Genomic DNA, 144,179 nt, shown 5'->3' with positions numbered 1-144,179 from the left:
AAGCATCTTAAGTGCTTTTCTTACTAGCAATTTCCCTTACAGTTGTCAAACCCAGTGACTTCTTTATTAAATCCCCAAGGCTTGAACAACCTTGGAAACTTTTACTTGAAAAAGAAATTCAGGAAACTGAATTCCAAAGTCTCCAGTTACCCTGGTCACATGTCTAAACATACTGGTAACCCCTGGCAACTGTGGCAATCTTTATCCATGAATACCAGGTATTAATACAAAATGCAATGCTGTAGATTGAGGTGATTATTCCCAAAGATATTCAGTCAAAATCCTGGTCTAAATCAAGTGCAGATACTCAAATAAGGTCAGATATTATATAAAAACTACTTAACTGACAAAACAAAAATCATCCAGACACAAGCTGAGCTGGCCTGATGAAACCAATAGTTTTAATTAATTAGAACATTTCTCACAAAACAGACTCTCACTAGAACGTACTGGTTAATTAAATAATGTTTATTTCCAAGTAATGCAAGCACAGAATCTTGCCTCTCGTCCCCACGGATGGGGATGGCTTCATATCTTTCAGGCCTCAATTTTTTAATTCAAGCCATCCAACTCAATGAGCTGCAGCCAAGAATATTAGAAGCATGAGCCAATGGGTTGGGTGCAGAAACTTCAGGAGTCCCTTGGTGTCTTTGAATGCCCGGAACACACATGCTATCAGGCAGTTACCAGTGTGCCAATTCTGAGATAACTTCTCTATCTCAAAGGAAAATGGAGTTTGAAAAAATTTATGAAATTCAGAAAAAAAAAAGAAGCAGAAGAAGAAAATGGTAAATAAAACTAATAACATGTAGCATAATGAGCAAGATTAATCGACAAGTTTATGATGTAATGGGTAATACAGTAATAATTAAATAATATTATTATTAAAAATAATATTAAAGTTTCACTTTATGAGTCTTTCCTTATATTTAGTAGAGAAGAGTAACAGCTGGTAACTGGGGCTTCCTTTAAGCCCTGCTGGAACACTACTGAGAGCACTCACATTTATGTAAAAATCCACTGAGTTTCTTTTAACTGATACAAAATGAGGGCAACTAGCTGAGATGCAAGGTTCTGTAAATCTGTCATTGTCTATAGATACACAAGATGTATCCCAGCCTAAATGCTTGTTTTGATGCAAACAGAAGACCAGAAAGGGGTCATTACTGTCATGAAAATTATTTTAAAATTTGAATACAAGAATATGTACTAAAGAGCCTAAAGATTAGCTTAACAGTAATAATAATAATAATAGTAGACAAACAAAAATAAGCATCAGAAACATATTCATATTTCCTCTTAACAATATGGAAAAATTCAAGACCTTTCAAGTCACTTAGGCCCTACAGTGACTCTGTGGTGCTCATGTGAAGCTATTCTGCTTGCAGTTTGAAAATCTGGTCTGAATTTGACCTCCCAGATTGTTAGTTCTCACTCATTGTCAGTGATCTTTTTAAACTACTTTTACTTTGTAAGTGAATATTTTGAATTTATAGATTTGTTTCATATACATATGTAAGTAGATATCTGCTGTTGTATACACCTATAAAGAAACTGCATACAGGTAGGCACAGGTGAATGCAGAGGCTTCCTGTAACATGTTAAGGAACCTGAAGATCAAAATTAAAAGTCTTGCCATGGACACAGTCAGGAGGAAATAAGCCATCTACAGCCAACAGCAGACCAAGTCATCAGCTTTCTCATGCATGTTTCTGAAATTTTATGACAATAAAGTTCAAAACAAGTTCAAGTGCAATAAAAATTCCTCAAGAAAGTTTCATTGATATTCACATTTCTTTTCATAGTTTGTGACTGGATTTAAACCTTTAAGAAGACACCATTCTATCAAAATAAACTCACCAATTCTACAGAAGAAAAACTTGATACATATAATTGCATCAGAATGACAGCAAATAGAATTCCAGTAGATGGAACTTAAGCAAAGATTATTGCAGACTAGAAATTGTGGACTACTTAATCAGTCAAGTTACTTAACAATTAAGACAAGCCTGTAAGCTAGTAATAAATCTGTCATGAAAACATTAAAATTATAACAGATGTTTTTGTAAAAGATTTACTATAATTTTATTACAACTCCTCGGTTTCAACAAGCTTTAATTTTGAACAGTTTTATGACCTCTGCCAGGCGTAATTACAGAAAAAAGAATAGTTGATCCTTTACTATCATTAAACTCTAGAATTATTATATTTCACAGTATTTGCCTGAATTAGAGAGGCAGAATTTTATGGGAAGTAGTTGTCTGTTCTCAGAAACTTTTCTCTTGGTGTGTTATTTCTGGGATTATTTTTGTGACTCTGTGCAGCTTAACAGAAAGTATGTTGCAACCAGGAACATCCTGTAGAATCAGGAGAGGACCTTCTCGTTTTTAATTCTAGTAGTTTTGCAAAATGTAATCCCAATACACCTTGTTAGTGGATAACTTGTGGTAGCTCAGCCCCCTAAACAAGAAGATGGAAACTCAAAGAAAGGAAGAAATTCATGTCACCATTCAATTACCTTTTCATGTGAGGCTTCAATGGCTTTCTTGAAGGAGGAATGTGATGTGATTTGAACTTTTCTTTTCCTTGAGAATAGACCTGGTATGCCAGATCTTCTCCGAGATGAATGAGAGGATGTACTGCTTCCCACATCACCATCACTCAGAGGCGTTAAATCCTTGTAGAAATCTGATTTTACATCATCCTCTTCATCTGTTACCTAGAGATTCAGTAAACCAAAATCTATTTGCCCTAATAACTTGAAAGGGAGCAAAGTATTAAACAATGAATTCTTGGCTTCTTCTGGAATAGGCATGTCTAATGCTTGGGAACATAGCAGAAAGCTAAAAAGCTATTATAGGGTAAGGAGATGGCTATACAGTAGGCAGTTATACAAGGCAAAAAAAACCAAAACAACCAACAAACAAACAAACAAAAAGTCATGTTCTTCTAGAAATCCCCAGTCCCCTTGCCCTAAAGCTTAAGAACAATTTTCCTTGAATGTTTCAAAATGCTTTTCAAAGACTCTCAGACCTGCATATTATGTCCACACTAAAAGTAAGTCTCTATTTGTATTGTATGATGGTGTGTTTTTCACTTTCTGCTTGATTCCCTTCTAGAAGAATGAGCAGGTTTTATTCAGAATGGAGTCAGAGCATACCTGTAGTGTAAGTCACCATATTGCAGAATGGACTAGAAGTAAATGAATAGTAATAGAGAGTGAACCTACCAGTTAACATTGGCAAGACTCAGTTAGGCTGTTGCGCTAAGCAGCGATACTAAGGCATCTTGAACGTCTGTTCAAAAGTGACTCATTTCCCATAATTAAGGCAAATCCCTTGCAAGATCTGTGACCTTTAGATTCATTTTTTACCATTTCAGGCTTACTTAATAAGGATCTTTTTTACTTTGTAGGATCTGTGAAGGACTTCGGGCAGTGATGTCCACTCCCCTGATCCAGTTCTGTTCTCCAAGTAAACACATGCTTTTGCATTAAAATGCACTGCAGCTCCAAGCAGAAAGCTGGTTCAGTGACATTTCTATATCAAAAACTACTCTAAATGTTGAAAAATGGAGATGCAAGCTCAGGTGAGAATCACAAGCTCGTAATATTTTTGCAGATGGACATTAGTTATCACATAGACAACAGAGCTTGAAAAAATTGGGCAAGCCAAGAATTGTTTTCCCTACAGAATATTTCTGTACACAGTACTTCTTCAATGCCATTGACCAAACCAGACAGTGTTGGAATTTGCTTTGTTCAGCTGTGCCTTTTAAAGTAATATCTCACAATATTCATGTTAATAATCAACAGTTCAGTCTCTTCCACTCCTTCAACTTTTTTCATGTCCTGCATCCCTTTTTTCCCAATACTGTAGCCATTTGCTTCAGAGGGGGCCTTCCAGGATGTATGCCGCTAGATACTACACCTCAACCATAATATCCCAATTATTTTATAAATATCAGTGTTTAAAAGTCTGAAATATCCTGCCTGAAAATCACATTCCAAGATTTGAGGAAAAATAAAAAACAATGTCCTTTTTTCTTGACCTGTCCTGCAAGACTTCTTTCCAGACTTTTAACCTTCTGCCTTGCAGACTCTTTACCCGCCACTTCTTACTGATGGTCGGAAGGGCTGGTCAGGGGACAAGCAGGACTGAGAGGCTGAGACAGCTGATGGAGGAGCTGCTCTCAAAGTTGCAGATGCCTCAATGGGAGGCATGTGCTGGGAGAGCTGTTGGTACTGGAAGGATGCATCAGTAATGCTAAAACGAGCTTGGGCTTTACCAAGCCACTGGCTGGATTATATTGTGGTTGGGAACAAGAACCTGCATACCAAGTCGCAGCAGAGGCATGGCCACAATCATAAGGAAGCAGGAGAGAAGCTGAGATCAATTTGTGTTGATTCTGAGTAAACACTCACTGTGAAAGTGAGAGAAAGGTACAAGTAGAGACACCTAACACAGCTCGGTTTTTTTCCCATTTCTACTCTTCAGCTGAAGCTCTTTCAGGCCTCAGCAGGCTGGGAAATCTTGTCTTCATAAGACTTCTTAAGACTTCAGCATATAACTTGGGCTATGTTTATGAAAATGTTTTATTTTTTTGCTAAAATTTGCTTCTAGAAAGTACCTGGAAGCTGACAGTCTCCAGATTTGCAGGCACGCGATACGATTTCCTTGTCTCATTGCGTCTCACTGTTCTGCATTCTCCTCCATTGAACGAGTTGCCAAGGACTTCCCCTCGGCTCTCTCCTGACAGAATGTGAAATCTAACAACACCACCAACAACAAAAGCAATTTCCAGAAATTAAATGGCCTCAGAAAGACATAAATAGGTATCATTTGTTGTGTACAGCTGCGTCAAAGATGCTTTATGTTTGAATGAGAGGCTGTAAGTGTTAAGGCTATGCTAGTGCTTTGAATGAAATTTCTTCATAAAAATTTCTGATTTACCCTGAATTCACCTGAAAAATTATACAACCAGGCTATAACACCAAGGTCAGCATAAGACTATCTTGGGCAACCACTGACTCGAGAAACACAGTAAAATGGCACTGACAAATAACATGCTGCTCTCCAGTTCAGCCAAAAGTGTTTGTTACCAGAGTGCCCTGAGTTCATTCAGAAACACAGCACTTGGGGCAGGCATGGCTGGTATTGCAAGAGATGTATCAGGCACAACCAAACATCTGTAGAGGAACATCCTCCAAATTTCTGAAATGCTTTGTAATAACTGAGCTGGAATTTGCCAGTAAGTGGTGTTCTGGTTGTGGTGAGGGTGGGCAATGTCCCTCACAGCAGTGCCCCCTGATGGCTTCTGCAGTAGGAGTAGAGCAGAGTAGGACTGCCAGATGCAGTAAGTCCAAGCCTGGCTGTTTAGTTACATTCTTATAACCTCTTACTACTCTTCATTTAAGAGGTCATGTTTTAATGGTTTACTCTCACATGCAAATTTGACAATTGTCTTTTTTAATGTAAGTTGCTGATAAGCAGTATAATGCCTGTGAAAAAAACAAAGCTAGCTTACCCACTGCCGATTAAATGCACACCTGGGATGCTCTCAAACTTTCTGCTACACACCATCTTTTTCCTCCCACAATGTCTTTCATCAGAGTTGTCCCCACAGTCATTTTCTCCATTGCATTCCAATTTTTTTGCAATACAGCGACCTGGACAGAGAAAAAGCAGCAGCAAGAGGACATATGCAGTGATTCTTCACATCTCAATGCAAAAAAGAGCAATTTCTTTCTCTAGCAACGGTGTAAGCTTGCAACAGGAATTAACATAGCAAGGCACTTCTAAACATACATTACTTCAATAAAAATATTTGTCTCTTTTCTACCAGTTTGTATTAATTTGAAGGCATGATGACCAAAGTTAAGGTTTAGCAAAAGGAAATTCTGATAAAACTATCAAATCTGATCAGGTATATTTAAAATTAAGCAAGAACTACCAAGACAATGATTTTAAAAAAATTAATAAAAACAGTGCAAGTTTGATTTCAAACAAACTATAAGGATATGTTTGTACACGTAAAATTTGTGCCAAAAAAAATCTCATTGGAACAGTGCTACTTTCTAGCAGCCATAATGATGCTACCATTCTACAGTACAGATTGCACAACCCTGAATTCCTTTTAACTGAAGAAGAAATGTAAATATTAAGTTTCCATTAAACATAAAATCCTCAGCTCCCTGCCCCTTTTTCCTAAGGAATACATGGACAACCTGGAATAGAATACATGCATGGAATACATAGGGACAACCTGGAATTTTTTAATTTTTTTTATATGTCTCAAACAGTAGCTATTGTCTACTGAATAATGCTGAAGTTAAGCTATGATGACTATTGTTACCATTCTCGCACTGGAATTTATTCTTGCAGTCCATATCCACGATATTGCAGAGCTTAGCTGGAAAGCATGGTCGGGATTGCACCAGTGGTTCGGTGCAGGCCTGGCCTCCAAACTGGGATGGCCGCAGGAGTTTCCGGACACGAACCTGGGGGCAGAAAAATAAAAACTTGGTGTTCAGTGAATGGGAAATTTTTTCCTGTTCCTTATCAACTTAGTTGAAATAGAAATACTATGATGGGGCATGCAATCCCCATCCCATTTGGCTTGGCTCTCTTTCAACGAGGCCTCTTGTCAGAGAATTGAGCAGGAGGGAATATGTATTTCTGAAATTTTCTACTGTTAAATAACCAGGAGTAATATCTCAAGCTCATTTGTTTTTCTTTCCCCAAATCAGAACCCACCTTGCAGAACACTGATGCTGAATGTGCTAGAAAATCATTTCAGTAACGTTTTCCACCCCTGTTCCAGGGGTTGCAGATGAAACTTATCTGCCTTTGACCGAACTGTTCTTTCCCTAAGAAAGAGCAGGAAAAATTTCCCCAAATGACATACATTTCCTCACAGACTTCATTACATCCCTGCCTCTAGAAAGACCTTGAAGTCAAAAAATTGAATACGATCCAAAAAATAAATAAATCTGTAACTGGGTAACTATGATCAGAGGGAACAAAGAGCAACACTTTCGAAAGGCTTTTGACTCAAGACAACCATTTCTTGTACTCTGTTTGGAATCTACAACACACGTTATATTGTTTGTGTGAGCTTTAACCTCTTCATCATTCCCATTCACTGAGAGCTTAACTACAATGGTCTTCACATTTATCTTGAGGGCACATCCTCCATTCTGAAGGCTGTTCGTATTTATGAAGGTCAGAAGTAGTAATCTTAGTAGTTTGGAGGAAAAATATGTTCAGCTTACAACCCCCGCCCCGGTTTTTTTTTTAAAGCAGCAAATACTTTGCATGAATATTTAAAGCTAATAAAAATGAGCTAATAAAAATGAGCTTTTACACAGGGTCGTGTAGGTAGGGAACCTAGAAATTTAATTAGAGGATATGGATTACAAAAATGAGTTTAAAGAGAGCAATAAGAACCTTTCCATCTCTGGCAGTTTATTTGCTGTCTCCCATTGTTTCTCCCCATTGTGCTCTCACTCACCACCCTGGCTGTAAGTAGTTTCCTAGAACTGCTACTTCATGGCCCCCAAACTCCAAAACATTTTTTGTTCTGCACTGGCATCAAGATAGGTATGTATACATGTAAAGATACACATACACATACCTAACAGGCTTTCTGACAGTGCTGTTCAGATGTGCATTTCAGAAGCTGCACAGGACCTTCAGAAGAGCTTTAGGCTATGTCGGCATGGACACTTAGAGTGATCTATGATAAGCCTTGGACTCATCAGCTATGTAACTATCCTCAAAAGCTCCCTAGAACCTTGTGTTTGCCTGGGCTTTTTATGTCAGTCCCACCTGATGCTGTTCTTTCACCTGTTCACTCTCTGCTAGGGTAGGTACATGTAACTCCTAACCCTGCCATCAGGGAATCAGCACAAGCCCAGAGACTCAGCCACAGGAGGATTTTGTCCTACAGATATTAAGCATATCCATCTGGGTTTTGTGTAGACTATTAGGGTTGCAGAAAAGGTGCTAAGGATGTCTCATCAGCAACTTCAGACTGATCCTGACTATGATACTGCATTCCTTAACAGTGCTAGTTATGATTTGCCAATTATCTCTTTTCAGTAGATGACTTGATCCTATTATCTTTCATTTTCAGAACATATAAAATGTCATGCTGTGTGAAAGATTCCTTGACATGCTCCTGTTGAAACAGGAATGCAAACTCTACAGCTTAATTTATCTCTTATGTAGAAAACTCATCTTTAATAATGACAGTGGCACTTTCAAAGCAAGTTCTCATAAATGGATTTGCACTACTAAATTGCCCCTTTCTATTTTGATATACTTATCTTAACTTGTTCCCTCCAGCTCCTACTGTTATAATTTATAACAGTTATAACCTTGTTAACTTAAACTGTCATTTTGCAGAACCAACTTCCTTGAAATCAAATATCTTAAACCAAGAAACTAGGCACAATTTCTTGCATTTAACATGCATAATACATTATCTACCTACTTGTTTTTTAATGCATGGGTCACATTCTGACCAAGAGCTGAATTCTCCAAGCTGGCAATTGATAGGACAGGTTTGTTGGTTACATGCACGAGATTCCTGCTTGGTGCACAGCTGGTCACAGAAGTTTTGGTTATAATATTCATCCATTTTTATTTGCCTAAAAAAGGTCACTGAAAGAGTTACACTGGAAAGGAAACAAACTGTAGATTTCTATAACTGTAGGTTAAGGCTCATAATGCTTTAAGTCAATAAAAGCTTGAATGGTGGTGGGTAGATCTGGAGTGATGCTTGAAAGTAAAATCTATATACACCTTAAGCCAGGAATGAAATAAGGGATTTCTTGTAAATTTAGAGTATGCTCCTGAACTGCATATGGTTTTGTGCAGTTGTATCTTTAGTTAACTATGACTGCAGAATTATTTGTACAAGAAGCAGCTTTCTGTCAGCTTGCCATGCTGGAGCTCATATCTTCCAGAGCGCTGCTTGGTGTTGGGCAGAGCTCCCAGCGTGGGCACTGGGCACCAGCCCTGTTCACAAGAGCTGGCTGCTCAATGCTCACTGCTGGCAGGGCCACCCGAGGACCTGGCTCTTCTGTCTGTGTGTGTGCAGAAATAACAGGTTTGTTTGGAAGCACTGCAATATTCTATACACAACTTTAAACCTTGCAATTAGAACCAAGTCATTTGCTGGACATTACCATTTTTCTTTCTAGATATATTATGGATGCTGAAGCATCAGATCCTGATCAGATCCTTCCTGAAAGTATTTTTTTTTTCCACATAAAAATTATACCCATAAATGCAGTGAGAAGATTTGTCCATACCTGTGCCTTGTCTGCGTGCCATAATTGCAGGTTTTTGAACAGCTGGACCATGACCCCCATGGATAATGTTCACAGTAGCACCCTTGGCAGCTCCCAAACACCAGGCTCAGCAGGATCAGCTGTATTAGCACTGCCTTCTCCATAGCAGAGGTGTTTACAGACAGTAAAAGCTCTGGAGGAACTGTAACATTCACAGTTACTGTATCTTAGTGACTAGTCTCTTCTGATCTGCTGCTTCTATAAATCTATTTTGCAATACAAATATTTCATCAAGCAGTGTACCTGGAATGTAGTGATAATGCATGAGAGAATATTAATTAAATTATTGTAATGTGGAGGGATGCAAGTCAAAGGCATATGATCTCTTATTCAGTATTAATCATGACTGCATGTTAATTCTATTTAAGAAACTGCTAAGCGATTTTCTTGTATGCGACAAATAAAGACCTGCTATTACTCTTCATTGTTCCTATGTGTTCTGAAAAACATTTTCTACGAATACAAATGAAAGTATGAATAAGCGTTTTTGCTATTGGGCATGTAAAATAATGGAGACTTAACACTATCTGGCTACAAATTCATTTTCATCCCTTTTTGCCTAACTGCTTTGCTGCAGTGAATCCTTTCTTCAGATCTTCTGTTACTCTTACTCCTGATGACTGACTGCTGTTTTTTTCAGGAAAAGCATTTATTCACTGAAAAATTGCAAAATATTTTTTCCTTCATGCTGTCACTGAACCAACAACAAACTGTAAAGGCTGGTACAGCAGAATGTAAGCAGAGCGTATAAAACATTCTGTTTTGCCACGAAAGAACAATAAAAAATAGAAAATGTAAAAACAGATTATCTCATTTTGAAAATGATTAAATGAAATGTAAAATCACTATTTTATTTTTTAATTACATAGCCCATGCTATTCTGACTTCTATAGCTTGCTGTGAAAAATAATTTTTTGTGGAGTGAAAATATTGCTTGTTCTTTTCAGCAAGAAAGCCAGTTGATCTTCTCAGTACTGTAGCAGTGAGGGCTCAGTGTGCTTTTTATGCAGCCATTCAGTCAAGAAGCTTCTTGAACAGTTAAGTGTAATCAACAGAGTATAATCAAACTGAAGGCAGAGAAGACAGCAATCTTGCCAGTGAACCAAAAGGAGAGCAAATAGTTGATCTTTTTTTCCTTACCTGGGCTCGTGGCTCCTTGTACCAATATTGCTAACTTAGAAGAGCGATGAAGAAGTCCTACAAGGCTCTCTCAATTACTTTGTTCATTCCTCCAGAGTGCTCTCCACAGAAAATACTCTCATTTGGTAGTGAAGTTCCAACCAATCAGTACATCTGAACTGCATCAGCAACTAGACAAATGTAAGTACCTGATAGAGATAAATTTAAGCTTTCGAAGAAAAGATACAAGCAAACAAACAAACAAACAAACAAAAACAACCAAAAAAACCCGAAACGCTTCCCCACACATCAACCTATATACACTGAAGCCAATAAAAATCTTCCTTATCACTGTAAAACTCCTGGCTGCCGATTGTCATGACCTCAGCATGGCTTGCTGCAGGCTTTCAAATGAAAGGTTGGAGGTTATATTTGATCTGGTTACTAGTTAATGAGGACAGATTCTGTCTGGTGACAGGAAGGGTCAGCCTTGCACAGCCTCTCTACAGGCAGACCCTCAGCAGCAGGCATTTTCCAGAGAACTATGCAGGAACATCTCTCCTCACAAACATACACGCCCAATGCAAGAAGATGCACAAACATTTATATTAGGCCACAGTGGCTGGATACACTGCAGGGCTTCTCGCAGTGCCTGGCAGGGGTGCACCACTTCTCTGTTCTGAGGGCAGCTGATGATCTCACTCCTAAACTCTGTTCAAGGAAGGAAACCCAGAACTCCAAAGAGCAGAAGGGAGGGAGCAAAAATCATAACGTTCTCAAGCAAATAAGGAAGATCAAACTCAAACAGATCTTCAATTTAAATGTCATTTCCTGGGGCTCTCCAGTTGCCTGAGATGCAAAGATAGGAAAAACTGTCCATTCTATCCCATTAAATTCACATATGGTTACCTTGTACCTCCAGGTCTTTGGGTGGTAAACGGCAACACATCTTTCTTTCCCTCCTTTCCCATCGGCTCTCACACATACTGCAGCTACAGCTACAGCTTCTGCTCTCACCTTTGCTGTTGGCAAAGTCTGCAATTTTAAGAGAATAAACTGATACTATTCACTGGACATTTGTTTCCTCAAAATCTTCTTAAACATTGAGAAAAAAACACTCTCATTCCTACATTAAAGATTAAAGTTTAATATCTGGCTGGACTCGGACAAAAATACACTTCATTCAATAATTCACATAGGTATTTTTCCTCTTTAAACTTTTATTAAGCCTACATATCTCTCATGAGAAGGCATGTTGAAGTGCAAGAAAAACGTAGGCACCTTTAAGCACAAAAGGCCATCTGAACAGCCTCAATACTGAACTGTTTTGACACACCCTATGGCAGTAAGAATAGTGAACCATAAAATATTTATTCTGTCCATCGTTGGATGCTCTGACAAGAAGGGCAGCATTCCCCGTGGCACTGTATGGCACAGTGTATGCAGCTAGGTGCCCATCACTAGTCTCTTGGTCAGTGGGAATCCATGGCACCACATCCTTGTTTCCCTCCTTCCCCATTGGTCTGGAGAGGCTGGGGTTGCAGGCAGAGTGTGCTGTGAAGCAGCAGAGACAAACAAATCATATTGGCAGATTTAGGTTTGGTGGAACAAGGTTTGAAAGTGTAAAGTTACAGCTGCCACCTCCTGATGCTTTGCTAAATAAACAGTCATGCATTCCCTCACCTACTTCTGAGGTAGCTCCTTGTTTTTAATTGATAATTAACCATTTTAATGCAAAGGTAGTAGTGAAGGAATAACAGCCCACTATACCTATTTATTTAACCACAGAAGTTCTGCTGCAAGTATTTAAATGCACCAAACTTAGCTCTTGGATCTCCACAAAACGAACAGCTTCTTGCCAGCCTATGCAGCATTGCCAAGTTCTGATACAGAAATGAGGTCACAGCTTTCCTTCCTTCATGGAGCCACTGGAGGGGAGATGTGCCTACATTGAGTTTACTGCAGCCAGGCTGTGAAACAGCAGCACCCAGCCATGCAACCGCAGCATTTCCTGAGGAGGCAACACGTAGCCTTGGGAACAAGGCTGGAAGAATACAGTGGCACCTGACCCACTAAGCAGCATTCAACCCAGCAGTGAAACAAGCTCTAGCAGTTCTGGGTGCTGTACTAGGCTTCACTGTATTGGCAGAGAAGGTCTAGAAACATGCACACATAAAGCAAAGAGAAGAAACAGAAAATTTCCTTTGCTGTCTGATTCCAGTTTGCCTTCAGCCCATCTGCTGGCAGGTCTCAGCTTCCTGCAAACAGAAGGAGAATATACTTCCTGACAGAAGAAGAGGACAGAAACAACAACAAAAGGAACAAAATGAAGCAAGAAGTACCCCTGAGGAACAACTGACTTATGATCAGAAAGGTCCTATGATCAGCACTCAGAGCATCCAGTAGTTGCCTTCTTTGGTCTCCAGGTGTTTTCCAGGTTCGCAGCCCTGGCAGCTGCACAGCTGTGGGACAGAAGGCACTGCTTGCTGGCTCTGCTCCAGGGGGAGCACAAGGGGAGGGAAGAAGCTGATCATTGTCATCTGGTTCACTACCTGATCCCAGAAAAGGACTGCTGCCTTATGCCTAAGTGGAGAAACTTGACTGAGTGATGAACCTTTATAAAGTATTTACAATTGAAAGGAAATGGAGAAATGCAAAAGCTTTCTTGGGAGTAACATGTCAATGGCAGAAAAATGAACAGGCTGAAAATAACTTCGTGTGCTTTCAGCAGACTCTTCCCCACAGAAGTCAAATATTTGCAGTCTGGTTTATACTTTGGTTCATATAGTTGTCCCTTTATCCTTGTTTCTACCTTTATCCTTGTTCTCTTTTAACTTTCTAGTGCTTCTTTCACATGGCACAAACTCTCTTACAACAGAAACGTCTGTAAATGCTAAACTGGTCTCAGCAAAACAGCACAGCCTCCCATGCTGTCCTCCTCCTTTACCCCCAATCAGGAAACCTGAGATACCACTGGGTATCTGCCTGATTAAAGGCTTTTATGTGTAACTGAAAAGCTCTGTGAAAAATGTGTCATCTAGCAAAACCAGTAAAATGTCTTTCAAATGTTTGTACTGCAGAGTTAATGAAAGTGCCACATGTCTTCAGAAATTCCATAGACCTGCTATCATGAGCCACAAGGGTGGAACTAAACTAACCTTTTCTTACTCTTCCAGATTATTAATGTAAAACAGACTTTAATCTTACTGATGTAACCCTATCTAACACCAGCCAATTGGCAGTTGGCACAGCTGGTTGAGAAGCCTGTAAATCCATTCCAGGCATTAATGCAATTTTTTATTTGGTATTTCACAGACATTCTGTTTTGCATTAGATGAAGGAGGAGTTCAGACCTGGAGAAGATTTTCTTGGTAATGCTGTTAAAGGTAACGAAAACATGCTTAATTTATCTTATTTTCACTTCTCATCAGCTTAGTTCTATGCCAAAATTAAACTTCTACATAAAATTATGACTATTTTTCCTTTCCCATGTACTTCAAAATGAGAAGAAATGCCACGATTCTTTGTTTTGCACAAGCTAAGCTGGTTCACTCTGCTGTTCATCACTCACTCTTCCTTTTCTCTTAATAGAGATGAGAAACTTTCTGCATCTGTCACCAGTACATCCTTATGTCTTCACTGAACTGCTGTCCAGACAAACATGACTCTCTTCTCCACAGACCCCAGCTCAAGGCAGGTGTTTGTCCCCAGCCCTAAGCACATGATGCTGGAGGAGATACCCAATAGGGCCTCCCTGCATAGGTAGAAGCTCTGGACAGATCTTAATACTGGGAACCAAAGCTACAAAACTTGAATTTCCCTATCTAGATGTCTTGCTACTGGGTTTCCTTCCTTGTTGAAAGTTTGCCATGTGGTCATCCATCATCTCTGAAGCACAAAATAGGGAGGAGGAATTATGGGAGCTACCACTGATGTTGTCAGTGAATTTGGCAAGAAAAGATTAAAATAAGGCCAAGAAAGTTTGTGGGGCTGTTGGCAGGGTGTGTGCCATGCAAGAAAGTGCACATGAGGCAGAAGCAAGGTTTGGACTATACTGCTTTACAAGAGGTGGGGCAGACGGGCAGCCAGCAGCAGCAGTGTCCAGAGGGCTGCAGAACACTCCTGACCCACTCAGTATCCCTCTTGCAGCAGTCTTGCCACAGAAGCTGCACAGAAATATCCTCTAACATGCTCCTCCTTTCAGCCTTGCAAAAAAAAGCCCAGGTGATCATGTGGGTGTTCCTGCAGTACAACCCTGCCTTCCATCATCTTCACTGTAATTTTTAATTCTTTAGAAGAAAAACACAAGTCAACAGAAAGTGTGAAACAGGACACATTACCCTGCAGATGTGATGCACTGCAATGTGAGTGCCAGGGTCTTCAAAAGCTGGTAAATATCTGATTCCAATGCTGATAGCATGAGGTGAACCTGCGTTCCCCTTGAAAGCACCCTGAACACACATGATGCATTTGAGATGCAGGCAGATAATTTGTATGCCAAGTTTTGATTTAATTTAAGTCAAAATCCCATATAGCTCAGATACACTAATAAAATTTTTCTAGCTTGAGCACTGCAAGATAGGTCCGCATGGATCTGCAATATGAAGAAGTCTAAATGCAATGTGATTATATGGGCAGAAATGTTCGTGGGCTTTTGTAACAATTGATAGCATAGAAATATGTTTCCGTGCTTACTGTACTGTAAATTGAGTTTCATTTTAAATGAGGCAAAAGAAGGAACTTAACTGTTGGCCTATTATTCCATCAATTTGGTTGGGAAATTCAGAGTGCTTCAGAAGAGCAAGCTACCCTGATTGGAAAGGTAGGAGAGCAGAGTGGAAATATGGCTGAGATTGCGCTAGATTGTGTTATGTATAAATTAGTTACAGTGTGGTTAATTGAAAGTGATTCCTTTTAATCTTCCTTTAACAAATCCTCATCACTTTCACCAAGCATTCCCAGGCAGAACTTTTACCTACCACCATGTTAACTGCAACCTGTCTCTTTCAGCAGAGCTGCAGAGCTGGTTCAGGTCTGGCAGAAGCCATAGGTGCGGTGTTACACTCGTTTAAAGACCAGGCAATGCCTACAGAAAGGCAGTGTGACTGAACACACAGCTGAGCATCTGAAGCACTGAGGTAGCCTGCTCTTCTATCCCTGTCTGAACAACAATAAAATTACCATCTGAACAGTCACATCAGCTCCACAATGCAAGTACATCTGCTCTAGCTTGTGCCCTGGAAGCCAAGAGCTAATTTGCTTAATCATTGTACACTCCAGAATAGAACTAAAGCATTACTGCAAAACCTTCTCGCTGTGAAAATTTCACCTACAGATAAAGGAAGGAATCACAGCAGAAAACAGGATCCTTCCAGCGGGGCTCAGAAATGCAGCACAAGCTGGCTTAAATAATAACACCCTGCTCCCAGAAGGAGAGTCTTCCTGGTGCTCAGACACTGCAGCAAATCCCACCAACCAGAGCGCTCTGGGGCAGAGAAGCTGTTGCAATACATCAGGCTTTAGGCTGAAAGGAGCCACATCAGTCTTGTACACTAAGGGAAACTATCAGACCTCAGACAATGTCATTGCACTGGGCTTCAGAATGTGAGAGGGCTGTAATTTAAAGTAGATTCATCTTTTATAAATATGTATTTCACACTTGTATTTAAAAGATATCAAATCTTGACTTACAAATTGCATGAACCTCTTATTTTTATGCCTTCATTTGTACGTGCAGATGTCAACTCAGTGTATTCTGGGGGAACACAAAGGCTATAGAGGGCTCGTACTGGAGGAGCTTACACAGTGGGGTTTACTCATGTGAATCTAATAGCAAGGCTTTGCCTATAAAGCCAGTAGCAGACTAATTTCTGCAACATGACTAGCAGCAGAGGAGGGCAGAAGAAACCGTTCTGGCTTAGTATGTGTTGCTTGGGAGCAGCATTGTTATGCCAGGCTCCTGTTCTACATGTCTGCCTTAATCTGCAAGTGTGACACATGTAGGTATTTTGCAGGTATCAGGCTTGTGGCTGAGAGTTCTATTTTCAGCTATTTCTCAGTTTGGTGAAGTTCAGCACAAAAGAAAGGCATCAGAGCCCCTTTGGGCAATGTTTTGTCTCCAAGCCCACCACTAGAAAGTCTTCTCCACATTTGGCTGCAGGAGCCCAAGCAGCCCATGTCCTGAAAGCAGAAATATTCCCCTTGCCTCTGAGCTGGCATCTCAGGCTGTATGGCACACATCTACCTGGCTGTGCCAGTGCACTGTTCTATATGAATGAGGAAAAAAACAAGAGCCTCTGATCTCATCTGTTTTGGAAATCTTTACAGGTCACACTAACACTAATAACTGAAATGAACGAAGCCTTGGAAGGAAAAAGGATTTTTCTCACTGGCATGTACATTTTTCAAATCATAACAGCACTGTGCTACATAAATACTCTGTCCTGTGAGGAGAGATATGCATGAATGACATTATAGCACTGGATTTTTATTTAAAACAATTAAGATACAGAGTTACACATTCACTAGCAAAATTGCTGTAGTTCTCTTGCAGGCAAACCTCACCACCAGGGAGCACTAACAGACAAAGTACTTCAAGGCTTTTCTGTGCTGAACTCAAACTACAGGCATAAAATATAGACTGCATTTAACACAGACATAATAAACATTTTAAATCACAGTTTTTTAAACTGTCTGCTAAGAAACTAGATCGGTCAGAAGTAATGGAGGGAGGGCTTTTAATTTATTTGATTACTGTTTAATTTGATCTGTAAGTTGACACTCATCAAGAGCTGTGCTGAATCACTTCTGCAACTAGTGTCTGTTTTTCTCCAGACTCTCTGTGATCAGTGTCTTTATCACGATAATAAAAGACAAATGCCAGATACTGAAAGAGCCTAACTCCATCGGGTATGAAACTGTGAGGTCACATCTAAAGGACATGACAGAGCCAAGAGAACAAAAAGCTTGTATTTCTGGGGCAAATCAGGACCACAGGCTTCTGACAGTGTCTGGTAGTGATTTGGGTAAAATTGAGGGCTGTGGCTCAAACCCCAGCCAAAACAGACTAGAGGTGGCTGCCAGCGGTTTCCCTACACAGCTTCAGTTCTTGTTCTTCTTTCTGTCTGAGTTGGAGGCAAAACAGCACCATGATCATCGCAGCTGTGCACAGTGGGGCAGCCTTAAGGACAGTGTCAGACTTCGCTGTGGAATTCTCTGGTACTTCTGAGTTTGGTTGTGTCCACCAGGGAGCAAAGCATCAAGGCTTTGCAACGAATGCAAGGATCAGGTCAGTATGGCTTTGAATCCTGAATGTATTCATACATTAGTATAAACAACATTTATAGTAAACTGATCACTAACATAAGATTTCACATCACATCTTCTGCCGCTAACTAAGTTGGATTAGCCTTGATTATCCATTGGATTGGGAGCCTCTGAAGCTACTACTCTGCACATTGTTTATTTTCCCCGACAAAACTGAATCAGTGGATGGTGACCAGCTTTGTGAAAACCCTTTTGGTTACTGTATAGGAAAGAACTGCATTTATCTACTTGCCGTGGTGGCTCAGTTGCAGTCTGATTAAGCCATCTCCCCCACCAATGGCATGTTATTCGTCTCGTTTTTCACAAGGCATTCAGCAGAATTTGTGCTCTGAGTATGGAGAAGGGGTGCAACTGAAAGCAGTGCAATGGCACTGCAGGTGGCATTCCTGACGAGGAGCCGAGGGACGGCTTCTGTCCATGGTGCTGCAGCGGAACCCGCTACCCAGCTGGGGACCCCAGCTCACCTCCCCATCTGGCTCTGGCACTGAGCAGTGGGATGGGAGTAGAAGTGGGGCAGTCGGGATGGGCTAAAGATACGTGAGATAGGCTTGGTGTGTGATGTGTGGGAAGATATTTCTTTGTCAGGCCAGCACACATCCCAGGTTCTTCACCTCATCAGTGCAAAAGAAATATTAAATTAGTCCTGTGGCTCCCCTTTCCTGCAGCCATTCCCAACTGAAGGACTTGGCCCTGGTGGAACTCAGAGGGGTCCCAGCAGGACGGTGAGTTTTGCCTGCCCTGTGTTTCAGCACCTGCATTTCTGCAAGGGCATAGGGAACATGAGGCAACCTGGACCTGGTGCTAAGGAGAACCATCATGACTGCTGATGCAAGTGGGAAATGCAGAACTTTGCTGTGTGCACAGTGACCGACAGGCTCATGAGGTGATCTGAAGCTATCCTGCTATCTGCCTAAAACGGCTCTTAGAACCAAGTTTGCTGTAGTCAATCCTTTAGAAACTTAATGACTTTAATGATCATCCCAGTAGGACAAAGCACACTTCACAGAAATAAGCCCAGAGGACAGAAGGTGAATGCAGGTAGGTTTTAGTTCCTTAGGCCAACCCTGCTGAAGACAGAAGATGATTTATGGCATACCTGAGCTGCAGACAAACAGGAGGCGAGGTATTTCTGTAATTACTCATGTTCCCTCCTCTGCAAGCAGTGGCTATTTTCATACCACAGCCCAATAAAGGAAATGTGAGAGGCATCTGCACTTTGTTTATAGCTCCATTAGCCTTTCTTGAACTGTAAATTACTTGGCAGCAGCTGAGAAAGAAGGGAAAGACAAGGCTGGATGCCAGAGGAAAAATTTGAAGCTTGCAACACAGTCTTTCAGATTTCAAGTTTAAGTCCCTCTGAATAGTTAGTCCATAATTATAAAACTTGTTAGTGGAAGTTTACACATTTAGTATATACTTAATTGTAGATTACTGTAAAGTATATTTTTTACATCCCAGTGGTTAGATTTTAGCTATGACCATTATCCATGGCACTCATCACTCAACACACCAGCCTGTCTCCCTTCTTTCCTTTGGTCAAGAAATAGACAACTGAAAAATAGAGTTAGGGTTTGATTGGCACACTTGAAATTTCCAGATTAAGGGGAGCTGAGAACAATGAAACATACTTTTCTCCCTTTACTAACCCTCTGTTTTGACCATAGCGACCACATTAGGAGGACATAAATGTGTAGACTGTGGGGGCCTATGGCAGAGCATTATGCTGTAATGGCATCTGGAGCATTTTCAGCAGCGCAGTTGTGAGTAATTGCATTAATTGCCTTTAATTACACTCTATGACCCAAAACAGGCTGCTTCCAAGAAACATGACATGCTACCCATCATGATGGATTTAGCAAATAGCTTGAATAAGGATACGGTTAGATCTCTGTAATCAAAGTCGCAGCTGGAATGACGGATGTGTGCCCGTGTCTGTCTGCATGCTCCACAAGTCACCCTCAGCAGAAACAGGTCCCTCTTTACACAGAAAGCTCTGAACAAACTGTTCCCTCTTCACATACACAAACTATTCCCAGAAAAAAGACTGATCTGGTAATGGTGCTTTGCTTCCCCTCCCTACATGAATACATGTCACTTCAATCTTCTGCGCTAAGGGCCTGCTCACCCTGAGAGATGCACCACAGCATCCTTGCCACAGCTTGGGTGAGTGTGGTACTGTGAGCAGCTTCCCACACACTCTGAAAGGATTTTTCTTTCTCAAATACAGCTTCATAGCTATCACGCTGCAAACATGCGTGAACACTCACCTGTGTGCCCTTCTGAGGTGATGCAGTCTTGATACTAGACAGAAATTGTTCAGGTGAAAGTCACATTTATGTCCTCCTAATGCAGGGAGAGCTGCATTATAAGGACATGCCCTCAGTTGCTCCCAGGTCTTGGGGTGCACCTGCTGGCCCTCCACCCCAGCAGAAGGGCTGAGGATTATCCTAAGGATGTTTTAAAGGTCACATGCCTCTGTAGCAGGTAGATCTGCAGGATGACATTTTCTCTGCAACTCACAGTTGGTGGTGTTGCCATGTCATCTTCACAGTGCTCACCTGCAATTATGGGAACTGCGCTCTTCTTCATGACTCAGTATGCTTTATTCATCATCCATTTATGGCAAGGCAAAGCACAAGGGATGCAGTCTTCCTCTGCATCCTAAGGGGTAGTCACTGGAGGTCTCCGATGCTCACAACTTACACTGACATTCGTGTCTTCCGCAGAAGAGCCACATGCTAAACATGCTGCACATGCACTCACCTGAGCATGGTCTGCACACAGAGTACAGCTGGTTTGTGCAGATTTGTGTGCACCTCAGCCCCCAAGAATAACCCTATATGCATGTCCACTGGAACATCTGTATGACCTACTCTCACTGCTGGGTGCTCCACTGTGAGAGTGGCTGGAACCACACAGTGATACTAATGGAGGGGAGCACGCTCATAGCTCTGCTGCCCAAAGCACTGATGGGTCCAAGCAAGTCAGTGCTGCCATGAAGGGTAGGTAACCACCCCTCCCTGCAGCTGGCAGTGCTAAGAGGATCAGAGTCACTGGTGCTGAGACAGACATTTTGACACTGAAAACATTAAATTCTGTTATTTGGGCAGACAAAAGCATCCATTTCGGAGGAGTTTATGGTCTTCAGCCTTACCCCTAAAACACCTGGATTAACACACCATGGAGGCATTCAAGAGTTGGATGCAGAAGGACATGCTGTAATTTTGTTGTAAGTCACACAACTCTTAGTTTTGCATTTCTGTGAAAATGTCTTAAACATTTACTACAGAAAGCCTGCCTGTATATTCACCTGCCAAAGAAGAAAATGACTGCAATCAATGGCCAAAAAATACAGTAATGAATGGCTTTACCAGGATACACACCACTGTTCTGCCCTGCTTTGCAGAAAGGAGAACAAAACTTCAAATTCTCTATACCACTACTTAGAAGTAACTGAGATCCTGGGTTTTCAGTAGGATTCAAAGACAGAGAAATCTTCTAGAAACCAGCAGTGAGTGTCCTCAACTGCCCTTTCAAGGTCCTCAACTGCTCTTGAAAATCCCAGCCTGAGGTCTTGCTTCTGTTTCTATCAAAGTAATTAAATTAATGTAATTCAAGATAGGGCAGCAGAGGAAAGTGTAGAAGTGTAGCTCAGACAACTGAACAGGTTAGGAACTAGAAATTACAGCACCCAGTCCCATGACTTTTTCTCTACAGATTTTGCCAAATAACTTACATTTTTGGCTTTTTTCCATCACCTTTTTTTAGACTCAGTGGTTTATTCACCTACTTAAAAAAAAAAAAAAAAAAAAGAAAAGATTTGTACACCAATAAACCCACTTTGAAATCATCATGTTGTTAATTTTCTTGAATAAAGACACTGATAACAGCCATCTCTGATTCTCATCACACTGCATCCTGGACTCTTCTGTCCACTCCCTGGCACCGCAACCTGAGATGGTGTTTGTTCTGTGCTTGGAGCCTGCAGAGACCAGCAAGGAGCATTTTGGACAATGCTCTCAGACATTGGGTCTGAATTTTTTGTGGTCTCGTGTGGAGCCTGGAATTGGGCTCAATGATCCTTGTGGATCTCTTCCAACTCAGGATATTCCATGACATGCAGAGATTGCTGAAGGACGAAGCTGGTGAAGATGCAAGCCTACGTTGTCCACCAGGATTTAACCCACAGGAGGTCTCATGGCTGACCCATCAGAATTGGCCCTTACATCAACATCAATATTGCTCACTGCCAGCATTTTGAGGCTTGCTGCTCTACCCATGCTTTCTCCACCAAGCCCTCCTATTCCCAGTGCTTGTTCATCCACTGCCCTGGCTTGCAGCTTCTGTACACATTCCCTGTACATACCCAAGTCCCCTGCAACTCACTTATCTTGTTCAATCTGCAGTACAGCTGTGATCTACTACTGCTCTTCACCACTGTTCTCATCCTCTCCATCTATCCACTAATCCACTCATCCCACTTCCAGAAGTCTGGCAGCACGGTGGGCTGCCCTAGTCGTGGTTTCCGCTCCATAGTGCTGCTCCAGACCACCATGGTGTCCTCTAGCCTGGGGCATCAGGAGCTGTATCACAGCCAGCTGCTGGCACCTGAGAAAGGGGTGTTCCCAGTTCATGGGTCTGGCTATACGATTTCCTATCCCCATGTTTTAAGTAGTAGAACCTCGAACAAATGTAACAGCGCACAGTGTCATTGCCAAAACCCACTGTACATTACCTGCAACAGCTGCTTAGCACCACCTTTGCCCTCTAAAAATAGTCCTAGTGAGTGGCTTTTCAGCTCTGCTAAAGACGATGGGCCTTGAAAAGAAAGCTGACTGTTCTGCTGCTGTGATTTAGACCAAACGAACAAATTAAACAACTTGCATCAGAGATTTGCCTTCTTTTTCTGCCATTTACTCCAGGCAAGAAGATCGTGCAAAACACCTTTCAATTCATTAAAGGAAATTTAAGTCATTAATGTCCAGCTGACACTGGTGTACTGATTCTGTATTGCAGAAGCCAGTGATCCAAATTATCTAATCTTCATAGAAACAACACGATGTACTTATAGGTGTACAGCTATGGGTGTAGGAGTAGGTGTCACTAGGTCATTCCTTCAGCCAAAGGTCAAAACTTAAAAGAAAGGTCATAAGTAGAACACAGGGTAGAACAGCAAAGGACTCTTCACTTCAAAATTCTTTGTGATCCTAGAGGTTGGAGCTTTTTTAAATAAGAAAATCATTAATGGCAAGTCAAGTAAGAGGTTCATCTAAGGTGGAGTGTCAGGAAGCCCCAAAAGTACAACAGAAGGTGAGAGTGCATGGGAGAGACAATCGCTGATCAGAGCTGGAGGACTGGAGGCGATGATAGCACAAATGGTCATTTTCTATAAGGCCAACCCAGTGAAGGAATTTCGTTTTTGAACAAGATACCTGAATTAAGAATAACAGGGTTTTGACGTCATCACATTAACTCCACTTTATTTTTCTTATGGATGAGTGAGATTCAACTTCAATTTGAGGAATCTGGTTTTATTTTTATGATGACTATTGAGGTCTCCCGGAAGAGTTAGAGCAGTTGAAGAAAAGAATGATCAATTGTCTATTAAAAAAAAAATAATAATTATCCAGAGTGTGTGCTATCTAATTAGGCTTGACCCAACTGACATCTCACAGCATCTATGCATGAAGACTCCTCAGCTCCAGAATTCTCACAGTCTGACTAAAATGAAAGATGATGTGATCCAGAGGCTGTGATTTTGAATAAAGAAAATAGTACCAAAATCACACACTGTGGGTTACTAGGGCACATTCAGGTACAGACAAAGAAGGGGAAGAGCAGAACAGTACCATGGGGAGAACATTCTCCCAAGAGAAATCATGACAGATGGGGCACAGATATTGCCTAGTGCTTACGTGCATGCTGGTTTATTGTATTTGGGCTTACTGTCTTCTTTCTGGAGCAAGGCAGGAGTGTTGAAGAGGTTACTAAAACATTGATTTAATGTTTCAAATACTGGAAGCTTAATCGCACTATTCCCTCGAGAATTTACAAAACTGTTGATTTGTGTTAGAAGAACTTTTCAAAGACCTCAGGAAAACCAAGAAAACTGGATCTTTAAGTCACAGCTGAACTTCATTTTCTGATGCAGGATCTGCACCTTCTCTATCACCCTTTGCGCTTGAAAGGGGTAAAAGAGAAGAAGAAAAATATTGTCACGAAAGTGGGTATTTTACCCATCAAAAGAGGTCCATGCTTGTCTTTTGGGTTTGCAAACAGAAAGTCCCAAAGGGCCTGCTTAGCTGACAGCTGGCCATGGCAGGATTCCTGTAGAAACCCCAGCACCAGCATGATGCTCTTTGCATCTCACCTGGGCACCGTGAGGTCCCTGATGTGCTGGGGGTGGGGAAGGTGCTGTGAGATGCCAGCACAAGGTAATCCCATGTGCAAATTTGCACCCTAACCCCTAGAAAAGCAACTGAATTGATGCAAAGAATCAGGATCTCCTTTTCCTCAGGAAAAAAAAGTGAGTTTCCCATTTGTAAGGTCAAAATGCTCTGAGCTCCCCACCTCACAGCAATTTGACAGAAGATGCATGAAGAACAGCAGGAGGAAAATATGTTATGTCATCTTCTTTACTATTTAAAGCTACCTGTCCTCTTTGCAACAATAAAATAGAAAGATCCCCAAACTATTTTGTTTGTTTCGTTTCTTTCCATCTTGGCCATTTTTAGGAGTGTAAGTACTTGAATAAAGATACTCTGTTGTGCATGTCTGATGGTACTGAAGTGCTCCGTGTGATGTGAAAGATCTGAAAGGAGAACTGAGGAGGCACAGACCAGCACTGTGCAGTGTTGAAGGTACCACTGCTGCCTTACAGAACCTGCCCAAAATTTTTGGCTAACGTAGGAGGGATTGGCAGTTTGGTGTTGAAAAACAGCAGTTTCTTCTAGGAAACAAACTATTCAAACAGGAGAAAAACAAAAACCAAAAACCAAACACAAACAAATAGAAAAACAATACCTGGAAGACATGAAAGCACCAGATTATTGTTTTCTGAAGGCCACCGCTTCCTCACAGAAGCACATACTAACATGCAGTTGCTCACACGTGTACACATGATGCCCGCAGGGCACAATCGCTGTTTCAGGTTTTTTTGGAGAAGAACAAGATTTAAATTTACTGACAAACTTTTGTAAACACAGTTTGGCCGAGCTCCTTCATATGGCCCTTCAGTAAAACCAACCAGGTTCTTGAACTGAGTATTATAAATGCTAAATGCATCGGAATAGCGTGAGAAGCTTCAACGCTGCAGCTTTTACTCCATGCAGCAGTGGAATTCACTGCTTTGAAGCAAGAGAATGCTGATGCAGATCTGAAAATAGATCCCATTCATGTTTAATAACAAACTGTGGGTGTGCACTGGGTCCTACAAAACACCAAAACTTAGCATGGATGTTCTCCTTCCATGAGGGTTCTGCTAAACTTCCTCCCTCCACTTCTCCACCTGATCAAATGGAGGCAGTAACTACCCAGTGTCCCTGCAGTCATGACCTGCAGATGCTGGCTAACACAACACAGCCACCCCGTGATCAGTCTGGCTCTGCCTTCATGCTGGCCACCCCAGCCTTTGGGAACACCTCGCTGGTGATGAAGCCATCACTCTGAAGCCCAGGAGATGATAACATACCCAGGCACATTCCTCCAGCTTCCTTGCCAGATATCCTGAACTGGCTTTGGTTTGATAGGAGACATGAGATCTCCTCCTCTCTGTGCACGAGGGGCTAACAGGCATGATTGTCAGTGCAATTCTCCAAGTTATTTAATTTTTCCAGAATTTTTACCTTCTTTTTTCTGTATATCTGAGAAAATGGCAAAAAATAGCAAAGGGTTCACTGAGCAATAATTTAGTAACATATACCTGAATTCTCTCATTGGCATCTTGGTCATTTAAACTGAGGTTTTTGGGTTCTGTTTTTTTTTTCATTAAAAAATTGTATTTATTTAATTGAAAATCTATTCATAGCTGCAAAAAGATAGCAGCAGAGAGAGAATGTCAGGGGAAAAGCTCCTTGGAGCTCTATTGTGTTAAACATTATGATTACAGGCAAATTAACACACTTTACGCATATTCGTTAACTGCAGCCTTTGCACAACTGACACTTTCAATGCTCAGAAAGAGCAGCTCTGAATGTTGAAAAGCAGCTTTATCATAAATTGTTAATTTGCATTTTTCTTTGTCAAGTCCTTTTAGCAATCTCTAATTTAGGACTTTGGCTTTATTAAAAAGAAAGCTGAGGGAAGATGACAAACATCTGAGAGCAGAAGAGCCATTTCTACTCCCTTCTCCAGCAATCAGACTCTTTTTACCTGGCTCCAGCAAGGGGGCCATTCAGTTGTTCAGTTGTTGCATTCAGTTGCTCCTGGTTTTAAATGGTCAGTGTCATCATCAGGATAAATCGCAGCCCAAGTGTTATACAACAAGGAACATTTATTCAAGCCCTGAGGGGGCTGAGGTCCTCCTGGCATGCTTGCTCCTGGACAGAATGGTGGGATGCATTGGTTGCAGATGCAGGAAAGCCTGCACCGACCCTTGCCTCCCATGCGACCAGCTCTGCTTTGCTGAATTTCAGCAGCTCAGCCTCCCAGCCCTTCCCTCTCTCTCAGCTAATGTCTTGCCATTCCCAAACAAAGATTGCAGGGCTTGGGCTGTGCAGCCTGCACTGGTGCTGCCAGGCTGTGTGAGTGCCTGCTGCCATACCCTTCCTGTCCCTCACCTGCAGGCTTGTTATTGCACAGAGACAGCAACGTTTAGCCAAATTTAGTTTGTACATTTAGCTGCCCTGGTAAGGAGAATACAGATTACCTGATTTTCTTGCAGAGTATGTTGCATGTACGAACAGATGTACAGAGTAATAATCCTCGTATTACAAAAAAAGCACCTGATCTGACTATACAAGAGCCTCAGTAATGCAGTGTTTCACGCAGACAACAAACTCCCCTCTAAAATATTTGATTAACTGGGGCACTGCTATTTTGTGTGAGTTCATGATTTGTGGGTATGATTACTATTTCTGCAACTAGGTAGTTAATCATCCTGTAGCATTCAGTGTGCCTGCATACTTTTCATCTGGAAAAGGCCATTGTGGTTTTTATTTCATTGAACACACACCATGAAGACCCAACAGACAGCTTGTTAGACTGGGCTATGGAAAAGAGACATGTGAGCCAGCTGGACACCAAGCCCTGTGACAAGCCATGACTACAGCTAATGAAGTGCTCTTGGTGCTCCACACTGCTGTAAATCATATGCAGAAATCTTCAGCCCACAGAATAATATTACCCAAACGCACATCGGACGAGCAGCCAGAGACAGATTTATGAAAATCTCTACATCAAATAGACAAATGAAGGCATAACAAGATCTTCTCCCTCAAGATAATGTTTTAAACATCTGATCATCCTATCTAGCCAACGGTATTAAAAAGGATTAATATGGAAACAGAGAAGCCTGAATTTTTCTGTCATCCTGGATAACAAATCAGTGGAGTGCTCAACGGTGAGCTATCCAAGCAGAGTTTTCCTACACATCAGTGTATCACAAATTAACTTTATTCCAATTTATCAAACTGTAGCTCTGTTGAATTTTGATTTGTGTGAAAGATTACTCTGATTTTACGAGTTGACAGAATAACTTTCCTTTCAGTTATGAAATAGCAGCTTCTAAGCACCTCCCCAGCCACTAACCATTTACACATGTGGGACTCTCTGAGATTAATTCAGCTTCTGTATATTTAGCAACCACCAATACACTTATTTTTCATATCTGATAAGCTTCTGAACTTATGAAAATACTCAGCCCCCAGCATCCTGGGGCGAGGAGCTTCTCAGTATGACTAGCATGGGTAAGAATCTGCCTGCTTTCATTCTGAATATGCCTTTGACAAGATTCCATTGAGGCTTCCTGCTCATATTGGGATAGCAGTTGCAGTCAAACCCTTCCATGCCATTCAGGGTTTCATAGAACCACCAAATCTTATAGAATCATAGAATTGCTCAGGTTGGAAAAGACCTTAAACACGATCGAGTCCGACCATGACCTAACCGTACTACCCTAACTAAATCATGTCCCTGAGCACCGCATCCAAATGGTTTTTAAACACCTTCAGGGATGGTGACTCCAACACCTCCCTGGGGAGCCTATTCCAGTGCTTAAAAACCCTTTCTGTAAAGAACCACTAATTTAAAAAACACAGCACTTTCAAGGTCATCAAGTCCAACTATCAACATGACCTATCAGGTACCATCATTAACCATGTCCTTAGGTCTCTCTCACCCTCATAACAGCTTCTTTTCCAGCCTGAAGAGTCCTGAACTAGACTTAACTGAAGTGGTAGCTAACCAGAGTGTCACTCATCCTTGTTGCTCTTCTCTGAGACTTTTCCAGAGCTGTCACATCCTGCTCAAGAAGGGAAACTGCACTCTGTACACAAAATGCTTAGGTGAACACTGCCAAACGATGTGCTTTGTTTTTCTGCTTCTTTCCTTATGATCCCTGCTGTGATTCACATTTTCAGCCTAACTATATGAACTTTTTTGCTCCATTACTTGCAGTTGATTTCAGTGCTGACGTAACAGTTATTACAGGACTGAAAGGCAGGAAGATGACAAATACGTTTCTCAACAACCTAGGGAATAAGCTACAGCTGTTTGCTGTCCTCACTGCTAATTTTGTTGAAGAAAATATTTATTTTCAGTTAAAAAAACAAAATCAGACACTTATTACACTTATTTTTAAAACAGGCCAATAGCAATAAATTGTTAAAATGCATCAGCCAGTATGGGAGTTTGCGTGACTTTGTATGATTACAAGACTTGAGTACGCAGAAGTACATCCACTATGCTATATTCTGGTTTCTCATGCTTCTTTTTTAGCCACTGTAATTGGAGGAAGAGAGAGGTGAATTGTATGAGCTAGCAGATACATGAGGTATCAGAAAAGGAGTTTGCTCAGATTTGGGGTCATATGAGAAGTGTTTCAGTGAGTGGGGGTGACTTCATGTTACTGCAAGGGAATAAATGGTGATTTATTCCATTATTTGTATATACCAACACCACGTACTGAGTTGCTGTGGGCCCAGGACTCCAACTCAGCCGCTGTGCAGCCATCAATCCATGCCCCAGTCTCATCCCTATCTGCATGCCCCTGCTCAGCCATCTTAGGCTGTGCCTGGCTCCATTCCTACATAGTGACAAATGCTGATGGTCTAGACAAAAAAAAAGCTGCTTAAAATATAACACTTCACCTTCTCTATGGGTTTTGTGTTGCAGCAGCATACAAGAAGAGAAACGTCTACTACTCTCAGCTAACTGCAGGCCAGATTTGCACCCAGATTGGCAGGAGCTGGGTGCTCAGGATAAGAATTGCATTTGCTTACTGTCAGGAATGCAATACACTGTATGCCTGGATTTGAACGTTAGCCAAGAGATAGGTTTCTTGTGTTCTCTTACACTGCCAGGAGAGCACAGAGGACTCAGACAACTGGCTCGTGTGCTGCATAAGGGATCCATTCTGTGTGTTTTGCTCACTTTGTGCTAGATGCATCTAAAACACACACCAACTTGTGTGTCCCACTGCTTCCTCGCAAAGTGAACAAGTGTCATGATAAGGTATCTAGGAGATTCAGAAATGTGACAGTTTGGATACTGAATGGGAATGAATTGAATTGAATGGGAATGAATTTGAATTGAATGGGAAGCAGTTTGGTAATGCAATAGTTAATAATATTGAAAAGATAGTAAGGAATATCCTTCCTTGACATCGCAGACCCTGTGGGAACAAGAAAACAATATATTTGCATAGATTACACATATACAGCTGTGTCTCCCAGCTAGACCAGCCATCTGGAGCATTTATTGTTGCATCTTAACAAGAAGCAAACCCAGCCCCAGCCCATGCAGTGCCTACTGATGCAACTGCCCAGGTCTGAGGTTTTCCCACCTTTGCAACTTTCAAAACAGTTTTCTTGGCAGCACTGCCCCTTTTGGGAGCCACCCTGGGCCCTCCATCCCTCTCCTGAGTTCTTTTAATCTGTTTTTCTCAGAGCTGTGATGCACGGAGTGAGCACCTTTCTTTCTTTCATAGAGATACCTTATACAAATTTACCGAGGTTTTGGGGATACGTTCAAGTAGTCAATTACACATGCCTAGGTAAATAACACTGAATGAAACTAGAAAATACCTGTATCAAATGAAGTGTTTAAGGACTGCATAACCTTAAGACCCAGGATAGGTAAAGGCATGTTTTTCTTCTCCCTCAATTGCCTAATTCAGGGTATTTCAGGGTTGAAAGCATTTCAGTATGCTTCTATTGTGTTCGCACATTTAAAATGCATTTGAAACATTTCTTCTAATGAGATTGTGGTAAAAAATGCAAAGTGTGGCTTGCTGGGTTTTATTGTAAAGTAATACAATCTCCAGATGTGCAGAGACCAATGCAGTATTTTATTTTTTGATTACCCCAAGGAATGTGGTATTAAATTTGCCAGCTCAATGAGAACTCAAATATTTTTTAGATGCATCAGTGGCATACATGGGGAGGGAGAAGACTAAGCACTGGGTGAAGAGGAAGTAGTTCATACTTCCGACAAAATAACAACTATGCTCTGGTCTTCAGATGGGTTGGTCTTTCAATCTACTCACTGGCTAAAAACATTTAAATTGGGAATAATTTGTTAGTGGCTGATTTCCATTGATAATTCAGTTGCTCACTGTGTACACAGTGCAAGGGCCTTAGTTTGGAAGTGTTGGAAGAGTTGACTGACAGTGGTCCAAATTAAAGCTTACATTCACTGCCTACTACTGTTAAATAATTGCCACTTTGTTGATCTTGAAACATGTACAATCATTAAAAAAAAACAAAATGGGTGAGGTCCCCAGCTAAGAACCTGGGCATAGAGACTCCTGGAGAGATAGATTTGTGGCAGCTGGGATCGGGGCAGCATGGACCAGCAGGATTTATTCTCTTTTTGTACTTGTACAGTACAAGTATTTGAGGACTTTTGGTCTTAAAAAAGCTAGGAGAAGTACTAAAAAATACCCATTCAAATAATAAATTCTCTATAATTATTTTATTTAAAAAAAATCCCTTTTCATAGCCTTCAGTCAATAGAGAGTTAACTTTGGGATCCATGTCAAATTTATTTACTAATTTTATTAGTGTAGATTTTGTGTATGTTAATTCACTTAATCATCTTCAGGAGGCACTATGAAAAAAAAAACTCCAAAAAATAAGTGTATAAATAAGAAATACAATGTACTGTTTCCTAACACAATTAGAGGAATGTACAGGAATGTATGTTAAAATAACGTCTATGCATATGTATAGCTTAGCCTGCTGCTTGGCAAACAAGCAAACATGATGTGCTGTTGTATTTACTTGCTAAGCCAGGTCTTAATGGCTCCCTGTAAAAATTAACCTATCTTTAGAAAACAGAAACCATGAAAAAAAAAAAAAAAAAAAAAGTAAATCATGTCTAAGATTCATTCTTCCTATCAGTGTTTTGCACTTGAAGGTTTAAACTCATTTAAGACCAGTTATTTAAGTTACTTTGATTCCAATCAATACACTTAGTTGCAATTAATTTTTCTTCAGAAATCTAGTTGCAGGGAGAAAAATAAATAAAAATGCCAGAAGCTGCAGCTGGGGCACCAAGGAACAAAAAAAGCCTGGCCAAAAACGTGGAATTCATATTTATCACTTACAATATGCCCACAAATTGCTTATTTCCATAAAACCTATTTAAAATTGATCTTCCAAGAGAATAGTTGCATTTTAATTGCACTTGCTTATCATGTTGAAAAACATCTACGTGTAAAATAAAACATCCTTTTACTTTTCTCCCAGATTCAGAGGCTTAAGTACACCACTACTTTCTGGAATCAAAACGCTTTGGTAAAATACCTGTTTTGCGTCAGTGTTACCAATACCCTTCTTAAAGGTAACAGCATCTCAACTGACTGTATTCTCAGATATCTGGCTGCAAGATCGAGTCCAGAGGGTGGTGGCCAATAGCCTAATGTCTGGATGGAGACCAGTGACAAGTGGGTCAGTGCTGGAATCAATACTCTGTAATATCTTCATCAGTGACATCGACAGTGGAGTTGAGTGCACCTTCAGCTAGTTTGTGGATGACACAAAGCTCTGCGGTGTGGTTCACACCAGAGGGATGGGATGCCATACAGAGGGACTTAGACAGGCTTGAGCAGTGGGCCCAGGTGAACCTCATAAGGTTCAAACAAATCCAAGTGCAAGCTCCTGCATCTGGGTCAAGGCAACATTCACTACCAATACAAGCAGGGGGATGAAAGGACTGAGAGCAGCCCTGCCAAAAAAGACATGGGAGTACTGGTGGACGGGAAGCTGGACATGAGCCAGCAGTGTGCCCTCACAGCCCAGAAGGCCAACCGTATCCTGGGCTGCATCAAAAGAAGCACGGCCAGCAGGGCGAATGAGCTGTTCTGCCCCCCTGCTCCGCGCTGGTGAGGCCTCACCTGGAGTGCTGGAATGTGGAGGCCTCAGTGCAGCAGAAACTTGGACTTGTGTGTATCCGCTGAATAGAACACCTCTCCTACAAGGACTGGCTGAGACATCTGGAGAAGAGAAGGTTGCACAGTGACCAGATAGCAGCCTTTCAGTATCTAAAGGGGAGCTGCAAGTAAGAAGGGGACTTCAGCAGGGCCTGTGGTGACAAGGAGAAATTGTTTCAAGCTTAATGAGCACAGAATTAGGTAAGATGTAACAAAAAGGTCTTCTATGGTGAGAGTGGTGAAGTGTTGGAACAGGTTGCCCAGAGATGTGGTGGACACCTCACCTCCTTCCTGGAGACTTTCAAGGCCAGGCTAGTTCAAACTCTGTGCATCCTGATCTAGCTGTGGATGCCACAGTTCACTGCAAGGGAGTTGGACCAGTTGACACTTGGAAGTCCCTTCCAACACTAAGGATTCTATGATTCTGTATCATCAGGTTGCTGCACAAACCAGGACAGAAACAATCCACTTTTGGGAGTCCCTTCTTTCCATCTCCCTCCTTGGTACAAGACACAGCTGCATGGGCTCATCCAGGCTACAGAAGGGCCCTAGGGCTTAGTGGCAGAGGCACACTGGACCTGGAAAGCCCTGCCACATGGAACAGCAGAGCCTGCTGTATTCCCATGATAAAAATGCACCCCAGTGTCCTGAGGTGCTCAGTGGTCACACAGAAACCACAGTGCCCTCACAGGACAGTCTCTGCATGCCTCTGACATGGTAACACAGCTCGAGTTTAACAGCTGATTTGAGCACCTTAAAGACAGTGTTTAAGAAGCCTCTGATATATAAACCTGGAATACAGCAATGAAGCAGTAAACCAAGAACACAGGTACCAGAACTTTATTAGATGTTTCACTGGATACAAAGAAACAGTATTTATTTGTTTATTTATACATTAATACACATTCGTCTCATAAAAATTCACATTTGCTATACAGAACTGTAGGCATTTTTTACACAACATTTATTAAAGTACCATTAAGTAGATCCTAAAAAGAGAAGGTGCAGCTCTGTGAACCTTTGTGGGCACAACACACATGGAGCTCCATGTCCTCAGTGTTACACATTCATTCTTCCCACAGAAATGGAGAAAGTCATTCAAATGCATTAATGCTCATTTGGAATAATAAGGCTTCTGTACAGAGACCTGAACATCATCAGGAGGCAGTGTGGCAATAACATCCTAATTATCACTTTGAATGATCATAAAGCTACTCATGTCTGAGACAGGCAAAAAACATCTGTCCTGACAAGCCTTTCTATTTCTTCCAAAGTTATAACTTTAAGTTTGTATAATCATTTTCAATAATAATACAGAGTCTAGGATTCTGCTTTAAGGATCCCAGCTTCACAGCAAAACTGATTTTCCAGTTCAAAACCACTCCAGGAATTTGCTGGTCAAAGTGACTCTGGCAGAACCTAAAACCAAGGGAAGAGACTAGTCTTTGTTATTCCACTGCAGTAAAATAGTCTAACTGCATCTAAAAATTAAGAGACCCTCATTGGCTTATCATCCAGTTTGTCTTTAATTTGAAGAGAGAAAGTGTATGATTGACTTCTCACCAGGCAAGGTGAAGTCCTTCAAAGAGGTATATGTCACCTGGAATGTGGAGATAACATCAGATACCAGACAGTGCCATCTTTTAGCAGCCTACTTTGTAAGAACTTGTGAACTGCGATGGTCTAGTGAGGATGACAAACCTGTAATACTCACTTTGAGCACAACACTATTCACCACAAGCCGTTAAGGGATGGGAATGTGAAAGCTGAGATGAGGAATGCTGAACAGAGACAAAGGAGAAAACTGGAAAGATACTTCACTGTAGGTGGACAAAGATAACAGAAGAGGGTCTCAAAGCAGACTTCTGCCTCCCTTCTGTCACTGGTTAAGTAAGTCTTGCTGAGGCTGACTTCATGCCAAGCAAGAATGCTCTGCCTACTGTTATCAAACCAGCTAGGCATGAGGCATACTCTTTGTTCTTTACGTCTTTCAGCATCACCCTTAGAATCAAGCAGAGGCATCTCTCACATGAAACCACAAAAGGAGAACTAGATTTAGTTGTAGGAATGGTAGAGGGGAGAGGTCATACCTGTGGGCAATAAAGAGATTTACATTCCCCTTCCTAGAGCACTAGGCCCTGTCAGCCTTCAGGAATTTACTACAACCATTTTAATTCAAGCTGTCAAGGCTCTTAAAAGCAGAATGCTGTAGGTGGGTATGCAAGGCCAGGCTGCATAGCCTCAAGTATTCATCCTTTTTACATAAGGATTTTTACCGTCCTATCTGGATTACAGAACAGATAGGACTGAGTTCAAAGCTCTTACTGCAAACTTACAGCTAAATTCCAGTATGGGACATGAGCAGTACTGCACATGAGCATCCAGGCACTTCCATAAAGCCAGGGTACCACAACCTTAACGTCATGTCGGCATCCCAGAAGAGGAAATTCAGACCTTTCAATTGCATGAACATGATTCCTGCTGGCATCAACAGGAGCAGTGTGTGTGCAGAAGTGATTTTCTCTGTACCACACAGGAAACCACATTTTTGCCAGATACAATCAAGGTTGTGCAAACATGCTATTCTCTGTTTATCAATATGTAAATGAGCTCCAGGTAACTTCAAGTTTAACTCCTTAATGCAGAGAAGTGAGGGACTCAGCCCTACAGTCAATCCCCAGTAATGCCAGAAATCAGAACTCATAATTATGGGCTTTAAACAAGATTATGCAAATGCATTAAGGCAGGTTACACAACTGCCCTTTTCCTTTAGGATTAATTATTATTTCTCATACACTGTAGACAATCCATACTTCCATACACAAACATGTCTACAAAACAGCAGCACAGTTAAAACTAAATACATCACCAAACTCCAACATACCTATAATCAATACATTGCACATATTATAGAGCATATTTTAACCTCATCATTGGTAAACATACAGAATTCAGAAAAACATTGACTGTATGTAACACAGAAGCTATCACTGAGATATGGCAAATACATCATATATGCTATTAGCTTTTACTCCACTGAAAAGAGTTTAGAAGTTTAAAATGATGTTAACTGAACTCTTGAAGTCACCAAATAGTCTGCTCAGTTGCTAACACCTAATGCTCCAAATACTATAGTCAGCATAAACAGCACTAGAGCTATATTTTCAGGGCACTCCACTTCTTCAATCTAGCGGAGTTAACTGCTTTTTTATGTCCTTTGCAACACAGCACATACTTACTAGTCAATGTCTATCTGCTCCCTCTCATCCCAGGGTAAAACACTAGTAAATGCTTTGAAGTTACTAGAAATGGCCTAGATCTGTATCAGTATGACAGAAGGACTTAGCCCAGCATACAGAATGACACATTCTCTCACACACATGTGCAAATATATTCACATACATATGTACGTGTATAAGAATGGCTTGAAATGGCAGAACCCATACAACTAGTAACATAACCAACAGCAAATGAATAGCCCCCTGACTTTAAAACTAGGCTCCTTTGGTCTGGTTCTGAGTCTTTGCCCAAGGCTGGACTCGTACTCCTAGAACCAGCTGCTGTATTGTTTACCATCAACACAAGTTGTGCCAACATCAAATGAAGAGACCCTCAGCTAGCATGAACTGAAAGATGGAGCTACTTAGCTTTACACTAGCTAAGAAACTGCTCCACTGCCTTTCATCTTGAATTGTATGAAGCAGTTGTAACTTTCCATGACTGAAAGAAAATGTAAGTAATCACACAAAAAGGTCAGAAAGCAATGGTGCTTCACATGCGCACACGAACATAGCAAGGGGGAAAATGAACACAGGAGGAGAAAATGCTTTGACAGCAAGCGACATCACATTTTAAATAAAAGGATACTCATGGAGATCAACAGTGTAGACAGGTATTTTTCCTCTGATAGTCCAATTACAGTCTTCTAACTTTCCATGCAGGATCCCTCATAACACACGGGCACAAACTTCTCAAATGAATGAAGTCAGACAACTAGTCCAACCCAGTCCTGCAGTTCTTCTGCAAGCACATTTCTGGATGAAATCAGAAAGTTTTAGCTGCATATGGATGGCAACACGGGCCTCTAGAGTGGTCCAGTTGTGTTGCATAGTCTTTTCTGGCTTGCTCTTTTCTGGCGAGATCTCCCAGATGATATCCAGCTGGGAGTGTATCCCCATCAAGACAGTTTGATTACAGTTTTGGTGCCTTACAGATGAAATCGCCAGGAAAGAGTGGATAGCATGCTTCCCCCCACCTCCACTTTTTTATTTTAGTAATTAAGGCAAGTTTGTTTACCTGTCCCCATCATAAGGTACTGTGCTTCTCCAACAGAAAGGAGATCGACAGCAAAATGAAAACAAATTTTCTGACCAAAATTTAATGTTTTCCCCAATTAATGGAGAAACTATGTGATTTTTCTATTATCCTTCTTGTCAGAGGATTGTTGTGTTTTTTTTTTCTTTTTACTTTTATTTTCCAGCACCCAAATGATAATTAGAATACAATGATGCTAAGCAAACATTTCATAACAACGTCAATAAGCTGAAGATATGATATAGCTATAATATGATAAAGCTATAATATAGCTTTATATTTATTCATATACATAGGCACACACACACACAAACACACGTTTTCTTCAACAAGCAGAACATTTGCTTTAAATACACCTTTGTGTAAGCAAGAGGCTTGGTGTGTCTGGTGTAAATTTGAGCCAGGGGTTCCAGGAGGAACTCACTGTTGATGCTCTTAAATCCAACAGAATGTCAGTGAGAATCCAAAAGAACAAACCCAGTTTTTGCTCCATCCAAAGATCCTGACCGTTTTACAGTATTAGAAGGATAGCCCAGATGTACTAAGTAGCTAAAGAATGACAGGAAGAATCTGGAAGCAAGTAAATTCAGTTACACAAAAGGATAAAAGGAGCACTTCACACCACGTGTCGAATAAACAAGCAAACATTTTCATGTTTCTCTATGACACACTCCACATGGAAGAAAAGGAAACGCTTTACGAACTAAGTAAAACAGTTTGCACAGGCTTCCTGAACACACATGCTCTGGTTTTACTTTATGTGTCCATTATATTAATTGACGAAGCTGTGGAGACTGACAACGATGTGCACCAACCCTCCTGACATCTTGTGTAGTCCTGGCTAAAAGCACCAAGCTCTACCCCTTTTCAATGCAAAGATGGGCTGTGGCTCTTGGTAAATATTTTAGATCAACTTCGAATGTTAATGCTGTACAAAACCTAACTGGCTTAGATCACAGGTTTCACTAAGGATGATTTTTACACTCTTAAACACACAACTGCTAGTCCAGGAGGCATCATAACTTCCTAACACTTGCAGTCTTTTTCTCTAGAATAGCATTATGGAAGTGTGCATGGATGTCCTTGTATTGTATACATATATTTAAAATGTGTCTTCATAGTACAGATACACTTAAATGTTTCTCTGCTGTACACACACACACACACACACATTTTTCAAGGCACCCTCTCTCAGTACAAAATAGCAGCAAGTGTTCATTTTAACCCACTTCTTCATAAAACGATTAAAAAAACCCAAAAACAACAGGATCAACAAAACACAACAAAACCAACCAACAAATCCCCCATAACTCATCTGTTTCAATGAGACCATTTTTGTTTTGATAGAATCTGGTGGTAGACAGTAATTACCATCTGACAGAAAACAGCAAAGTACCATATGACGCTTTTCTCCCTTCTCACTGAGTGGAAAGTTCCAGCAATATGAATGGAACTTGACCCTAGTCTTATCCTAGAAAGCACATTTCAAAGAGCATTTTCCTTGTATGACAATATAGCATCTATTGGTTTGTACAAATGAAACATTTTGCTTTCCAAAGCTGAGTGTGTATGCCTTGATGTAATAAGGACATCTGACTGATGGCACTATATCCAGTTAGGTGTTATACAGTGGCAATGCTCTCATTTTATAACTTACTAACTTTTCCATATATTTATATTTTATATGCTTTGTTAAAAGCGCAATGATCAGAGATTCCACTGCTAGAACAGTGCCACTCAACAGACTTCTAAGCTTGCTTTATGCTGCATTATTTCCCACATACAATGTAAGAACTATAGCATACTGTTTTTAGCTAGATATTGAACTACTACACTCTTTAGTACAGCAGTTCTTCACTATGAAACTGGCACTGATTTTTTTTTTTAATCAGTAGAGAAGTGTTGTATTTACAGGCACTCCAAAAAGAAGTTCACACTGCATCTATTTTTTCTAAACTACATTTTCAATCTTGCAGAAAGCATATTTCTACTATATGACAAAATTCTGCTCATTGATTCCATGCTCAGTTTATGCTAAACATAAATTTCTCTGTTAAATTCAATGGATGTTGGATCAGACTCTCATGTGAGGTTGGTCCTGGGAAGGAGCAGTGCTCCAAGCTGGCCTAACTAAAGCCAAAGAAAATGGCTATACCTGCTAAAGCCATGGAAAATGTACATTGGCAGCACGTACTACAGACTTAGGCCATCAATACGTAACTGCTGACTTACTTAACTTGGGGCAGAGACACTGAAAACCTCCATTCTGAGAAATAAAAACAAGCAGGATTTAGTCAATGCTCTGTGCAAGCTGAGTAATGCATTGTGTTTACTGCCCAGTGATTATACATGAGTTGGAGCCATGACTTTGTATTTACTTCACAAAGGCATTTAAACCTGTAGCTATCAATAAATACAATGCATTAAATCACCTAACAGATGAAGTGTAGTGGCTTAAAATTTTAGGGCCATAAAAACTGTCCTCAGACGCCTGGTGTAATATTCACACCTTGGGAATCCTGCTATGGGCAGTCAGAGGACAACACACATCCCACAGCGCTGAAAGCAGCAAATTTCTTGGCACTGCTCACAACCACAGAACACAAGAATTGTATTTGGTATCTCATGGAAAATATGTAAATGGTCTTCTCATATCAAACACTGTAAACATGGTTAGTTTTGCTCTTCACGTGAAACACAAATGTAAAAAATGATCATAATTGATTAAAATATTTCCCCTAAGCTCAGCCACTAAAGCCCTAAACACTTCAATGTGTTTTAGAAAGATCAGTGTTCACACAATATTTCTTTTAAAATGCAATCTTTTCTCTTTTTTTTTTTTTTTTTTTTTTTTTTTTTTTTTTTTTTTTTTAATTCTAAATAGCACAACAGCAAACATATTGCAGTACTATCAAGTAGTGTCATCTTCACCTTCATCCAGGGTATAGTTGAGCTTTATAACAGTGCTGATAAAGTCACCGAGTTCTACAAAATCTGCAGTGATAATATTCACACCACCTTCTCCTGGTTTCTGAGTTCGGACCCACTGCATCATTGCAGGAAGAGCCCTAAGGAGAAAACACAAAGAATAATTACTCATTAGGCACTGAGACAAATGCACTGAGGCAGAATTTTCCAATATCGACTCCCATTGATCTCACTTGGTTTCCGAGGGATACACGTGGGTTACTGCTCAGGCTTTTGGAAAATTCCACTCTGTATAACTTTTATCCTCTGGATATAGCATGTTTGATTGTATTCAGCTTCTCAGAAGAAAAGAATACAAGGAGGGTCATACAGGCTTATACTGATTACTTACCTTGCATGGGATCATAGAAATCAACCAGACACCTTTTGATTTCATCTGGACCTATGACTCCATGAGAATTATTTATGAAAACAAAGTAAGAGAGAACTCAACGCCATCTGTAAAGCATGTTTGAAGCGTTCAAGGAAACACCAAAAATAGTATTTTCAGAAACCACCATGATTTCTACACTACAAATACACTATAAATACAAACTATACTCATTACCCTGTCTTTCCTAGTACTAATATCCCTGCCATGAACTATAGTTCATAAAAAACAAATGATTAGTAACTGAACTAAAAAGCACCATACTCCCTTTTCTAAAACAGCATATTTTTATTATGTCAGACCCCTAGTGCTGAGATATGTGTAAAAGGTATCTGTCTAGCTGAAGTATAAAGTAGTTCTTCTGATTCCACAAAAATATAAACCACTGATCATTGGAAATGCTACGGGAAATGAAAGGGCTCCACAGTTCTGCAGCAGCAGTCAAGAAAAAATATCCAGTGTTCAGAAGTTAATAAGGTCAAACAAAGTAACGTACAGATTTTTGAAAGAAAAGGAAATTGACAGTTGGAAGTAAATCCCAAAGATTGTGATAAGTTCTGCAGCACTTGGAGTCCTCAGAACAAGCCTGGATGCTATCCTAAAAATACACTCTCTGTCAACCTCCAGCTATGAAGTTAAACATCAGAATCTACGGACTGGATAAACACGCAGTCAGCTGAGATGATCATTTTTTCCCTTTGCTCCAAAATCCAGAGATCAATACTTTTCCTTCAGCTAACATGCTGCACAGATCTTTTCACTTAGAGAAGGTCCATATATAATGCTGGTCTGGTAGCAGTTTAAATCTCAAAAGCTTTAGGAAAACAGATCTGCAGAAAGAAGAACTATTAGAACTGTTAGCAGGCACAGAATGTAGTGTTAGGGGCCAGAATCAGTCTTTAAAACAAAACAAAACAAAAAATAGTTAACAAAAAATACACACTCATACACAACGTTAAAGTTAGAACCCTCCATGATTTTACAGGAGAACACAGAAAACAAATGTTTTGCTTAAGCAAAGCACATGTATCTGTATGCTTAAATACATTTTAAGATAATATATTTAGGACCAGCAGAGGGTTTTATGTCACACACTAATTCACCAGGACTGAAGCAGAGACATCATATGCACCAGCTCGTAGAGCTGAGCTTAAGCACTATGCTGTGAAAAAAACTAGCAAGTATATTTAGATTGATGCAGCCATAGAAAGCTGGAATTGCTGAACACTGGAGGATGACATGTGGATCCATTACTAAGATGGCAGGTGCCTTTGTCTTCAACATCCTGTTCAAGCTCTGTGAATTCTGGGTTTAGAGATGAACTGATTGAGTGTTGGCAGGCACAGATTTATTCCTTACGCATAAATTTATATCCTCATTATTTTACTCCCCTATGACACATAATTACCTCTTCAGGCACACTTTATTTGTTCTGAATCTGTTCTGACGTAATTTATCTTTTGACCATAGAGCTTCCTGCCTACACACTCAGCTGTATACTCTAAAATACCTTTTAATTTTTCCTACTCTTTTGTTATTCATCTAGTCCTTAGTGGATGGTCACATTCCCTTTGATTTGGGCTCTACTTTAAATTCAGTTTGCCCTGCCACTTCATTTCCAAATAGGTTTGGTAGTAGAAATTAGTTGTTTACACTTCACTGATATTTCAAACAGTTGCATGACTCTTGTCTGTACACAAATCTGCAGATAAGGTCACAGAAATCTTTTGTTTAAGAGACTACAAGCATTCAAAAATAAGTCAAAATTGAATCAGATTATCCAACAAAAAGCTTGTTTGCATAGCAAAAACAAAGAATGCATCTCTGTGAAAATACATACCTGAAAAAAAGATTTCACTGACCTTATCACATGTAACTCTGCTTGCAGTAGAAATTTGCAGAAAAACACATACCTTTCCCCATATTCATCCCACAGTGTCATCTTTAAGGAGGATCTACATCAATGACTGCATGAAACAAGGCTTTGCTCAGCTGTACACAGATATCTCACGGGCACACAGTAATTGCTAGAATAAGCGCACTTTAACATTCCTCAGGGTGTCTTTGTGATAGCAGCACAAACCTTGTTCACCCTCCCTTGTAATTTCCAGTCTCTGCATGCCTCAAACTAATCATTATTCTCATTAAGGGTTTTACTAAGAGGAACACAAACCACGCTGCGTGGCAGCCACCTACATGACTATGCTCACAGAAACCAAATACATACCACAGTCTTAGTGGATTTTGTTGCAGTTTTGATAAAAGTGACAGAGCGTGAGGATGTGCCAGCTACTCAGCTTGCAACTTGAACCTCACAGCACCACTCTGGTGACCAGGGCATAGCTCTCTCATGGAGGCTGCTACTATCCACATCTAATGGTCTCGCTGGGGATCTGGTGCCAATGGTTCTGATCCCAGTCTTGCAAGCACTGGCAGCAGTCCAAACACATCAGAATGTGCCACGCCTGTAGATACGAATGGTTAGCATCTTTGCTGCTAGGCAAAAACAATTCTACTAATTGAAGCCATGCTGTCATACTGTAACTACACCCACTTCTACATTGTTAGTGCAACTCACTCTCAATAATCAAACAGAATCACAGTGGTGGCAGTGCCATTGTTGTCAATGTTGAAACTGCAGCAATTCAGTCTTCATCTCTCCTTACAGCATCAGGCAACCTTCAGTCTCCTCACCCTCCTGTGCCTCAAACGCTTTTGCAGAAAAGGACACGCAGTGAGAGCTTAAGGAGTAAATCAAAAGTCTAGCTAGTCTGCAAAGAGTGCTGTGAGACTTCTACCTTATGAATAAACTGAGAGGGAAAGTCTCGTATTAACATCTACAAACTATGAGCCAGGCAGCCAGAAAACCTGAGCATGCAGAATGCAGTCAGCCCTTCAGAATAGATGTAAGCTTGTATCCCACAGCTATAAAACCCAGCCCTCAAAGCCAGAATGAAAGCTTTCAGCAGGAAAGGTTTCTAACCCCCAGTGCTGCGAAATACACTGCAAGACTCTGAACCTAGGACACCGAAGAGTGCTGCTTGCCCAGAACTGTGCAGGAGAGAGGTCAGCTGGTCATTGTATCTAAGCAAGAAGGAAGTGAGGAGTTTTGACCTCTCATCCCATGAGCTTGCACTCCAGCCTGCTGCCTCCGCCTCTACAACTTTGGGGCGGCCCACTGTCCCTGCAGGTAAGCTTGGAGGTGTGCATAGAAGATGCAGCTGGGACACAGCCTGCACTAGGCCCCACTGCATCCTGCTGGGATATCTGTATTCCTTCAAAGCCAAAGCTTGTCTCTCTAGATGGCACCCCATTAGGTTGCTCAGCTGGGAACAGATTCCCCAAGATGACTTACATCACTGTTTCCAGCTGAGGAGCCATGTACTTTATCAGATAATGCTGGTAGAGTGATTTTTATTTACAACTCTGTGAAACATAGGCTCAGCTTTGACAGTCACATTATCACCTCTATTTTTCCCATTATGCTTCTTTGTTCATACAAAAATAAATATGTGCCGGTGTCTTTTTATGTTTTTCATTTGTTTGAAGTTTTTCACTTCTTCAAGAACTATTTATTGACATGTTTGAGAGCTGAACTGAGAAACCCTGCCCTAAACTTACAGACATGAATAGACCTTTCAAAGCTATGACTTTTCTGTTTTTCTCCATCTTTGAAAGATCTCAGGTGGACTCCAACAGAACTAAACTCTGTTTAAAAAAGTAGTAATACATTCAAGAAGCATCAGTTCAAGCAGCAAAACTGAGAGATCCATTATAGCTTTCAAAAAGAAAATATGACGTAACTAATTGCATTAAAATTTGCTTTAAAAACAATTATTCTTAGGCTATTTTAGTTGTGCAAGAAGGTAGGATTTTTTTTACATGTCTGAGTCATCACAGACTGACAACAGAACATTAATGGCAGAAGAACTCCATGACAGGACCTCATGTGGGGAAAAAGCCATTCCTCTGTGCAGAGCTTTCAAAAGAGGAGGAGAAGCAAGTCTATGAGCACAAAGCAAAAGGGCTCTTCACTGTTTAGTCAGAGTCTGAGCCCTAATCAGCAAACAACAGATTTGCTGTAGTGATGTATGAAATTACTAACCCACGCAGGTATACTGGTCTCACTTCCAGATTGCAAAGCTAGCATTAAATGGCCATTACTAGCAACACCAGAGAGAACTGAAGTGGTACTTCTTGTTCAGGACGAAAGTGCCATGTGGCATTTCTTTCCTCTCCAGAAAAGTACACAGACTTTGGCAAATAAGTGTTACTGTTAAAAAAAAACCCCAAAACTCCTCTGCAGGTGGGTGTACATATATGGGCCAGAATTTGAATCCTTACACCTTTTCCTCCCTGTTTCATTCAATTTTAATCATATTTGCAAGAACAGTGATTAACTCTTGAGCCGTAAGTCAGCACATGCTGACTTTGGCTTTTCAAGGATGCTGAGAATTCATTGCTCCAGTGGGAGCTGTGGATGTCTCATGTGTCACTGAATCATAAAAATCATGACTTCCAAAACCTTGAAAAGTTGCTCAAGTACATCCAGCCCATCTTGAGGCAGGATCAGCTACACACAGATCAAATATACAAACCAATCCTAGTAAACATGCAGCTTACTCTGTTCTTACAAGCCTCCAGTGATGAAGATTGCAAAACCTTCCTCTGTATCCATAGTATTCCTATGTAAATATCCTCATACATTCTTGTTAATGTCAAAAATAGTCGCCAAAAACACTGGCATTAAGGTGCGTTATTCAAGTGTTCATCATCGTGTCCAATAAAGATCAACTGTTTATCTAGCTTCCATGCAAACCAAGAAACATTCCACAGTACTTAACTCTTCAGCGATTTTCTTCTGTGACAAAATTATTTTAAAAGCTTTATTTTTCTTTTACATACCACCCATTTGTTTCTGCCTCCAGATTACAATTTACCATTCTCCCAGTTGTGCTAATGTATCTGTTGTGACAAAATGAAAGGCAGCAAGTGAAGCATTCTGGATTAAAAGACATAAATCAACCATTTTTAGTCCTGCCTCGTCCCAGATGGCCCCAGTAGATTAAGGAGAATTGGTTATATAGGATCTTATAAACTTCTGAATTGGAACAACAAAGGAACAAATGACCTCAGTACAAGCGTGGACTGGCTGGGAAAGAACTCCTTCAATTTGATCCTCAGTTCTCAGATCCTCTCAAGCCAGCAGTTATGTGCTCATAAAACTGGCATTACTGATTACAGTCAGAAAATCTGGGCAATGTTGGGTGAAAAAAGCAAATTTTAGTATTCATAGTCTCAAAGGAACACAGGTGGGAATTCATTTGCCAGGATCCTGAATGGACATATTACACAGCCCACGAGCTGTCATGTTGCAGGTACAACGTATGTTAACACCCAACAGTTCTATATTTATTCTTCTGAAATGCTTTTCTGTTACTCAGTCATCTTCAATTGCTTCATACAGTTTGGAAATGCATCTGATCAGATGACACAGACTACCATAATATGGCCAGATGAATATTTTACTGTAAATGATCATAGCACAAGTACTCCGCAGAGTTACATGGGACCTTGAGTTGTTGTTGGGCTTCTGGGTTTCATTTTAAAGAGGAGGCAGAAACAAGCTCAAAAGTGGCCTTTCCTAACCTCCCTTCGAAGGACATTTCAGCTGTATTTATCAAATATACATTTCTATGCTCATGCAAGAATTCAATGGGATATTTAATGGCAGCAAGTGCTATGCTTCTGAAGGTGATTAATATTCAACATCCTATTTTTTTCCTTGTTATGTTTTTAGCCATTGCTCTCAGAACATTAACATAGCACAATGAATACATCAGCTGGTATGGGCTTCAGTGGCTTCTGTATTATCAGAGATCTTGCTAACAAAGCAACACCATGATTTTGGCTATTCTCTTGGTCAGTGTGTTAGGGAATGGAAGTGGGAAAAGAACAGAACTGAAAGTCTGAACTGAAAGTCTCAAAGTGGTCATGTCATAGATCATAGAATCTTTTGAGTTAGAATGGACCTTAAAGGTCATCTAGTCCAACTTCCCTATAACAAACAGGGACATTCGCACCCAAATATGGTTACTCAGAGCCTGGTCCAGCCTGACATTGAATGGCTCCACAGATGGGGCTTTCAGTTCCATTGCCTCACCACCACTACTGTTGTTGAAACCTTCTTCCTTACGTCAAATCTAAATCTCCTGTCTTTTAGGTTGAAAGCTTATCCCCTTGTCCTATCACAACAGACACAGTGAAAGACACTGTCCTCTTCCTTCTTATAGCTTCTCTTTAAATACTGAAAGGCCTCTATCAGATCTCCCAGAGCCTTCTTCAGGCTGAATAGCCCCAGCTTTCTCAGCCTGTCCTCAAAGGAGAGGTGCTCCATTCCATTTTTACAGCCCTCCTCTGGATGCACTTCAGGAAGTCCATGTCTCTCCTGCACTGAGGACTGTGCTTCTGGACACAGTACTCCAGGTGGGGGTCTCAATAGTACAGAGTATAAGAAAAGGACCATGTCATGACTAGAGAAAGTCTTGTAACAGATGTAATAGAGGGGAAAATACAGGGGAATAGAACTGCCACTGCCTCCTAATCAGTCTGAGTGCTGTTCAGATGTCAATCAGTTCAACCTTTTGTGAGCCAAAGAGGAATGAGGCTGAATGCTCATTTATACAAATACAGGCAGGTTGCTAGACTTTATCTGCTTGTGGCAATTGGTTTTGGAGCCCTTTCCAAACAGAAATCTGGCTGTTCAGCAAACTGTGGAGAAATCCACATTAATGACAGGGAGAATGGCTTTAAAAACAAGAACTGGACTTTATTCCAATACCTGTTAAACACAAAGCCTCTGCTTTTTTTTGTAAGAAAATGTCTGTCACCAATAAAAGAAATAGATAAAGCTTTTTTTTTTACTTCTCTGCTTTAAAAGTTACTTTTAAATTTTTTTTTTTTAAAAAAAAAGATTTGTAGCCTATTTACACATTATGTTTGATTCACTGCATTAAAACTACTCAAGTCAGGTCAGGTGTTAAGAACGGACCAGTGATTGGGAACTGCTTTGTCACTTTCATGTAATAATCCATCAAAGATTCTTTCTGCTTTGTATCTCCAACATTTTCTTCACATTTATTGACAGTTCCTGTGCTCTTTATCGTGTCATGATCTGTGTTCTCAAGCACTTCCAGAGTGAAGCTATTATTGTAGGGTTTTTTTCTCCTTAGAAGTCATATAATTCCCATTGCATAGAGTTACACATTTTTCTATTGTTGTACTGAATTATCTGTTTCACATTCAGCAAACATTTCTATTTTACTGTTCTGAGAACCCACCTACGGAACTGATGGAACCAAATAGAAACTGTGTCAGCTGATTTTGATTCCTATTCCACATAACCCTAATGACACCGCATCATGAATGCCCTTCTCACACTTTCCAAGTTGCAAGAAATATGGCTCTGATGGACCTCATTTGTACAAATGTAAACAAGTAATCACACCATTATAGAACCTTACATGAATTAATATCATACAGAAAAACAAGCCAGCATTGTCATCACTGGCAAATCAGCATTCATCAGCTTTTTTTTATACACTTTTTTCAGTCTAGTTCCCTTGCCCAAGCCTATAGCAGAGAAAGCTATCTCTACTGGAAGGAGCCATTTTACATGATGCAAAAGCAAATGACTTGGGCCAGGAAGTCCTGAGGCATCTTCCAAAAGAAATCCTTTATAAGTAACATACATCTTCCTCAGTGGTGGTGGCTGGGACGTAATTTCTTACTACCTGAGTCCTGTAGGTAATCATACAAATTAAGTTAAAGCCATCTGTACCATTAATACATGACTATGTCCATTAAAAATTCTGCCATTTACAAAGGCTATAACTTACTTGTCATTATCACACTTAACAGTTACTCTCCCACCTCCTGAAGACAGACAGCTTAAGCTTTTTCATGCCAAATTGATGCCATGTTTTGAACACCACCAAGGAGAAAGCCTTGGGCAGACAACAGGCTGGGGGCTCACCATTCCTGCCTTCTGGCAGTTACTCAAAGCCTCCTGTACATGTGCCCTGAACATGCTACCTGTGCTGCCCACAGCAAAGCTCTGCTCCTAGGCACCTGCAGCAGTTTACAGGTATAGTGTGGACCAGACTTGTTAAGCTGATCTGACAAGTGCCTGAGGGGCATGGCTGCAGGCAGCTATCATCTCCCTGCGCGTAAGAAGGTTTGTGTACACTGCACATCCTTTTCTTCCTCTCCAAAGCATAGTGCTTATGAGTTCAGCCTTTTGCCAGCAGGCAACAAAGCATCAAGATGCTTTCAAAGTCCTAAATGATCTTGCAAGTCCTTTCCAACTTTGTGATTCCATGATTCAGCAGAAAGCTGAAAACAAGATCAAAGCAACCATAATCAAACAGGTGGAATAGATCATATACTGACACGAGAGCTATTGGTCTCTGGAATCCGAATCCATACATGCCCATGAAGAATCACGCAATCCTTGGACACCCAGCAGTGGTCTCCAACACAACTACCCTGTAAGAAACTGGGAGTGAGACAGATGAGCAGAGCAGAATTATGTGAGAATGGATCCTACCTCACAGTCACGGGCCAGTGTAGACCTCAGGGGGACAAATAAAAAAATGTCTCACTAAAAGACAGTGCATGTTTTAAAACTGCTGTCTTGAAAAATCCTGTCTTCTGGGTGCCCAGCACTCCAACAGAATAGAAATACTCCCACTTCCTCGCCATGCTAACAAGAGAAACAGGAAGGAACTGCAGCAATGCATTTTGTACTAAGCACTAGAGGTTTTGCAGTGATTTTCCAACCTGTTATCAGGGGCTAACTACCACATTTTCTTATGGGTCTTATGATAGACGGCATTTGTTTTACAACCCCACTGCCTGGAATCACAGTATGTGAGAATCCTTTTTGCTCTGAAGTTATGGAAACTAGCCAGGGAAGTGGAAGCCTAAAAGAAAACAATAAGACAACAGAAAAGTCTTCAATGATTAATTTTTAACATCATGTTCATTTCTACTCAAAATTTCAATTTATTTAATTTGGCTATCCTTTTTAATCATTTGATATCCTAAGTATTATAATAAAAATAGAAAAAATGTAATCAAAATAGAAAAAAATTGGATGCCATTTTGGCTTCAGAGGGCATTTTAAAACTTTAATATAGTATAAAACAGTATAAAACAGTATAAAAGCATGTTATAGTTGGTGCAGAAGTATTAAATATTCACATCCAAAGAAACAATCAATTACAGATGTAAATGGTTTAATTCTTGAAATGGAGGAAGAAAACTTGTGTTTTCTTCAACACGCAAGTACAAAAGTATAAAAAGCACTGACTTCACTGTAAGACAAAATGACAACTTCTTCTAACTTTGGCCATCTGCCAAGCCAGCTGAGCAGAAACTTCCATAACTTTGATGCCAAGGAGCCAAATGAAGGCACCTCACCAGGGCTCCTCAACCTTGGGTCCTGCACTGTGCTGGGGAAAGGACCCCAAGAACCTGTGTCATCTGTATCTCATCTCATTGATTTCTGTTGCTCAACCTGAAAACAGTCACCAGCAGACTGTTTTCATTTCATTCATGTTAGCTTATTTCTCCTACACTTTGCTCACATACTCATCTCAACCCAATACCAAATTTTGGCTGTTAGGTAATGGTATCAGCTGAAATTCAACTACTAACACTCATCACACATGCCATGGATATACACTAGTACATCTCATGGCTTCACGTGGTATCACAGTTCCCAACACGTGTCCAGGAAGACAAATTAAAAGACTGGCTTCCTCTAAGGGACACACAGAACCTGCTTTCAGAAGTCCTACCAACACAGGCAAGGGCAGAGAGCACATACAAAAAGAGACTTATTCATCAGTGATTTACACCCAGGATAGGAAGCAATTGCTGAGTTTCATCTGTAAATAAGCTGTTGCCATCCTAGACTGTCCACGGCCAATGCTTCCTCCAGCAGACTCAGCCAAGATTTGCCACCATGTGATGCCTGAGACCTTCCAAGGAGCTCTTCTCCAGGTGCAGAGCTGGAGGTTACTCCCCAGTTGATGGTTTCACTTGTCCCTGATGGCTCAGCCCCTTGCTAAAAACTCAAATTCTACAGCATGTAATACTTGAATGATGCAAGGAAGATGAGACTAAATGGCAGTGAACACCAGTAAATAATTAAAAAAAAAAACGGATGTGCATGGAAGAAATATCCTGAAATTAGACATAGAGAATAAGATTGGGTCCACTGGTGGGAATTTTCACTAGTATTTAACCCTGCCATAACTCTGCAGCATGAGTGAAAAAACAAAGCAGTTCTGAACAAAAACTTGTTTTGAATAACTAGAAAAAATGAGAAAAAAAAACCACATCACTCTCAGGGAAAGCAGAGAAGCTAAGTGGAAGGCACAATACTTAAGGCACTTTGAGTTGCCAGTGCTATCAGTTTACTGCATGACCTATAACATAAATTTGCATAACACTGATGTTTCCTGTGAAACAGACAATACAAGAAATCCAAATTACGTAATGGAAAAGATAAAATGTAGATTTTTTCATTTATGTAGCCTGAAAAATTAAGTTTTTTTTTTTTTTTCCCTGCACCTGTAGATGCTTCAAAATTAAACTAAATCTCTCTATTTGAATCTTTTGCTACTGAATACAGAACAAAGCAATTTCCATTTCCTTTCAAATCAAACTGCTCTAAGTGGTTCTAATTTTTTTTGTTCCATCAAGCAATATTACAAGGAGTCTGCAGAGGCAAAGAACAGACTAGCAAAGTATACAAAACTGCACTGCTGTTTGCCAAGCACCTTGCTCAGTGTTACACAATGCATTACCCACAGACATACCAATCACAATGAAGCAATCCACCCAACAAAGCTGAAATGGAAAATGGTTACAAAAATTATTGCCTTAGAAAAAAAAGCACAGGAAATAGCCATTTTTCCAGAAGAAGCACATCCAAGTAATAGAAATTGCGAATAATTACAGCTCTGATTTGAGTGAATAAAAAAACAGGAAGTAACATGGTAGGGGACAAAATCATATAGGAACATACAGAGTTTTTCAGTTAACTGAAAAAATTAAGCATCCAGCTAATATTCGACACAGCCAATTAAACAGTGGTCTCCAACTTTCGCTCTTTTAAAATTCAAATAATCTTAAATGAGATGTTTTAAAAGAGCTACTTTGAATTTGTCAAAACATTTCAATATTTCTAAAATATTAAATTAGAAAATATCAAGAAAAAAACGTTCTCCTACTTTCATTTTCTTCACTTTCATTTACTTATCACTTGGGACCTAATTTCAAAAATACCATCAATGCTTCTCAAAAATTGTTTTTTTCCAGCAAATTTCCATTCAGCATCAAAATTCCTCTCTGCTGTACGCCCCTTCATCTGAGATACAACTTTGTCTACTTCCTACTGCTTTTTCTTTATATGAGCAACCATTCTCTTATACGCACTGAAACCCCTCCATTTCCTTCCACCAAACTTTATGTCCAAAACTAATTTTATTGTTTTGTATGAAACAGATACACAGTACTACACTCTTATTACATTGCTGTCATTGCTTGCCATGTTTGTTCTCTAGAGCACATTTTAAAACCTTGTATAAACAACAAACAAAATGAAGAACTGACAATCAGTACAAAGGTCTTGTTTGGATCTTAGTTACGGACTTGAGCTTTCATGCTCACTTTGGTTCATGCTGTTCCACTGGCGTCTAGAAAGCATCTGATCTGGCTTAGCAACTATAACTCATCTTTTTGTGAGACTGGTGAATGGTACACAGCAGCCTTGAGTGCAGAGTGGTTGCTGAATAGCTGGATCGGAAAAAGTCATCGCAAAGGCCAGACCAGCAGCCAGACCAAGCTGTGCAAGTCCAGGACCTTCAAACCCCAACTCTTTGCTACAACAACTGCTTTATCTCACAGGAGGAAAATTATTATCTATTATACACTTTCTGGCTTCTAGTTTTGACTTCACATACCAAAATCAGCTTTATTAATCAATTGTATCCCAGGGGCAATATCCATTAAATAGCATCCTAAGCATAGCTGTGAAGCATTTAGCAGCAGCAGTGTTCACAGAATTTCATGGAAGGTTGGAAAAGACTCCAAGATCATCTAGCCCATGGGTACCCAATCTGTTGGCTTGCCTGGACTGCATTTACCAACTACAGGTTGTTTTGGGCCACGTTGCTCCGAAAGTAATGCCTCCCACTTATTTCCATGCAAACAACAATCTATATAAGGCGAATAGTAACACAATTCAATAGAGAAAATTCTCAGCTGTTTTTCAACACAATCAGAAGTTATGCATTTTTTCCAGCAATGAACAAGAGCGTGCATACTTTGCTCATAACAACCTGACCCACTGACATCAATGCTGAAACAGTACATACAGAAGAAGCTGGAATGAGCCAGCAGTGTGCACTTGCAGCCTGGAAGGCCAACTGTGTTTTCGGCTGCATTAAAAAAGAAGTGGCCAGAAGGGAGAAGGAGGTGATTGTCCCCCTCTACTCAGCTCTTGTGAGGCCCCATCTGGAGTGCTGCATCCAGGTCTGGGGCTCCAGCACAAGAAAGATGAGGAGGTCTTGGAACAACTCCAGAGGAGGGCCACTAAGATGATCAGAGGGATGGAGCACCTCTCCTGTGAGGAAAGGTTGAGGGAACTGGGCTCGTTTAGCTTGGAGAAGAGAAGGCTCCAGGGAGAACTCATTGTGGCCTTCCAGTACTTGAAGGGAGCATACAAACAGAGGGGAAATGGCTGTTTACATGGGTTAATAGTGATAGGACAAGGGGGAATGTTTTTAAACTGAGACAGGAGAGGTTTAGGTTAGATATTACGAGGAAGTTTTTCACACAGAGGGTGGTGAGGCACTGGAACAGGTTGCCCAAGGAGGCTGTGGGTGCCCCATCCCTGCAGACATTCAAGGCCAGGCTGGATGTGGCTCTGGGCAGCCTGGTCTGCTGGTTGGTGACCCTGCACATAGCAGGGGGGCTGAAACTAGATGATCACTGTAGTCCTTTTCAATCCAGGCCATTCTATGATACGATATGACTCTGTGATACAGCTTCACTGTGCTCACATTTGCTGTTTGGTTTCAACAACAATTAAGCATCATTGAATGTCAGTGGATAGAATTTTTCTGTAGGAAGAATTCAGTGACAGACCATTGCTTCATACGCACTCCACAGTCAGACACTATTGCACCAGGCTGCCCCTCTGCTGCCATTTGTCACACAGCAACAACATGTAAAGGAATATTGGTGGGAAGGCTCAGCCTCTTCTGCCATACCACCAGTATCCACCTCTGACATCATAGGCTAATATAATAAAACAGGAGGCATTACTTCCAGAGCAACCATCGCAAAATATACAATATTGTTAATAAAGTAACGAAACATTTTAACTTGAATTATTTTACTTAAGACATTTAAAGAAAGAGAGAGGAACAAAAACATAAAACAAATAGGATATTTGACCTTGTTTCTGTGAAACTAACATACCGGTCTGGTTTGATGGTGGTGGCTGCAATTCTTGGTAAGGTTTCAAGGTATTTATCAGAGATTTCTGAAGGAATTTTACTCTTCCAGTACTTCATCCTTGACAATAATTGCTCAAAATGTGTATACTGGCAAAAAGCAATGACATGAATAAAATGTAACTGTAAAGCAAAGAGTATTCTTCTCTGCTAAGAATTTGGAAAGGGATTCAGAAAGTCCAGTAGAGACATGATCAGATTTCTGAGTTTAATATCTGATTGCAACTCTGTACATTTCATCTGAAAATGTGCAGGTCATGTATCTACATCAAGGGAAAATGGTCCTGCAAACATAAATTGATGACATTTTTTCTGGCAGTCTTGAAACCCCAAGCTGAGATGTAGCTGACACACCTGAGGGATGGATGGGATGCCTACAGAGGGATCTGGACAGGCTTGAGCAGCATGGCCTGCAAGGTGTAGGTGGTCATTCTGCTCCTCTACTCGGTGCTGGTGAGACCTCACCTGGAGTACTGTGTTCAAATGTGGCTTCCTCAGTACAGGAGATACGTGGACCTGTTGGAACATGTTCAGAGGAAGGCCACAAAATTGATCCAAGGCTTAGAACACTTTCCCTTACGAGGACAGGCTGAGAGAGCTGGGGTTGTTCAGCTTGGAGAAGGGAAGACTCCAGGGTGATTTGAGAGCGGCCTTTCAGTATCTAAAGGGGAGCTACAGGAAAGAAGGGGACGGACTCTTAAGCAGAGTCTATTGTGATAGAATAAGGGGAAATTGTTTCAAGCTTAAAAACAGTAGATTTAGGTGGGGTATAAGGAAAAAGTCTTTCATAGTGAAGGAGGTGAGGCACTGGAATTCAGGGATGCGGTGGGAGCCTGGAGATTTTCAAGGCCAAGCTGGACCAGGCTCTCAGCACCTGATTGAGCTGTGGATGTCCCTGTTTGTTACAGAGGAGTTGGATTTGAGGACCTTTAAAGATCCCTTCCAACTCTAAAGATTCCATGATTCTGTGATTCTCTTTTCAAATTCCTTTATCAAAACATCTGCATATTCTTTGCTGTTCTTGCTTGTCTTGTGTTTAGCCAATGTATCAACATGCATACAGTTATTTGCCATCACTTGAGTCAGCACTGCACATCACTGTCTTCCCTGTGCCTTGCTTTGCATTGACACAGGGTTAACAACGCGCTAACTGGCTGTTACTGAGCAATGGATGCATGCAGCTGCTCAGCAGAGAAGAGCAGTTGCCCTTAAATCGCGGAGAGGGGATAGGCTGCATTGAGAGCTGTGGTGGGCTGCATACATGCCTCATCTAGTCCAACTGTCCACCAATATTTCCCCACTAAACCATGTCCCTCAGAACCATCTTACTGTTTCTGGAACACCTCTAGGGATGATGACTCAACCACCTCCCAGCCCCCTCCAGCACCTGACTGCTCTTTTAGAGCAGAAACTTTTCCTAACATCAAGCCTGAACATCCCCAGGTGCAACTTGAGGCCATTTCCTCTACTCCCATCCCTAGTTACAGACAGCCTCAATCCTTTTGGTTGTTTTCCTTACAATCCATTACCAACAAGCCAAAAGCATTCCATCGAGTCCTGTATCATAGAATCATAGAATGCTTTGGGCTGGAAGCAACCTTTAAAACCAACTAGTTTCAAACCCCTGCTATAGGCAGGGACATACCCTCTAGACCAATTTGCTCAAAACCCCATCCCCGGACTTGAGTGCTTCCAGGGAGGGAGCATTCACAACCCTGCTCTTCCAATTTACAAACATTTTCCTTTCTCATGTCCCTGCATGCCATTAAAAAAAAAAATCCTTAAAAAAAATTCCTCCTTAGCTTTCCTGTAGGCACCCTTCAGGTCCCGGAAGGCTGCTATAAGGTCTCCTTGGAGCCTTCTCCAGGCTGAAGAATCCCAGCTCTCTCATCCCATTCTCACAGAGGAGGTACTCCAGCCCTCTGATCGTCTCTGTGCCCCCTCTCTGGACCTGCTCCATCAACTTCATCTCCTTCTTGTGTTGGGGGCTCCAGAACTGGATACAGTTTTCCAGAAGGGGTCTCATGAGAGCAGAGGGGCAGAATCACCTCTCTCGACATGCTGGTCACACTTCTCTTGATGCAACTCAGTATACGGTTGACCTTTTGGGCTTCAAATGCACATTGCCAGCTCATGTTAAATCTTTCATCAATTGACACTCCCAAATCCTTCTTCTCAGGTCTGCTCTCAATCCATTCTCTGCCCAACCTGTATGTGATTGCCCTGGCCCAGGTGCAGGACCTTGCACTTGGCCTTGTTGTACTTCATGAAGTTGGCATGGGGCCACATATCATGCCTGTCCAGGCCCCTCTCAATAGTATCCCTACCCTCCAGTGTGTCAGCTGTCAACTACAACAATGCCGAAGTATCCAGGAAATAAAACATAAAAGTGACTGCTCTTCCACAAGAAGAAATGATTGCTCTGGTCCCAAGTGGGGAGACATACTCTTGAGGCTCTTTCTGACAACGTGCCTCCAAACTGGCAAGTTCTGTCCCCTGATGCAGGCAGGTCCCCAACTTCTCAGTAACCAGTGGGGCTGTGAACGAATACTGCAAGTGTGCCTGTTTCCTTCTATCAGGAGACCAGACATGAGCAGCCCAGGCAGAAAGAGGATGCACTGTGCTGACCTGCCCTTCCATCTTTGGTGAAGAATAAGGTTACATGTACAAGAAAATGCACAGCTGCTTCTGCAAGTTCAGGTTAGAAGCCATTGTGTTCATCTAAACAAGAAAGCTGGGAGGAATCTGCCAACTAATTATCTCTCTCCTCATTCAAAGGCTGATAAAGCTAATCTTATAAGCAGTCAGCTTTCTTACTCCTGCTTCTCTGAGATTGTTGTAAAACTTCACTGATCTGATGGCAGGAAGCCCTTCTCTTACTTCCAGCCTAAATTTGTTTAGTCAGTTTATAGCTGTTTCTGTTGCGAGAACACTGGCCGTTAGCCTAAACTGCTATTTTTCCTCCCTGGTATTTATTCTCCTGTGATATTTATAGACAGTAATCACATAGCCTCTCAGGCTTCCTTGTGCAAGGATAAACAAGACAAGCAGTCCCATGTCTCCAGCAATACATTCCCAGTTATCCGAATAGTCCCTCTTGCACCTGTTCCAGGTTTAACCTACTCCCAGCACAGGAATGATCACAATTGCACAGGATATCCAAAGATACCCTACCAGCACCTCAGGCAACATCATCGCAGCCTTTCTGTGAGTGCTGGAAATGCCTTGGTGCATATCAAGATGATGCTGCTCATTTTCCCAGACACTTTCCACTGAGGACTTAGCTTTATCCAGCCACAAGTGACACTACACCTTGCCTTGCTTCCCCAGATGATTGTATTCCACCTTACCAGAGCATGTTCCCATTCCAGATCATCTCTAAATTTTGTAGATCCTAAGGTCATGCAATTCCTTCTCTATGTTACTCTTCTACTATGATGACAATCAAATCGTGTTAACAGCAAATTCATATAGTCGAACCTAGAGTCCTTCGTGGAAATACTAAAGATCAGCAGCCTCTATAAGGAACAGTACCATTACCTTCTCCTCCATCTCGTACTTCCAACCAATTGCACTTCCATTTCTGATTTTTAAATTCCATTTCCCTTGATGATAACCTATTTTACACTTTACTTGCTGCATTAATGAAATGCAGCAATCCAGTTTTCCTGTAAAATTTTCATAAAATTAGTTACAAAAATGAATCAAGAAAGTTTGTTGCAATCCACCTCAAAAACCTCATCAACATTTATCAAACTTTCCATTAATCTTTCCATCTTTAATTATCACCTCTTTCTTGTTGAGCTCTATGGTCAAATCTTCTCTCAAAAGGTTATGGAGGCTCCAATCATTTCCCTACCGATTTTAGATGGGGATGCTACATTTGCTGTTCTCCACTATAAAACATTGCTTTCACAGATCTGTTTCAATATGTGCAATGCTTATGCATTTAGCAATTATACCATACAGTTCACTCTGCTCTTTGGTTGTATTCAGTTTTTCTAAGATGTTTACCCCAACTCTAAGAAGGCTGCAAGAGGAATCCTCACAGTTAAGACAGTGGAAACTCAGGCCGCAGAATGGATCATGTAGCATCCCAGGCTTTTGGCCTTACAGAGCAGAGTTCATCCAGTTGTTCAGAGGTCTCTCGAAGCTTGTGCAAACCTAGAAGCAGAATCTTGGGGATTGGAAGAGACCTCTGGGGATCATCTAGTCCAACTACTCCAACAAAGAATGTTCCCTAGAGTAGGTTACATAGGAAGTTCCAAGCGAGTTTTGAATATTTCTAGAGAAGGAGACTTCACAACCCCCACGGGCAGGCTGTTTGGACATCTTAACTAAGAGATGTTTTTCATCATGTTTGAATGGACCATCCTATGTTCAGTTTGTGTCCTGTTGCTTTGCACCACTGAAAAAAGCCTGTTCACACCCATTTGATTTCTGCACTGTCAGTATTTATAACCAGTAATAAGATCCCCCTCAGACTTCTCTTCTCTAGGCTTAACAGTCCCAGCCTTTCATCATAAGGAAGATGTTCCAGGCCCCTCGAAGATCTCCATCCTTCTTGAACTGATAAGCCCAGAACTGGATGCTACTCTGGATGTGGCCTCCAGGACAGAATAGAAGGGGAGGATCACCTCTCTTGATCTGCTGGCCACACACTGTTCCTAATGCCACCACAGCACCATGTGTCCTTGCCACAATAGTACATTCTGCTGTTTCATAGTCAACTTGTTGTCCACAAGGACACTCAGCTCCTTTTTCACAGAGCCCTTTCCAGTAGATCAGCCCTGAACTTGTACAAATGCAGACAGATCATTCAGCACAGAAATCTTGTTAATATTGTCAGGTTTGATTTTTCATATTAAAATTTATTTTCGCATTCATATGTCATATTACATGTGAAAATACGTAAGGCTGAAAAAGAGGGGAAAATATTTTCATATAAGTTTTGGTTTTTATTATCTACTGGATAAAAAACTGGCTTCCAAGCTCCACAGTGAATAAACAAACCAGAACTTAACACGAAGATAACCATGATTAGTACCGTTAATTTTAGCCAACTCACAAAGGCCTGTTGCTGAAGTAATGGTGGTACAGTTTATGTATTGCACTGGGCTGTGGAATCCACTGGATGGAACAAAATCTATTTATGCCAGTCTGGTAGGTATTTTTCCTGAACTTTGAGCCACTCTTTCTAATATGTGTTACTGACAGATTTCATAACAAAATGCTAACAGTCATTTTTTGTTAAAATTTGGTCTTACAGCTATCAGTCTTGAAATGGCTCAGTGATGATGCAATCACTGGCAAAACTGATCAACAGCAAAATTCAGGTTTCTCACAAAGCTAAGTCATCTTCATTAGACTCTTTCACACTGCATATTACTGACTTTGTATTACATCTACCATTAGGCTGTCTGAGATGGTTTCAAGTCATCATAAATATTAAAATGGATAGCTAGTCTGTTTTACTCTTGGACAAAGTAATGAGGCTAAAGCTTAAAATATAAGCAGCAGGTTTTGATGATTTTTTTCCTGCAAGAAAGTAAAGGTCCTGGAAATGTGCCTCACATTACTTAGATGGTAGATTCTCCCTGAAGAACCTTATCCTTTTACATCATTCATTATCATGTATGCCAGGTAAATTACTATTGCTAACAATAATGCTGTTTTGCTTGGCCAGTAGCTAAAAAGTAAGACAGTAATTCACAACAGTCATGAGCAAAAGGAAAATGTAGAGTAGAATTAAAAAAAAACATATGCTAGAGTCTCTAGATTTGTTTGTTTGTCATTTGCAAACAATGATGTCCAGGGGAAGGCAAAGACTGGTCATTTCAGTGCTAGACATCCTTTGTGGTATTACACAGTTCTGGCGTGAGACCAAGAACTTCTGTTCCGTGAGAGACTCCTGCATTTCAAAACATGCTTCTATTTCAAATTAGAAAGCAAATAATACAACGGTGTTGGCCTTTCCCATCACATGAACTTCAAAATCTATTTCTGAATACAAAAATGAAAGTTGTGTGTATAGTAACAGCATTACATAATACAATTAACACTGTAACATAAATCTGAAGACAAGATGGAATTAATAAGAGCACAAAGTTGAAATGTTTTGACATAAACTGTTTTTGTAAAGTAGACTTCTCCTTGGAGAAAAACACTGAAACATGAAGTCATAAAAAATAGGGTAGATTAAGATACCTGTAGTTTTCAATACAAAGCTGCACCAATGGCAAAAGGAACAATTTTTTTTTGTAATCACTAGATTGAAACAATTCAACACAAACATGCACCTCCTGCCACATTCAACAAAACTAACAAGTGTAGGCCAAAATATTAAAAGGAGGAAATAAAATATTTACTAACGTAGCATGGACGTGATCTCAAATTAGCCTTTAAAGCAGAAGTGACCAAGGTTTTCCAAGAGCAAATGATGATCTGGAGAGCTCCTCTGGTTCTGATTCACAGTAAAAAGAACCAGACATTGTGAAAAGTCTCATTTTTCCAGTAATACTCTTGAACTGAGCTCATATTTTATTTAATGAAACTTCACACTGATGAACTTGGGTTTCTATAACAGAAATGAAACAAGCCATATCATAGACCATCATGGTAAAGGTAAACTGAAATAAGCTTTACACAGCTTATAAATTTGTAACAAAGGATTTTGGAGGACACAAGAACAATAAACTGAAGAGTAAAGCCAGGGTAGAGAGACACCACAACAGAGAGGGCATCCCTTTCTCCTTCAGAGTGTGAGTTGTGATCCACCAGCAGAAGACAAGGCATATTTGTCATGTCAGTCACAAAAGTGAAGGGTTACTGCAGTGGCTCCTGATCTTATGACATACAGACCCAGCTGCACACAGCAGAAACTAAAATGCAAGTGAAGAACAAATAAACAAATAACTAAATCAATAAGCAAAAATTTCCCCACCAGCTGCTGTGCATCTGTACCACAAAAGCAAGGTAACCTGAGAAGAACGACTCAGTGCAGGAGCAGGCATACAGTATGGTCAGTGCTGTCTGTAAAGCTGCAGAAGATTACTGAGAGGGAATTACATTAAGTTGGTCAGTGGTTGGTCCACACAGTGCATTTTCAGCTGCTGTAGAATAAAGGAAAGTCCTGCCTGAGCTGGAATATATTTTTCCAAGAAGCAGCCTCCCTATAACTCTCATGAGAAACAGCTTGCAAGAAAAAAAAGACAACAAATGATCACTGCATGTCATACGACTTCCATAAATGCTCCTCAGGCTGCAGTGTACAAAGAAAGAAGTCTTCTACCAAGAAGTGACCATTCAGCTGCATTTGTGTCTTTTCCGTTTTAGCACAGCCAGACAGGAGTATCACAAAACATTGTGTGAAGGAGAGAGGAGCCAGCAGCAAACACCACAAGCAACAGAGATCATTACCATCCAAATGCTTTCTGATCCGAAATCAGCAGCAGGATGGCACTAAGCAAGGACAAGCGAGTGGGAATCAGAACACTTCATTTGCAAGGCTTTGGCAATAATCTTGCTCATCTGTCAGATGAGTCCTGCCCTTGAACTACGGCATAAGGTCACTCAGCTGATAGAGTCGTGCTGTGACATGTGGCAATGCTCTTCAGAAAAACAACATTAGTCTTCACTCACATTCATCACAGTTACCTGCAGAACTGCTTGCCTGGCTCCTGATGACAGCCTGAAATATCTCTAGGTATGTAGGTCCCTTTCCCTGATTCCTCAGAGTGGCACTAGAAACAGCTTTAAAAGCTGATGTTAACTCTCTCATTTCAGATTTAATTATTTTGTTTTAATTGACCAAATCCTTATCATCATCATACAAGCAACAGAAGTAGAAATAAATCTTGTTGGACTGACTGCTTGCAACTGTCAAGAGGAAGAAATTAAAGAAAGCAAAAGCTGTGTGTGTGGAAGCAAGGAAATGGTGAAAGGCGGTCAGGGAAAGGATGGTCCTGAGCAGGGGCAGATGTCAATAGGCCACTTTCACCCTGTTCCCTGTGAAGAGCAGTGAGAGCAGGTCATTTGGGGCAGATCCACTCAGGGGTCACTGCTTTTGGTTTGCAGCTAAGGTGCAATCCTGACTCCACCTGCTTGTTGGCCACTCACTTTTCAAGGCATCCTCCTTAACCAGAAGGGCTGCCGTGATTGTTTTCCTTCCAGGAAGCTGTGGTAAGCAGCAAAACCAAGGCAATCCATAATGAACTGACTCTAAATAGTCAAAGAATCACTCGTCCTGTAGACAAGGAGGCAAGTTGCTTTGCAACGTCTTCTCCAGTCTTGGGAAACAGGTCGCTACATGCCCTGGCTAAAATGATCCCTTTCTGGTTACTTGAACAGTGCAGTCCACTACTACTGCACAAATCTTCTGAATTACAACATCACCTAGGAGCTTTGATTCCAATAGCCCCCACTGGAAAAGGAGAGAAGCCAGCTTTTGACATTTGAATGTGTAAATCCAAATGGCGAGGGCAGAGGGCTACTCTTGTCCCTCATCACTGGCCAGCAGCAAAATCGAAAAGATGCATCACCCAAGGTTCAGATCACTTCTTGATTCTTGGTTTCCTACATAGTTGCTGGCACAACTGAGAGTACCATGGCACTACTTGAAAGATAAAGCTAAGCAGGGTTTAACACCCTAATAAGAAACAAATGATGTCAAGAGTTCCTCCTTTGTGCTACAGCTCAGAAAATGAAAAATTTCACTGGGAAAGTACTTGCATGTCACCATCGCTCTGACTTGAAGCTCTCAATCTCCTCTATATCTTAACACTGTTTTATGACATAATACATTCTGCATGACAGTTGCTTAGTTACAAAGCCCCTTGGATCAACAGCTTCAAAATTAAAATTTTGCCAAAGGTCAGGTCCCACCAATGATCATTCAGTGTTTTAAAGATAAATCTTTTCTTATTTTCTTTAGCATAAGATAAATACTGAAAGAGATTTTACTATAATAGCTTATGCTCTGCTGAAGCAAAGGTGCAGCATGGAAAAATATGTGCAATGCTATCATTATAATTACAGGCATACTCTTGAAAGAAAGATGTAGGGAGGTAGGAGTCAGCCTCTTCTCCCAGGTAACTAGTGACAGGACGAAGGATAATGGCCTTAAGCTGTGCCAGGAGAGGTTCAGGTTGGATACTAGGAAAAACTTCTCAGAAAGAGTAGTGAGGTATACGAACAGGCTGTCCACGGAGGTCCCTGAAGGTTTTCAAAAAATATGTAGATGTGGCAGTGCTGACATGGGTTAGTGGACATGGTGGTGATGGGCTGACAGTTGGACTAGATGATCTTAGTGTTCTTTTCCAATCTTAAAGATTTTATGATTCTACGATTCTACAATCTCCTATTACATATAGTTTGTACCTTAGCCACAAAAAACCAACGTCAAAACAAACAAACAAACAAAAAAACAACCAGTCTGACAGAGGAAAATGGAATAATGAAGCTTTTGCCTAGCAATAAAGTTTAGACAAGAAGTTTGACAAAGTGAACATTTCCAAGCTCATGGAAGAAAAATCAAGTGAGCTATATATTTTATCAAGGCAGTATCTATCACAAGGATTGTGGCTCTTTAAGAAAGAATTACATTTCACTTCACGAACATTAATGAATCCCTTAGGGACAAACACTATCACTTCAGTTTTCAGAGAAGAAAAGCATTTTCCAAGCCTATGCATGTTCAGCATCATACAGAATGTAGCATGTCATCAAGACCTTCTGCCTGGCTGACTTCTCTAATTACCAAGTCTTTTTCTACTCATCCTGTTTCAGCCATTTATTTTGTGTAAATGTGTCATCAGGTTGCCTTCCCTATATGTTTTGTACCAGCTCAGCCTATATCCTGCATACCTAATTACATGCAGTCCAGAAAGGCTATTTGCTTGTTTGCATGGGGCAGCATTAAATAAAATTAATTTCAGGCTTAGAAAACCTTCAATAAAACTTTGACCAGACTGGGAATTTATTTCACAGATTTCAGGCATTTTACTCATTTACAGCTGTCTTCTGGTGAGAAACTTCCCACTTAACTCTTCCCCTCCTAACCTCAAAAGACAGTTCAGACATTTTAGAAAGTGCCAGTATCTCCTGGCAGTGAAGTTTTAAACTGAGACAGGGGAGGTTTAGGTTGGATATTAGGAGGAAGTTCACACAGAGGGTGGTGAGGCACTGGAACAGGTTGCCCAAGGAGGCTGTGGATGCCCCATCCCTGGAGGCATTCAAGGGCAGGCTGGATGTGGCTCTGGGCAGCCTGGTCTGGTGGTTGGTGACCCTGCACACAGCAGGGGGTTGAAACTAGATGATCACTGTGGTCCTTTTCAATCCAGGCCATTCTATGATTCCATTATCAGTGCTCCTGCTGATTTCATAGATCTTTTCAGACTATCCCTTCAGCTCCCATCTCTCCTTTCTCCTCTGTCACAACAGAGCCTATACCAAGGACTGATACTGGATCCTGAATGGTTTCCACAACTGAAGGCCCATTAGCCTACTAAGCAAGTTTAGAAATAGCCACTGCAGGAGACAGATAAACAAGTGACTTCTCTAGAGTGTGTGAATGCATTCTCTCTAGATTATACTTGAAAGTTCTCCTCTACTGCTTTGGAGGATGCTGAGAACTTACCACTACCAAATGCATATGGAACAATACATGTGTAACATGTAGCATGTGTAACAGGACTTTGATGGAAACTTTCTGACAACTTTCTGTCCACATCCTACCATTCTAGAAATACGGAGCAGGTGCAAGGACACCTCAGACTTGAAATACATAGTAACTACATGTTGTTTAGTCCAGAATTTCTCTGCTTAAAAAGTGATGATGCCCCAATAGTTCTATATTCTTATGTTGTTCTAAAGGCAATGGTTTGCAGTGTGCTACAGCTAACACTATATAGATACACGAATGTTGTGATACTTGCTGAGTTTTTATTCACAACAATTTGTATTAAATGCCTTTTTATTACTAAACTTCAGTATCAGCTTGGAGAATAAACGTTTACTTTTCACACTGAAAAACACTGTTGCTTTCTGTATATGCAGGGTCAGACTGTGCTTGGTATGATGACAGTACCACATAAAATATCTTTAAGAACAGTCACACAGCATACACTATAACTGCAAACAGGAGTTTTGGTGCTTAACATAAGTCACAAGCAGGGCAAATGGAGGAAATTTTATGAAGAAAAGAAGAGCAGCCACTCTCAGAAAACCGCAAAGTCAAGCCATCAAATAATGGGTTGGTTGGCACAGAGCTGGTGACTAGTATGTTGTCTTCTTTTCTGGACTAAGTCTTACATGCTGTTAATACACACTTAGATCTCTACTAATCCATAATAAAATTATTAAAAATCTCACGTTCCTCTATTTTGTGGCATTTTACTATTATCCCAGGTTCACCATCAGATAAAACCACACTCACAGATGTTCCCAAGATGAAATGCCACTAAAACATCTGCCAGTAAAAATAGCTGAGCACGCACAGCCCACTCTGGATTTTATAGTATAGGACCACTGATGTAGCTTCTAGACAGTTCAGATGACATCAAGGTCTGTGCAACAACCCAAAGACTTCCTCTTCTGTGGAACAGCTAAAAGAGTAATCTGAGAACAGAAATGCAAAGGATTTGTCTGGATTGCAGAGTTCAATTGTAAAATTTCTGGTAATGATAGTCTGTGCCTTTTAGAGAAAGAAGGAAAAAAAAAAAAAGAAAGAACTGCCTTCAAAGTCAAACATAACAATAGCAAAGCTTACAGACTTAAGTGAGAGATTAGGTCTGCTCTTGCCTCTTGATGGCTTAAGATGAGTTGCTATGGGTTTGCTAAGTAGTAAACCCATACCAGCTCAGCTGAAATTGCAGCTCTCCTGCAGCTCATAATGCCAGCAGACATCAAGATTATAAGGAGTCAGAGCACTCATATAATTAGCAAAATACAATTTGCATTTCCATTGATACTTGTTTTTCACTTTATTCCATTTAAAAATGGCATCAGTCAGTGCCTTGTATGGATACAAAGCAACAAAATCTAACTTCCAGAAACACAGAAACTCTTAAAAATTAAGCCGGATGAGGTATGGCTTGGCAGAGGAGTGCACCCCCTGTTGCTGACCACAAAATCGCACTTTCTGCAATTTCAGGGATTATTTTTCTTCCAATATCCACATATATGCTAGCTAAATATGACCCTGCTTAGTTTATGACTGCACCCAGAGATGGCTTTTCTCCAGACAGCTTCTTGTCCTACTTACCACCTCTGTTAGTAATACTATCTATGCTTTGCCTTCACTTCAAAGGTTTCCATGTGCATGATTTCAGCTTTTTTTTTTTTTTAATTTTTCTGCTTTGGTTGCTAAGGGAAGAGCTTTAGCATGGTGGTCAAAGATTTAGTCATGTGTGAGCTGTAGGGAACATTATCCTTAGAGATTAATTTGGAAATCAAGGGACAATAGGCTGGGTATGTGTCTATTTTCCATTCCTCAAAAGCTTTAGAAGTACGTCAAGATTTTTCTTCTCTCTAAATGAGATCTGTTATTCTTTTGCACTATTCAACTTCAGAGACAACAAAGATTATATAATGCTTGTCTCTAGTGTCATTTACCCATCAGAAATAAAATTAGTAATTTCACTACAAATCAGAAAACAAACTACATTAGTATGAAGAACAGCTCTACACGCATCAAAAGGTTGTTTCACAACCGTCTTTCAGATGCACTAAAGGCAGCTGCCTCACTGTGAAGTTAATTCAATAAGCAGAGGGAATGTAATTCATTTGGTACATACTGTTTGCTAATCAAAGAATATTTCTTGGCACATAAACTGTGCCTGACAGAACATTACGCCAGAAACATATTGCTAGTCTTCGAAGTTTTTCATCAAATGCAAGAACGTAATGTACGCACACATATGTGAGTCTCCTTATCCAAGTAACAGATAAAAGCTGTGGTATGAAGCTGTGTAGAAGTGATCCATTGATGTGAGAAGAGTTCACAAGAAACAGCTTTTCCTTCTGTATTTGCTCTGTGTAGAAAGATGGAAGACTTTTAAATTTTCATTTCTTTCAAGTTGTTATACCACTGAGTATGATCTCTGATGATAGCAGCAATATCTATAAAGAAAGTTTATCAGTAAATATCAATTCTGGTGACTTCAGTCTTGGGAGAACAAAACTGTATCTTTCACCTCTCACCTTGTCACCTCAGTCTCGATGCAGTAAGGAAAAACTCTTTGCTTGCTCTGAAAAAGCATGAGCAGCACCATCAAAGACTGCTCCACTGTAGCTGGAGCAAGTGGACTTGCATCACAACAAGCAGTCATGCTAAAGAGCTGCCAACAAGCACATCGGCTAAGGAGGAAAATATTTCGTATCACATGAAGGAGCACGGACTGCTGCATACAGTCTGCTTGTGATTTTCCTAGTCTGACAGATGCTGCAACCAAGAGAAAACATGTTTTCTCTCTCAGACCATTGTTCTTGCAATCTTCATGAGTAATGAACAATCTGATATGTCTTATGGGATATACAAGGATCCAAACTCCGTGCTGTTCTCAAAACTAAGTAGATAAGTGACAGTGACCACTGTGTAGAAGAGGGGAAAAGCAGAGACATATAAGGGTTTTATTTGAAAATGCTGAAAAGAAACATTTTCTAAACAGAGTATTTCTTTTATGAAAAAAAAAAAAAAATGCAGCTGCCAGCAAAAGGACATGCACAATGTACCTGCATGCGATAACAGAATCCGATGTGTGCATTCGTTCTGAAAAGAATTGAACGTTTCTGCAAATAATCATTAGATGGTTCAACGTAGCAAGCTCCATGTAGCTGGAACATATACCCCAAGTCCTTTCTTATGGTTACCATACTTTTAAGTTACTGAAATATTAGAGAATTCTGTCAATTCCACTAATTGTATTCACAGAATCACAGAATTGTAAGGGTTGGAAGGGACCTCCAGAGATCATCGAGTCCAACCCCCCTGCCAAAGCAGGTTCCCTACAGCAGGTTGCACAGGTAGGCATCCAGGCAGGTCTGGAACATCTCCAGAGAAGGAGACTCCACCACCTCCCTGGGCAGCCTGTTCCAGTGCTCCGTCACCTCATTGTAAAGAAGTTCCTTCGCACATTTGTGCAGAACTTCCTATGCTGCAGTTTCCAGACGTTTCCCCTTGTCCTGTCTCCACTCACCACTGAAAAGAGTCCGGCCTCGCCATTCTGCCCCCCACACCTTAGATACTTATAAACCTGGATCAGGTCTCCACCCTTTAATTGCTCATCTATTTATTTTTAACAGGATCATCATCACATGAGGTGCAGTTTTGAGTATACTTGATTTTCACTTTCAACACTTAGTTCAATATATGATCTCAATTTCTGTATAAATTAGCACATATTTCAAGACTGTGTCTTCCTGCACTTTTTTTAATAACTAGTAGGATTTCAACTTCCATACTTGAAAGACAAAATACTAGCTCTGGAGATATTTTAAAAGTTCTTTTCTTTTGTAATGGTTAAAAGAGCTATGCAAAGTAAGGGAAAAAAGTCTACATGGAGCAGACAGTTAGAGTTCACATGGCCATGTACTTCTTAGGAAAGACAGGCAAAAAGATGAGGCAGTGGAGTTGTTCTTTGTGTTTGAGGGCAACTGGAATGGATCAAGTTCTGCCTAGGGATGAATTATGAATGAGTGGAAATCTTAAAGGGAAGGCTAATATGGGTGACACCTTTATAGGTGTCTACTACAGGCCATCTGACCAGGACGAGGAAACTGATGAAGTGCTCTCCAGACAGCTGAAAGTAGGAGGCATTAGTTCTCACAAGGGACTTCAGACACCCTGATATTTACTGGAAAATCAACACTGCAAAGCACGCACAGTCCAAGAGGTTCCTGCAGTGCAAAGAATATAACATTTGACACAGGTAGTGGAAAAGCCAACAAGGAAAGGTGTGCAGCTGACCTTGTCCATATAAATGAGGATGGACTGGCTGGAGATGTGAAGGCTGGAGACAACTGTGGATGAACTGACCATGAGATTGTGAAGTACAGGATCTTACATGGAAGAGAAATGGGCAGTAAGTAGGACTGTTAACCCTGGACTTCAAGAGAGCCAATTTTGACCTCTTAAAGGACCTATGTGGAGGCATCCCATGAGTTACAGCTTTGCAAGGTAAGGAGGCCCACAGAATTTAGTGAATATTCAAGAACTACTCCTGAGCTCAAGATCCCTGAGAAATAAGCTGAGTTGTGCATCACTGAGAAATAAGACAAAGGTGACAGGAGATCTGCATAGAATCTGCATTGAATCACAACATTTCAGAATTGTAGGGGTTGGAAGAGGCCTCCAGAGATCATCAAGTCCAATCCCCCTCCCTACATCAGGCTGCACAGGTAGGTGTCCAGAGGGGTCTTGAATACCTCCAGAGAAGAACCCCAGCCCCCCTGGGCAGCCTGTTCCAGTGCTCCGTCACCCTCACTGTGAAGAAGTTCCTTCACATATTGGTGTGGAACTTCCTATGCTCCAGTTTATGGCCATCTCCCTTTCTCCTGTCCCCAGAGATCACTGAAAAGAGGTTGGCCATGTCCCTTTGACATCCATACTTAAGATACTTAGAAGCTCATGGAAAAACTCCAACAGAAAAAGAAAGTCTTCAAAATGTGGAGAAGGGGTCTGGCCACCTGGGAGGATTATAGGAATATTGTCAGGACATGCAGCAATGCAACAAGGAAGGCTAAGGCAGACTTGGAATTAAATTTGGCAAGGGAGGAGAGACTTCTGGCAAGGGAAGAAGAAAGGCTTCTTTAAGCACGTCAACAGTAAAAGGACACACTGAATGAGGTGAGTACCCTGGTAATGGAGGATACCAAACACTTTCTTTGCTTCAGTCTTTACTGCTGAGATTGTCCCACAGGAATCCCTGACCCTGGAGATAAGAGAGTGTGGAAAGGAAGACTTCCCCTTTGCCGAGGTGGATCTGTACAGAGATCTACGCAAACTCAACTCACACAGTTCCATGGGACCAGATGGGAATGCATGCCCAAGAACTGAGGGAGTTGGCAGAAGTGGCTGAAAAGCCACTCTCTATCAACTTTGAAAGGTCATGGAGAATGGGAGAGGTGCCTGAAGACTAAAGGAAAGCCAGTGTTATTTCAAGAAGGGCAAGAAAGAGGATGTGGGAAACTACAGGCCAGTCAGCCTCATCTCCACCCCTGTAAAGGTGATGGAACAACTTTTTTTGGATGTCACTTCTAAATAAGTGAAAGAACAGAGAGTTATCAGTAGTCAACATGGATTCAACAAGGGGAAATCATGCTCAATGAATCTGGTAGCCTTTTATGATGCTATGATACAGTGGATATATGAGAGCATCTAATGTTGTCTACCTTGACTTCAGCAAGGCTTTTGACACTTGCTCCCATAACCACCCCTTCCTGGTAAGCTTAGAAGTTGGGTGATAGAGAGGTGGACAGTGAGATAGACAGAGAACTGAGGCTGACAGGCAGAGCACAGAGGGTTGTCATAGCAGCACAGAGCCTAGTTAGAGACCTGTAGCTGTGTTCCCCAGGTGTTGGTTCTGGATCTAGTCTTCTTTAATATCTTCATCAGTGACCTGGATGAAGAGCTAGAGTGCACCTGAGCAAATCTGCTGATAACAGAAAGTTGGCAGGAGTGGCTGACACATCATAAGTCTGTGCAGACATTCAGGAAGACCTAGACAGGCTGAAGACTTGTGCAAAGAGGAACCTTGTAAAATTAAAAAAGGCTAAGTATAATGTCCTACATCTGGGAGGAATAACACCATGCACTAGCACAGATTAGTGTCTGGCCCACTGGAGAGGAGCTCTGTAGAGAAAAACCTGGTGGACAACAGACTGACCACGTGCGCACTTGTGGTCAAGAAGGCCAGAGGTATACTGGGGGGCATTAGGAAGAGTGCATAACCAGCAGGTCGAGGTGAGGTGGCTCTCTCCCTCTATCTGCTCTGGTGAGGCCATATCAGGAGTGCACTGTGTCAATTTCAAAGACACAGAACTTCAAGAGAACTTTGGCAGAGGGCCACAAAAATGATTAAGGGCAGGGAGCATTTCCCAGCTGAGGAAAGGCGGAGAGACCTGGGACTGTTCAGTCTGCAGAAGAGAAAGCTGAGAGGGAATGAGTGCTTATACGAGGTCTATTCATAAAGTAGTGGCTCCCATTTTCTTATGTTGCCCTGTGATGTCAGAAGCAGACATTGGTGGTTTGGCAGTAGAGGTTGAACCTTCCCATCAATATTCCATTGCATTCTGTTGCTGTGTGACAGATGGCAGCAGAGGGACAGCCTGACAAAATGGTGTCTAACATGGAAGTGCGTATGAAGCCAAAGCAATGCATTCCATCCATGTGGAAAAAATTGTACTCATTGATGCTTGCTGAATATGTATGAAGACCAAACAGCAGATGTGAGCACAGAGAGATGGTGAATGTTGCATTTCAGGCAAAATGCATCACTTGAGCTGGTGCACATTTTTTTTTAAGAGTGTAGCCTGCAGGCTCTTGTTCAAGTGGTGACAATACATAGCTAATTGTGGTGACTATGCTGAAAAAACATGTTTTGTAGTCTGAGAATGTGCTTTATTAAATAGTGTTATTGTGCTCTTTGTACCTTTTGTAGTTTCCATGGAAATAGATAGGAGGCATTACTTTGAGAACAACCTATGCCAGGCTCTTTTAATGGTACCAAGAGGCAGAACAGGAAGTAATGGGCACAAATAAAAAAGCTCCATATGAACACAAGGAACAACTTTACTGGGAGGGTGACAGAACATTGGAACAAGCTTTCCAAAAGGGTTGTGGAGTCTCCTCAGGAGATATTCAAAACCTGCCTGTGTGTTTTCCTGTGTAACCTACTCTACGGAATGTGCTTCAGCAAATCCTGTCCAACCCCTACGATTCAGTGAACATCTCAGTCAAAATTTGGAAAAATAAGTCAGGTAGTCCTGCCCAACAGATTACTCACATTTCAAGTAATTTGTTTGTGATCTCAGAATCTCCAGTAGGCAAAGCATTTCTTTTAACTTGCTATTTTATTGATGCAGCAAGTTTCAAGAGTAACCTGGTAGTTTCTCAGCTGTGCTACTTTATGTTCTGAAGAACGCACAGAAGGATGTTTACCAGAGAAAACAAATGCCTGAACACCAAGGTGAGGACTTAAAGGTAAAAGCCGTCAGCAAAGTAGGATTTCAGTACTGGGAAGTGCACTTCAGACTCACCAGTATGAGTGGTACCCTGCCCAAAGGAACCTATAAAACACACACTGTGGATACACAAATGATTGCAAGTACAATTGTACAAACATTAGTGAATCATATTAAACTGCCTATAAAAACTTCTGTGTCAGTGTTTTGTTGTTTCAGACAACATTTGTCCCAATTTTTCCTACTAAACAGTCACTTGGGAAAGCTGTCATGAAAAATGGTTCAGATCTTCTCAAAAGTGAGGCATGTTTTCTTCAGAGGGCATAGTATCACAAACATTGTGCTATTCATCACAGAGAAGAGGCAGTGATCCCAGTGGAACTTCCTAGCACAGAAGCAACCATACAGAGACCAGAACATTAACAGGTCGTTCTTCCCCATTATAAATTATTCTACTCTGCAACACTTTTTTTTTTTTTTTTTTTTTTTTTTTAAAACCAGAAATCTTATGCCTTGGCATTAAATTTCAGGTTTAGTAGCAAGTTGTCAAGAACACAGTCACACATACTTGCCTTTAAGCTGAAAATTGGCTGTGATTTATCAAAGTCAGCAAGGTATAAATAATGCATGTCTTGCACAGACAACATTTTTTTGTAATGTAAGAACTAATGGCCTGTCAACACAGCATTCCAAATATACGACCTCTACAATGGTTTACAGAGTTTCTTCCCTCAATTTTTTTAATGTGATAAATGAAGGGCTGCTAGGAGGCAAAATCACTCTAATTGAGTCCTAACAACTATGATATTGTATGTGACAGTATGCAGAGACATCATATATCTTTAAGATGAGTAAAGGCAGTTAAGGATGCAAATTTCTGCATAATCAGAACTTTGCTGATCAGCGCAAATGAAAAAAAGAATTATATTTACTCAATACTTGCAGCCCAGTGTATAAATCAAAAATTAAATGATCTTGGTGCAGTCTCACTTTGAATACTGTGACTCCACAATATAAAAATGATGCAAAGATATTTGAGTGAGCCCAGAGAAGGCAAAAGAGATCATAACACAACGAGAAGGCATGTCCTGTGAGTAGAAGGTGTGAATAACTGGGTTGTCCAGTCTGGAGAAGGCCAAGAGGTGACCTCACCGCTCTCTGTAGCTCTCTAAGGAGGAGAAGCAGAGGGAGGTACCACACTCCACTCCTGGGAATCAAAGGTAGGAAAGGAGGCTGCCAGTGTGATGGTGGTCAAACACTGGCATGGGCTTCCTGGAGAGGTGGTTGATGCCCCATGGCCTGTCAAGTGTTTAAGAAACATTTGGACAATGTCCTCAATAAAATGCTTAACTTTTATTGGCCCTGAAGTAGTCAGGCAGTCAGACTCAATGGTCTTTGTAGGTCCCTCGCAGCTGATCTATTCTATGCAGACAAATGTGTGAAGAAATATAAGGGCATATGTTCGGTGCCTGTGGTAAGAAAGCAGACTTGAAATTAAAAGTCTGCCGTCGGGGGAGTTGTGGGGGGGAAGCCAATCCAATCACATATGATTTCATGAGGCTTTTATGCCAGAGTTTCTTACAAGATAAAATAGTTCCTCCTTAAATCTGCTGCACTCTAAATATTTTAGGATTATGCTAAAGTTCTGAATCTTAGCCATAGTAGTATAGCAGAAACACATCTGCTGGAGTATCTGTAAAAAGGAATTAGAAAAGCAGCATTACCAATATACAGTCAGTACAATCAGCTCAAGTTACCTAAATAAACCTTACCTTTCTGTTATTGTTTCTCTGAGACCACTTGCAACACCTTTCACCACTGTACTAGCCTTTGGTGTCAGCACTACTTGAGATATAAAAAAGGAGCCCTTCTTTCTTCTTTCAGTGATTGATGCCTGGAGGAACTGAATTAGTTTTTCTGGATCTGTTGTATTTGCCCATGGAGCTGGCATCATCTGGCCTGGCCAAAGAAATGGTACCTCAAGAGCCACTGGACTGTGATAAAAAACCAGCACTTGGTGTTCCTTTTCCCACAGGTACTGGAGGCTTACTTCATGGGCAAATATAGCAGGACACATTTTGTTTCCATATGTGTCCTTGAGCATCTGGACAAGCTTTTCATGATGGTATTTCTGCATTCCATAGAAATGATTGAAGTCCAAGAAAACCACTTCTTTTAGGTGGTCAGCAAGGAATGCATTGATCTCTTCCAGGCCTTCCTTGACTTTGGCACTGAATAAGCCATGAGCAAAGTAGAGTTCGTTGTCTGGGTCTCTGGGCTTGGTGGAAATCCTAAGATCAAAATACCGTATACCTGCACCCAGCTGGCTGGTGAAATTCATGGTCTGTGTAGCCAACCACTTCCTCATCAGCTTTTTAGCCACTGTCCCAAAGACAGACACAAAGTTCTGGACTGTTTCTGGCTGTTCAGGCCCAACTGGAGAGGCTTCATCAATGTAGAAGCTAAAAGAGTCATGGGAACCTAAAAACACAACAAAGAAGAACAATTAGTATTGGTTGCATGCAAGAGAAGGCATTAATGGTTCTTTCTCTCTGATCTCTATCAACATTTTTCAGCTCTCCACAGGAACTTGAATGAAAAGAAGTAACTGCTTTACAGTTTGTATAGGCATTCTCTCACTCTTTCAGCTCTTACTGACCCTTTCTGTACTACCTAAGTCAGAGGCTCTGAATGTAAAAAAAAAAAAACTGATAAAACTTCAACAAAATCAGACATATAACATACCCCCAGAGCCAATGCAAAGATGAGAATCTGGCCCTGTGCTCTGAATAGTGCATTGTCTGGTTTTCACAACAAGCCACACATCTTTGCATGAGTGTAAAAATGCCAAAGACGTGTAACCTTTCTGACCTTTTCTCTACTTCAAATCTCAAATTGTCAGAAAGGTTACTAAATGCTGTTTTCCTTCTTAAACATATCTCTAAATTATTTTTGCCATGATACATAAATAAAACAGAGCCATGGACAGCATGTTCCTCCATTAAAACACAGAAACTCCACTGTGTGCTCTTGACAAGAACAGGACTACTACTAAACATGCCCATGTAAAGAAGCTACCATTTTCTACAAAACAACATGGTTGTATACAAATATCTAAAAAAAAACTGCTTTGCAAAATTCTGGTTCTGTCAAGGTATGTCCTTAAAAACATGCACACATTTTGTCAACCATTTACATCTTTACATGAAAGCAGCTGAGATTCTAAAGACATCTGCAAACACATGATAATTCTCCTAGCGTGAATTCTGTCCTGCTTTTAGGCAAGAATTGCTCACCCTAAGAGATGCTTATCATACTTGTCTACCGTGCACAGTTTGCACAGACTGCCTGACTGCAGGCAGAGCCACTGTCCACCTGGTCAAGTATGCTGGTCACATTCACCACAACAAGGAGTTCTGATCCTCAGGCTGTGCCATACCACCAGCACAACTCCTTCAGGTCAGCAAGACTGCAACTCTAAAATAGATCACAGCGTTAAGCCCCCTGAGATCCAACTTCAAGCATCAAAATGAGTTCAAAGCACAAGTCATGTCTTCTGCTATTTATGCTTTTGTAGGTGCTTTTCAAAATTATCTTCCAAGGCATATCAGCTGTAGCAAACAAGTTTCACATTAATTAAATCCTGCTCCTCAGTCATTTCTGGTGGTGATGCTATTTTAACTGAGCTGCAACAAACCCTTTATACTGAAGTGACAGCTGTAAAATTTTCTTTAACAATAAGTGGAGTCACACAAATCATACCTAATATCAATACCTTAAAGGGAGCCTATAAAGAGAAGGGGAATCAACTCTTTCAAAGGGTAGATAACTGCAGGACAAGGGGAAATGGTATTAAGTTGAGGGAGGGGAGATTGAGGTTGGATGCCAGGGGGAAGTTCTTTACAGAGAGAGTGGTGAGGTGCTGGAACAGGCTGCCCAGAGAGGTTGTGGATGCCCCGTCCTTGGAGGTGTTCAAGGCCAGATTGGATGGGGCCCTGGGCAGCCTGGTCTAGTATTCAATGGGGAGGTTGGTGGCCCTGCATGTGGCAGGGGGGTTGGAGATTCATGATCCTTCAGGTCCCTTCCAGCCCTGGCCATTCTCTGATTCTGTGAATTCATCTTAAACTCTGGCTTGAATTTTCTTTGTTTAATCTGAAAAAGGTCTTAAAATATTATACACCCCTCCTTTCCACGGTTGTCTCCTTGAACAGCATTTCACTTTCAATATTAGACAAATTCTCCATTTTGATGAAGACTGCTACTGAAGAGTGTTGAAGCAATACTGTATTCCTTGCAGAGCCCAATTAGATCATAGAGTATCTTGTTACATACTGATACCCCAGGGGACCAGATCTGCATACAGAATTTTAATAGTAAAACAAATGATTAGAGCAGTAACTTGTGTTTCAACAGCATCATAGCGAAAAATCAGTGTGATACATTACATGTGCTGCTCAGTGTTACCTGCACTAATCTAGAAATCAAAGTAAATTCAGTCTTCTTAAAAACAAGGCATAGTTACTGGTATTAAAGATGGATCTTGCAAACCTTCATTTTGTCTACTGAAGTTCCTTTAATTTCAGTAGGATTTTATTTCTGAAGTATATATGTACAAACAAGATTAACTGAATGCAGCAGTGGGCCCAAAATCATAGTGAGATTAATTAAACTATTTGCCTTTTATTGTCAGATCTATAGCCTTTGGGAGTTGCAGAAGAGGTAGCTAAGCTTGATCACCACAGCCAACACACAACACAGTGACAAACAATACTATAAAACACTTTAGTCATGAGAGGCCACATACTTCTCACTGTTGAAAACTACAGGAACAACTTGTTAGCAAGCAGCCTTTAGCCTTCATTTAGAACACTGACAGAAAGGAATGAACATCATGGTTAGAAGCTGCTGACCAGTACAAGCAGAATAGTATAGAATTTTGTTTTTTTTAAATAAGATCTGAAGGCACATATTTGAATCTAAAAATTGAATTCCTGTGTAGAAGGTATGAAGAGGAGGGCACTGAAAAAACTCCATGTTTTGTAGCCAGAACAGGAAGGACCCACTCAGTTCTATAAAGAGAAAATAAATTTTGACTTATTTTGGTTGACAGTGAAAGAATCTGATGTGAGCTGTTTCAAAGTTTGCAAACGTTCTTCCTGACTGAAAAAAAAAATAAAAAAAAATGTTTTTGGCTGTCCACACGAATAAGTAATTTGAGCAGGTCATCTAATGTTTATCCTCATCACACACTATCTATATTCCACATCATCAGCTTGCACCTCTAACTCTGTGAAATTCAAAATCCTGGCACTTAGCATACAAAATTAAGAGTAAAATTTTTAAGTGATTTTACCAAATCACTGTGTTTATGGTAAAGAGAAGACCTTGTATGAACATGCAAGACAAGATCTTGTACATTTCCATTAGGAAATTTCCTTCCAGCCTTGCTTTGATGCACAGAGACATCCTCATACTTCACTGCCACTGACAAGTGGACTTGCTGGTCCTCGTTATCATTAGATCTCAGGTCCCATAAAGAAAGCAAGCAGGACTGCCCTTGTTTTGGTTGCAATAGAGTTACTTTTCCTCACATAAATGGTCTGATGCTGTATTTTAGATTTAGAGCAACAATACAGTTTATTGCCCACTAATGTGTTAGCAGTAGCTGAGCAGTGCTTACACAGAGCCAAGGACATTTCAGCTTCTTACTCTGTCCAGCCAGTGAGGGGCTGGAGGTAAGCAAGGTACTGGGAGAGAACAGAATCAGAACAAATGGCCCAAACTGCCCAGTACTGCATCCCATACTACAAGGAACGATGCTAAACAGCAAAGCTGGAAGGGGGAAGGAGGGGCTTTCAGAGTGATGACATTTATCTTACCAAGAAACCGCAACGCATGCTGAGCCCTGCTGTCCTGGCAGTGGCTGAGTGGCTGAACACCTGCTTGCTGATGGGAAGCAGCCAATGAATTCCTTGCTATCCTCTGCTTGAGCACTTGGCTTTTGCTCTATCTGGTGAACTGTCCTTATCTCAGCCCAGGGGGTTCTCCCACTTTTACCTTTCTGATTCTATCCTTCACCCCACCTAGGGACAGTGAGCAAGCAGCCATGTGGTGCTGAGCTGCCCACCACAACAAGAGTACATTCAGAAATACTAATGCAATCACACACGAAGTCTTCAGAAGGCAGCAGTGTTCACACATTAGCTTTTTTTCTTTTCCCCTTTTTTTTTTTTTTTTTTTTTTTTTTTAAAATAGTAGGGAAGCAGACCTGCAAACTCCAGATATATCAGGTGCTGATATAATGTAGCTGCACCTATGTTTCACAAGTGACAGTCCTTACTACAGAGACTTCATAACTTAAAATGAGAAGAAGCGAGGCAAAAGGAAATCATTCAACCCAAATCACACCAGGAAGAAGAGTGAACTGATACTCTCTTTTTCACTCTCTTCTCACCAGTTTACTAATTGTCTAGCATTTTCTAGAAGTACTAGGTAGCATTTTCCCACTATTTCAGCAACACAATAGACAATGATTCAAGCAGTCAAGGATGAAGAGTCACAGATTGAGATCACAGGGTTGGTAAACAAGGCATAAGTACAGTTTGGATAAGTCACAGACTGCTGAGTTATGAAGAGAAAATGGATAAAGCCTTCTTTAACCATACGGAAGAAGCACCATGGACTATTTTCATGGGAAACTTTGACTACCCTGTTTTCATGGAAAATTTCAACTATTTTGATATTTGCTGGAAGAGCAAAACATAAGGGCACAAAACACTATGGAGAGGTTCAAAGACTTTCTATCTTTTCTGCAGGCACTCCTCCTAGTGGACTGCTGGGCTTGGAATAAATAAAGGAGAAAACGGCTAGGGACACGAAGGATCACAGCCATAAACTGACTACAAGGTGATGAAAAAAATTAAAATCCTGAGGAAAGCAAGAAAGGTAAACTGCAGAACAAAGACTTGCTATTTTGAAGTAGTAGTTTTTGCTCATTCAACTTCTTTAAGTGCCAATGGACTGAGGAGAAACGGTTGTACTTGAAATACAACTCCCAGAGCATATGAACAATCCAATCCAGTGTGTAAAAAATCAAGGAGATAATGCAGGGGGCAAGTTTGGCTGAACACATGACTGAGTTCAAACACAAAATGCCATATAGAAAGTGTGAACAGGGACAGCTACCTGTGAGAAATAGAAGATGGAGACAAGGAGAGTTATGAAGTGCAAAGCTTGGCTGGAGTTAAAATTTGGAAAGAATGCAAAAGGCAACACAGATCTCCTACACAAAGACCAGAAGCAAGAGCAAGGAAGAAGGAAAATGCTGCTCCACTACTGAGTGGGGCAGAAGATCTCATAATGCAGGACAAGGAAATCGCTGAAGTAACTGAACAGTGACTGGACCAGATGACTGCTTGAGCTCTTTTTCAACCTAAATTATTCCCCATCTCTTGTTCTCCCTGCTCCCCCAAGAGATAACAGCTTCACTCCTTGTCTCAACCTCTCAAGCAACTACAATAAGACACTGAAAATGCTTGCGTAATCTGTGACGCAAAAAACAAAACTGGCCAGTTTCCACCACTGTGACACTAAATTTCTATGAACTTAGATGTAAGCTACACACTATTCAGACATTTATTGGTAAAATGTGCAGCATCATCTAGAGTACAAGAATGGTCTGTTTTCTTTAGTGAATTCCCTTAATAGGACAATTGGGAATATACAACCCTCTATTGCTCAGCTATGGACATATTTACGGCTTTCCCAGAGGGCTAACTCCCCCCTCATTTAAAAAATAATTGGGCTCAGTGCTGAAGAGTCCCCCAGGGAGAATGTGATTCAGTTCAAAAATGCTTCTACAGGCACACTAGAGATTTACAGATTTGGCAAAGCTACCACTTTTGGTGGCTGAGCTTCAATATACCATTCAAAAAGATGAAAGTGCTGTTGAATTTCACTCTGCCCTCCTCTTGCCTCACTGGGGGCTCTGGACAACCCTCTTAAAAAGACCTTGGTAAGAGGGTAAGACAACCCTCTTAACAAGAGTACCCAGAAGAGAGGTATTGATTCAAACAGCACAGTTCATCTTGCTCTTGACCGTAGCAGATCAGCAAGTCACAGAAAAATGACAATTTTCACAGTTTGGGACATGTTTCACCCTTCTCCCATGGATTATGAGCTCCTTCTGTCTCTGTAGTGGGAGTTACCATTGTAAAGGAACCCTTTACAATTGATGAGTGTCATTAAAAGCTTTACCTGATGTTATTTTTCTATATTTAGGAGATGACATCCCATAGGTGATTACCCCTGAAGCTTCACAAGCGGAGCAGTCTAACCTTTTTGAAGACATCCTTGCCAGTGACAACTCTACAGTGACAGACTCCTGATCACATGTTTTTCAGAAGTTGCAGAGGGCAGCAATCCCTGATATCTGGTACCAAAGGTAGCCAAAGCAGATGATCCTGTTTCACTTGGTCTGTACTCACCATCTCATCTGTGTTAAAAACAGTCATGCAAGGAAAAAAGGCCCTTTGAATCTTAGCCAAAGTGTGGTTTTAAGGAATAGTGAGTCTTTATACATGAACACTAGACTTGCTGCACCTTAATGTTGTGTTCCACATTCTTCTCAAGGTGGCTGAGCATTCACTACTTTCCCAGTTGAAATCACAGCACATCTCAGGATGTCAAAAGATTCTGCCAAGTGTAATGCAATTCAAACTTCATAATCCAGCTACCTTTAGTATTAATTTGCTTGGATGACACCAGCTTAGTTTGGTAAGAAAGATTACCCAAGCAAAACAGGAACAACTCGGGGAAAAAAAAGAGATTATAGATCATGCAATGAGCCAGCTTTCCCATAATCAACTGTGTGGCTTTCTTCCATTGTTCAACAGTTATGAGTCCCTGACAACAACTGAAGGTCGCAGGGCTTAAAGCGCTTAATGTAACTCAAAAAAACAGACAACAGAATACATGGCCTACTCTTCTGTATGCTAGCCTAGTGGCTCCACTCTGATCACATTAAGTAATCATCCATCCTGACAATATTCAGATACCTGCGGCCCTCCAGACAAACTTCATAAATCCTGTCTAAACCCCAAGAAAAACAGTCGAGTTTTTCAAGACCATGCTGCTGATCCCAGGAAACCAGGTAAAGATGCACAGACAGTCCTGTGCAAGTCAATTTGGTTTGAAGAAGAGCTGAGAAGTCTAAAACTGCTCTTCTGCAGTGGGACCAGGGGGCTTTCCCCATCTAAACCCCAACACCTTTGTTTTGTTTTGTTCTGGTATCAAGAAGCCTGAAGTGATGGAACTGGTCACCTCTAGCTATCATCCACCCAAAGCTCACAGCCATAGCCAATTACATGGCCATGGTTAGCTGAAGGCAAATGTACCTAGCATTTTCTTGTTCCTGCACCTCAGTGTCCACCGGTCCTCTGGCATTTCTGCAGCTCCCTCCCTGTCTGTAAGCAACTCCAGTACTGTCTGTAAATATGTCAAGACTTTCAGAAAAGGTTTCCTGCAGCACCAGCAGGCCTACATTCAGCTTTGGCTGTCTAAAGGTTCAGGAAAACTTCTCAAGAGAAAGCCAGAACAGTTTTCACCCTTCCCAAGAGCACTGATAAAGCCAAACACTAACATATTCTTGTACCTCAGGCTCAGCATGGAAACTGGTATTAATTAATTAAGCCAGACTTTTCTTTTAAAAAGAACAGTGTCTTCAAATAACTGCCAATACTTGGGTTTTATTCAAATGAATTGCCTGATCAGAAAACAAGAAAAAAATATTTTCAAAGTCTGCATTTTTCAAGTGGTGAGCCAGCACAGGCAAAAATCAACCTGAATCACCTAACTCAGATGGTGAAAACTGAAGAGCTGTTTTTACTTCTTGTATATAATGCCCCAAAGTTCCTATTGAAAAAAGACAAACTGAAGTGAAAACATTTTTAAAATAAACCAATTAAACTTGAAATGCCTATGAGCTAACATGAACATAAATAAATTCACTGTTTAAAATTAAATTTTTTTCCAGGTCATATGGCACTAACAACCCTATATGCAGGCAGTTATATCTTTCCAAGTCATCATTTTTAACTTGGGAAGAATTTTTATTATTTCAGTGTGTAAATACAGGGATGAATTAACCTTGATTTTCAGTGGAAGATTACAGATAAAGTACATGTCCAGAGTCCAGTTCTACGCACACTCCACTGTTTGAATGCCTTTAATTATATGCCCAAATGTCTGCAGGAAAGAGCTCCATTCTCTTTTAGTTTCTTTCAGAATAATAGAGTTCCAAATTGTATTAGAGTTTCATGCAACACCAGCTAAACAGAAGTGTTTGAGTATCAGGGAGCAAGAAGAGGTATGCAGTGACAAAGGAGAAAATATATTCGGGTTGTACTTGCAAATGTAAGCAAAAAAGGTGACAAGAGGGACAGAGAACAAAGCTGTTAAAGTAAAACTTGTTAGGTTACTATTAACTTTGCAATAATTTGGAACCTGTTGCAAATACAGTGCAGTAACAATTTCCCATCAGAAATCCATTCTACAATCTCCCCGTATCCTCCTAGCCTACTGTATCAGCACTAACAAACTCCTATCTTCCTCCTCTGTAACAAACTTCCCCTTCTTCTTTGAAGACTTATCAGGTGAGAAAAGTAAAGGAAGTCTAACCACCCAGCCTAACTACCTTCTGGAACTGGAAGCATTTCCTTTACCCACCATCCTCCTTGCAGGAGATAAAAGCTTGCACTGTTCATCCTCCACCAGGGAAAGATAAGCCACAAGAACACCACAAAACTGTAACTCTGACCTTACTCAAGCATCTGTGGACATGACATCATAAGTCTGTGCCATAAGTTACATGTCAAGGAACAATCTGAGAAAACGGGCAGGTGCACAGAAATCAGCACACTGATATTTTAACGTGGTTTGTCAGCAAGTCTGAACAAATTTATTTTGTGCCTAAAAACTCTTCAGAAGTCATGGTACATTGATCTGACATCATTTCTAACACTACTTCAGCCATGGGCAGATTTCTTTCTACATTACTCAGCTAGAGCACCTTACTCCAAACTGTCTTAGTTTCAGTTGGGACTGAGTTGCTTTTCTTCATAGTGACTGGTATGATGCTATGTTTTGGTTTTAGTAGAAAAACAATGTTGATCACACTGACGTCTCTAGCTGTTGCTGAGTGGTACAGTAAAAAGCCAAGAACATTTCAGTTTCCTCAGCTTCTCCTACTGTTTTGCCAGCAAGAGAGCTGGGAGGAGAACAAGGAGCTGGGAGGGTAAATAATCAGAACAGCTGAACTGGCGAAAGGCATACCATCCCATAGGACATCATGTGGAATGAAAGACTGAAAAAGTGGGGAGTTCATCATGCAAGCTGCTACTGGGCAATCAATTGTTGGGTTGTGAGCAATCACCCGTGTACCACTTGTTTTATATCTGTAACATACATATACATATATCACTTGTTTTATACATGTATACACGCACACACATATATATATATACATGTATCACAACGACAATACATATTATCCTAGATATAGGATATATAACATATAAATATGTATATATGTGTGTATATATACGGATATACGTGTATATATATATGCATACATACATGTGTATTTGGGATGATGTATATACAAACTGGGAGAACTCCTTGAGAGCAGTCCCACTGAGAAGAACTTTGGGGTCCTGGCTGATGAAAAACTTCAGATGAGCCAGCAGCATGAATTTTCAACATGGAAGGTTAATGGTATCCTGGGTTCCATCAGAAGAGGGGGGCCAGCAGGGTGAGAGTGGTGATTGTCTCTCCCTGCATTCTGCCCTTGTGAGACTTCACCTGGAGTACTGCATCCAGGCCTGGGTCCTCCAACACAGAAATTATGTGGAGCTGTTGGAGAGGGCCTGGAGGAGGGCCACAAAGATTATCTAAGGGATGGAACATCTCTCCTATGAAGATAGGCTGAAGGAACAGGGCTTGTTCAGTCTGGAAAAGAGAACGCTGGAGGGAGACCTCATTGAGGCTTTCCAATATTTAAAGGCATTTTATAAATGTGAGGGAAATCAACTTTTTACATGGGTAGATAGTGATACGACAAGGAGAAATGGTTTTAAACTAAAGGAAGGGCAATTTAGATTAGCCTTCAGGGGGAATTTTTTTTACTGAGAAAGTGATGAGGTGCTCAAACAAATTGCCCAGAGAGGTTGTGGATGCCCCACATTGAAGGCCAGGTTGGATGGAGGCCTGGGCAATTCGCTCTAGTGCTTGATCTAGCAGCGGGCAACCCTACCGGTGACAAAGGGTTTGGAACTTGACCCTTGAGGTCCCTTCCAACCCAAGCCATTCTATGACTGTATGATACACACGCACACACATACACACATATATATATATATATATACACACATATATATACATACAAACACAGTTATATATACACACATACATATTCAGATATAAAATTTTCATAACTATTATCCTTTTCACCTCTTCCTTTGCTCTATCTTAGTAAATAGTTATTATCTCAACTCACAAGTTCTCTTTCTTTTTCCTGATTCCCTTCCCATCCCATTGGGAATTGGAGGGGTAGTGAGTGAACTACTGTGTGATGCTTGACCACCTGCCAGGTTAAACCACAACAGCACCACAGCACAACAGATACCAACTACTGTATCAATGGCCACAGCCTAGAGTCACATGTGGTAAAGCACAACACATAAAATCCAACACAGAGCAAGTATCTTTGATCCACTTAATATAGAATAGAGAGCTCAATCCTTCGGAGAATCACAGAATAGTTGAGGTTGGAAAGGGGCTTCTGGAGGTCATTTGTTCTAACTGCCCTTCTCATGTTTCTAAAGAGAATGAAAGGAAAGGCAGAAAAATGTTTTGACAGATCACTACAAATCATTGCATATTGCTCAAAAAGACTCGCACGACCCTAGTACTCAGCTAGGGAGAAAGACAAATCAGTAATCCCTCAGTCTGAAGTTGACATTCCATTCCAAGTGACCAATTTTCAGATCAAGAATTTTTTCTGTTCTCACTATACAAAAAGCAAATCTTCATGCACAAGAAGTGATTTCAGCAACTATTACTCTTGTTCCACTAGCATCTTATCAGTTGTGAAATACTCCTGAGATCATATTTTGTTTTGTGCTTTTGAACATGGCTACAAATGCCTTCAAAGACAGTCTTTGTTGACATTGCCTGTAATCTCCATAATCACAAAGAATTTGCTCTTCATCCTGTTAATTGTTTATCGACTGGCTCAGCCTGGTTCTGTGACTAGCAAGGCAGAGGGATTTCACAAATCTGCACCTCTGGAAAAGGGAAACGGGATCCCAAAAATAATTAAAAACAGCGGCAACAATCTGAGGAGAAACAAACTGATTTACTAAATGCAGTATCAGAATGCAAGATAACACTATAATACAACACAATTTGAATTGAAGCTAATAAATCAAATATAATGAGAGAGAGTGTCCAAAAGGTGGATAGGCCTCACCATAATGCTGAGGTGAAATGCGCAGTTCGGTTAAGCAGCTGGGAGGAGAGCATGACAAAGAAGTGAAGGTCAGATAATCTTGCCAGGGGCTACATCTCCTCTCTGACCACAAAGCCCCCTGGGGTATGTAGTTCTTCTTTGGACAGGTACCCAGAACTTGAGCATTAACACTTTAACTCCCAGTGTACTACATGATGTTATGATGTGGAATACCGATAACCAAAAATCATAAAACCATGAGATATCCTCACTGGGAAGCATACTACATGTGTAGCATACATAAAAAATACCCACATTTTGTCTCCTACAGCTCCCTCTCACAAAATCAAGGATCAATTCCCTTTTCCTTAGAGCATGTCAGTTAATATATTTAAAATTCCCAATACACTGTTGAAAAGCAAAGATATAAAAAGAAGCAAGCTGTTTTTATTTCTAACTCTACAAGCACCATGAGCGTACGTCACAACTACGGATATCACAAGGCAACTTCTGCTAAGGAAACTGTTCTTAAAAAGAAAATTAGCATGTTGCCCTCCTGAGAGCAAGTTTCCATTCTCACTAGCTAACATCTTTACTGTCCTTTAATAATTTGTGTAGGAGGAGGTGTTTTAATGTTTTCTAAGACACTTAAGTGTAAACAGCCTCCCACCTCCTCCCAGTAAAACCACCTCCAGATACATTTTAGCATGGACTTCATGCATACAGCCCACAGACAAGACTGCATGACAGAGCAGCACTTGAACAGCAGGGGCTTTCTGAGAGCTCCAGATTTCTGCACTCTTAAGTCCAACATTTAGTGAATGAATAGCCTCATCAAACATAAGTTCTAAACAAGATTGCATTTACTCAGACAATGCAACACTAACATCAGGAGAAGCCTAAAAAAGGCTACAGGATCAGGCCATAGCACAGAACAAAGAGCCTTGTTCCGAGGTTTACTTAGCTCAGAGGAGACCTCATACTGCGTGGCAAGCTCTCAGCAGCAGCACTGCTCACAGCCTCTCTCCATCTTCATTGCCACAGGGGGTGTCTCCAGATTCACTGCAAGACAGTAGTTGGGCTATCCTGCAGACATCTGAATTCAAACAGCACAGGGAACATTCTTCATGTTAAATACATAGACATAGAAATGATCACATTGAGGATTGAAAGAATCAGTTGGTGTTGCTTCCCCACTCTGACCACACATACCAGAAAACATACAGTCTAGGATGACAAGAGGTTACACCTTCAACAGTAGAGCAGATATAGCTCCTTGGTTTCCATAGTCAAGCGCTATGATAAGTGGACAGTTATGGCCTTCCTTATGAACTTAACCACATGTATGAAGATTGAATAGTATATTTTATATCAAATCAATGAGCATCACATACATTACTTCATGGACAACTATAACCTGAAGACAGATTAACCTACCTACTTACTTGGAAATGAGAACCTCGGGGCAGAATCCTAGCTACTGACTGTCATCACAGTTCCACAAAAGAGGATTCTTTAAAGTTTTTGCTTCTCTGAGAGCAGAGCAAACACATCTATTATGATATCTTCCATTTTTTTGCGCTAGAAGCTCACGTGCTTCTTCAGATGCATCTGAGAATTCTATCACAGCTGACAGATTAACACTAGTCTTAGAATTATCATATTAACTATCTTCCTCTTAATCCAAGGAATAGTTTAAGAAGATGGACATTTCAAAATGCAAAAGGTATATCTGATTCTAAGCATAAAATTAACATGCCAGGAATAGTCTAGGGTGTGTTTTATTCCAGCACCAGCACAGTCAGGCTCAGTGTTTCATCAGTATCCAAGCCAAATCTCTTGGGGGCGATCAGCAACACTTGCATTGTCAGCCAGCAGCCCTGGAACTGGCAAGAAGCTACAATGACCCCAGGCAGCCCTGCTCAGCATGTAAAAAGCCATCTCCTCACAGTGGCTGCCTTCCGATCATAATTCTTGTTCATAACCCTAGTGCTACCATTGACAAGACAGCCTTCAAGGGCAGTATGCAGCTGAGGAGGCTTATAAAAAGAGAACAAGCTGTTGATCTGTTCATATCTCTTCCTCTCCATGCACACAGGAACATAAAGCACTACTTATTATGTATAGCCACAAGTAATGCAATGTTCACACTCGAAAACAGCATCAAATCAGGACACCTCTGCTTCTTGTACTTTTTTGTATAAGATTTCTCTTCATGAAAAACAGCCTTCAATACTCTTGTTAACAGAAGAAATTTTCCTTGAAATGATTGCTTCTGACCACACAAACCTTTCTCTTGCCAGGTACTGCACCTTTTCAGCACAATGAAGCATTCTGAATTTTGCACTGCCATCATCTCCTGCCTCTCCCCTCTTCTTTGACCTAACTGATTTTCCCTCTGATATATATGCCTATGTGGCCTGGCAGCCAAACAGACCCCAACAGCACCCTGGGGAGCATCAGGCCCAGTATTGCCCCGGGTAAGGGAAGGGATTGTCCCCTCTGCTCTGTGTTGCACGGCCACACCTGGAGTGCCATGTTTAGGTTGCGCACCACAAACTGAGAAGGACATAAAACTATTAAGGAGAGTCTAAAGGAAGGCTGCAATAGACAGTAAAGAGTCCGGATGACAAGGTACGTGAGGAGCAGCAGAGAGCCCTCAGGGAGTGGAGGGCAGCGCTGAGCTCTGCCCTCTGTGACAGCAACAGGGTCCGAGGGAACGGCATGGAGCCGTGCCAGGGGAGGGACGTGGGTTGGGGTGGTGGGCACAGCCCTGAGCTGCTGGAGTTGAAAGGGCATTTGGACAACGTCCTCAGACATAGAGTTTGGATTTCGCGCACTCCTGTGTGGAGCCAGGGGTTTTGCTTAACTATCTTCTTGGATCCCTTCCAGTTTGGCACAATCTGAGGTTCTATGATAGATATATGTACAGCCCTTTCTTAACTCATCACTGCACTGACAGACTGTATTAGCCTCACTACTACTTTCACTTTATTGTGCTTTTTTCCTCTCCTTTTTAGACCAAATACTCGCTGCAAAATCTGAATATCAATACTGAACAATTCCAGTGATTCTTTAGCTGGAAAAACTCTTGCACAGAATGCGTGGTTTCTGCATCCCTATCCAATATTCTAAGGCTGAGAAAAAGAAAATTGGAATGCACTTGTTTAAACTGAAGTTGCATTTGCAGCAGTTGTGGATGAACAAAGCCTTAAAACAAGTTTTCCAGGAGTTCAAAGAAATCTGATGCAGTTAGAGATGCATCTCCATAGGAGCTTTAAAGGCAAAAATTTTCATTTGTATGTACAAGCACTGAACTCTGCTGCAATGACACATACGAAGCAGAGAACAAGGATTCTCCTTGCACTTTAATGGCTGCACAGCCAGACAGTTTATCAGCAGTCCAGAACAGGCTTTCCCAAGGATGCTATTAGTAGAGTTTTCTATTACCATGCAAGAAATCTAGACTTGATTCATTTTCATTTTCTCAGTCACTGAGCTTGAAAAGCTGGGACAAATCTGAGCAGTCATCTTATTCTTCTGAAGGAAAGCTGGGAAGGTGAGTGGGAGAAACGTTACTCCCTCTTCTGAGCCAGCTGGCAAAGGCTTTCACACATAAAGATCATTTTTAAAAGCTTTTCACATAAACTTAGCTGACCAACCACACCACAACTAGGAGATAACTAAAAGAAGCATAATAATGCAAAGGAATGAGAGGAGGAGAGAAGCACATAAGTTGCAGTATTTTGACTATTCCCCTTGCTTTGCACTTTCTCTTACCATTTATTTATTTGATTTAGCTGAGCATTGAATCCCTGCCCTGCAGTGGCTTGCAGGAAGTGTAGTGTACAGAAGCCCTCTCCCTGGCACCACTCTCAGGGGATCCAAGTCCTTCTGACAAAAACCCAGCCTGCAGATGGTGTGAGACATGCTGGATCTGGGACTTCTCAGAGTCAAGTTTCTTGGGAACCCAGTAAAGCCTTTGACACTGTCTCCCGCAGCATTCTTCTGTAAAGGGTGGCAGCCCATGGTCTGGACAGGTACACTCTTTGCCGAGTAAGAAATGGCTGGATGGCAAGGCTCAGAGTGATGGTGAGTGAAATTAAATCCAGCCAGTGAGTGGCCACAAGTGGTATCTCTAGAGGTCAGTACTGGCGCCTGTCCTGTTTGTTAATTTTATTGATGACCTCAATGAGGATATTTAGTGTATCCTCAGTAAGTCTACAGATGACATCAACTTGGCAGAAATTATCAATTTGTCTGAGAATAGAATGGCCCTACAGATGGATCTGGACAGGTTGGATAGTTGGCCTGAGGCCAATGGAATGAAGTTCAGCAAGTCCAAGAGCCAGGTCCTGCACTTTGGCCACAAAACCACACAGTCCTATAGGCTTGCAGCAGAGTGGCTGGAAGACTACATAGAAGAAATGGACTTGGGGGTGTTGGTCAATGCATGGCTGATCAACAGGCCAGCAGTGTGCCCAGGTGGCCAAGAAGGCCAATGGCATCCTGGCTTGTACCAGAAATAGTGTTGGCAGCAGAAGCAGGGAATTGATCATCTCTCTACTCAGCAATGGTTAGGCTGCACCTTGAATAGTGTGTTCAGTTTTGGGCCCCTCACTACAAGAAAGACATTGAAGCCCTGGAACGTGTCCAGAAAATGGAAATGAAGATGCTGAGGAATCTGGAGCACAGATCTTATGAAGAGCGGCTGAAGCAACAGAGATTATTTACTCTGGAGAAGAAGGAGCTCAGGGGAGACCTTGTCACTCTCTACAACTACCTGAAGGGATATAGTAGAGAGGTGGGGCTCAGACTCTTCTCCCACATATCCCACATAATTAGCAACAGGACTGCAGGGAATGGCCCCAAGCTACACTAAGAGAAATTCAAGTTGGACATTAGGAAAAGTTTACTGTATGAAAGAGAGGTCTGGTGCTGGAATGGGCTGCCCAGGCAGGTAGTTGAGTAACTGTCGCTGGAGGCGTTCAAGAAAGATTTAGATATTGCAATAAGGTACATGGTTTCATGGGAAATATTTGCAATAGATAAACGGTGGGACTGGATGATCTTCAAGGTCTTTACCAATCTTGGTGATTCTATAGTGCTATGGTCTTCGCGCTGGACATTCTTCTATTCTCTGGCACATTTGACAAACCTTTGCAAACAAAACTTTCGTAGTCATGGTGCTTTACACAAGACATAACTCCTGAGAATGAATGCTGTAAGATAAGTCTCTCACACAGGGTCTCCTCAATTACTATGAAGACACTGTAATGTTTATCATCATGTTTAGTAGAGTAAAATAATGAAATATTACCCTTAACCCTGAAATGCTTATGAAAAACACGACATCTTTTCTAAAGTTTTTTTTTTTTCCTCCTGTAAAACTTCAGAAAGACAGTTTTCACCACTTAGAGCCTATGCTTTATGAAGGCACTAGTTAAATGTGCACAAGAAACAGTGGTATCCTGTCACTACTTTGCTTTCCTGTAACTAAACAGGGTGCAAGAGAACAGGTAACTGGATGCATGCAGGCTTGTTTTGTCATCTGCAAACATCAACTCTCCCCCAAGTTACCACTCCATGGTGTCACTTGCCTCTCAAACCCCATACCAGAGGTCTGCAAATATAGGATAGCTTTGTTTTAGTATCTAAAACCCAAGATTTCTCCCTGTGAAAGCACTACAGAGGAAGAAAATGATTCCAGGAGGATCCTTTGACTGCACAAAATCATTATCGGATTTTCAGATCCAACTGCAGGATAAGGAAAGTAATCTGAAGGACTTTGCATGTGAAAGTTCAAGATGGTTGTGGCTTTCATAAGAAATTCGTCTAAGATACCACAATCTGTCAGATGCTGATCATTCTTATCTTGCATAATCTCCTAGCAGCCAATATTACCCTCCCATTCCACCATCTTTACTGTTCAAATTCCCATGGAAGATCTCCACAATCACACACAGTCCCTATAAACTGTCCTTTATAGCAATGTGTACAGAAGGAAAAAGGGTCTGGTATATATACATATATAGGTGTGTGTATATATATACACCTGTATATACACCTGTGTATGTATATACACACACCTATATATATATATCCATATACATATGTTTGTACACTGTGTGAAGAAAAGCAATCATGACACCTGCAGAACATCAGATGAATTCAAAAGAACAGCCAGTTGCAATTAGACAACACTTAGACATGAAGACAATGGACAAAGAGGCCTTAGAAAAGGGAACAGAGGAAAGATACACACAATTGGAAAAGCAGAATTCAAATTTTAAATAAATTTATGTGGTCAGTAGCAAATGGAAGAATAAACAAATGTGATCTACTTTTTTATCCCTAGAACATGAGATATGTACAGAGAGGTGACATTTCTGCAGCCAAATAGGGAGATTTAAAAACAAACCGTATCCAAGCTGAATACAGTACTAGCCACAGACCAGTACTTGAGACCTGGGAGCACTGTCAGACCATGCACACAGTGATAAGAAGGTATTCTCTTGTAGGAGCTGCACTGCAGCAGAGGTTTGGTATAAGATAGAGGTATAGAATAATTTGCCATCTCTTCTTTCCCCACAGGTTCACAGTCTGGCATTTGAACGAAGTTAAAAACCATAACATAAGGTTTCAGAAAATCTTCTTGCTTTTAACTGTAACTCTGAACAAATCTCCCTGTCCATGCCATTAACTACTTTTTTTTTTTTATTTCTCGGGACTAAGAACATAAAAGAACAAAAGAGAAAACATAACCAAACACCAGAGATCTAAAGACAGGTCTCAATCTCAACAAATATCCCAGAAACAGAACTCTATTTGTTGCTATTTCAGATGGTAGATCAAATAATAAGTTTGAAAAATCACACTGTATTACAGGCAAGTATTACCAAAGCTACTGCTGGAGCAGTCTTGGCTAGGACTCTGAAATGAGTTTACCAGCCACACTACTAGTGCATATCCTCTATGTAATGTATGGTCTAGGAACATAAAGAGACTAATAATTTCCTTTTGCAAACAGAATGACAGCAAGGAAAGACTTGTGGAATACAGAGTAACCAAACTGTTAATGCCTGTCTTTTATTCATCTCTTTACCATCACTGAACAGACAATTTAAAAGCCCCGCATAATCAATCAACCTGGAATCCTGCCAAACATGGTACGCCCAGCAATTCAATTTCAGCTCCTCTTGCCTTATTTATTGCAAACAGTTTCCCTACTTGATTCAATACAGCAATCAACTAAGCTGCTGTACAGTACAGAGGACTGTAAGAAATGAAGGAAGCAAGTTATAAAATAACCTTTCCATTTCCTAAATTTCCAGTCCATTCCAGATTCCCACTTGGTATTTATCAGTGTAGCCCTAATGAACCATTATGCCAATTTAAACTGCTGCAGATCTGGCTGCTAGCATTTACCATTAAAAAAAAAAAAAAAAAAAAAAAAAAAAAGAAAAAAAAAAAAGAAAAAGCACAGGTACAAATATTGATTAACTAAATGGTCAGATTATCTGCACTTTGTCCAGGCTCTGAATACATCTAACTTACACTGGATATGTTCAAGTATTTAAAAACAATAATTAGCTTAGCTGTTTCATACTAACACTACATAAATGAAACATTTCATATTAATTTCCTAACATGAAATTGGAGACTATCCTCAGCTTCATCTCAGCTCTTTTCATCCCCTTGGTTCAGAAGTTAAATTTTGAGGCAGTAAAATTTACAAATTACTAAGCACATTCAAAGGACCTTTGAAAGTATCAGAGCATCAAGTGATGATCAAGTCTTGAAAAAATCGTGTTTGCTTGGAACATGGTACTGACAGCAGCACACTCTGGTGACTGCATTTTGGCTTTAACATGACACTTACTCAGCTTAGAAGTCAAAATATTGTTATCCACAATAATCCTAAAGTAAAGCTGACAATGTTTGTAAAACTGACACTTACAATATAGTGATGATTCCAATACAACTTCTTTCATGCTTCCTTTGAATTCCCAAATAACTTCGATCACAAGAATCACAGTGCATACTGTGATACATCCCCTTCCACTGTCCAGCTTCATGCCATCCTGAATATTTATTTCTGGACATTTTCAAGGATTTTCTCCAGATGGTCCATTTCTGATCCATCTGTTGAGAGGACATTAAAAGAGACCCTTTGCTCTTGCTTTAAACTATTAAGTTATTACTTAATAAATTGGTGATGGCAGACAGCATTTCAATTCTGCAATCCCACTCTGCAACTAAACATAATAGCAGCTGTTCCGTACTTCTTCTATGATTGTCATTTTCCTATGAGACTATCAAAGCAGAGTCTACATCAGACAGTGGTTTTTGTTTGTTTGTTTTTAAATCTCTGGGGGGGCGGCCCCCCCTTTTTTTTTTTTTCCTCCAGTTATAGAAATAAGTATTAATGCAGGACTTTAATTAATTTTGAGTAACGGGTCTTCTGAAAAATTAAATCCTTGTTACTGCTTTCAGGAGTAGCTGTGCTGAAAAACAAAACAAAACAATAATCCAGCAAGCCATTTGCAATAACTTAAAAGTGGATCAAGATTGGCAGAGACCTAGACTTGCAACACATAACTGTTTAAAAAGCTTTTTAAGATTCCTAATTGTTCTGTCAGATGCAAAGCTGCCTTCCAGTCAGAACATTGCTGAAGCTGGGGAACGCCTGGGGACAGAGTTCCTGGGACCACCTCTCCTTGCAAACGCACAGCTGTGACACAATGGCCTGTGTTCAGATTTATCTGGGAAACACATTCAGCACTTTGGTGAAAATTTCTTCACCACTTGGTTTTATTTTCTGTAAAACAAGAGATATTAACACTCTGTCTTCCATTAAGTCTCCTAATAACAAGCGCTGCATAGGAACAAGGTGTTGGTGTATTTTCAGTTGAGGCAGTACCTTGATCAGACATTCAGCCAACAGCTGAACAATATCAGAAATTGCTTGCCTAGCCCATAAGGATATCCCTTGTACTCATGAATGGGTCACCTTGCTCCTGCATCTCCCAGCATACTGCAAACCTGCCAGGAGACAGGCAGCAGCACAGTAACACCATAAGGGCAACAAGCTAGACAGAGCCTTTGCAGCAGCAGATGAAACACCAGAGGCGAATGGTGCTGTGCAGATGCTGCAGTTCCCCTCTCCAGCCTAGCAGATTGCCACCCACCTTGTCAGCAAGCTGATCCCACCTGCAACAACAGAAGTTTCTTTGCAGAAGGTGGATCTAGTAGACTGTTGTGCTCACAACTGTAAAACATTCAACCTTGTGTACAGTGAAAATGTTTAAGATTTGATGAGGGAAGTATCAAAATAATTGCCTGGCAAGTTATTTCTCACCTATGACAAACACTTACTCTGCAATCTTCTGTTGCTAACAACGGCTCTGACATATAAACAAAGAATAAATTTATCTAATCAGAGAGTGTGTTTTGAAATTTAAAGATGTTCATTAAAAATTAAAATTTGCAGGAAGTTCCTAATTCTGCTCCTCTCCTGGCAATTAGCCATTTTGTACATCATGTTAGTGACATACTTTAATTAGCTCTAATTCATAAATTGTAATCACTGTCTAGAAAATTTGTGATGCACTTGTTGTGAATCAGATTTGCATCTTTATCAACACACAGTTGTTTTAATGAAAAGAGCTCTTTTTGTGTCATGAATTCAGATTTATAATATTTGTCTTCCCACTAAGTACTCTCTTCCTCTCTGGTTTTTGAAAGGCACTTCCAACCTAATGGCAAAAAGTATTAAAATCTCTTTTTATTGAGTACAACAAGAAAAAGGGAAGAAATCATTCCTTTGCTATAGCTACAAATATTGTTTTAAACATATCTCAACTAATCTGCTTCAGTTCTTTTGAAAAACTCTGAGAGCATATACTCGTACGTTTCTCTTCCAAAAAACCTTTGAAAATGACTTGACAGAGTTTGACTGTTGCTGGAAGTCAGTGGCATCCATGTTTTTTTAGTGAGATACACAGTTTAAGTCTGGCAGTGCCTAACTGTAACATACAGTGACACTGCAGTTGAAAAGACAGGGCTTAAAACTGAAATTCAAAATTGCCACCCTTTGTAATAGTGAGATAGTTGCTGGTGTTACTAACATTCAGACCTCATTACTAGACAGTTCTTCAACATCAAAAACTGATTTCAGCACCATATTTCCTACCATTGTTCCAGGCAGATTTAATGCAGCCCACTCATCAAGTGCAAAGTTTTAATAATTTGACGGATCTACTGAGTGAATCATAATTTCTTCTAAGAGATAAGAATAAAAAGCACAACTGTAGGTGCAGATGAATGAAAGCCAAATGATAAACCAGCACAAAATCTTGGGAAGAATATTTTTGAATTTGCAAGCTATTGTGTGAGAACATATAGAAAAATATAACAGCTTCTTCATTTGCTGCAATGCACTTTAAGTACAGATCTTTCTTACACCAGGTTCCTAGCTATAAAAAAAAAAAAAAAAAAGGCCAGATTTGTACCTCACCCCCAAGGAAAAATATTTTCCACGTTTTGCTTTATTTCACTAATACAACTCTGTTTGCACAGAGATACAAATCCATATTTAATATTAAATCCTCCAAGAGTGAGCACCTTTGCATCTTTGAAGAATTCTAGAAACAAGGCAGTGCAACTATTTGCATATAGAAAGACAGATTTCCTAGCACTGACTGACTTTCACTAGTCAAGCAGGCACAAAGAGGCATACGAGGGCACTGAGCTCTGAACAGTAAACGAAGCCATCAAGGATGACAAGGCAAGTATGAATGCAGGTGCCAGGCATATTTTCATGTACAATTCCAAAAAATAAGAGTCTGCAAAGAAGAAGATTCCAACCTGAGCAATTCTATGAGATAAACAGCAATCAATCCATGCTGAGATCCATCCCTGCTTGCTGCACATTCCATGATTGTAAAAGGGCGAGTCTTGTTCTATGCTACCCAAAAAGCACTCTTGTGCAGCGAGTAGAGCTGCAATAGAAGCAGAATCCATCCCTCAGTGTAGGAGGAAAATGAATAGTGAGCAGAGCAGTCCCCACCCTCATACCACCAGTAAAACAGTTTTGCCAGTATGTGACCTTTTGTTTGATATCAAATCACCTCCCTGGCAGTCAGATCATATGTTTGTCTATTCATCAGCTCCTCTGAACATTCAAACCACCTGTTCACAGGCACAAAGCCTGTTTGGATCCTTCCTGCCCTCTATTATGGCAGCTCAATAACAAAGACAGGGAGCTCCCAGCTGGGTACCAGCAGTGAAGAAACACTGCACAGCCAGAAGGGAAAGATGTCAGCAGAGCATACTTAGGGAGAAAATTAGGGTGTAGAAACTCAGCAAAAAGTTATTCTTTTTCTTGTGAGTGTCATAAAAGAAAGATGCTCAGAATAATTACAATAGTGATTGTTAAAAATGTTAATGTGTACAGCACTCTGGGAAGCAGGCAGCTCTGACTGACGTTATGACTGGAAAAGGAATCTTACTTATCAATCTGTTAGCTGAATTAAAGCACTAGGAGAAGCACTTTGATAAAAATTATGTCACCCTATTTGAAACCAAGCCAAAGGAGAAAAACATTTTTACCACTTCACTCCTGCAACTATCAGATGATAGTGAGAGAAGATTTCCAGAATTTTGGTAATGTGGATTAGAACCCTCATCACCAAACATTAAAAACTGTGCAAGGCCTCTAAACAATTCTGGCAGTAGAACTGCCCCCCGCAGAACAGTAGCTATTTGCATGAACAGCAATTCTTTGGATAGTTAATCTCATCATACTAATGGACATCCACATAGGCAGTGCATGTTTTTGACCCCAACCACCTCACCCAACTGTAGTTTCTCATATAAAGACCAGCTAAAGTCCTACAGAGACAGAAGACAGGAACTTCTGATGGATTCTCATGCTTGTCCCAATGTTTAATGCAGGTGAGGATGATCCACCTATTCAGACAATCCTTTCCTCTACTCCTTAGACGAGACAAACAGCTCACTTCAGACAGCTAAAGTTACGTGGGATGAATCCCAGCATATGTATCTCAGGAACTAATTAGTTAAAAACCGTCTATGTGGAATTTTGAGCTCTAAAGGATCAAGTCTAAAACTGTGGCCCTAAAAAACGCTTTGTACTCCTTAACTACGTGTGATCAGATCTTCTTACCATAGCATTTCTCAAGCAATTAGTTGCCCAGAAATGAGTCATGATTCATAGCTGTACACAGCTCAGTACCTGAACACATAAATCTTGCCTGGATCCAGAAAATTAAGGTGTCATTGCTCTAAATTCTTTTTTAGAAACCATGCTTTGAGCACACCAAAGAACATAAAACAGCCCTTAAGGTGCTATGTAACTCCAGACACCAGTCCACACAGTCCAGAGAAAGCAGCAGGTTGAAGGCTGAAGTGCATGTGCTTAAGGCAGGGAGAATGACAACTGTTGGGAGTGCAAGAGTCTGGAAATCCAGACCCACAATGTTTCAAATTGAGCACCAGAAGTTGTGTGGGTTTTTTTTTGTTGTTGTTTTTCCTGCCTAACATACTCTCTCATATTCAGTCATACTTCTATTTCTTTTCCGTCTCACTGAAGTACAACTATAGCAGCAACAGCTATATTAGGATAGTTTAAAAAAAACCCTCATCACTGAGCACGGCTTCATTGCTCTAGATAACAGAGACATCACAGACAGCCTGTACTTCTACAAAGACCTAACCATTTAAGGATAAAAAGATCCATGAAGTAGGAAATAACAATCAAACAGGAGAGTTAAAATAAACAAAGACGATTATGAACAAAATTTAAAGAATCACAGCTTATCAATTGCTTTCTAAGTGTTTCATATTTTACATCATGGTAGATCTCAATTTTAGAAAATGATGGGAATGAGACTCCTAGTCTGGAACAGTATTCTGCTCCTTCAGAAATGCAAAAGAAAGCCTAAAAGAAAAGGTGATGGTGCCAATGGAAAATGCTGTCAGCCAAAAGAAAGGGCCATCTTTATTGAAACAAAGAAGAGCAAATCCTCCACAGCAGCCAGGATGTAGGTTGAGCTGAGGTATGATGAGAATCTGAAAGCAAGGATAAAGTTTCTGAAGAAGAAAAGAGAAAGAAACAAGCAGGATCAGACTCACTTGTATGAGTTCTGCAGAAAGATCTGAGGGAAAATAAACCATTCTTTCTGCATATTTCAGCAGTAAGGTATGGAACCATACATAGTCCAAAGAGAACCCAGCAAGTACCTACCGAAGCAGTCCCAGAAGCAATGAGACATTCTATGAGGCATGAGGTATTCTACAGTGAGAAACAATATATCATCTTCTAACACTCCAACACAAACTCACACACAAAATGGGAAGAAACTAAAACTGTGCAAGCAGTCTTAATTCAAGTATTTTCTGATTTTGAAAGCTTGCTTCTCTTGACCACATTTTGGTATTATTTTTCCCTGCATTACATACTAAACTTTGAACAGAAATGTAATGCTTTAGCAATTGTCTTCCAACCCACAGCATCAAAGCAACCACATTTTTTAAAACATTGTTCCTTCATATTCCTTCATCCCTTAGTTACCTTTGTGCATTACAAAGGCATACATACAATGACAGAAAACTCGTGTTGTTTTTCCCCTTTCCTCTGTAAGGACTGGGCTTAGATAACCAGTTGCTGGAACATCGAGGAAAAGAGCCCATGGGGTGCTCCCAGCACAACCCAAGACAGACTCTGGTTGATACCTAGACAGCGACAGTTTCATGTTTCACAGATTGAGCTACTCAAGCTGTGTTTACTCTCAGATGGCACTAGCATTAGATTACTGTCAGGCTGTATTTTTGTACTTAGCTTGAAGTACACTGCTTCATTTCAAGCTTGGAGAAAGGCTTCTATACCTGAAAGTTTATCCAATTTTCTTCCCAATTACAGCCACTGGTCCTCAAAAGATATTGCCATTTCTACATGCCTGGTTCTTGGCATTCTTGGACTATCACAGTCATAAGGAAATTACTGCAATATAGAAAGACACTGAATTTGGTATCTGAAAGCAGACATTGCCTAAAAAGGAAGAAAAATGAAGCCACATTACCATTTAATTCTCAAATTTACACGCTATCCACAGAAGACCTACTACTACTACCCTTAATCCTTTAAGCCTTACTCATTTTTTAACTACTATACCATACTACTGGGTAGAAAACGGCAACAGCACAAAAAAATCATATTTTGTACTCAGATATTCAACTCACCAGGAAATAACTGAAACAAGAAATGTGCTCAATCAGACTAAAACATTTCTGAAACAAAAAACAAAAACAACCATTATACATCAAACTCTAAAAGCCTGCCAAAATAATTTGGTAACAGACAAAACAAGGAAAATATGAAGTCTCATTATCATGATGAAAACACTCATCACCAACAACAAACTGACCTGGAAACCCTGTGGAAACTTCAAGAAAAATAACAGCAACATCAGGTTGGGCACTTATAGACACAAATTTAGAGCAAAAACCTGAAGAAGACTTTATTTCTTTCACTGCAGGAGGCTATTAAAAACCCAAATCTTTTAAATAATTTTCTGAACCTCAAGTTTCTTCATTAAGATAATCTCATTAACTCCTGATCAACAGGTAACAAACTCAGCTGCTAGCTTCTAATGACACAGGAAACTGCACTGGGCTATTCACAGCTGTGATTTACCACTTCCTCTGCCAAGTACATAACAATTAACCTCAGACTGCTCAAGTACCTAAAGCTCCATCGTTAAGAATAGAAAGACACCCCAGGAGCTGTATGAACCATCTTGTCATAAGGGAGGCTCTTCTTTGAAGGCAAACCATCCAGCCAACAGCCCACTCTGCAAAACCAATCTTTGCACATGTGCATGATTTTTCCTTTTGATGTGCTGTATACATCTGAGGAAAAGCTACACATTAGCAAGTAGCTTATTGCCCAGAAGTGAGGAAAGATCCTGTGCCTAAAAAGGATTCAGCATTGGCAATGGCAAGCGTGCCTGTATTCTATCTTTGCGCTTCTTTCCATCTTCTCAGTGCTGGAAAGTAAGATTTTTTTATTTGGTTGAAAAAACACAATGAAAAGTCAGCCCCAGGTGCTTTCCTACAGGCTGAGTCACATCACTAATGTAGTGAGTAGTATGTGTTCTTAAATATCGCTATGTCTTTTTATGAAGTCTTCTGGTAAAAGGCTGGACACCAATTTGGTCATCCCTGTTTCAAACCCCAGTTATGGTCAGTGGCATGTTCCCTCCTCTGCACACCCTCCTCTTTTCTCTCCACTCCTCCCACTTTCTGTTAACAGCAAAGAAAGGAGACTATAACTAACATCAGGTATGCGTGAAATCTATTATCACATTTCCCCCACAATCTATCAGTTATTTCCTAATAATGGTTTATATGTGTATTTTTATCTAAGTGGACAGTATCTTGTGTTGCAAATGGTGCACAAAAGTTACAGAACTACCTGGTTTCTCAGTGTGTGAGTACTGGTGCATTAAGGTGGCAAGTTTAACAGCCCAGGTTCTTGCAGAAAACTCACTGTAGAGTATAATTGATGAAGTGAAAGGTCAGTCTGACCTTCACTTTGACACATTTTAGACATTAAAGGTTAGCACATACAAATTATGTTACTTCCATCTCTAATGCTCCTTTGTGTACAATACCAATGTTTCTGCATGAGTATGAGAAAGACTTAAAATGTTATTGTAATTGGCTTTAGATAAATCAATGCAAGCCTCTCTGAGGATTCTCACTTATTTCAGCAGTATGGACAGCAAGACTGTTAGAAGCTGTTTTTAAAGAGGCACAGTATGCTGCAGTGTGCTGCCGGACCTGTTTCAATACCCACTGAGACAAAGCAGGACAAGGGCAGCCTGCTGCAGCCCACCCAGCAGGGGATCCAGTGGAGGAAAGGGTTTTCCTGAGGAAGGATCATCCTTTCATTATGGATGCCCTAATCAGTTAACCAGGTAACTGCTGCTGTTAAAAGACTGAGTTCTAACCCGAAGACTAGAAGGGCATCATCTGGATCTCAGAATCCGACTGAAGCTATATAATCTGCTATTTAAGGGAAGACTTTGCAGCTCTGTCACACTGATGTTTCTGTATTTGTATTTGACATTGCTGTGTTCCCGCATTTCTCCCAGTACTTCTCCTCCCCAAAAATGCATACATCTAAAGGAAATGCAGGAATCAGGTGTCAGAAATAGGTGGAAATTTAATTCCAAAAGTGCAGAGAAATTATGAATGGAGTATTTTATCTAAGTAATACTTGCGAGCCTGAATACTTACAAAGACATACTGTAAAATTCAAGCTCCAAAAATAAAATAAAATAATTCCTGTGCTAAAATAGGGAAGGACAATTTAATTACTTTGCTAATTTCTTTCCTGGAAAAACTACATTCTAAGTAAATAAAATATTTTAGTGTAGAATGGCAATTTCTTATGGTTCTAGCTTTGGCCAGGTCGGCAAATAAAACTACCATACGCCTCAGAACCTGGGAGGAAAACAGTTATCTCATTAAAGTGCAGCACATTAACTTGCAGCCATCAGCTCTGCTGCACGCTGTGCTGTGAATAAATTAAATGTGAATTCTGAAGAACTCTGGCTGGCTGTGTCTGACAAGTTTTATTATTGTGCATATACCAGCAGTCATTTTGCCAGTTTTGCAGGGGAAAAAAAACAGGCAAAAGCAAAAAGCCCAAGTTCATCTTCTCTGGCAGTGGAGAAGCTGAAGTCCTAGCACCAGATATAGCATCATACCAGTATTTAAATGGCAAATGCACAAACAGCGCTGATCTTATAGAAAACTGCCAACTAAAAAGGTATTTCGGTGACCTGCCATTAGTAGTTTCCACTTGGAGCTGCACCTATTGCAAGGCTGTTGCTTACGCAAACACAGTTCATGTTCACTCAAAAGGAAACAATATGACCACCAATACTGAGTTTGTGCTCAGACACCCACATATCACTGTGGCAGTTACAGAATAATGCATTTTCCTGGGGTGCAAGGATAATTCCTCATATTCTTCATTTCTCTGCTGCTATTGCTACAGTAGTACAGTAGTATTAGCCCCCTTACAATGGCAGCATAAAGAGACTACCGATTTCAAACAAAGCATCATTTGCCTATGACAAATGGGGACTAAATTTCTTTTCCACTATATTTCAGTAAATTCCATCTCAATAATGAAAATCAGGATTTGTGACACTGTTTGATATTTATAAGTGTGAATGTATAATAGGAATATTTAAATTTTATTTAGGTGAAGCAGCCAATGAAAAGATGAATGAGTGCAGAATAAGTAACCTCGTAGCAGGCTGAATCCTTTCAAGCAATAAGCAAAAAAGCAGGCATTCACAGAATCACAGTATGGCCAGGGTTGAAAGTGGCCTCAAGGATCATGAATCCCCAACCCCCCTGCCACAGGCAAGGCCACCAACCTCCACATTCAATATTAGACCAGGCTGCCCCAGGGCCCCATCCAACCTGGCTTTGAACACCTCCAGGGATGGGGCATCCACAACCTCTGTGAGCAGCTTGTTCCAGCACCTCACCACTCTTTCTGTAAAGAACTTCCATCTGACATCCAACCTAAATCTTCCCTCTAAATCTACTGGGGGCTCCAGACCTGGACACATTACTGCAGCTGGGGCCTCACATGAGCAGAGTAGAGGGGGACATTCTCTCCCAGTCCCTGCTGGCCACCCCTCTTCTGAAGGAGCCCAGGATACCATTTGCTTTCCGAGCTGCAAGAGCACACTGCTGGCTCATGTTAAGCTTTTCATCCACCAGGACCCCCAAGTCCTTCTCCACAGAGCTGCTCTCAAGGACTGCTCCTTCCAGTCTCTGTAGATGCCTGGGATTCCTCCGGCCCAAGTGCAAAACTCTGCACTTTGCTGTGTTGAACCTCATCAGGCTCACCCAGGCCACCTTTCCAGCCTGTTGAGGTCCCTCTGAATGGCATCCCTTTCTTCCACTGTGTCAACTGCACCACTCAGCTTGGTGTCATCAGTGAACTTGATGAGGGTGCACTCGATTCCATCATCGATGTCATTGATGAAGATGTTAAAGAGCACCAGTCCCAAGACAGACGTCTGGGGCTATAGCAGTGACCAGAACAAGTAAGAAATAAATAAATATGTATCAAAAAGATTTATGATCTAGAATATCAGTATGAACTTACTGATGGTGGTTGGAATTAGATGATCTTTAAGGTCCCTTCCAATGTAAGCCATTCCATGATTCATATTTCATCTACAGCATGAATTCTTGAAGACCTTGTGGCTGGATTAGCTCAGTCAAAGAATACATAAGAGCAGAATTTGGCAAACTGGTATAACCATAAAAAGAAGCACACAAACATTTTCTTCTATTAAACTGATCATCTTGACCTCTGGTACAATACAGTTCTATAGCTGTATTTATATTAAAGTGAGCAGTCTTCAGGTCCTATAGTATTAGAAAGTATTTGAGACAAAAGCACGTAGAGCTTTAGTTAGCTGAGACTGGCAGAGAATTAAAAATTAACCTTATATTCATCAATATTTCAAAGCCCTATCAGTTTCCAATCAGTAGAGAACGTCCTTAGCATGCATCCAGGAGTGTCTTATAGAACAATTACAGCAAAGCAGGAGAGAATGACAGAGGTTTAACTGAAGAACATACAAGGACACAGAGTTTATCTTAAGTCTTCTTCATACACTGGTTCCAAAAACAGTGTACACTTCACTCCCAAAAACTTCTAAGTTTTTATTCCACACTTAGCAAAGATTTCTTATTTCTAATAAATTCTGACAAAAAGAGTCCCTGTGTCCACTTTCTTCAGCTACATATGAGACTGATTTCAGTTTGATCTCACAGTGGAAAAATGTGAGCAATCTATCATTTGTGGACTTACAACCTACTACATGTTCTTCATAATATTGTCCCTGGACTGGTAACTGCCCTCTCCACAACTGTCACAATTTCTGAAGCCTTTCAAAACCACAACAACACTAGAATTGGAAACAAACTGTGGTGCTGAGTAATGTGGCTCATCTGATAATATCAGCTTCAAATTACACATTTCACTGTAGCAATTCTCTGAATTGCTTTTAACTTTTGATTCAGATTCTCATCATGCTTCTTTTTCCCAAGAAGGAAAATGAAACACCTGTCTGTTCAGAGACAGTCATTACTGACCCTTGGCAATGATGACTCCTCACAGAAGGTGACTGGCTTTCTAATGGTTATTAAACACTGTATCAAACACAGATATTCTGGAGCCACAAAGGAAGGGGGGTAAAGGAAGGTAAATATTGAGAATCACAACTCAACAGAAAATGGAAAAAAAAAAAACATCACACACACACAAAAAAACCCACCAACAGAACACAATGAAAAGACAGGAAGAGACAATGCAGCAGAACAGATCATCTGTAGCAGAAGAGACAAGAACTTAAGAAAAGGCTGTAGAAGATGACAGAACTAAAAACAGAGTCATAATAACCTTGCCTGCAGTGCAGGAGATTTTCAGCAGAGCCAAAGAAATAAAGAGAAGCTTTAGGGCTGTGTTTATTATTTTGCTTCCGATCACCCACAGTTTAAGCAAAATATGTACGTTCCATGGAAGCTTTGCAAAGTTGGTGCTAATGACCCATTCAAAAAGAGCAGATTCCATGCCAGAGTCAACAAACAGATAGAGCTCTGGAGAAGGCAAGCTTTAATTATTATAAAGGCTGTGAAGCAGAGATGGTACTTGACCCCACTGCTCTAAATCCTAGAATTTCATAACCTAAGAGGAAGCATCAACACTGAGTTAATTGTAATACGCACGCCCTCAAGACAGGGTAATTGATCTTAAGTGCGAGATCAAAGGATGGGTCTGCTAAAACTGCCCTGCAATAGGATGGTAAGTTGCAGCATTCAAAGAGGAGCTGTGGCATTAAACCGCTCTGCATCTGAACACAAAGCCCACTTCTGCCAATTCTCTCTTCCTCAGCAGCTTTTTTTTTCCAGACAAATCAGCTAGATAAAATAAGGGTATTGGGGGAAAAATTAATTGAGATAAAAGAAACAATTTAAATCATAAATGCCGCAGAGGTGTCCAGATATTACAATACAATGTCTACACAAAGTTCTGGTAATTGAACCTAACTACCTTCCGGGTACTGACAGTTACAAGAAGTAAGGTTTAACTTACTAGTAAATACAAACACCTTATTTTGATAAATACACTTTTTTCTTTGCCTAACAACACAGCAATCACTACTATGATATACCTGAGAAGATATATTTTTCTCAGAGAGTTTCCACATGGGTTCATGTCAGAGAAAGACAGGTATTGGTGCTCAGCAGCTTCTGCAGCACCTGCTTGCTGCATGATCCAGGATGCCCATGTGCTCAACAATGCAATATGTGAAAAATGGTGAACAGAATGTTACAGTATTTTACCTGAAAATTGGATCATTCAGAATTTTGGAGTTCATTACAAACAAAAATATAAGAACAGACCTTCCTCTTAAAAGTTTTCTAGCTTGCTCATCTCTTCTGTCACTATTTATCCCATCTATACTTTGTATTTGCAATGTAAGTTCTAACTTCATCTCTTACAAGGTTTCAACAAGGTGCTGGCACCAGAATGACCAAATAGAAATATATAAATACGAAAAAACATAGGCACACAAATATATCTAATTGAAGTCAATGCAATGATTAATATGTGTCCAAATACAAATTAATTGAGTTTTCTAGCACAATGCAAAACCTAGCACATAAGGCTTTCAAGGAAGAACTTATCTCTGTCAAGGGAAAAAAAGTTTTGCCATGACTTCAGATCAGTCAAATTTGGCTCAGGATAGCTTTTTGGTTTTTGACATCCCAGCTCTCAACCACTCATCAAAAAAAAAGCCAGGGCATACCAAGCATGATTTTTTACCCTGCTCCTTTCTAAAGAATTTAGTTCACTATGATTACCCCAGTGCAGAATTGAGAATCCTAAGTCATGGGCATTCTGTGCCCTGGCCATCATACAACCTATGACAACAGATGGCAAACAAAAAAGAGCAAAGGATGAAAAACACAGTACTGCAAAGCAATACTAGTAGATACCTTTAGAAGAGAGAAAATTAATTTTTAAATCCTTGTTCATGTTTGTGTCGGTTCTGCGTAACGATTTCCACTGCAAGAAGCAGAGCTACTGCCAGGGAGGCCCTCAGCACCCCTACTTAGAGGACTGCTCCAACAAGTCTCTGACTCACAGAAGCAACATTGTGCTGCTTTCTAGCAAGCCTTTCATCATCTAACTGCACAAATTCAACAAGACTTCCAAATAGCACACCTCCAGACTACCTGCTTCAGCATGTGAGGTCTGTGCCCAAGTACAGCGCAGAGCAAAGCCAGGCTCTCTTTAATCTTCCTGTCCTTTGTTCACAGCAGGAAAGAGGCATAGGTTGGACCTACCTGCCTTAAGAGGCCATTTCTAACTCTGGGTTTCAAAGACCTAACTAACAGAATTTAGGAAAGAAACCCTGGCTGTAAAGCCTGTCCCTGGAAGGAAAGTGAGCCAACATCCCTGAAGTCCTGACACGAGCAATGCTACTGCTTTCACAGCATTTCTCCAGGTACAAAGCCCTGTGCTCAGCTGCTTACAACATCTGACGCTACTGAGTCTTTCAGGAATTTTTAATAACTACCTCAGTAAGGAATTAAAAACGTTTTATACCCTACCTTTTCTTTTGCTGATCACCTGGAAAAAGTTACACTGCAGTTGCATGGCACATATACAAGAGCTGCTCTGAAAGTAATGCCTCTTATTTGATTATGTTGGCCCACAACATCAGAGCAGATGTTCGGGCTATGGCAGTAAAGGCTGAACCTTCCCACCAGTATTGTTAGATGTTACTGCCATGTGACAGATAGCAGCAGAAGGGCAGTCTGACAAAATGGCATCTGATGTGGGAATGCAGATGGAGCAGAGCTGTGTCACTGAATTCCTCCATGCACAAAAAACAGCCCCCCACTGATGTTCACCGATGCTTGATGACCATTTATGGAGACCAGTGAGCACAGTGAGGCAGCAGGCAGTGCTTTTCAGCAATTCACTTTAGCTGTGCAGACTGTTTAAGGGTACAGCCTATAGGCAAAAATGCATAGCTAAAGGTGATGACTACTGAAAAACAGTGTTTTGTAGTCTGAGAATGTGATCTATCAAACAATGTTTTTGTGCTCTTTTTATCTGTTGTATTTTCCGTGGAACTAAATAGGAGGCATTACTTTCAGAGCAACCTAAATATAATATCTTTTGCAGCTCAGCTGTTTATGCTTCCAGTCCTTACACTTAACAGACTCTGAAATTTAACTTAGTCTGCCCATTGTATAACTTAATCCACAGCTTGCTTTAAAAGAGTGGACCTTGCTGTGACTAATAACAGTCTGCCTTCTGCAGCCTCTTTATCAGTCAAATTCATCAACCCGCTCTCCTGTAAGCACAAACCAGTGAGTGAACTACTTCAGATTAGTTTCACAGCCGTAATTGCTTTTCATAAAAAAGCCAGATGAGTGCTCAGGAAAGTTCACCGGGTCACTCTGTTCAAAACACACCTTCTCTTATTTTAAATTAGTATGTACCAGTCTTTTCAACTTGCTGAACCAGGATCACAGTCGCATTCATATTCTGATCTTTTGTATGTGAGGGCAGAAATAGGCTTTCAGAATTAGGACTTTCATAAAACATCTTGAGAGCAGAGCTCTACCTGTGCAACTGTGATACCAGAAGGACTGTACTTCACCCAGAAAAACTGAACATAAACTACAGTTGAAAATAATGTGTTTTTCACTGCTAAACTCTGCAATGTCCAGTCCTAATCTACCCCAAGACAGTCAGTGTTTATAAATTCATCCTAACAACATATTTGAGATGTTAGTCTGCTGTAAGTAAAAACATCCAAACATTATTTTTTTTGCACAAAAAAGAGAGGAAAACACAGAACAAACTTACCTGACCCTCATAATGCAAAATAATAGTTTGATTTTTAAAAGACGGCAGATGAAACTTTCAACGACAAAAATATTGTCAGAATAAAGGAAATCAATAGGAGTAAGCATCTGCTGTGTAAATCAAATTAATAAATCTAGTGAGTATGAAGGAAGCCAAAAAAGTGAAAAATGATATATAATGAACATAAGAAATTCTTGAATCCACAATCAAATGACTTTTATTGACAATTTTTACTCCTTTGTCAATCGGAAGAGCAAAAAAAATTGTTTCAGCCCACATATTCTCCAGATATTATCTGAGTACTTTCAGAAACCACTGCCTATTTCTGGATCCTTGAAAAAACAAACATTTACTCCTTGAAGATTCAGGAAGACTCACCACAGGGCACATACAAGTAAATCAGGCATTTCTTTAAGTCATTTAGTCAATCAGGTACAAATTCTACCCAGGGAAAGTGTAAAACTGACAACAATGTCAGGAGCATCCTCTGCCTTTTGCAGGCTTTTGTTGTTGTTGTTGTTGTTTTTTTAAATACGTGAAAACAAGTGATAATGATTTGGTTTCTGACAGATATCTCAGAAGTTCTCTGCAGTATTTCCAGGCCTTGAAGATAATGGGAAAACAATTATTTCTGCTAATCCATTGATCCTAAACTAAGATGTGTTGTCCATTTCATCAATTATTTTCACAGGATTACAGAATATCAGGGATTGGAAGGGTCCTTGAAAGATCAACTAGTCTGATCCCCCTGCCATAGCAGGAACACAGATCAGGTCATACATTACTCTATCACTTAAATCAGATTTTTTTTTACTTTTTTTTTTTATTTATTTAATGTGTAATTTCCATCCATCCAAGATTACGTATTTTGTTGTTCAAGAATGCCTGCAGGCTATTATTTTGGAGGAAAGCAATTTTCCATGGATGGTTCATGGAACAGAAATATCTGAGGGAATTAGCAAGCCGTATCTCAGCAAAACTATACAATAAAATTTTAAAAGCTGCTAGACAACAGCAGCTGAAACAAGCAACTACAACAGAGAAGTGGACTGAAAACACTGCTAGCAGAAATACATAGTTCTCAGTTATGCAAAGCTCCTCTTGGCACTCTCAAGACCCTTTATCCTGCAAGTCCTAATTCTGATCTAGGTCCACAAGGCCAGTCTGGATGGAGCCCTGAACAGCCTGACAGAGTGAACTGGAGTTTGAAGATCTTCAAGGTTCCTTCCAGACCAAGCTTATTCCGTGAGTCTATCAAGTAGTTTTTTGTTTTTTCTTTTTTCCCCTGAATCTTCATTACAGATATCCCCAAAGAGGAAACTTTCAACTAGAAATCTCCTCAGTTATAAACAGCTTTAAAACAGGAGCTTAACCAGGAATGCTTCGGTGGAGTGCAACATTCCATGCAGGGGAATTCAGCTCCCTGTTAATTAATCCTCTACAGAAAGTGTCCTATTTGTGAGATAACCCAGAAGTCAGAAACCCCTCAAGACCTAGAATAAGTCACAGAATGAAGAGTTACTTCAACATTAGAAACTGAACAGAACTAGCTGGATCCCCTAAAATCTTGAAAAAAATATGCAATCTCCATCACTGCAAGATTTCAAAGATGCACAAGTAATTCAGTGAAATAAAGCAAAGCTTGTGCCATTTTCAGTAGTTGAAAGCTACACATACAAGGGAAGTAATAGATCTGCTTGCCTCTGCTCTTGCTCTTCCCTAGTACTCTGCATATAGACAGTGGTGAATGGCAAGGTAATGGGATGATGACAATACATGAACCTATACGGTGTTCTAAACAGAACCTTGGTTTGAAACATGTTCTTTATGTTTGACATATATGGCTACTACTGAGTTCATACATTCAAGCTGGTTCATGCCTGTGGAAGAACTTTTTATTTTAAATCAGAAAATGTATTTTTCCACTGCAAATAAAGTATTCCTTCCTCTCTGGTGTTAATGAAAAAAGCCATTTGTTATTTCCAAAGCTGTCTTCCTGACAATACAGAATTTACTGGAAAAGGGATTACAATTTTAGCGGATTTCATATCGGAGTCTCTTTGCAGATCTCTAAAGCCACAAAAGACAGTGATTACTTATGCTGGACTATTGCAAAAAACAGAATAAATCAGTTCAGGCCACAGAATAATTCCATTTGACAGACTGTACAGCAACTGTGAAACCTTGGGTGTGTTTCATGGAAAGAATTCTAACCTTGCTTTAACAAGTTTTACTTCTCAATCTACTGGTTGTGATTGGTAAAAGCGCACAATTTAACTCCAAGCTGAATATATGTAGAATACAAACAGAATTTATATTTCTCTTCTTTACTACCTTCAAGGCATGCTGTGATAGTTACGTCCCTATCAGAGAGCCATTCTGAAAAAAAAAAAAAAAAAAAGACCCCACAAAAAAAAAAATTGCTCATGTTTTTCAGTCAGAGTCAGAAACATTTTCATATTCTGTAGAAAGCAGTAGTTCCATCAAAAACATGAATCTCACAGGGTCTCTAACACCAATCTTCTTCATGGTCTTGATGCAGTAAATGGCCTCCTCCAGATATCATCATTCCTAATATCATAATAAAATGCATCACTAAGAGCTGTAAAAGGGCAGCTCATGCAGTAATTTACAGGACGTCATCTTCAACTGAACACCCAGCGTACCAGAGTTGAAGTGCAGAGGAGCAGCAAGGTTTCCAACTTCTCATTATGCCACAAGTTTCCCTCTCTTCCCTGCAGCCAGGGTAAGCAGTTCCTCAAAGCTTGCCCTTCTTGAGGCTTTGAAACTGCTGCAACAGATTACGCAGTAATACACCCTTCTTAGGCAACCAAATGCCGTGATTAATGGAACAAAGCACAGTTAAGAAATGCATACATTTAAACAGGATGGCACTGCCACCCATAGGAACCTCAACTACAAAGGCATCATGTCCTTACAAGGGTAAAATAAGAGCTACTTAGGGATGTAGGAGTTGGTTAGGTCGAACAAACAGACTAATGAATGGTGACTACTTAGTGTTTGCTTTGGATTTTTTTTGTCTTGTTTTGTTTTTTTTGGCAGATTCACAAACTGATCAGGAAGTCAATACCACCCTCCAAAAAAGAAGACGGTAATTTGATATCATGTAGGTTCCCTGCACATAATCACAGCATTATAATGCACATATTTCAGGAACTGTATAAATAGATTATATAGATATATACATACACACATGGAACATATATATCTATACATACACTTAAAAATAAATCATAGAATAATTTGAGTTGGAAGGAACCCTTAAAGGTCACCAACTCCCCTGCAGTGAACAGGGACATCTACAGCTAGGTCTCACAGCCTCGTCGAGACTGACCTTGAATGTTTTTAAATATACAAACAAATTTATAAAGGAAGACACTACTGCTCTTCTAGTAACACATTACTTATGGTTTGTTTTCACTCCATGGACGTAGTTCTGCAACACAGAACATGACTTGCACTCCAGAACCATATACGTGGGAAGGCTGCATTTTCTCCCTGACTGGACCACTCAGAGGTTCTACTATGTGTTTAAGGTTGAAGTGCTGGCAGAGCTGTAAGGACAGTATAGACAGAAGCCAGAATAATCATTTAGACCGCCTAGCTCAAGAATGACAGAAATCTACATGCAGCATGGTACAGTGTTCATTCATATGTTCCTCAAGTCTTTGGGACTGCTAACCTACAAGCACTACCATAATACTTAGAAAGAATCACTGCATTTAACTGCTGGTGTATTTCCTCGCACTTGTCCTGCTTTATATTCTGTAGAACAGACAGCGCTTTGACTCCAGTGGAACATGAAGCCACAGCTAGTTAAGGCTCAATGGTGGATGTTGCCCCCTGGTTTGTCAGTTGCTTATAGAGTTTAAGTTGGCCTACCTGTTCAAGAAAAATAATAATAATAATTCACTGGAGAAGGAAAAGGGTTCAAAATTCACTTCTTGATGTGGAGAGAATTTTTTATAATTTTCAGGCTGCAATTCAATTGGCTAGGCTCTGCCATGCACAGAAACATCTAGAGAGAGATTCCAAGCTCATACATCTTGGCTCTTCACCTGACAGAGCTACTCAGCTTAAAACTTCATCAAAAAGGAGCACGCTTCTTGACAGTCTAAGATGCCCCCTGCAGAGAAGGGCTCAGAGAGCAGGTCAAGCCATGTAAAATAATCCAATCTCTCAGTACATGGCCAGGCTTTTTTACAGAATGGTACAACAACATCCCAGTGATTCCAGAAGCAACAACTTTTATACAGCATCAGTTAGATTATTTCCTTCACAGTTTGTAATCGCAGCCCTCTAAATGTAGTGTACCCTCTCCAATCTTGCCACCAATTAACAGCTATGACAATCTTAATTGATATTCTCTAAATTTATTCCCTAGAGGTTTCATTGCTGTTTTTTATTTTGTTTTGTTTTTGCCAGAAAGTGATTTTAATTTGAAGGAAATCAATGAGGCTCAAGCAAAACGTTAAGACATTTAATGTTTTTCTAAAAATATTCCATAAAAGGTTTCCTCAGAAGTAAACCACCTCTGTCATGCTGTAATCTGCAGAAGAAACCCCCTGAATTCCTGATGCCCAGTGTTCCATGGAGTCCACCTGATTGTTACCACATGCAGAGCAACTCTCTTAAGGAGCCTGAAAGCTACAAGTAAAGAATTGAGGTTTGAAGACAGCTGCAGGTGGTGGTGACGTCATGGCAAGCTGCAACTTCAAGAAGACTGCATAAGCTTGATCCACCAGGAGCGCTCAGTTTTTTAAATGGACTATCATGACTTACAGCTCATTTCTACATCTGAGGTTGCTTGAAAAAATGACACATTTTAACCTCTGTTTCCTGAAGATGAGTAAAGGATGGGAAAAGAGTGTTCTTTAAGTCAGACAAGGCATTTCCACCTGGAAATGTGTATCTTTATTTACAGCAAGACAGACCTTCCAATTCAAGCTTCAAGGAGTTCAGAGAAATCATACCTCATTTCTTTCTTCCAAGTAATATATTATGTTAATCCATCATCAATATATTTATGTGCTGTTACCATCTCTCGCTGATTTCAACTCAATTTCCAAAGCTGCATCTGGGCCCTATGCTAGCAATTTTGCCACTTCACTCCCACTCCTCAAATTGACATACAGCTAATGGTTTTGTAACTTCACTTCCACCTTCCATTTCTGTCTTTTAGTAATGACAAATCCAATACCACATTTGCAGTGACACAGTACTAGCATCTCCATCATAAACAATACTTGTGAGCACGCAGCTGAGATCTGCAACAGCAACTTCTTCCCAGCTGCTTGATGTGTTAAAATTGCAGCAATCATTCCCCTCCAGATCTCTTTCAGAATTACATTTTAAGTCTCTCTTCTGCCAAATAACTTTCAAATAACTCTGCAGTCCAACTCCAACCTATTTGCTTATTTTTAACCCAATTGCAGTTCATTTTACTGTGGTCCAGTATGGGCTAATGTTTTCCTACTTCAATTGTTGTTACCCATGTATTTCAGTAATGAGCTTGTTCTCATCTAGCTTATTCATGAAATACATTAAATTGAAGAGCACCCAACCATTTTAGTAATGAAAGAATGTTCCTTCCCACAACTTCATGTCACCCAGTTAATGTTGTCTTCACCCAAAAGAATTTCAAATTGACTGGAAGCAAGTATAACTACCAATATTTTTTTTTAATTAAACAATATCAATAAATAATAAAAATATTATAATTTCTAGGGTTTTTTGGGTTTTTTTTTTTGTTGTTTGTTTTTGTTTTTTGTTTTTTTAAGTCAGCTCATCCTTCAAAAATACTTCAAGGTTACTTCTTTAAAGCTAACACAAAATCACTGTCAAGAATAGCATGCAATACACACATCAGCAGGCACAGTCCTAGTGAAAATGGCATTGTAGGCAGTTACCTGCTCCATATCCCAATTAAAATTTGTCAGCTATAAAAACATCTTCCCTCCCTTGGCTTTCAATTTACATATCCTAGCTTGACACCCATGGAATATTTCCATACTGCAAAGTAGCTGTAAATGATAGAGCTCAAAAGACCTCTAAATGATAGAGATATCACAACAATATGTATTTTCAGAACACACATAAGAAGGACAGAAATAAACCAGTCATTTCAGAGCCCACATACGAATGCAGCAGCTGCTGAAGTGACTGGGTATAACTTCTTATAACTTCTTATTTAGCAGTAGCATGTTGTTTTCATTGTTGTGAATTGTACTGACTTTCCTAATAGCCTATGCTTTCTCTTTTCGAGCTTAGGTTTTCCTTTGCATTTTCTTAAGTCATAGGTGAAATCATCAGCAAAACACTCCTGGATTATGCTCTAGATGCTTTATGAAGCAGTGCTTTGAAAAGATGGGGATGTATCTGGCAGAGTTCACCTTGTAATCTGCACAGAGGCCCTTGGGTTCAGGAGCAGACTGGGACTCAGAACTCTCAGAAATTTGGTTTCTTTATCATGCTTCAGCAAAAGAGCATGATGATACCCTGGGGTGTGACAACAAATTTAATAAGTGAGCACAGTAACAGTCTTCCTACTCTGTTTTTATAACTTCATTCTCTTTACAAATCTTTACAAATCTGTCAAAAATGTTTATAAGTATTTATAGTTGCTTTACATTACCCATGCAGCTAGTGATAAGGAGATCAGAATAAAATATGAAGTTTTTTTCTATCTTATGCAGTGCCAGAGAAGTCACCCAGATATATTTCTGCTGACTGAGGGATAACAAAAATACTACTTTGCATAACCTAAGTTGTTTTGTACTCATCCCTCCAACCCGCAGTATACTCATTCTCCATTTAATTTAATATATTCTCTTCTCTTGTATTGTTTTGGATGAACAACTGAAACTACTCATGCCTTCAAACTTTCAGACGACACAAATCGGAGGCTTTTGAGCATTCACATCTTATTTCACAACATATATTAAATAGCATATATTAAAGACTAAAGCAATGAACAGCCTCTTCAAGTCTGTGTCTACAAAAGCATGCTCAGAAACTCTGCATGAGGGATTGAAGGATATAGACCGAGGGAAAGAAGTGCTACTGGCTTGCTCCAGGAAACACCAAAACAGGCAGCATGTGAACACCACTCACATAGAAAGGATGCAGAACTGTTAACGAATTTCAGTACTTACACAGACTTAACAGCTACTTCCCTCCGTGCAAACTTCCCATTTCACTGAGGCTGCTGCAATGCTTTCTTTGCTTTTCAATTAAGTCCAGAAACCTCAGCTTCACAGCTCACGCTCTAACCTGCTTACAGCTGGAGCTGGTCTTCTTTTCCAGAGACCACAAGACAGGTAGTGCCCCCTACCACTCTGTCAGCCATCAGGCCCTTAGATGAACTGCTTGTTTCCTGCTAGAAGTGTTTCCTGTGCTCGTTCGTGTGACAGAGCACAAATGAGTCTCACACACAAGGCATCAGCAGCATGCAAAACATAATAAGAAGCTTCAGTTAACTAGTTTTTCCTCTAATACATCTGCAGTTCAATATCAGAGCAGAATACAACTATTTTAAAATGTAATACTCCTTAAGAAAAAAAGAATGGTTCAAAGACTAAGTCACTACATCATGATCTTCAAAATTTAAGTGGGTTTATTTTCTGCTTCTGCCTCAGTTCTCCATTTTAAGCAACCCATTTATTTTTTTGGCACCATGAAGTGTGGAAAAAAAACAGTCATAATAGAGAATATGAATTCCTTAGCCTGTTTAGTACTGAAACTATGGAGATGGACACACTGTCCAGGTTGCGTTTCTCTCAAACAATATTTAAGTACCTCATTGACTATAAGACCTCTTTACCAAATCTCATTTCACACCTCCCTCTGGAATCACAGAATCACCAGGTTGGAAAAGACCTCCAAGATCTTCCAGCCCAATCATCCACCTATCACCTGCATTTCCTCACTAAACCATGTTCCTCAGTACAAAATCCAAACCCTTCTTGAACACTTCCAGGGACACTGATTCCACCACCTGCCTGGACAGCTCTGTTCCAGCACCCAACCACTCTTTCAGAAAATAATTTTTTCCTAATGTCCAACCTGAATTTGAATACAATAATAGTTTTGAAAGGAAAAGGCATTACCTCTCACTTGACTCAGAAGCTGCTTTCAATGCATTAATTGATCAACACCTTTGTATACCTCTTAAAATATGAAAACACTTATTATTAAACACTTACAATGACACCAAAACACCATCACCTCCTCTCTCTCTCTCTGATAAAACTCAAGTTATTTCACAATGACAGAGGTGACTTGAAGACTAAGAAATTATCTCCTGATACATATGGGAAAGTAATGGCAAAACAAGATAAAATCTTGTTCTGAACATTATACCAGCAGCTTATTTTTGCCTGAAGACTTGAGAATCAGACTGGACTGGAAAGAGGTCACCATACAGTCAGTTCCTCTAGGGTAGTTGGCACAAAGCATGAGATTCAGAAAGATACATTCCTCCTCGAAAGGAAGGGAACATTTATGTGAACTGCAGACAGCCAGAAGATACCCAGCACCAGAAAAAAAAAGTCATCCTTCAGCCTCCCCCCTTCAACTTTGCAGCAGGCTCCAGAAGACCACAGACAAGATGACCTTAGCTGCTACAGTGACATACAGTGATTCAGTTGCAAAGGAGGGGATCAGGCTACAGCTGCTGTTCCAGAATACTTTCTGTTGCTTTATTCTGCATGTATTTGGTGTAAGAAATCTAAGCAATTCCAGAAGCAAGGAAAAAAACTTTCTCCATCCAGTCTTGTCTCAGATAAGCCATCTCATCAGTGATCCACACTGCCTTCTACTCATGGCCCTGCAAACCCTGCATTCTCCAATGGCAGAGGGGGATAGGGAACAAGACGAATCCAGCTTTATTTACAGCCTAAAGGGACATAAAGAAAACGTCCATTAAGGGTTATACAACATAATAATCTGTATGCAACTGTTTGACTCAAGAAATCCACAGGTCAGAAGAATAATGGAGTACATGTACGCATGGTGGGAATATCCCTTTATCCTCATCAATTTCTTGGGCCCTTGTTCTGGCAAAGGACATGGAAGATGACAAAGTCTAGTATGCTAAGCTAACTGCATATTTGATATCATTTGACAGAGCAGTTCTCATCCCAGACTTAGATTTCTAGCTCTGATTCCTGTACCACATAACACTGGTTTCAGTGTAATTCATGCTTTTTCTCCTTGTACCAGTAAGGCATCTCTAACACTGATGCTACTTTTCAGTATCAGAGATTCCTCGTGATTTCAAAAAGGACAGACTGTAGGGAAACCATAATAATTAAGTGATGTACACAATATACAACAAGAAAGCTAGGAATTTAAATCGTAAGATGGACCAAATTGAGAGGCTCAGTTGCTCTGATCTCTGCAAAGCAGAAAGATGCAACAGGACTAACGTGCATAATTGAACAAAAAACAGACCATTCCTCTTCAGCACCACCACCACATCAACCGAGCTCTCTAACAGTTCAGTGTCTGTTTTTACCAGTTCAGGTTGTTTCCAATCAGAAACTGGCTTTAGAAATATCTGTTTTTCTCCATATTCTCCACTGTGATTTTCAAAGGGATTCCTACTTCTTACAGAGAAGAAACAGCAGTATTCAATTGTACGTGTGCTGTTCATGTCCTTCACAGTGTCCTTTGGCTTATTTCCCCTGTAAGACAGCTACATCCAAAAACTACTGAGGCTGGCTTGATTTCTCCTTATTTATTGTCAACTGATAAAATATGTTTCTCAAAACACTCACTAGGCACATGTCCTAAATAACACTTAGCCAGCGGCACAAGTCCAACTCCCTCTTACTATAAAAGCCTGCGCTACTAGATAAGCCCTGAAGCATGACTGAATGTTAAAATACATGCACTAACTGCTCCGAGCACAGACAAGATCCATTTGAGACAACCTGTCCTAATGGAAAGATTAAAGGTTATCAATTCTGCACCATAAGAGCATTAAGTCAACACTCCAACCAAGCAGTGTTTTACAGATCAAAGTGAACTAAATCAATGCAAACAAATCCATGGGCCCCGATGGGAAGCACCCACATGTGCTGAGGGAGCAGGCAGAGGTGAAGCTGGCTTACTCTCTGTCAACTTTGAAAGGTCTTGGTGAATGGGAGAGGTGCCTGAAGACTGTCACTTCAGTCTTCAAAAAGGACAAGAAGAAGAATCCAGGAAACTGCAGGCCAGTCAGCCTCACTTCTGTCTTTGGAAAGGTGAAAGAGGAAAACCTCTTCCAGATAATTCTCCAAGCAATTGGAAGAGAAGATGGTTATCAGGAGCAGCCAACGTGGATTCACTAAGGGGAAATCATGCTCATCAACCTAGTAGCATTCTGTGATATCATCACTGGCTGGGTAGATGGGAGGAGAGCAGTGGATGCTGTCTGCCTTGAATTCAGCGAGATGTTTGACAACATTGCCCACAGCATCCTTGTTATGAAACTTAGAAAGCATGGGACAGGTGAGTAAACAGAGAGGTGGATTGAGAACTGGTTGAGTGGCAGATCTCAGAGGGTTGTCATCTGGGTCAGTCTGGTTGGAGGCCTGTAACTAGCAGTGTTCCTATGGGCTGGTGCTGGGTCCAATCTTGTTCAACATCTTCATCAGTGACCTGGATGAAAGGATAGAGTCTACCATCAGCAAGTTTCTTGATGATACAAAGCTGGCAGGAGTGGCCAACAGACCGGAAGGAACCTGGTGAGGTTTAATACCTGGGGAGGAATAACCGCATGCATCAGTGCAGGTTAGGGGCTTATCTGCTGGAAAGGAGCTCTGCAGAGGACCTGGGTGTCCTGGTGGACGTCAGGTCAGCAATGAATCAGCAACGTGTCCTTGTAGTCAAGAAGGCCAATGGTATCCTGGTGTGCATTATAAAGAGCATGATCAGCAGGTCGAGGGACCTGCTGATGGACCCCTCTACTCTGCTGAGGCTGCATTTAGACTACTGCATCCAGCTGTTGGCTCTCCAGTTCAACAAAGACAGGGATCTCCTAGAAGTCCAGAAGAGGGTCACAAAGATGATAAAGCATCCGGAGCATCTTTCATATGAGGAATGACTGAGTAACCTGGCTCTGCTCAGGTTGAGAAGAAGACTGAGAGGGAATCTTATAAATGTTTATAAGTATCTAAAGTGAGGTGGGAGGTAAATGGATGAGACCAGGCTCTTCTCAGTGGTGCACAGCAATAGGACAACGGGTAATAGCCTAAAGCTTGAACATAGAAAGTTCCATAAAAACATACGGAAAAACTTCCTTATAGTAATGACAATGGAGCATTGGAAAAGGTTGCCCAGAGAAGTTGTGGAGTCTCTTTCTGTGTAGATATTCAGGACCCATTTGGACTCCTACCGGTGTGACCCATTGTCAGGTACCTGCCTTAGCAGAGGGGTTGGACTCTTGATCTCGAGGTCTCCTCAAACCCCATGATTCTGTGGTTCTGTAAATCTGAGCATCTCCATGCCAATGCAAAAGCCTCCATTTCATGCCTGGAGATGGTAAAATGACTTCTGGAAAAGGTTGTAGTATTAATAAGAAAAAAGAAACAAAACAAAGCTACTTCCTGAACAGGAAAATCCAGATTTAAATCCACATACTTAAATGGCCTACATAGTCCTAAACTTGAATGTGTTGACCAAAGACATACATAGGTGACTCTGGCATTATAGGTAGATGCCCATTACATACAGGCAGCGAGCATAGCCAATTCCAGAACGTATCTGCAGATAAGAGGATCTGGGAGGGAAACCCTAAATGGTACTTCTTAGTGCAAATGGAGACAGTGATGAATGCCACCTAACCCACAGCATCTGCTACTTAATGCCCAAGTCAGATCTTTGCTTCCATGAGGCTTTCTCCTCCCACTTTCTGAGGAATTTCAAGAACAGCTTTGAACAGCCCCAGATCACCCCACTGCACTGATCTGCAGTTTGCAAATAAACAAATAAATAGCCTTTCTCCCACAGTATTGTCTAGGGGTCAGTGAATTACTCCACATCCCATGGAGCACAATTCATAATTAATCTCTTCTCCTAAAAACAAGCCCAGCCTCAATGTTAGTGTTTTTCTTGAGATCAGTAGCCCTAGTCTACGCTGGAAAAAGAGCAGCTTTGTAGTGGCTTCAGAGGTAGTAAAAAACTAAAACTTTTTTTCTGTATCTTTTCTACCCTTTAATAGTAGAAATCTGAATGAAACATCAGAAAACAATTTCTGTTGTTCTCAGTTGGTACGTCTTCTGAACACATCATTCAGCTTTGGAAAGTCTGAAACTCACTTTTGAGGAATATGCAGTTTTTTAAACGTATTTAAACAAACTAAAAAAATTTTTAAGATGTAGACCAACAGACTGATCACATCGCACTATACACAACTCACATATTAAACATTCTCACTTAAGTCCCAATTTAGTAACCTTCCATAGTTATAAAAGCAAGTTGCATGCCTGCCAAAATGTAAGTACTTGCCAAATGTTTAATAAGATTAAAAACAAAAAAATCCAACAACAAACATTAATACATTCTGGATGACAGCACCACAAGGTAAAGCAGGAAATATCTACCTGTTTCATTATGTTTTGCTTTGATTTAAAAATTGCAGGGAAAAAAAAAGCCTTTAGAAGTTACTTAAAGGTCAGGTTAGCTCTGGCTTTATCCTGGCTTTTTCAAATCAGTAGCAAAATTTATAATAAGCTTCCTCCATAGGTTTCCACTTTTATAGTAGTAGCTCAAGTCATACGTCTTCAATCACCTGAGACATCCTAAGTGTCACAGACAGAGGGGAGCCAAAATTGGAATTGCTGCTAAGGGTATCTGTTGTTTCCTTCCCTCCCTTTCTCCTTTTCTAGATATTCTGAAATACTTAAATGCATCATTTTAGTGTATCAACTGTGAAATAAAGCACAAGGAATGCAAGCTAACAGATGAAAGATTAGATGAAAAAAATTAAACATAATTTAATAGAAACAAGCATTTTAGAAGTTGGCAATACATCAGAAAACTATTCTAATGATTCTGCTAAATCAGATCATAGTGAAAACCATGACAAAGACTGGATTCAGCCAAAAAAAAAGTACATATTCTGCTTTTAAGATGAAAAAAATAGAATATATTACATTTCACCCCAAGAGAAACAACTTCAAAAGTTGATATGACATTTTGCTACGTTAGAGACACCACAATCTCTTCAGAACAATTGGGTCTGAGCTGATGGAAGACCCATACTATCCCATGGGACCTGATGCACTCAGCACCTTCTAGCACTAAAGCCCTCTTGTTTGCCCAGCATTTTTCTCCTAGGGAAAAAAAAACCCCAGCTTTTCTGCATGCATTTTGGACAGATGACAACTTAGAGAGTGATTACTATTACTGTTATTATCAGTTGCAATTTTACTTTTACTGGAAATAGTTAAAAAATTACTTCAGATATTTCAGAGTTTCACATTACCCAACCAGTCCTCAGCACAAACTGTTACTTCTCAATAAAGAAACCAAACCGTGCTACAAATAAGTGAAATCTGACCTCAGCTGGTATTGCTGAGCAAATATAAACAATATATATATACATGAAAATAAATGCAAATTATTTATCCTTGAAATCCTCCTGAGGAAACCACTAGTAATTCCAATTTCTGATGGCTACTTGAGAAGGCGAAAAGTGTTTCACTGCATTTGTTTATACTGACTTACTCCAACATTTCAGTACTTCCTTACAGTTATTATTTCTCACTCTACAAATGTTCAGAAGAATACAAAAAGATGTAGCCAACACATGCTACAGCAGATCAAATGAAAAAGCAACCAGCTCTGCAAAAGCTTAAATTGAAATTCAAATTTTCATATTTTAAAGCAACCTTCTTCCAAATTACATTATTTGCAATGCCTCTTGAACTTTACTGTAAGGATCGTACAAGCTGCTCACAAACACAGCACTGTGATTTGTACCCACCTTGAAGGTAAAACAAGAACACAGAACCATAAACCGACCTGGAAGGGACCCGCAAGGATGAAGCCTAACTAGCTCAACACAGGTATGCCCAAAATTCAAACTCTAAGTCTTAGAGCGTTGTACAGACACCTTCTGAACTCCAGCAGCTAGAGGCCGTGCTCACAGCCCTGGGCAGACAAGTCCACCCTGAGGCTTTCCCTCAGCCTGCTCTGGGCTCCGAGGGACCCCAAATCGAGGGACCCCAGCAGAGCCTCACACTCCTCACCGCCTAGAACCTTTACCGCCTTCACAGATCTCATTTGAATGCTCTCTAATAGTTGTATGTCCTCCTTATATTGTGGTGCCCAACCTGCACCCAGTGCTGGAAGTGAGGGTGCACAGCCCAGAGCAGAGGGGACAGCCACTGCTGGCAGTGCTGGGTCTGGAGCACCCCAGGGTAAGGCTGGTCTTTTGGGCTGCCAAGGCACACTGCTGACTCCGACCTGACATGCTATCAACCAGAACCCCCAGATCCCTTCCCATGGGGTTGCTCTCTAAGGTTCCAATCCTCAGTCTGCACACATATCCAGAATTGAATTTTTGCTGTGGAGCTTTTTTTTTTCAAGCTTTTTTAAGGCTTTTTTGAGGCTAGCATCAGCACCGCGCTTGTGCTGGGAGCCGGCAGCTTGTGGGCGGGCTACTGAGTCACCAGGGGTGGAGCTGGCACATTAGCGGCACGGTTTAAACACCTTACAAACGTGCCATCGGTCATTTGCTGCGGAGACTAGCTTCTGAGCAGGTAAGTCTGCGCTGGCAAGGGATCTGGAGTAAAAAAAGGCCAATCAAAAAGCTCTTTTTAAGGCTTTTTTTTAAGGCTTTTTTAGGGTTTTTTTGAGGCTAGCATCAGTACTGCGCTTTTGCTGGGAGCCGGCAGCTTGTGGGCGGGCTCCTGAGTCACCAGGGGTGGAACTGGCACATTAGCGGCGCGGTTTAGACACCCCCCCTCAAATTCACACCTTCGCACCTGATAATAAGCCTTAAATAGCTCCTGAGAGGGTGGAAGCTAGTTTCTCCCCACGAGTCACATCGGGTGAGAAGCCACTGTTTCTGCTCATTGAGAAAGAGGAGGTTCAGTGAGCGAGCACAGCCTACACTTCCCATAGGGTGCTATATCTGTGCGTGTGGGAGGTGGGTCCAGTAGCGAGAATTGTAAGCTCTGGTCCCTCCTTGCTCAGGAGACCAGCTTTCCTTGGCAGTCTCTGAGAACACAGGCTGAAACATAGTCTCCACTAGACAGCGGGCTCATCCTACGAAGACCCTGGCGACCCACATGGAATGCTTAGAGAGAAATGTTGCTGTTCAGGCCTCTGGCTGCAGAGAGTGCCTGAGCCTACTTCTGCCCGGGGAGAGTGACAGGGACTTCACCTGTGCAAGGTGGATGAGCTGCTCAGCCTGGTGGTGGAGCTCAAGGATGAGGTGCAGAGACTTAGGACCATCAGGGAGTGTAAGCGGGAGATCGACTGGTGGAGTGACTCACTGGCTTACCAGAGAGAAGGGCTCCAGGAAAAAAAAAACAGACAGGTGGTGGACCCCCTGCCTGTCACAGTCAGACAGACCTCACTGATGAGGAAGATTGGAAGAGAGTCCCAACTCGGTGTCACAAGAGACACCCCTGCCTGCCTAACCCGCTTCCACAACTCCAAGTAACAGGTTCCAGATGCTGGAAGTTGAAAGGGAGGCGACTGGAGAGGTGATGGAGGATCTGCTTAGGAGAGAGCCTAGGGCGAGGCGGTCACCCTCATGCCTTGAGACTGCCTCCGACAGGAAAGAAAGAAGGGTGGTCATGGTGGGTGACTGACTTCTCAGAGGAACAGAGGGCCCCATATGCAGACCTGACCTGGGCCATTGGGAAGTGTGCTGCCTTCCTGGGGCTTGGGTCAGGGACACAACCAGGCAGCTCCCAAAGCTGGTTAGGTCATCTGACTACTTTCCACTACCTGTAGTTCAGGTGGGCAGTGATGAAATCGCTCAGAGAAGTCTACACAAGATGAAAAAAATTTCAGGGCTTTGGGGCGTTTAGTTCAAGGAGTGGGAGCTCAAGTGATCTTCTGCACTATATCTTCAGGGGCAGTGAGGGACTCTGAGCAGAATCAGAAAGCACAAGTGATGAATAATTGGCTTGGAGGCTGGTGTCAAGCCAGAGAGTTTGGGTTCTTTGATCATGGGGTAGTTTACTCGGCCCCTGGCCTGTTGTCTGTCTATGGAACTCACCTATCTCAAAGGGGGCAACGAATACTAGCGCAGGAGCTAGTGGGGTGTATTGAAAGAGCTTTAAATGAGCTATGAAGGGGGAAGGGCCCTCAAAACAGGCCTCTCAAGAGATGAGCCTCTCTATGGGAATGAGCATTCTAGGGGAACGATGCTTGAGCTGGGGGTGAGGCAGATGACTCGTCTGAAATGTGTCTATACCATTGCACACAGCATGAGCAACAAGCAGTAAGAGTTGGAAGCGATTGGGAGTCAGGCTAATTGTGACCTTGTTGCTATTTCCGAAACATGGTGGGACCACTCCCATGACTGGAGTGCTGTGATAGATGGCTATAAGCACTTCAGAAGGGATAGAGGAGGAAAGGAGGGTAGTGGTGTGGCCCTTTATATTAAAGACTGTTTCGAGGTTGAAGAGGTTGGGGTTGGGAATGATAGAGTGGAGTGTCTATGGGTAAAGATCAGGGGGAAGGCCTGCAGGGGCGGCATCTTGGGGGTCTGTTATAGACCACCTAATCAGGACGAAGAGTTGGATGAGGCATTCTATGAGCAGCTCGCAGAAGTCATGCGATCGCCAGCACTTGTTCTCATGGCAGACTTCAACTTCCCTGACATATGTTGGAAATATAATATAGCACAGAGGAAGCAGTCCAGGAGGTTTCTAGACTGCATGGAAGATTGCTTCCTTACATAACTGGTAGGAGAACCTATCGGGGCGGTGCCCTGCTGGATCTGGTCTTTGCTAACAGGGAATGACTGGTGGGAGAAGTGAAAGCTGGGGACCATCTTGGGCAGAGTGACCACAGAATTGTAGAATTCTCCATTCTTGGGGAGAAAGAGTGGTCAAAAGAGTGACCAGCAAACCTACCTTCTTGAACTTTCAGAAGGCTGACTTTGATCTGTTCAGGGCACTTGTAGCACGGGTCCCTTGGGAGTCGCTTCTCAAGGGTAAAGGGGCCCAGGAAGCCTGGACGCTCCTCAAATCTTAAAGGCACAAGAACAAACTGCCCCTGAATGCCCTAAGGCAAGCCATAGGGGAAGATGACTGGTGTGGATGAGCCAGGAATTACTGTTGAGACTCAGGGAGAAAAAGAGTCTATGTCTTCTGGAAGAAGGGACAGGCTACTTGGGGAGATTACAAAGAAGTAGCTAAGGTATGCAGGGAGGAAGTTAGGAAGGCGAAAGCCCAACTTGAACTCAGGTTGGCCACTGCAGTAAAAGACATAAAAATCCTTTTATAAATATATCAACGGCAAAAGAAGAACCAAAGATAATTCTCATCCTATACTTGATGCAGCAGGGAATGTGGCCACTGAGGAACAGGTATACACTCCTTTGGGTAAGGAACTGGCTAGAGGGCCATGCACAACACGTAGTGGTGAATGGAGTTAAGTCCAACTGGCAACCCGTTTCAAGTGGTGTCCCCCAGGGGTTGGTACTGGGGTCCATCTTGTTTAATATCTTTATTGATGACCTAGATGAGGGGATTGAGTGCATCCTCAGTAAGTTTGCAGATGACACCAAGCTGGGAGGTGGTGTTGATCTGCCTGAGGGTAGGGAGGCCCTTCAGAGGGATTTAGACAAGCTAGATCGCTGGGCTGAGGTGAATGGGATGAGGTTCAACAAGGCCAAGGCTGGGTTCTGCACTTGGGGCACAACAACCCCATGCAGTGTTATAGGCTTGGGGACAAGTGGCTGGATGAGTGTGAAGAAGAGAAGGACCTGGGGGTGTTGGTTGATGCTCGACTGACCATGAACTAACAGTGTGCTCAGGTGGCCAAGAGGGCCAACGGCATTCTGGCCTGCATTAGAAATAGTGTGGCCAGCAGGAGCAGGGAAGTGATCATCCCCCTCTACTCAGCACTGGTGAGGCCGCACCTCGAGTATTGTGTTCAGTTTTGGGCCCCTCACTACAGGAAAGATGTTGAGGCCCTGGAGCGTGTTCAGAGAAGGGCAACGAAACTGGTGAGGGGTCTGGAGCACAAGTCTTATGAGGAGCAGCTGGGATTGTTTAGTCTGGAGAAGAGGAGGCTCAGGGGAGACCTCGTTGCACTCTACAACCTCCTGAAGGGAGGCTGTGGTGAAGAGGGATTTGGTCTCTTCTCACAGGCAACGAGCAGGACACAGGGTAATGGCCTCAAGTAGTATCAGAGGAGGTTTAGATTAGACATAAGGAAGAACTATTTCTCTCAGAGAGTGGTCAGGCACTGGAATGGCTGCCCAGGGAGGTGGTGGAGTCGCCATCCCTGGCAGTGTTCAAGAGGCGTCTGGACGATGTGCTGCATGATATGATTTAGTAGCCTTGTGGTGGCAAATGGTGATGATGAGATGGTTGGACTAGATGATCTTATAGGTCATTTCCAACCTTGTGATTCTATGATTGCCCTGTCTCAGGCACAGAATCTGGCACTTGCTCTTCTTGAACTTCATGTGGTTGGTGACTGCCCAGCCCTTCAGTCTCTGCAAGGCCTTTCTGCCCAAAAGGCTCCTCTCAACTTGGTGTCAAACTCAAACTTACTTAGTATGCATCTGAGTCCTCTATCTGATCATTATGAAAACATCAGAGAACTGGCCCTAAAATGGAGCTTGTCAGAACTCCCCTAATGACTAGCTGCCAGCCTGATGCAACCCCATTTATTCTAGACATTTGAGCCTGACCCATCACCCAGCTGTTCACCCACTGCACTGTTTTTCTTTATCTGTATGCTAGGCATTTTGTACAGGATAGAGTGAGAAAGCTTTTCTGAATGGCTACAGATGGAATGTTACTGTCATTGGAAACAGCTGCTGGAAATGGTTTGAAAATCAGAACTGTTAAATCCAAGCCTATTCCTTGAATTTCAAAAGTATTTATTAGACATAAAATAATAAATGTCTAATTACATAGCTAAAACTTTAGTTAATCTCCATTGGCAGAGCAGTACAAGACACTGAAGTTTTTCTTTTAAATACATTAAGTGTTGTAAGAGGGATAAATCCTCTACTCAAAGTTGTGGTTTCATAATGTGGCCTGCTTTGAACTTGCATTTTTAATTACTTTCTTGTTTGAGTGCACTTGAGCACCTGCAAAGTAAGTATCATTTCACGTCGAAGACCATGCCAAAAGTTACCAAAAATAAAACGTTTGCAGAGTTTAAAATTTCATACAAGGTAAAAGCAGTCCTGATGTAAAGACGGAACTGCAAGTTTCCAGCCAAGAGATGAAATGAAACAAACGCAATGAGGTGGAAAGAAGGGAATAATTCCAGATGGCAGTGCAGTCATTTCCTCTGCCACACCTACCAGTGTAGTGGGATGCAAGGAAGGCAAGAGAAGTCGTCAGCTCAGCAGGAACTACACAGAAGAGACCAAGGGAAGGAAACTGCCATATTAAATAAGAACCGCCTGCTGGGAAAACCAAGAAAAAGTGGTTTCAAGTTATTCCTCCAAGTAGACAGGCGAGACGCTGAAGAGCCTGAATGCATGGCAGTAAGAGAAACCACACAGTCTCACTCTCTGCATGCTAGAAACACACCCTGGCATGGAGAATTAATGGTGAATGCTACAGAAACCATGTCAGAGAAGTACTTCTGAAAAGGCTGGAAATAACGCTAACATGTGCAAGGCTAGCGAGAGGTTATTTTACAGGTAGGTAAGATAAAAGAAGCTCATTACTTAAGAAATTGGCTAACAAAGGAAAAGTCAGGAATGTCAGTCATGAACATATTAATTCTCAGATCAGAAAAGAAAGCATAAAGCACTTATTTAAGGCAGAAGGGCACTATGACAGAATACAGGTTGTGCTGGCAAAAGAACAGTTCTTCCAGACATTTGTATGTAGGCTAAAAGCTAGGTAGGGACCTGCATTATCAGCTTATTTATAAGGCTACCTGCAGTATCAGTTCACAGTAGAAAGTGGAAATAATTTTGTACACAGAAAAGCAGAGGTATTCTGTTGACCACTAGTGGATAAATAAAGATGAAGCGGCCTCCAACGACTTCCTAAATACACCCCTCTTCACACTAAGAACATCAATTTCATCAGCTTTTCAGGCTCAAAATTAAAGAGATCCCTAATAGCATTTACAAATGAAAACGTTGTATATGCATGTAACCAACAGGAAAATATTTTTAGCCCATTAAAAGGTGATAAAGTTCTCTGTAGGTCTGAGAGTGAGAACTATTTGTCCAAGCAGTAACCACTCAAACATCTGCAAGGTATTACAACAGAAGATAGAAATTTAAAGTATTACTAGAAAAGAAGTCATTATGCTACTTCTTCAATGCTGTTATCCAGAAAATAGCCAAAATATTGCAACTACAACGTTGTAAATGTTCTTTTCCCAAGTCTCTTGTACCATTTCTTGTACCTTATATACATCATATACATTTACTGAAAATCTTTGACACCAGCAGACATCACCTCTTTCTGTAAGGCAGTTTTCTGCGAGGTCCTGCTGCTTTTTTTTTTTTTTTTTTTTAAAAAAAAAAAGTCTGATGATGATGGAAAAGTGGGGAATACGAATTTCAGATCCCTAAGCCTCTTTCCAAATATGGATAGCACAATAAGAAGTAAAGAATTCCACCTGCCAAAATCTCCTTCTCATTTAAAATGAGTCAACTTTAGCTCTGCTGTATCCAGTAATTGCTTTCTGGCCAATGGACAAAGAACTTTATAGGTCAAAAGAGAAAAAAAAAAAATCCTATCTGAGAAACAAAAGACGTTATTCAGATCCTGTGGATTCATTCTAAGAAACTACATTAAGCAAACACAGCCACCAAGCTGGTAATAAGTGAAAATAATTTTCACTGAGAATTGTATTGCTTACAGTGAATCCTCAGGCGACAAAAGCACATGCTGAGGCCAAAGGTTTCATCTACTCAAAGAAAGCACAAAACCCTCACATGAAACAACAAAGTCTCAGCACTCAAAACAAAGCACTCACAGGTATTTGGGGTCTCAAATTCATTCAGAGGATTTTATACATGTCCCTAGCACATCAGAATTATTCATATAACTAACTGCAGGCAAGCTATAATTTTGGTAGAAAGATTTGTTACTTCAAGAGGAAAGCACTTTCTTCCACTGTAAATTATTTGTAAAGGCTTTCTCAGATGCTTGGAAAATCAGGACTAGGGGGAAAGGTAACATATACATAATTTATATAAAACTCAGACTCAAAACTACACGCTTATCTACAGACTGTCAATAAGAAAAAGTTAATTGATCTAAGTGGGTCAGTTCATAAGGAAATGCTGCCTACCGATGCCTATTTTACTGCACTGCACACAGCTTATGTCGTCAATCCAGAATAAGAAGAGAGCATCGGTGCAACAGAACAGACTCTACACTTCACATTCTATCCATGATTTGGGGGCCCAAAAACTTCAGTTCTATAAGCCTACATTATCGACAGAAAGCCGTGTCTTGCCCCAGTAAATAGGCGCAGCCATCCATCAAAACTACACCTTAACAAGTACTGTGAGACACTCTCTCAAACAATCAGCCAGCAACCCACAATCCCCCACCTTTTTTTTTTTTTAAATCAGACTGTTATGTCTCTAGCCAGGCAGATCTTTTAATGTCAGGAGTTTAAAGCAGTAGGAGAAAAACCCTGAAGTGAATATAACTCCTTCATTGTTCTAATCGTCATAGCAATAGAAGATTAAACATGATATTATTTTCTGGTTGCTAGAAGACTTTGTTGTTTCCACACAATGTATACTATTAGATGTTACTGGCATTCTCCACTTGAGGAAAATTTGCCATCTGCAATACGCAGCAACACAGATACAGCCAGCAGGGACAAGGAAGAAAATATCATGGTATAAGCAGACATTCTCATACTTGGAAGAAATCCAAATGGAAAAGTTTGACTGACAAAGCTGGCACGCGCTGTAATAGAGATCTGTGCCTCCTCTACTGGATTCCCTATCTTCAGAAAAATACTTGGCCTGAACTGCTGAGAACAAAACAAGTGAATGGCTATGCTGGGATATTGACAAAACCCAGCACTGGCTATGGAAGCAAGAGTTTAAGCTTAACAAGTAACCAATAAATAAAAATAGATTATGTATGATCTATCATGTTTCTAAACATTACGAACGCTGCAGTATTACTGCTTACATTCTATCATAACACGACGCTACGTATTTTGTGTCTTTCTTCTGCAACAGACACAGTGCATCATCTCATTTCCAGGCACGCCTGAAACAATGAGAAGCGTACCTGTGGCTTCTAATAGAACAACAACATTTTCCATAATGTAATGAAATATCCTCTGTGTTGGATCAATGATGATACACCCATTTGGAAAATTCATTCTGACATTTTCAAGCTAATAGTTGGTTTCTTGCACATGAGCATTGTACTCTTCCTCAGTACTCTAAGCTGAATTCTATACAGCTGAATTAAGTTCAAAGACAGTATTCCTACTACTGCAAGGAAAGCTTATATCCTGCTCAAAAGAAAATAAAATAATTTACTGTTAATTTCCTTTGTTATAGAAAAAAAAAAAAGTAAAGAAAATTCTATTTACTATATACATAAATTGTTTTATGATTACATTACTACAATAATTGAGAATTTGGAAACATTAGTTTGCAAAACAGTTTAAAAGTCCTATGTCAAAACTAAAAGATTTGATTTAATAGATTTCTGATTCTGCACATTCCTTGCATCAGCAACTCAGGAAGCAGTGCTTATGTTACACACACACAACGTTAATTTTCAGCTTTGGTCATATGGAAATAAACTTGCAAACAAACTTTGTCTATGTCTAAAACATTACTTCATCTTGAAAGATTAAGTCAATCCCATCCCTTTTGCCCTAACATTGTATATTTTGTATATTTTCATGTTGCATTTTGAACACGGTAACAATCTACTGCAAGAAGGTACGATTACTTTACCTGCAACAGTACCCACGGAGGCTGTGTGCCTGTGCTCCATGACAGACCAATATATAAGAGCTCTATTTCCCCCCTCTCCATACAGCTCTATTTGCCTAAACTGGCATTTTAGAAGCAAAACAGAAAAACTAGTAGATTTTACATCAGTTTATGTCACCAGAAAGGCAGATTCCTAAGGTCTTCACTTTATGCCACTGAAGTTAAAGAAGTTTTGAAGATAATTTCACGGAAAGAACTACATCCTTCACCATTATGTGAAAAAAGCCCTTCTGCTAATTTAAGGGCACTCTTTGCACTTTGCAATAAGAGGGTCTGTGAGAGATCATTTTAAAAAAAAACGAAAAACATTCAGAAATGTTAATAAAACATCTGAATGACTGTGTTATTGCTGCCCAAGCTGCACCAAAGCTCTAATGAAAGTGCACTGTGAAAGCCTGTCCTGTGTTTTACTAAAGGATTGAGAGACAGTAACTGAGTGCTCAGTAAGAGATGCCCCCAAAAGCCTCAGCAAAAGAAACCAGTGAACACTGATCCACTTCACAAGCAATTTCACACAAGGTTAGTCAAAACCAAGAAAAAGACTCTAAAACAATACATTTAACTTGTAAAGACTCAGTGAATTGCAAACCAACCCATTTCTCATCACAGACAGTTTTCTACAGGAACATTCTGTAGCTTGAGGACTAACAAAGAGATAGTAACACCAAAAGCTTTTAATAGCTCCAACAGGATTTGACATCATAATTACAGATGCTGGGTCCCTACACTGAGGAGGGAATGAAGTTTTACACCCAGTATACCCAACCTACAGCAAAAAATACAGTGTAGCAATAAAAGATGAGCCACAGCTTGCATGAGCTGCAAGAGACTATGAAAGCAAAGCTTTCTGCTACAGAAGACAAGTTCTAGTGAAACTGCCGCGATTGACTTAAATAGGTCTTCGGCTGGCGTTACAAATCGCTGCAGCACAAGGAGCTGCTGGGCAAAACTTGCGAGAAGTGGACGCTTCCCCCAGGGGAGCTCGAGAGACACGAGCGCAGCCTCAGCGCCTGAGGAGCCCGGCGGGCACCGGGGCCAGCATACCGGGCAAGGCACCAGAACCACGCAGCCCACCCACCAGGGCCACCCACCGCCTCGCCTAGGTCAACCCACAGCCCGCACCTCGCTGGAAAGAAAAAAAAAAAAAAAAAAAGAAAAAGAAAAAACACAGAAAGTCCGGGAGTGAGGAGGTCGCCGCCGGCGCGCCGCCGACCCTCGGCCGGGTGCCGGCGGTATGACGGCCGGGACGGAGCGCTCGGCACGCGGCCCCGCACCGCCAGCCGGGATGCCCGGCGCCGAGCACCGCCGAAGCGCCCCGCACGGCGCCGCTCCTGCGGCAGCGATTCCTGCTCCGGCTCCATCCCGGGGGGAACGCGGACCGGCAGCGGCGCCGCGAGTCCCGCCGCCATTTCCCCCCCCCGCGGTCGAGAGGGGCAGAGGGCGGGCAGCGGCCCACCTGTTCGCGGCGGCGTAGCGGGGGGAAGGCAGGGGCGGCCCTACCTGGGATGGCCAGGTTGGTGAGCGGGGTGCTGCGGATGCTGTCGGGCAGAGCTGCCATCCAGTCGGCGAACCGCGGCTCGTTCTTGCCTTGCGACGAAGCCATGCCGCCGTACCCCGACCGCTCTCCTACTGCCGCCGCAACCGCTCGTTCCAGCCCGCCCGGCCCCGGCCCGGCCCCGCCCGCCCGGCGCCGCCCCGTCCTCGCCGCCTAGCCCCCGCCCGCTGCCCCTCCCCGGCCGGGCCCTGGTTCCGATGCGGTGTGCTGCTCGTGTGGCCGCCGCGTCGCCGCTCGGCGCAGCCGGGCTGTCCCCGAGGAGGGCAGGGGTTGGCGACGGGAGCTTCAGCCCGTCCCAGGTAACTCAGGGGACGAGGAGCCGTCTCAGGCCGGGCGCTGGGCGGCAGAGTTCGTGCCGCCGCTCCTTTCCTGGCACAGAATTCGCCTGTGCCGCCGGCTGGGCCGTGTCACCCATCTCCCCTCAGCGCTAATTCGGGATCTCAGCCCAGCTTCTGGAACGGTGGTGGGGACATCAACAGCCTCCTCGTTCCCTATGCAGCCCTTGGGCACCAAATAGCCTCCCTGGCCCTGGCTGCAATCGTAGAATCACATAATATCTCAAGTTGGAAGGGGCTCATAAGGATCAGCTAGTCCGACTTCAGGCTCCACACAGAATCACCAGAAATCGGACTGTCTGATGGAGAGCGTTGTCCAAACGCTACTACTACTCTGGCAGCTTGTAACCAGTGCCCTGGGCAACCTGTTCAGTGCCCAGCCACTCTATCAGTGATAGAACTGCAGAATAAGACCAGATATTCTCTGTGCTGGGACCTTGACCTTGGCAGGATCTCCCAGCTGATGGCTGCTCCAAGTTTCTTTGTTCCTATATGAAATCTCTGCAATGGGTTATTCACACCAAAAAAATAATTCCTTCCTACAATACTCTTTGGAGATTTGTTTTCTTTTGGCTTTGCCCTTTGCAGATTATATAAATTAGTATCATCCATTCTCATTCCCAACCTGTCTTTATTTTGAGAGGTAGCTTCTTCAATGTTTGCATTAGCAAAGCGTTTATATTTCTGCCCTAGAATCAATGAATTAATGAAGCCAATAAGGCTCTGTAAGCCATCTGGAGCTGTTACAACAGTCTTGATCTGTTGACCTCAGCATGAGCGGTCATGTTTTATTGAAGTGGCTGATATGTGTGTGGAATTCTGGAGGTGTGCACTTGTAAGAAATAATGCCTGAAAAGAACCAGGGTAGACGATCATCTCACCTTGAAGTCCTAGCAGAGCCAGCTGTGGTCCTGCATTTGTGTTATTCCTCAACATCTTTGATAGCAGCTGTTTTAGGGAATAAAAATGCAGGGAGCAATTATTAATAGCCATTATTTCTCTTTTAGTCCAAGTGTGCAAAAGAAACAAAACCAAACAAATAAAAAACACACACAATACAACCTCTTCCTTCAGCCCAAAATAAAGATTTCTTGAAAAATGAGTATTTCTGACATTTCTTTTTTAAAAACAGAGAAAATGCTGACTCACTCATTGCAATAGAAACAGTTCTTAAGGTGGGTTTTATATGGATAAATGCAAACAGATGGTTGGCCTTGGGAGAGATGTTGGATGTGAATTGATGCCACATGAAAGAGAAGGAGAAGTACACAAGCGATCACATAATGTGTTTAATTTTTCAGTATTTTTGTAAGCCTTTTAAGCTAATTTGCCCTTTTCAAGATCACTGGTATTAGTAAACATGGAAAAATGTCTAGATTTTGGATATGAAAACATGAAATACTCTAATGACCTGGAAATTGAAGGTACTGCTTTACTTTATCTTCAAAGGATAGTATGAAATTACAATACAAAAATTACAGATTTCTAAAGAGCATTCCAGTGAGGAGTAATGAGTATTTTTATTTCCATGATTGGATCAAATCTGTTGTAAGTGGCAAAGTTAGTAATGGATTGCACTTGTTACCTGGAAAACTACAGCTGATTTGTTATCCACGCCACTACTTGTTCTGTCTTTTCTGACATAAAATAGGTGTATATTGGTTTTTGAAAGCTTAAGTATGTTGCTAATAACTACTGTTGATCTTTGCCAGTCTCTAAAGCTTTTGGCTTAACTCAGAGCAAAATGAAATCGTACACATGAAAGCCCTGTCATTTTTCAATGTATTTTTTTTTTATAATAATGGTAGAAATATTTAATAGCATTCCATTGTTCCTAGTTTACTGGAGAACTGTAAAAGTCTCTCTTTGCACTGGTGAAAAACTCACTGGCTTTTGTTTCTAGAGATAGCTAGAGCTTTCGTATCTGCTTTTTTCTTTCAGTGTGTGAAGTTGGATTGGATGCAGGTTGATCTATTAACATATTTATACTTGTATTCTTTATAATCAAATTAGAAACACAGAGAACCTGAGAATTGTGCATGCCTTAATGCAAATTTTTTAAAAAGTCCAAAATGCAGACTTGTGTGTACTCTTAAAATAGAACAAAATAATTAGCATATGTGGAAATGTATTTTGTTATTATTAACCAAATTCTGGAAGTTGAGAAGAAGAAGGTGAAAGATGAGTGATAATGCACGCATCCAGCATGCAGGCAGAAATCAATCCTCCCTGAGGATTATTTCTAAGACCTCTGAAAGAGAGCAGTTGTTCTACTTTATACTCTTCTCTTTTCTAAGTTTGTCATGTGGAGTTATTTAGTGCTTAAGAAAGGCCATTTAAACAATAAAGTGTCTAAAAGAACAAAGCATTGTACTTCTGATGTTATCCCACACCATATTTCTTACCTAGGTTATTTGTTTAAAAATGCATCAATGGTGGCTGCTTTTTCATCTGGTTAAAAATGATCAAGTTTGATAACAGCATTACTGTAAAGACTGTAACAGCATTACTGAGGGTGGTGATGGCAGAACTTGAAAAATTCTATTTTCCACACAGTGGTATAAGATCACACAAATAATATGCAACTTCTGTGCAGGGAAGGATGCAAGAAATGTTGCTTTTCATATGTAAAAACTCATGAACATTCTGCCATGAACAACTCTCTATGTGTTTTTGAAGTATTCACAGGGCAAAACAAGCTGGATAACAGTATAATTTCAGCACATTCTCATGAATTAAAAGTGGGCTTTAACAAAAATAAGAGCTAACTGAGCTAATTTATCAGTGGGTTTATCACAAGCAAAGCAGAAGCAAGAACCAAAGCTAATCATCACTGATGTAGCCACCAAATATTGTGTTGAGGTGGTCAGAAAATACTTTATCTGTAGGAAAATATCTACCTTTGTTCCAAAAAAATACAGAGATGAAAGCAGCAGACAGGTGCCTCCTCCCTCCAGTTTCTTTCTCCCCCCTCCCAATTTTTAAGCTTTCCGGCAGCAGCAAGGAAGAATTAAAGGTTTTCAAGGCAGTCAGATAGTTTTGTCAGAAAATCTACTCCTTTGAAGGAACAGACATTTTTGAACACTCTAACTGAAGTCAGTACTGAAAATACACATGGCTCCATGAGAATTCAAATTTTCTGGATGCTGGGATCGTACCTTTGGGGTTACATCTAACATGAAGAAAAAAAAAATAGGAACATCTAAGTAAAGACTATTAAAAGACAGAACCATGTGAAGAAAATTTCATTAATGATGTTTATAATACTACTGTGGTAAGAAAAGATAAACCTATACAGAGAAAAATTGGTGAAGGTACCAGGAAATAAATGGATGAGATTACCTGCAGGATTTTACAGCAGATCACTAAAGACAGGAGATGCAATAATTTTGTATGTGTCAGCCATTCAGGACATAGCTGAGATCTACATGATAAGGTATTTAGCAACTCAGGGAAAAGAGGAAACTACTATTTCTAGATAGATGACCTAATAATAAAGTAACTTTTTATTTGTTAAAATATGGAAATTAGGTACTCTAAAAAGTGATTCTTAAATTCTACAACTGCTTCTTTACTATCAAGGGATTGTGAATGACATCTTGTAATTGATCTTGATTATGACTGAAGAGCATATATGCACTGTAATGTACTTCCCATTTGTTTGATGTAAGATTGTTTTTTAAAGTGCAAACATTAGTCAAGTCACTCATTTTCTGTAGTAGCTGTTATTTAAAAGAAGATGTTATTTAAAAGAAATGGAAACAACTAAATGAGAAAATAGGGAAAGCAAATAAACATACAGTGGGTTCTTACGCAATTAATACCAAGCATTAATAAACAAAGAATTCTGATTTCTTTGGCTGGTGAAAAATAGACCAAAATGAAGTGAAGATAATGAAAATACTCCACTGGATTCAGTGGAATATGGATCCCCTGGATGGAGAACCAATGTGATTTGGTTAAAGGCTGATGCTTCTACTGTGCTTACATCCAAAGCCACTAGGGAAGAAAAGTATTTTCTATTTTTAAATAGAAACCATGATTGATGACACAGAGACTTCCCAACAGGAGCCAAAGAGTGTTAACAGTAGTCACTTCCACTCCTGGCAACTGGCATTGTTCTTTATGAAAGATGTATTTCAACATCTTAGACAAGGCTTCCCAAACAGGCTCTTGCTGTTTGCGTGGTAATGAAACACTGCCTAGCAGTGTTGGGAATAGTAAGCAGGACTAATGAGATTTTAGAATGAAATTGGTATGCTAGCTGCATTTAACAGGCTGTAGACCATTCATGCTGTGAGGATGAGAGGTAATGTTCCTTTCTAATTACACACTCCACATGATTGGTATGAACAATGTGGTCACTTCATCTCGACATTTGTAGATGAGGTAGGACAAAGACGCAAGGCACTGTTTCAGCCTTAATGAGCAATGCATCTAGCTTCTCTAGGGGAAGAGGTAGGAAGAGGTAGGCATGGATGCTAGAGAAAAAAAGACAACTACTAATTCTGAGAAGTCATATTTCCACTGTATGCCTGACTCTGATGTGTGATGCTAAGGAACAGCTTAATAGGAGTATATTATACAACAACATAACATTTTCCCTTAAACTTCCTCCCTTATCTTCCAGCACAAGAGAATGAAGTGAGAGAGGAAGGCTAGAACAAGAGAACAAAGAAGATGGAAGTGGATTGAAAATAACTGTCAAATGAGGATGAGAAACTTACAGTGTTCATATCCAAATCTGGTTCCGAATGGAAACAATAATACTTCAGTTTATTGCAGGGCTCAACAATGTCAGTATAACAAAGGCTGAAAAAAAAGATATGTCAGATGCCACTGTCTCAACCAATTCCCCAGGAGGGAAGACTCCAGGAGTATCTGTTGCTAAAAGAGTTCCACCAGCAGATAGCAGAGTTTTGGACATCATCTGAATGATGAAGAATCTTGGTCTTATGTGCAGATCATAGGTCACTCGTAATCCTATACAGCTTGTTCTGCGAATCTCTGGATATTGTGAAGGGAGGAATAGTATGGCCTTACGGGAAGTGTGCCTTTTAGTAGATATGAAGTAACATGTAGATCTGGAAGATACAGCACAACCTGTCTCAGCTAAACGCACCATAACTAACAGCTGAGCACAGAGCAAATGCATCTCATACAAACTATTTCTGGGGCTAATTGATTGCAGCCAACTAACAGTGTGATGGAGACTTCAACAGAGTAAGTTAAACATGCAGTTGAGCCCAGGCTAATTAGAGGAAAGACTTATATAATTCCTGGAAAGGGATGTAGCAGGGGATTGTGCTTCAAATCTTGGCCTTCAAGGCTGAGGAAACACTCTACACAATGCAAAACTAGGCAAGTGTATGAATTATATAATCAAAATAAATTGAAAAGTGATATTCAGTAGAACAACTAATAGAATGCTATGAAGATAGTCACGTAATTAGAAGGTGAACATGGAATTGCAGCTTTTAGATACAAATTGTGAAGTATGCAGAGGATGGTGGATTTTGCATAATAATTTCTCAGGACTGGGGAGTTCTCAGAAATCTGATATGAATGTTGGGTAATCATATATGGGACCAGGAATTGGACTCTAAGTTCTTGTGAGTCATTCAAACACAACTTTTATATGATTCTATGAATTGTATGACAATATGACTTGTCTAACTGCTTAATAAAGAGTCAAGTGAAGTTTTGTGTAATGCAGGCCTGATGGACTCTGAAGCTTAGGAGTAGCAGAAGGGACTGATTTGGGAATGATCACATTGGCACACTGAGAGGGTTCAGAGGACCACAAGCACGAAACATCACAGCCAACAACTTCTCACAAAAAAGAACCAAATAACAGAAACTAGGTTATGAATTCAGTTTGCCCAGGGGGATTCAAGCAGCCTATGACTGTATGTCTGTGTGGGAAGGCAGTCACTGAGCACTGCAGAAACAGCAAACAGGACTGGTGTTGAAGATACAAACCAAGATGTGGAGGTTATCTCTGAATGAGAGGGGTGCACTGCTAGTGGAGGACACTGAGAAGAAAGAGTTACAGAATGCCTCCTTTCTTCTGTCTTTACTGCTAAGACTGCTCCTCAGGAATAGAATGACAGAATTATAGAATTGCTCAGATTGGAAAAGACCCTAAAGATCGAATCCAGTCATGACCTAACCATACTACCCTAACTAAATCATGTCCCTGAACACCACATCCAAATGGTTTTTAAGCCATCCAGGGATGGTGAAGTGGCCTGGAAGTGGCCCCAGTACCATGCCCTGGGGGATACCACACGTAACTGGCTGTCAGCTGGATTTAACTCCATTGACCACAGCTCTTTGGGCCTGGCCATCCAGCCAGTGTTTCACCCAGCAGAGGGTACGCCCATCCAAACTATGGGCAACCAGCTTCTCCATGAGGATACTGTAGGGGACAGTGTCAAAGGCTTTACTGAAGTCCAGACCACACTGACAACCTTATCTTAATCCACTCAGCAGGTCAACTAGTCATAGAACGAAGTCAGATTTGTCAAATAGGATCTGCCGTTCATGAATTCATGCTGACTGGGCCTGATCCCCTGGTTGACCTTTAACTGGTCCATGATGGCTCCCAAGATTATCTGTTCCATAACCTTCCAAGCACCAAGGTGAGACTGATAGGTCTGTAGCTACCAGGATCATTTTTCTAGCACTTTTTGAAGATGGGCATCACATCTGCCATAGTCTCCAGACCACCAGTACCTTCCCAGTTAGCTAGGACTGCAGAAGGATGATGGAGAGTGGCTTGGCACCCACATCTGCCAAATCCCTCAACACTCTAAGGTACAGTCTATCTGGACCCATGGACTTGAGAGTGTCCAGCTTTCAGAGCAGGTCCAAAACATCTCTTCATGGATTATTCAGGGCCTATTCTGTTCCCCATCCCTATCTTCCAGTGCAAGGGGCTGTGTGCCTGAGGAGCAACTAGTCTTTTTATTAAAGACTGAATATAAGACCCTGTAGAAGAGAAAGGGAGAGAGAGAGTCTGGGGAAGGGAAGATTTTATCATGGTTGAGGATCTGGTTAAAGATTGTCTAGAGAAACTCGAAGCACACAAATCCAGGGGCTCTGATAGGATACACCCATGAAAGCTGAGGGAGCTAGAACTGCTTGCTAAGCTACTCTCTATTATCTTTATAGGTAATGGAGAACTAAAGAGATGTCTGAAGACTAGAGCAAAACCAGTGTCACTTCAGTCTTCAAAAAGGGCATGAAGGAGGATGTAGGAAACTACAGGATAGTCAGCCTCACCTCCACCCCTGTAAAGGTGATGAAACAACTTTTTCTAGATGTCATCTCTAAGTAAGTAGAAGAAAAGAAGGTTATCAGGAGTAGTCAAAATGGATTCGCCAAGGGGAAATCATGCTTAACCAACCTGGTAGCCTTTTATGATGTTATGACCAGGTGAGCCACAAGCAGGGCTTTTGAATCTGGCTCTCATAACATCCTTGTGGATTAGCTCAGGAAGTGTGAGATAGATGAGTGGACAGTGAGGTGGATTGGGAACTGGCTGACTGACAGAGCTCAGAGTATTGTGATCAGGGTCACAGACTCTAGGCCTGTAACTAACTGTGTTCCCCAAGTGTCAGTACTGGGTCTAGTCTTGTTTAATAGCTTAATCACCTGGATGAAGGGAAAGAGTGCACCCTCAGCAAGTTTTCTGATTATACAAAGCTGTGAGGTGTGGCTGACACACCAGAGATCTATGCTGCCATTCAGTAAGACCTAGACTGACTGGAGAGATGGACAGAGAATAATCTGATGAGGTTCAACAAAGGCATGTGCAGAATCCTACACCTGGGGAGGATTGACAACATGTATCAGTACAGGTTAAGGGATAACCTGCTGGAAAGCAGCTCTGCAGAGAAAGACCTGGATGTCCTACAGAATAACAGGTTGGCCATGAGTCAGCAGTGTGCCCTTGTGGCCAAGAAGGCCAATGGTATCCTGGGTTGCATTAAAAAGAGTGTAGCCATCAGGTCAAGGGGAGGATCGCTCCCCCTCTATTCCCCTAGTGAAGCTACTTTGAGAGTACAGTGTCCAATTCGGTGCTACTCAGCTCAAGAAAGACAGGAAACCTATAGGGAGAGTCCAGCAGAGATTCACAAAGATTATTAGAAGCCTCAAACATCTCTCTTATAAGGAAAGGCTGGGAGATCTGAGACTCTTCAACTTGGACTAGAGAAAAAGGAGGGAGAATCTTCTCAACAGTTATCAATATCTGAAGGGCAGGAGTCAAGTCTATGGGACCAAGCTCTTTTCAGTTGTGCCCAGTGACAGGATGAGGAGGAGTGGGAACAAATTAGAACACAGAAAGATGCAGAAGAAATTCTTTACTATCAGTCATGGAGCACTGGAACAAGCTGGCAAGACAGGCTGTGAATTCTACTTGTCTAGAAATATTCAAAATATGCCTGGATTCTTTCTTGTGAAACCTACTGTAGGGAACCTGGTTTAGCAGGAAGTTTTGATCTCCTGAGGTCCTTTCCAATCCTTACGATTTTGTGATTCTGTTACTTCTGCCTAGCTCCTCCATTCTCTGAGATGATGAAGTGGAGGGGCAGGTGTCACATTTCCTATCACTCTGCCACCAGTTTCCTGATACCCATGGACTCAAGTTAGCTTCTCTCTGCTTTGAATTGCTTCCTCACCTTGACCTATGTAGAAAATTAAGTTAAACCTAACACCTTAATGGCCTGATGGCTCTGTACCTAATGAACCATTCCAAAAGTCCAGAAGTGTTTCTATCTAAAGCTTGGAATTCAAGCATCCGTTTCCAAAGTAATTTTCTGCCCACGGGATGGAGCCCTAATTGCTGTGCTTCATGACTTGCTACCAGAGCAAAAAATGTTAAAAATAATTTCATTAAATGCAGTGCAGCTCTGGATTATAAAGACAATTAAGTTTGTAAATGTAACGATCTGTATGATGCTGAGTGAATAAAAGATATGAGGAATTCCTAGTAAATATACTATACTAATATAATCCCTTAGGACTAAAACAATTTCCAACATAAAGTCACATGTTTCAGCTGCTAGGTTTGCCTTATACTCTTGGTAAGATCAAGGTTAAAGAAGTCACTGGAGACTTATCAGATAACCTGAAAGTGCAATAAACCATCAGGCGGGAGGAAGAGGTTACAGCAAGTCCACTGTGGCAACTCACTGTGTTCAAAGTCCCTTTGGACTCCATGGGATATGGCTGGCAGCACAGTTCTCAGTGAAGGATCAACCAGGGAACTTCATTTTCAGGCTCAATGAAATAAAGCGCCAGTGCTTCATAGCTCATTTCCTTGACCTGCTAGCCTGAACTCAGGGTACAACTCTGATGTCTGATCTCTCAGTTGCTCTTCTCACAATTATTCTTCTGGAGAATGGGGAAAAATAACCCTTTGCAGCACTCAATGTTTTGTATTATTTCAATGGATGTTGTTGTTTTTTTTTTCCCAACACATGTCTTCAGAAGGGTTGAACAGAGCAGGGCAGAGGTGTAACGTGCATTATCTCCTTTTTCTTGTTTTGAAGTCGTCTCACTTGGGCAAGACAACAAAAAGGGAAAGAATTCAAGCTCCCAAATCCACACTGACTGCCATAATCTACACATAGAATTTAATGAAATACTCTGAAATATATGTGTGTAAAGTGATAGATTTCCAATTTCTGTTGCTGTAGAAATCAGAAACTTAACCTGTCTGGTACTGGTTTGTATTTGCACCCTGTAAGAGATCCTTGGTGATTTCCACATGGTAATTACAGCTTTGTGAAGCTCACTGACCCTAGGATGAAATCAAAATAGCTTCAGATGGCAGGAACAGAGCTGGGAACGTAAGCATCAACAGCTCAGAAGTGGAGCCCCAGCCTGGAAATCTCTGTGAAGAACTCAGTATTGTCCACAGCAGATATGAGGGCAGCCACCAGCAACAGCACAGGCATGGTCAAATGGAGAGGATGCTATCAATGAGTTCTTCTCTCACTCTGTTCTCATCAAGGTTTGCCCTAGCCCAAGTGTGGCATCTTTCACTTGGCCTTGTTGAACCTCATTAGGTTATCGTTGGTCCATGTTCAAGTTGTCCCAGGACCCCTGGATGGCATCCATTCCTTCCATCACGTCAACTGCACCACTCTGCTTTCTGTCACCATCAAACTTGAGGAAAGAGCATGTGATCACAGATCACATGTACGGATTGGAAAGGATCTCTGGATATCACTGAGTTCAACCATCTTTCTGAAGCAGGCTTCCTGCAGTAGGTTGCACAGGTAGATGTCCAGCTTGGAATGTACGCAGAAAAGTAGACTCCCAACCTCTCTATTGTTCCAGTACCCTGTCACTCTGAAGTAAAGAAGTTCTTCCTTGTGTTAGTCGCAGAACTTTCTGTGTTCCAGTTTGTGCCCATTGTCCCTTGTACTACTGATGCATGCCTCTAAAAGAGTCCGTCCCGATTGACTTGACTCCTGCACTGTCGACACTTATGAACAGTTATGAAATCTCACCGTCCAGGTTGTTACTAAAGATGTTGAAGAGCACTAGTCCCAAGACAGACCCTTAGGGGACACCAGCATCCACCTGGACACAAAGCTATTGACAATCTTCTGGCTCTGTGACCATCCAGTGAATGCTTTATCCACAGAATAGTCCACCCTTCAATTGTATGTTTCTCCAGTTTAGACGTACTGATGTGGTGTTAGACCATGTAAAAAGTCTTGCATAAATTCAGGTAGCTGATAT

The 144,179-nt window shown here is 41.0% G+C and overlaps 2 protein-coding genes across 4 annotated transcripts in view; both read right to left on the bottom strand.

The window, feature by feature from the left end:
• C6 (complement C6) overlaps window positions 1-10,934 on the bottom strand; it is a 14,244-nt gene extending 3,310 nt beyond the window's left edge. The window contains exons 1-8 of one of the 3 annotated variants that reach the window (XM_042825900.1): window positions 10,830-10,934; window positions 10,499-10,686; window positions 9,320-9,500; window positions 8,497-8,653; window positions 6,355-6,499; window positions 5,527-5,668; window positions 4,630-4,768; window positions 2,519-2,719 (exon numbers count right to left, since the gene is read on the bottom strand). In XM_042825900.1, the coding sequence (XP_042681834.1) occupies window positions 2,519-2,719; window positions 4,630-4,768; window positions 5,527-5,668; window positions 6,355-6,499; window positions 8,497-8,653; window positions 9,320-9,462 (927 nt within the window). In that variant the 5' untranslated portion in view covers window positions 9,463-9,500; window positions 10,499-10,686; window positions 10,830-10,934. Of the gene's footprint in view, window positions 1-2,518; window positions 2,720-4,629; window positions 4,769-5,526; window positions 5,669-6,354; window positions 6,500-8,496; window positions 8,654-9,319; window positions 9,501-10,498; window positions 10,687-10,829 lie in introns of those variants that run through there. The other 2 variants (XM_042825902.1, XM_042825903.1) reach the window with 2 other exon arrangements.
• A 28,684-nt stretch (window positions 10,935-39,618) lies between these two features.
• On the bottom strand, window positions 39,619-133,131 carry PLCXD3 (phosphatidylinositol specific phospholipase C X domain containing 3). The gene is made up of 3 exons (XM_042825863.1): window positions 133,029-133,131; window positions 73,610-74,318; window positions 39,619-39,775 (listed from the first exon to the last, which is right to left on the bottom strand). Exons 1-3 carry the CDS (start codon window positions 133,129-133,131, stop codon window positions 39,619-39,621), a joined length of 969 nt encoding a protein of 322 aa, XP_042681797.1.
• Window positions 133,132-144,179: the final 11,048 nt, after the last annotated feature.

The sequence above is a fragment of the Centrocercus urophasianus genome, unplaced genomic scaffold (assembly GCF_019232065.1).
Source record: "Centrocercus urophasianus isolate 14NV4802_14NV808 unplaced genomic scaffold, USGS_Curo_1.0 seq_25, whole genome shotgun sequence".
Lineage (NCBI taxonomy): Eukaryota > Metazoa > Chordata > Aves > Galliformes > Phasianidae > Centrocercus > Centrocercus urophasianus.
This window is presented reverse-complemented; position numbering and strand designations above follow the sequence as displayed.

Bases quoted from the DNA above. Each gene is read 5' to 3' on its own strand.
- PLCXD3 (XM_042825863.1), bottom strand. From the start codon at position 133,131: ATGGCTTCGTCGCAAGGCAAGAACGAGCCGCGGTTCGCCGACTGGATG. The intron at 74,319-133,028 runs GTAGGGCCGCCC...TTGTGTTTTTAG, and splicing joins CACCAACCTGGCCATCCCAG to GTTCCCATGACTCTTTTAGC. The intron at 39,776-73,609 runs GTAAGGTTTATT...TTTTCTCCTTAG, and splicing joins AGAGAAACAATAACAGAAAG to GGCTCTTCCTGCAATGATGC.